We start from the raw sequence: 141,249 nt of genomic DNA on the forward strand, positions 1-141,249 counted from the left end.
TGGGCTCCACGTTGACAGCATGGAGCCTGCTTGGGATTCTCTCTCTCTCCCTCTCTCTGCCCCTCTCCCACTCACTCTCTCTCCCTCCCGAAATAAGTAAATAGACTTCAAAAAATAAAAATAAGTTAAAATTAAAAAACAAAACATATTCTCTCCCAGAGCCCCGATCTTCTCCTCTATAAAGTGGTATTGAAGTTCGTGACTTGCACAGCCGTTGTAGGGATTGAGGAGAGGACATGTGTGAAAGCACTTGTAAAGGCTATAACACACAGCAGGCCCACAGTAAGTAGAATTTATTATTGTAATAGCTTGGGAGGCCCAGTGGGTGCTCAAAGCCCCATGGAAGGAAGACAGAAGAGTCATATTAACTCAACTGTACAACTTCAACAAAGACGTAGGGGCAAGAAGGCAGAAAGCAAGATGGGAGGATGGGAGGTGGTTAAAATCAGCAAAAATTAAAACCCAGCCAGGATCTCCATCAACAACTTATTTAAGAGTAAGGCATCCCACAGGCCAGGGGTAATTGGGTGGGGGAAGCCTCTCTTTCTCCCCGGGGTGGGGATGGGGAACAGGCCAAGCGGGGTGGGGGATGAGGGGGCGAACAGCCTCTTTATTAACACAATTATTTTATTTGCCGAAAGGTAATCATCCTAAGTGAGGTCAAGGCGGCTGGCACAGGAAGGCTCTGCAGGCGGCTGGCCCTCGTTGCCATAGCAACGGAGCCCGATCACTTCTAGCAGCTGCAAGGGCTGGAGGTTCCTGAGAAAGGAGCCCTCCCCACCCCATCTCTCTTCTTCCCCCAGAGAAAGGCTGAAGGCGACCTGCGGGTATTGCATTCCTCCTCTCAGCTCCAAGTGACAGACCAAGAGTCCCTGGGGGAACGTCCAGCCCAGGTTCACAGGGAGCCCATCCTAGGGGAGAGGGGTCTCTGTGTCCATCATCTCATTTCATCCCATAATACCCTGCAAAGAAGAGAGTAAGCATCACCTGACCATTTTACAGAAAGCTGTGGCTCAGAGGAGCTAGTGATCTATCCACGGACACACAGTCCCTAGGATTTAGAGGCTGGAGTCTGAAGCCTAAGGCACCATTTCCAGTTGCCTCAGAAGCAGGGGCTGTGACAGGACAAGGAGGGATTAGACCAGAGTCTTGATTGATCAGAAAAACTGGGTCAGAGGAAAAGTTGCTAACTTAGAAGTCAGGGAAGCCCAGGTTTGAGTCCCAACTCCCCTCTTACAAGCCACTTCACCCTCAGCAAATTTGCTCTGAGCCTTGGTTTATCCAATGCATTCTGCACTTGTGACTTGCCAGTCTCTGCAAATGTAAGTAATGACCAATTCATATTTCCTCATCTGTAAAATGGGCCAACTAAGCCTTGCCCCAGAGACTCAGGACGTCAGTGGTGACTGGTAAACTTGCTGCAGTGTACAAACGTTAAGAAGCTTGTTCTCTAATTTTCGCCCAAATCTTAGAGTGTGTTAGCTGTGCATAGAAGGGAACAAAATACTCCCTGACCTCAAATCTTCCGGCCCTGAAGTTCAGGAGACAGAACAGGCGAGGCAGGCCCATTGTGGATGCAGCCTATACTGGGGTCCATTTTGCTTGTGCCCGCAGCACCTATCGCCCTCTGGTGGAGGAGTCTGACAGCCACAGGGACAACCGTGCAAGCCTCAGGGAATTCAGATTTGGGGAAGGGGAGGGATAGAAGGAAGAAGAGAGGCAGCGGGGAGGGAGCCCCATTTACTGAGGGCCTGCTCAGCTCCTCGCCCTTTTCTGGAGATCCTGGTAACCCTGGGGACAAGTGCCCTGAAGTAATTATCCCTGTTCCACAAGAAGGAAATCAAGACTTGACATGGTTAGGAACAGCCCAGGACCCCTAAGGCGGGGACACATGCCCAGGGGCATCTGACCTCAAAACTCTTCAGATCACAAGCAGGAAGAGAAACGGAGGTCTCAAGGAAGCAATGGCTCCTTCTCCCAGGAGTAGGACCACTCTGGCCCAGATACCAGAGGGAGGCATTCTGGAGGCCCCTGTCCTCCTCCTGCACCTTCTCCCAGCTATCTTCTCCACCAGCCATATCAGGGTCCCAGTCTCCTATGACACACACACTCACACTCACGCTTGGAAAGTTCTGGCATACTGAAGACATCCACAAAGAAGCCGTTCATCCAACTTCCCATTTTAGATTCACTCACCTCCTCTGAGGCTGCCAGTTGGAGTTCCCATCCTGTGCCAGACAACATTGAGCAAAGGCAGGAGATGAAAGGGGGACTGTTCAGCATGCATATGGCCCTGGGGGACCCCAGGTGGGGGACCTGACAGGAGAACTTCTGAGGGAAAGGTGGGCAATGGAGAAGAGAGTTCTTGAGGGGTGACTCCCGACTAGTCACACAGAGACCAGGGAAGTTTCTGGGTCATAAGGCAGAGAGAATCAGAGACAAGATGAGAGACAGAGAGAGGAAGGGGATGGCTTTAGCTTCACAGCTGGACCTGGCAGCAATGCCCAGGGTACTGGCCACACTCCAGCTAGATAACAGCTCCAGCACAGGCTTAAGCTTTAGACAGTGGATCTAAGGCTTGGCCACAATCAGCAGTAAGGAAGATTAGCAGAGACCTGGCAGGGAAAGAGGAGGTGGGTGTTTGGCCAAGGAACGGTTGTATGGATCTCTCTTGAGTCGGAGTCAGGGGCTTTCATTGACCCTTCCCATGAGGTGTAGAGTAAAAGACAGAGGTGGGAGTCAGGCTGAGCCATGTCAACAGGGAGGGAAGAAATATGACCCACTGAAGCCCAGCTAGACCCCAAAACTCAGCCCCAACCCTCTTTCCCCCAATCCCAACAAGTCTCAAGTAAGACCCCAGGATGCCTGGTCAGGGGCATGCCACTCAAGGTGTCCATGCCATCCTTAGTTGGAGAAGGGGGTCTCAGCATAGGAGCTCTGGTGACCTTATTCTCCCCCTTTAGGCCAGGCTGTACAGAGGGAAGGACCGAATGGGTCACATCCCCAATCCCCAAGAGCTCTGGAGAGAGGGTGGAAAGTAGGAGGCGACAAATAGTATCAGCTGCCCAGCATAACTTATTAGCATCCAGGCGAGATTAATCAAGCCCAGAAACCTCGAGCAGACCCCTAATTAGTTGCTGCTGATAACTATATTTGTCATGCTCTCCAATTATTCCACTGTAAATTTCAGAGTTTAATTGCACCTTGTTCTTCATTGAAGTGTCACTGTTTGCACACGCTCCCCTAATTCTTTAGCAAATTTGACAAAATTCAGCATTAAATATAGATTATCTTTAGATTTCCATAATTAACACAACCAAACTGTCTCAGGCCTAAATATTTCTCCCAGTGCCATAAATCTGGCCTGTCCCCAGAACCCAGAGTGCTGCTCCCAGCTCCCTGGCGGAGGCCTCTGGGAGAACATGCATTCACAGTCATGAACCTGACATGTCTTGCACAGGGTTGGGGTATGGGTAGTGGGTGAGGCTTCATTGAGGACGCATAACCAGGGACCATTCCACCCCCAAATTTATAGGAGGCCCCATTGAGGCTGCTCCTTGGGGTAGCTCAGCCGTGTCCTAGGGTTTAGAAGGCCAGTCCAGCACCATGGCTGACCTCTAGGCCCTGGCAGGTGGGCTAGAGGCAAGTGGCCCGGCCTATAGCCAAGCTGAAAGTCACTTCACCCTCCAAAAGCCAAAGGGCCCTGTTTATGACTTTTTTCCCCATTAAGGCTGGCCTTGATGCTTGACTTTATGCTAGGAACATGACCCGGGCAGACAGGAATGCCTTCCATGTCACAAAGCCTCCCTGGCACCCTCACTGCCCATCTTCTCTCCTAACCTACTCTCTCCAGACTCACCAGGTGAATATATGGCCATTTGACTTAAACATGCCCACCTGGGACTCTTAGTTCAGATTGGAGGAGGGGAAGAATTCGTGCCCGCCTCCAACATTAGGTTGGGAATCTTTCCCACCAGCCCCCAAACCCCAAACCTAATACTGCAACAAAGTCAGCAAGGTGCCCCATTTCCAAGATGACAAAGGGACAGCAGGGGTGAATGCGAGAGGGCAGAGAAGCCTGTGCCCCCTCCTCCTCCAGAGCCCTACCTAGTCCTTGACCCCTAGGAAGAGAACCATATCTTGGGTTTATCCCAAGTCAAGTCCCTTCTTCAGGCTGGCTGTTTCATGGGCAGGACAGCCTTCAGAGTTCAACTGCAAGCCAAGACCTCCACTCCACACTGCATTCATGCAGATACACACACGCACTTATAGACACACACACAGATATAGAAATAGACACAGGTGCACAGAGACACAGTGCTGACACCCACAGACACACATGCAGACACAAAATCACACACCAACACACAAGGACAGACATACACACGCAGAAACACATACCCCTCTGCCTAAGATGGGGGTAACCAGGCAGAGAAATAAATCACTGCCATATTCAGGGTCTTGCCACGCTGAAGGGCCAGAGTGGGCTGGAGGCTCCAGCAGACAGTATCTACAACCTCTCACACTCCCTATTGCCTGCCAGCCCAATGCTCCTCAGTTTCCCTGAGGAAGCTATGTTGGTGGTTGAGGGGTTGAAGATGGGAACCGACAGTAATACTGAGAAGCCTCGAAGTGTACTCACAGCAAATTTGGAGAAAAATCAATGGCCTTTAATGAGATTTGATTTTTCTCCATGATGGGCTGGGCTGGGGGTAATGTGGGGGAAGTTTCTGGGTGCAACGTGGGAGATGAGTCAGGTCACAGAATGCAGGGCTGGCTGGGAAAGACTGCACAACCAGAGTGAGGAAGCTCCAGGCCTAGTAGCCACAGGGACAGGCAGAGACAGAGGACCAACAGACAGGACATCAGACTGCCATCCAGCACTTCCCACAAGGCCCAGAGAGGGCCCCTGGTCCAGCTCAGGTATCTGTCATGGCTGAGCTGGGTTCTGGATCCAGGAGTCTGGATTTCCCTGCCCTCAAAAGGAATGAGGGGCTGGCCAGGGCCAAGAACAGTGGGAAGTGGTCACCAGAGGGTAGGGAATATATAGCCCATTCAGGGTTATTGGCTTTGGAGGGTGCTGAGAGGCAATTATGAGTGCTTAAATGCGATCACTGGAGTTCACTGAGGATGTGTCAGGCTCCAGCCACCTGTTATTGTCATTCTGCAAAAAACCCTATAAGAGAGGTGGCAGCCCCTTGCTCAGATGAGGATGAGGATCAGAGAAGTCAAAGAGACTGCCCAAATTCATCCAGCCAGTGAGTGCCTCAGGCAGTACCTGAATCAAGGTCTACCAGGCTCTTAAGTCCTTGTTTCATCCATTTGGCTCACAAGCAGCCTCTCATAGGTGATGAAGGAGCCACATCTTCATCTCTCTTATCTTCCAGCCCAGGGGTCCAAGATCCTTGGGCCATCTGGGGTCAGAGCTTGGGTTTAGGCTCCAGCATGACAAGAACTCAGGGAATCTCCTCCACACATAGATCCCAATACAAGACTTCCCCAGGCACAGAGGATGGTACACTTGTCAGCTGCCATCCTGCCCACCCCACTCCACTTCACTGGCAAGCTTTGAGCTCCCCCTCCTTCCTTGCTGAATTCTACAAGAGATCAGAGGCCATCAACCCAACCTTAACGTCCTCTACCTGAAGTTTCTGTGCAACATCCTACCTGAATGGTCATCTGAGTGCTTATATTCCTCCAGTGACAGGGACCTCACTACCTCCAAAGTACCCCATTCAGCCTCTGGAATTCTGTTAGCTTGAGCTGCTGTCTCCCTGAGCTTCCCACTGGTTCCAGCCCTGCCCTCTGGGTCACTGCCTGCCCAATTTGACCTAAAGGTGTTGGCAGAATTCCTGACAGTGGAGAGAAGTAGTTAAAAACAATAATTTTGGATGGATTCAGTGATGGTTTCTTGGGTATGATAGCAAAAGCACAGGCAACAAAAGAAAAAATAAATAGGACTAAATCAAAATTTAAAACTTCTGTACATCAGAGGACACAATCAACAGAGTGATAAGGTAATCTACAGAATAGAAGAAAATATTTGCAAATCATCATCTGATGAGGGGTTAATATCCAAAAAATATAAAGAATTCCTACAACTCAACAACAAACAACAGCAACAGCAAATAACCTAATTAAAACTTGGGCAAAGGACATGAATAAACATTTCACCAAGGATGATATACACTTGGCCAATAAGCATAGGAAAATATGCTCAGCATCATCAGTCATTAAGGAAATTAAACCAGTAATGAGATATCACCTCACACCCATTAGGATGACTACTATCAAAAAACAAAACAAAACAAAACAAAACAAAATAACAAGTGTTGGTGAGGATGTGAAGAAGTTGGAACCCTTGGGCACTGTTGCTGGGAGGGTAAAATGGTTACAGATGCTATGGAAAACAGTATGTAGGTTCCTCAAAAAAATAAAGATAGAACTACCATATGATCCAGCAACTCCACTTTTAGGTATATATTCAAAAGAACTGAAAACAGGATCTCAAAGAGATATGTGTACGTCCATGTTCATTGCAGCATTTTTCACCATAGGCAAGACATGGAAGCAACCCAAGTGTCAGTCAACCAATAAATGGATAAACAAAATGTGGAGCCTGCTTCAGATTCTGTGTGTCCCCCCGACTCTGCCCTTTCCTTTCTTGCACTCTCTGTTTCTCAAAAATAAACATTAAAAAAAAAAAGGTCACATACATAGATACATAGAAAATACAGTGATGGTTGTCAGGGGCTGGGGCAAGAGGAGTGGGGAGTTCTTATTTAATGGGTACAGAGTTTTGGTTCAGTTTCAGATGGAAAAGATCTGCAGGTCTATTGTACTACAATGTGAGTAAACTTAACTACTGAATTATCCACTTAAAAATGGTTAAGATGGTAACCAGGAAAGAAGGAAAAAGCAATGGTTTTGGGGTCAGACAGAACTGGATTTGAGTCCCAGCTCTGCTATTTCCTTCATGACCTGGGGCAAGTTGCCAAATGTCTCTGAGTTCTCAACTCAACCAGGGAATCCAACCTGTGAGCATTTATCTCATTGACCAAGCAGTGAAGGGCCTGGGATATTGGTGTGAAACTCCACACATGGAGTTTCAGAAGCAGCAGAACCATGCTCTGGAAGCTACCGTTGGTGGAAGCTGCTCAGGCCTCTCAGACTGGAGTTGGGACAACTGTCATCCCCGGCCTGACTGTCCATTCCAAGCCCTATAGGGCCCCTGCCCTCATTCCCTCTCCTACCCATTTCCTCCTGCTCTCCTTATCCCTCACCCCACTCCAGGCACACCATACCCCCAGCCTAGAGCATATGAAGCATGGCCCCCGACAGGGGGTCTTTGCACTTATTTGGTGTTTCTACTGCTCAGAATGCTCTCAAATGGCTTGCTCCTTCACTCTCCTCAGGTCTTTACTTAAAAGGTCACCTTTTCAAGGAGGCCCCTCCCTCACTACACCATTTAAAACAGCACCTTCTCCCAACCACTGCACTTCCATACCCTTTTCCTTCTGCTCTATTTCTTGCATAACACATTACATAATTTTACTTATTGATTTTTGACTTGCTTACTGCTAATATCCCCAGCTGGCACATAGTAGGTGCTCAGTAAATCTTGTTAAGTGACAGCATGAGCCAAGCCTTGGCCTTCTGTCCTCAGAGACCTTCTGTCCCATCCTCTACCCCCATGCTAGTGGCAGGGTCTGCAGCTTTAAGGACTCCCATCCCAGGTCCTGGCAGGGGAGGAGGAGCCCCACTTCCCCTGCAGCCCCAGGCTCCCCAACTGCCACTCCGCCCAGCCTGGGCACCAATCCTGTCCATCAATACCGGCCTCCAGCAGCCACACTTGGACGCCCACTCCAATCGATAACCAGCGGCTGCCATCGATCAGCCCCCAGGGTATCAGGAGCCAAGGGAGAGGAAAGGAGAGGGGCAGAAGGGGTATAGAGACAGAGCCCTAGAAAGGGAGCATCAACAGGGAGCCCCCAGTGACAGGCAGACATGACAGAGATCATCAAAAAACAGGCAGAGCTGAGAGAGGGGAGGCACCAGACCCCAAGCTAGGAAGGCAAGGAGACAGACACAGAAGGAAGCCCCGAGAAAGAAGGAAGAGGCAGGCTGGGAAGAGTTCTGGAAGGCCTACCATGTGCCGTGAGCACCTTTTTTCAGGCCCCAGCACAACCCTGGGAGAAAGATTACTGGTGCCATTTTACAGAAAGGAAATGAAGCTCAGAGGTTAAGAAACTGGACCAAGGCCTGAGCCTTGGTTTGGGAGCAGGGCCAGGACTTAAACCTAAATCTGGGTGTCTCTGGGAGTCCAGGCTCTTTACTGCACCCCACAGTAGCTCGAGCTGTGTATTCTGACCTCCAGCCTGGGCATACCACCCACAGCCACGTGGCAAGCTGAAGGACATGGTCCCCACCCCCCTCTGCAGGATGCCCCACTTAGAGATTGTCAGGATGGTTCAGGAGAAGTGGAGTGGAGAGAGGGGCTAGGGGTATTACATGGGGGAGGGTTTAGTGCTGTGGGGGTGGGGGGAGGGTGGCTGTGTGCAGATTTGGCCTCCTCAACTGAAGGCCTCCTAGCTGATGCTTGAGCTGGAAGTTCTCTCCTTCTAAGCTCAGCTCCCCACCTTCCATCCCCCACCCCCTACAAACCCTTCTGATTGTCACAGCATGACCTTAGGTAAGTTACTTAACCTTTCTGGGCCCCAGTTTCCTATCTATAAACGAAAGGTAATAACAGTGCCTACCCCAAAGCATCATGAGGACTAAATGAGACAAGGCACATAAAACCGTTAGCACATGGTAAGTACATAATAAATGTTAGTATCATCACCATCATCATCATCACCCATCACCCTGCTGTGCACATGGCTTCAGGGTCCCATACCCACTGCAGTGAGACTGTTCTAAGTATGTGTGTTGGTATCAGGGCTCTGATTCAAACAAGATCCTGCCCCTTGCTGTGCCTGACCCCCAGCTAGTCCCCCCATCTATGGGAAGGGCATCTGTGCAGGGCCTGGATACAGATGGGTCTCAGCAGGGTCGAGGGCTGAAGGGTTCTACAGAGCATCCCCTCACTCTCGATTAGCTCCTTTGTTGCAGAGAATCAAGAGCAGCTGTGGCTAGGGAATCATTTGTGTCTTGTCTTCTCCAAAAGTGGAAGGGGAGGGCCAGCTGGAATTGAGCTATTTGCCTCCAACCCACAATAGGGAAAAGGAGGGAGAGGCAGTTAGTCTCCAACCTCAGGACCCATTTATGTGCTTATCTGTGATTTTTAAATACCCAGTATGTGCCTGGGCCTGGGCTGAGACCTGGGAATATAAAAGGAGTGAAGCCAACTCCTGCCTTGATTATGTAAAAGACAGGAGTGGGGATTCCTAGAGGTGGGAGGGGCTTTCATGTCTGCTCCACAGAGGCCTGTGGGGGCTTGGGGGTTACTTGCAAGAAGGGACAAAGCCCACTGTCTTGCCGCCTCCCTTATATGCAGACTTGTGCCTTGGTTTCTTCTTTCTAGAGGAAACTGCTCAGCCAACTGACGTTTTTTTGAGACTACAGATCAACCACAAAAGGTGACACTTCTCATGGAGTCTCTCTTCTGACACCCACAAACCTCAGCAAAAGAGCTGGGAGCCTGAAGGGAAGAGGAAGTACAGAGGTGGCAGGAGAAAGCAGGGCCAGCCAAGTTCAGCCAGCTGCAGGGTTGGGGCAGGGGGCAGCTGGGCCCAGCCCCTCCTTCCTGGCCCACAGCTGGTGAAGGGTCTCCTCTGAAATGGAATATTGTGACAGAGAGGGCATAGTATTTCCATCAGAATCCTTCTTGGAGTGTCTGGAGAGGAACATTGTTTAGAAGCAGCCTTCCCAGAGCCCAAGATAGTAATCTCCTGGTCCTAATTCATTGCCCAGCCCCACTCCTTTTTCCCAGTCTGGGGAAGAAACTGGGACAATTAACTGGAGCTTCTCTAAACATGGCTCTGCTCCCCCACCCACCCCGGTTGGCTAAACAGGGCTCTGCGATTTAAAAATATAATTCAGAGATTAGTTGTTGTGCCTGCAAAATAACAATGGCTGCATTATTGAGAATTTACAATTTTCTGAGCCCTGTGCTACCCTGCTATAGGTATGGTGTCCCTGTTTTTACAGAAGCAACTGAATGTCCTGGAAAATAAGCGATTTTCCTTAGGTCATCCAGCTGGGAAAAGGTGAACCAGGATTAGAACCCAAGCTGGTGCTGCTCACATCAAGTCACAGATTTGAAAGGAAGAAGTGTCCAGATTGGGATGCAGTGGGGCTGGGTGACTAGAATTTACTGATGAGAGGTTGATGGGGAGGAAAAAGAAAGAGGCAGCCCCAGGTACTATGTCTCCTGACCAGGCCTCCAGGACCCTGAGGGGAGGGGATAGTGACAGCCTCCTGGCCAGTGGCCACCTCTCTGCCACATAAAACCTTCTCTATGTGCATCTGATTCCAGACCTAGGAATGGGGCACATTGAGCTCTGGCTGAATAGGGGGTAGTGAGAACTTTCTGGAGCACCTCCCCCAGGAGGATGAGCTGAAGACCACCAGGGAGGTGTTAATGAAACAGGGAAGCTGTGAACAGACCCAGGAGTGATTCCAATCTGACACTTCCACCCTAGCCCCCACCAGTAATGAGCTGGGACCTGCCCTTCTCCCCAGAGAGGAGGGTGAGGGGAGAAGAGGAAGTCCCTGGGCATCTTTGTAGCTTCAGATGCTTCTGTTCGTTTTCATCATCATCATCATCTTCCCTACAATAAAAAGCTTGTATTATTAAGCACCTACTATGTCCCGTGCACTATGCCAAGTCAATTTCCTAAATCCAGTAATGAATCATCACAAACTATGTTTGTAGTAGTAGTACCTACTATCTTTATCTCCATTTTATAGGTGACAAAACTGAGGCTCAATTGGATTAAGTGACTGGCCTGAGGTAGAGCCAACATTTGGAGGCAGGACCTTCTTGACTCAGCAGTCTACATTCTTAATATTTTTGCTACTGTGCTTTTTGGCGTGGGCCCGCAAGAGTCCTCAGCGGGCAGGTGGGTGGAGTGGGAATGTTCCTCTGTCTGGGAACAGGTAAAGGATCCCAACCCTTGAGACCCTCCACGCAGAGAGACATGTACGTGTAGCCCCAGAGCTGGAGCCGGTGTGGTGAATAAAGGCAGCGGGCCCACCCATGTACCCAGAGGTTCCAGAACGGGTAAGAAAGAGGGAAGAACAGGAGCCTAGCCCTACCACCAAACCTCATGGTCTCCCTGTGTGCTCTCTCTGGGTCTTCTTTCCATGGGTGCAATGAGAGTTGGGCCAGGTGACTCCAAGGAGGGACTCCAGCTCTGCCCCCTGCCTGGGAAAGGGGAGGGAGAGGAGCACAGCCCTGAAAGAGTATGTGTGTTTACGGAGGGGTGTGTGTTAGGAAGAGCCCTGCCTCCAGGTCCTAGAGGGAGGGGCTGAGCAACTCTGTGAGTGGAGTCCCATGTTTGTAAACATCATTAATCAGGGATTAGCAGATGGGCATGCTAATTGCACCTGTGGAAGCCGGAGACCTCAAGGTTGATTACATTTACAAACTGTGGGGATCCCTGGCGCCTGGCCCTGCAAGAGTGATGGGGGAGGGTCTAGTTTAGGACCTCAGCCTCGGGAAAGGAGCTGGCAATTTCCCCTCCTGCCAAAACCCAACCAAACAAACAAATTTCCAGCCCTGCAAGGGACTGGGGTGCTGGCCACAATTCAGCTGTTCTGGAATACCAACCTTCTGAGACCCTTTCCCTCTTGGCTGGGGAGGCCTGACAAAGGAGGATCTTGCCAATGTCATTCCAACCCCCTCCCCTCTCCAACCCCCTCCAGCTGCTCTCAGGAGTACATCTCCTTGTGTATTGCAGCTGAAATATGTCTTAGAGTCTATGGGGAAATTGAGGCCAGGGTGGCAGGACAGCGGAGCCCATGCAGCTCAGGTGCTGCAAAAACAGCTGCCATGCTCCTCCAGGATTGGGCTGAGGGCTTTACATGAGTGAGCTCATTTAATCCGCACTCTGATCCTCTGAAGTGGAGGCTGTTGGAAAAGTGAAGGGATATGTCCATATTTACACTACCAGCAAGTCAGAATTGGAACTCAAAGCAAGAGCTACTTAACAGTCAGTCTCACGTTCTTAAATGTGGCTCTTCAGGGTCATCCTTACCCTGCCCTGCAGAGGATGGACCTCCACCTTGCCTCTGCCTTCATACCCACAGCCACAGCTGCCCCAGCTCCTGTGTATTTAACAATACTTGCTGAGCAGCCTGTATGCATCAGGCCACCACAAAGAAATTCAGACCTCATCCTTTGCCTTAGGGTCTCAGGTGCTTCGTTTTGGAAATGCCTGGTTTGCATGACCTAACTACATACCTGTGTGCATGGCAGGTAATTACGGCCTCAATACCTTTTAGTTCAAGTGAGCCTGCCTTCCCAGAGGTCAGCTGGCTTGCTGCCCACAGGATGAAGCAGAGAGGAGCCCCTGTGCCTGGCTTTTAGCACCGAGAGTGGCCCTCTAGATGGCTCGGACTACTGGGACCCAGAAAACTGAACAACATGCCCAAAGCAAGTTAGATAAGGTTCCAGACATGACATAGGAGTCCATGGGCAGGAAAGCAGGCTCTGAACCCCGAGTACCCCAAACCCCAACTTCTAGGTTCCATGATGGGTTTGTTCCCAGAGAGCAGAGCTCGATTCTCTACTGCCACATGGAGGGAACACCAGGACATCTCAGTTATTTCCATCAAGTCTATTAGTTGGGATTCTCCAGAGAAACAGAACCAACAGGTGATATATATATATCTGTATACTTATCTATATACACACATATAATGCTTATTTATTATGAGAACTTGGCTCATGTGGTTATGAGTCTGGCAAGTCCAGGTTCTGAAGAGAACAGCAAGCTGGAGACCTTGGAGAGCTGATGAAGCAGTTCCCATCTAAAGGCCAGCAGGCTTGAGACCAGAAAAAGCCCATGTTTCAGTTCCAAAAGGCAGGAAGAATTCTTAGGGGAGAAGCTTTTTTTTTTTTTTTTTTCCTCCCTCTATTCAGGTCTTCAACTGATTGGATGAGGTCCACCCACACTGGAAAGGGCACTTTGGCTTACTCAGTCTACAAATTTAGATGTCAATCTCATACAAAAACACCCTCACAGAAACACTGAGTATAAGGTTTGACCAACTATCTGGGCATTCTGTGGCCCAGGCAACTTGATACATAAACTGAGCCATTATATCCATGTCTGTACTATCATGTGCTAGTCCTGGGGTGCACAGTGCCTAGGTTTACAGAATGCTTTTTACTGATACTCTCTCATTTTGTTTTTACAAATCTTTGTTGGGGAGGGGTTGGCTGGAGCAGGTACTGAAGGCACTATCCCCATTTTATAGATGAGGAGGCTGAGAAGGCATCCAGGTAAGAAGCCAATAGAGTCAGGGCTCGACCCACCATCTTCTGAACCTAGGGACAGATGAAAGGCCGACTGGCCCAAACTTTTAGGCATGCACTCAAAAGTACAGGTATGAATGATTTGGAAGCAGTTTCTTGGACATGAGAAGGTGGCTTGAAGACCAGTGATTCTCAGATCTGGCAGCATACTAGCATCAACCAGGGAGCTCTAAAAAACATGGGACCTGGCTCCTGCCGCAGAGATTCTGATCTAATCATTCTGATGCCTCTGGGCAGCTGGAATATTAAAGCTGTCCCCCTCCGCACCACCACACATACCCCCAACCCCACCTAAGGTATAGCCAAGGTTCAAAACCACATTAGGATCTTGGCTAAGAGTGCAGCATAGATAGGGGAGGCAGTGTGATATGCCCAAGGCTGATACATGCCAGGGTCAGAATCTGTGTGGCAGTTGGGGACAGACAGCTCAAGGGTACCAATGTGGTAGAGATCTCTATGGAGTTTTATGAAAAGGTTCTTCTTCTTTCTTGAGAGGAAAAACTTTGACTTTAAAGCAATCTTAGGCCCTTTCATTTTATTATTTATTTATTTTGAGAGGGAGCGAGCAAGTGGGGGGACAGGCAGAAAGACAGGGAGAGAGAATCCCAAGCAGGCACCGCATTGTCAGCACAGAGCCTGATGTGGGGCTCAATCTCACGAACGATGCGATCATGACCTGAGCAGAAATAAAGAGTCAGATGCTTAACCAACCGAGCCACCAAGGCGCCCGTGCAATCTTGGGCCCTTTTAAAACAAATTCAAATGTCTTTTTAAATGGGAATCCCAAGATAATTTCATTCCAAAGAGAAAAGAGTGGTACCTCTTACTGAGCACTACCGTGTGGAAGGCACTGAGCTCATGTTGCCCTCTCTGTCCTCCCACAACTTGGGAAGGTAGGGTGATCCCCCTTCACCAATGAGGAGACTGAGGCTCGGGTGGGAAGGGAACTTGTTCAAGGTGACAGAGCAATTAGGACTTTATCTTAGGTTGCTGTCCTCCAGGATCCATACTCCAGAGCAGTGGTTCTCAACGAGGGCGATTGTGTCCTCCAGGGGACATGTGGCAATGTCTGGAGACATTTTTGGTTGTCACACTGGGGGGCAGGAGGTGCTCCTGGCATCCAGTGGGTAGAAGCCAGGGATGTTGTTGAACATCCTATGAGGCACAGGACAAGCCATCCAACAAAAAGTTATCTGGCCCAGAATGTCAATACTGCTGAGGTCCTGGAGCCCCTACTGCAGTGGTTCTCAGCCTGGGCTACATATTAGACTCATTTGGGGGCAGGAGGGGGGGGCTTTCAAACTCCTGGGGTTTGAATTCTCTGGGGGTGGGTCCCCAGTGTGAGTTGTTTTTGAAAGATTGCCAGGTGGTTCCAATGGGTAGCCAAGACTGCTCTAAACTACTTATACCGGGGGCTTCTGCTCCATTTGTGGGACCCTGTGGGAGGAGCACCAAATCCATGTGGGTTGTACAATAAACAGCAACACTGTCCCCACCACTCCACAGAACCAAAGGCCAGGGCTCTGGTTCATTGGTTCCTTTCTCAGAGGTGCACTGACTGATGAGTCACTGGTGAGGAGGTCTGGAAGGCAGTAAGGTGAGAGGTGTTTGCTAATCTTTCCCTTGCCTCTCTGGGGGCCACAGCCAGGAATCTCCAGAGGTGGCTGCAAAAACTTCCAGAAGAGACTATGGATCAAAGAGCAAGGCTGCCATCTAGTGGAAGAATGGGACAGAATGGCCCAGGTGACATTTTATTGGATCCTCACAAAGAGCCCTGTGAGGGACAGCAGGATGAAGCCTTGTGCTCAAGGCCCCCACTGGGGCAGGCAAGGTTGGAGCCTGGATTTGTACCCGTCTAGTCCACAAGAGGAACGAGGCCTTCCTCTACATTCTCACACTGGTTCAAGAGGAATAGGACACCTGGACTAGGCTGCCCAATTCCCTTTGTATGTCTTGACTTCCAGGCAGGGCCCAGGAGGAAAGAGACCCTCTATCCCAGCACAATCTTGGAGACTAACAAGCTGCCACTTCCAACCGCAAGTCCAAAATCAAAACAGGGAACTGAACTTTCCTTTGGTCTCCATCGCAGAGCTTCCTGCCCTACAAGATAGTGCCTAGTAAACAGGGGCCTGGGTGCACTCTCAGGCAAGAGACTCCAGTATATTCGATCATGTGGATGTGTGTGCCCTCTAGCACACACACCTCAGACAGTCCAAGTCAGCCCCCATTATGCCTCTCTTGTTCTGGTTCTGAGGACAGTCCTGGGTGCTGAGCCACTCTGGGCCCTGCTGATGTGGCTGAGGTTCCTTGCGGGTCTTAGAGAAGTTGCTCTCTCTTCTCTGCAGAGAAACCCTTCCTCTGGCTGCAAATGGAGTGAAGAAGAATTCCTGCACCAACAGACAAAAGGACAAAAGGGGAAGAGAGAGGATGGAGAAGAGGAAGGACCACGTGTCAGCACTCCCTCTTCTCATCCTCAAAGGATGCATTTGGGGCACCTGGGTGGCTCAGTCGGTCGAGCATCTGACTTCAACTCAGGTCATGATCTCATGTCTCATGAGTTCAAGCCCCACATCAGGCTCTAAGCTGACAGCCTGGAGCCTGCCTCAGATTCTGTGTCTCCCTCTCTCTCTGCCCCTCCCCTGCTGACATTCTGTCTCTGTCTCAAAGACAAACATAAAAAAATTTTTTTTAAAAAGATGCATTTTCCCCATCTGGCACATAAAGTGACTGAGGCACAGAAAGACAGGGAAAATTGTTGAGGGTAAAACACCTACACATGTGTGGTCAGAGGGCAAGAAGTCAGGCAACAGTAGACTCACCTGCAGCCACGGAGACATTCAAGGAGTCAAGTCCAGAGGGCAGCTGCCGGCCAGGCAGGATTGTAAGGAGAAGCTGGCAGGAGGCCTGTACCCCCTTGGACAGACCAGAGCCCTCATTACCTGCAGGGCATAGAGGCAGAGGGTTAAGGATGCCCCAGTTGGACACATGGGCACTCTGGACATACACATCTGAACAAGGAAAAGTGGGGACATCTACCTACCCAGCACTAGGACAGTAGGCCGGTCCCAGAGGAACTCCAAGCAGCTAGTGACAGGGATCTCAGAGAACGAGGAAATCTCAGGCCCCAGGCAGCCCACTGTGCCAGCTACGAGCCAGCCCTCCCGGGCTCTGGCCTGAAAGGAGGAAGAAGAAATCAAGTTCTAGGTCACGAAACCTTCATTCAAGCCCCAGCTGAGGAGCTGGTCTTGCGCATATAGTCATTCCCTTGCTGATCCATTCAATTCATCAACGGTTATTAAGCCTCTAGAATGGGCAGGCTCTGTTCTAAGTGATGGGGACAGGGCAGAGAACAAAATGGGCCCAAATCCCAGCTACCCAGTGGAAGGGTGATCAGGGAAGGCCTCACTGAGGCAATACTGGAGTGGAGACCTGAACGAGATGAAGGAGTACCAAGCATACATCTGGGGGCAGATTAATCTAGGCAGAAATGAGTTAAGTGCAAAGGCTGAGGCTGGCACTTACGTGACACATGGGAGGAACAGTGGAGTGGCAAGGTGGTGGCGGGTGGGGAGGGAGGACGAGAGGGAGGGAGACAGGAGAGGGAACAAAGAGCCACATAAGGTAGGACCTCAAAGGCCACTAGAAGGACTTTGGCTTTTGCTCTCTGAGAGAGATGTGAAGGCTTTGAAAGGTTCTGAGCAGAGAAGTAACATGTTTCAACAGAATCACTCTGCCTGCTGGGTTGAGAGCCAATAGCAAGAGATGGGACATTCCCACAATAATGCAGGCAAGAGATGATGGAGGCCTGCGCCAGAGTGGGAGCTGCAGAGATGGGGAGGATTGGTGGGAATACAAAAATACCTTCATGGTAAACCCAAAAGAATTTGTAGATAGGGTGGGCCATGGCAAGCAGGAAGAATCAAGGCCACCACAGCACTGGGCCTAAATAAAGGGATGCGGTTGCCATCGATCGAGTTGGGCAAAGTCTACAGAAGGAAGTGCTTGGCTTCGAAAATGTGAAGTTTGAAATGCCCCTCAGACCACAAAAGAAGCTGTTGAGTAAGCAACTTGATAATATGTATCTGGGGTTGAGAAGTCAGATCCAGGCTAGCATATACATTTGGGAGGCAGCCAAGCATAGGTGGTATTTAATGCCCTGAGACTGGATGAAACCAAGAAATGAACACATACAGAACAGAGATCCAAGGACTGGGCCTGGGAGACCTAGGGGGGCAGATGGTCATGGGAGCAGTCAAATGCAAGGCAAGACTGCCCCCTTGTGTCCATCAGTAGAAGCACAACTGAAGACAGAAACCTGGACCAGGAAAGGGGTTTCTTTACTTAGGTTTACCCCTTCCTGGATATCAAAGTTGTTGTTGGTGGTGGTGGTTTGTTTGGGTTTTGGTTTTCTGTAGGGTTGAGGGGGGGGGGGGGGGGTGGGCGGGAGAAAGGCATAAGTGAATCTGTCTTTGTTCAAAGAGCCTTTCAGGCTGTGCCCCCACTCAGAATGCATGACTCCTGCCAACCAGCTTCTCACAGTCCATCACACCATTTACTGAAAACCTACTTAGTAGGCAGCGAGGATCTGAGGCATACTAGCCTCCAAGGCAAAGAGGTATGCCTGGAGAAGGAGTACAGTAAAGGGAATGAAGCTAGGAAGTCTTTAACTTCAGATTCTGCCCTACTTATGGTTTTGAAAATTCCAGAATCCTTCCCTTCCAAAAGGGATTTAGAAGGACGTAGGAAACGATGCCAACATTCCCCTTTCTCTCCCCTTCTTTCATCAACTGCTGGATGAGTGCCCTTGGAGAGACTGAGTTTGTCTCGTTTCTTCTCTACCCACCGTCCGCCTCCCCGCCATTACCTGTAAAAAACCGGCCAGGTCATCAGTGGAGAACAGGTCCATCACCTCCATAGCCCCCGCGCTGGCTTTGCTGACTACTGGAGTGAGTGGGCAGCTGCAAATTTCCCCATGCCCTGCATTAAACTGGGTAATCTCAAACCCGGTGCTTTGCCCTAGCCAACCCCCACCTCCCCGCCCCGCCTCCCTGGCCCTGGCCCCCAAGGGTTAAGGGTGAGAATTCTGACGATGGGGCGAGGGATCAAGGGTTAAGGTGCTTAGAAACTCGGTTGTGCCCCAAAGCGGGGCACATGGGGATTAAGGGATGTCCATGCCTGTTTCTCCCGCTGGTGATGACTTTATCCACTCCGAGAAAATGAGCAGAACGCAGCACGCCCCCAAGGTTCCGGGGATCCTGGAGCCCTTCGAGGACAAGCCACAGCTGCCGGGGGTCGTCGCCTGGCCTCGCCTCCCCGACCTCAGTCCAAGGCCGAGGCCGAAGCGGGCTCACCTCCATGCAGACGCCCTGGTGGACCTGGTAGCGGCACAGGGCGTCCAGCTTCTGCCGTCTGGGCCGCAGAACTGGTATGTCACGCGCCTCTGCCGCCCGGAGCAGCTCGGCCCGCTCCCCTTGCAACCCTGACCTGCCGGCCTGGAGCAGAAGCCTGGCCACGCGGCGACGAGCAGCTCGCAGAGCCAGGAGACAAGGGGACAGGCCAAACAGACGCTCCAGTCCCTCCGCAGATCGCGGGGTCGGCCCCAGGTCATCCAGTAGCAGGCGGCTCAGCTCCTCCCCGCCGGGCCGCTCCCCACGCCTCGCCGCTTGAGAGGAATGACGCGCGAGCAGGCGACCCGAAAACCGCGAGGTCGCGCCCCTGACGGCCCAGAGCAGTGCCATGGTCGATGCCCCCTGCTACGTCATCAGGATTGGTCACTCCCGCCGCGGTCCGCTCCGGGTCCCCAACATTGGCGAAGGAGACCCGATGGCCGTCTCTACCTCGCCCCCTCAGAGTACGAATAGCCTGGATTCTCGACTTAGACTACCCACAACCAGGTAGCCTAACCAAGGCCGCCCCTCCCCGGCTCCCACGTGGGCTACTCTGCTTCCGGGTTCGGGCGGCCCGCCCCCTGCCCGCTGACGCACTGCGCATGCCCGACCGCCAGGCGGTGCCCACAGCGCCTCCTGCAGGACTAGCTGAGCCGCAGCCTTCTCTGCTGCGGCTGCCCCCTACTACCGGCATCATTCTGTGCCTTTCGAGGTCCCAGAAGGCTGGAGGGCCACATTCACCCAGACACCGGCAAAAGCCACTTGAAAAGGGATGTGTTCCAACCAGGTCAGTCGTGGTGATTCCCCCCCCCGCCCCCCACCCCCGACATCCAGTCCACCACCAGGTGCTGGGGATTTTCCTCAGAAGCTTCTGCATCCAGCCCCTCCTCTGCACCTCCACTGCCTTGTCAAACCCTCAGCATCAGTCAACAGGACGCCAGCAGTAACTTCCTATCCCGTGGCGGCTGATTCTCCAAGTGACAGCTCTGTGCCTCTCCTGCACCTGCTGACAAGCCAACTGATGTCCTTGGCCCATAGGTAATCACCAGACTCTTTGCTCAGCACACAGACCTCCGGTGATCCAGGCAGCAGCTTCCTTTTCGGCCCCATCTCACTCCTGCACTACATTCTGTGCTGTTCCCATGACATTGCCTGCTTTTTTGGCCTCCCGGCCTTGTATCCACTGTTGTCCTCTTTCCTGGCTGGCAAACTCCTACCCATTTTCAAGACTCAACCCAAACCCGCATCTGCTACCTAAGGTAATCCACACTCCAGGAGTGATGCCCCAAAGCGCCCACCTTCCCACTCACCTGGAAGAAATTCTGAGGCACAACCACCCCTGATCACAGAAAAGGAGAAAGAACAGAAAGATACTCCTGAAGCCAAGGTAGGTTGTTGCAATTTTTCTTTTTTAATTATCACAGTGAAACCCAGTTGGGAGGCAGGGCCTGATATTCAGCTGCCATAGTCAGTGTGGAGTGATGACCGCACTGGGAGCAGAGAAGCCAAGCCTGGGCTGGAGAACAGGGGTGGGTGAAGAGAAGAGGCAATGGGGGCAGTAGGGCAGGGAGAGGAGGAAGCCTAGGGCCTTGGATAGCTATTCAGATAGAAGGTGAGGGCTTCTCTCTGCCACCTCCTCCTTGAGGGACAGGGGTTGGGGTACAAGAAGATAGGGGGAAGCCCCCCTTTTGGCCACAGTTCCTTCCCTAGGTCAAAAGGAAGAGACCAAAGAGAGCACACAAAGGCCAAGGAGACTAAGAAGCAGACCAATAATGAGTTAACAGGTAAAACAATCGGGGACACCTAACCTCTCCCCAGCCCACTGTTCATATTTGTAGCGGACATAATTTGATAAGACATAAAAACTTCCAAAAATTTGTAGCCCCTGGTGGGTTGGAGAGAGGAAGAAGAATCCAGGAGTCTGGAAATCAACACCTAAAATCCAGAGGCAGGAGCTAAGCCATGAGGCGTGGGGATGGAAGACAGAACTCCCCACAGGAAACTAGATCACCTACTCCGTGGGCCTCATCTGGATGTCTCCAATCTGCTGGAAGGCACAAGGCTTGAGGCAGACAGGATGCTCTCCCCACCCGCTAGGCCTCCCTGCTCTCCTCCTCTGGGATGGCTGGGCTCTTCCAGGGGGTGGACAGTCAAGGCCAGACTCACCTGGACACGTGGAAGGGTGCTTGAGGACATAGATGACAGCCTCAGCCACATCTTCAGGTTTGAGACACTGGAGAGTATGGGAGGAAAGAGGGATGGTGAGGGCAGAGTGAACCTCCCACCTCTGATGTCCTCTCCAACATCTTCATCCCCACCCCAACCCTCCAGGAGGGGTGACAGGCTGGCTAGAAGAGTGTGGTCTAAAGGCCAGGGTTCCCTCTGCATTCACTTAGGGAGTGAGTGGCTCACTGGCCTCAGAGTGAGGCCTCACCTTTATGCATTCATAGATGGCAGCTGCCTTCTCAGGGTCCTTGTTGTGGAGTTTGAAGGAGAATTGTGTCTCCGCCTCTTCTGGAGAGATGCACTGGACCAACAGAGAGGGCCTGCTCAGGAGCTGAGCTGAGCCCTGCCTCCATCCCAGTCAGAAGCTAGGCTTAGGGGAGAGACAGGATGGAAAACACGGGGGCCCCCCCTGCTTCACAGTGATGGCTGCCCAATGTCCAGCAGCCACCTCCTCTTCCCAAAGCTGCCACTAGCAATGATCACAATGACACCTACCACCTATGGAGCCCTTCTCAGGTAAGTGTTTTACAAAATGGTGTCCCTTAAGACTTCATCACTGGGTCGGTATCACCATCTCCATTTTACAAATGAGTAAGGCTGAGGCTTGGAGGGGTTAAGTGAGTTGCCCAAGTTCATGTGGCCTTTCAGGGAAGAGCCCAGAGTCTGGGTTTACAGCCATGGTTTCCCACAGCCCCTGCTCTCCTTCAGTCTCACCTACTGTGTTCCCTTCTGGTCAGCCCCCTCCCATCTCAAAGTCAGTGACATGAAGCTCAAAGGGCTACTCAGGGTCATGCCAGCAGCAACAGAGCCCAGGAGCTCTGTGCCCCTCACACTCCCAGCAGGGCATCCTGAACAGTATGAGTGTGGGGTGCAGAAGGCCTGTGCCTACCCTGTCCCCACCAGGGCCAGGCCTCACCCTCACTGTGGCTCAAATGTGGGTCTGGGCCTCCCGAAGCTCTTGCCTCAGTCCCTCTGTCAGTGTGGTGATGGCATACTTGGTAGCACTATAGAAATGGATCACGGAGTGGGGTGACACTTGGTGACCAGACATGCTGGGTGGAGGAAAGGAGGGGAAAGAAGAGAGTGAAGCTGCTGATGGACCAGCAGTGCCCCCTGCTGGACCAGTCAGCCCCACCACCTACATGCTGCAGGAAAGCCTTCTCAAGGGGACCTCTTTACAGGCCATCCTGGTGGCCCACTGATGTAGCTCCAGCTATTCAAGCAGCTCCTGTAAGTCCTGCTCTTCCTAGAAGTCCAACTAGGGGCTGGCACTTGATATACACTATTCTTTCTCTCGCCATAATTGTGCCATTTCGCTGTTAACTGGGTATTAAGTCCCTATTTCGCCACCAATGAAACTGATGTCCAAAGAGGTCAAATGAACTGCAACAGATCACTCAGCTTGGAGGGTGAGTGATGATCTGAGCTTTAGCCCTTGTCCACCTGCCTCACCTGTTGATATTAATGATGTGCCCGTCATCCACCTTCCATTCCTTCATGGACTGGTGGGCTTCCCGTGTGCAGATGCTGAGGGCCAGCATGTTCACCTGCAGGCCAGGGAGGGCAGTGGGGTATCTCTAGCTTGGGCCCATCTGAGCAGGTAATAGAGCCACAGAGCCCATCCAGGGGAGTGGCATTCCAAAACAGTGTCCAGGTCCTACCTGAGACCAACAATGGTTCCAGGGTACCTTGCCTTAGGTGCCTCTCCCCCTAAAGCCACCAGCCCCAGCTGAGAGCAGTGCTAATTCCTCTCCCCAGGTAACCCCCGCCTCCAAGATTCTGCAAACAGCAGTGGGAAACTCCCAAACTCATCCATGACCCAGGAACCCTCCCTGTCTTGGATGTCTCCTCTACAAACAACAGAACCTCTGCCTTAGAGAACTATCTCCTTTTCTTCCTCAAATACCCTCTCCTCTCTTATCTGGGTCAGCTTCCCTGGCCTTGCTCTCTAAAAAGCCTAAAATCCAGGGTGCCTGGGTGGCTCAGTCAGTTAAGCGTCTGACTTCAGCTCAGGTCATGATCTAGTGGTTTGTGGGTTCGAGCCCTGCATGGGGGACTGCACTGACAGCTCAGAGCCTGGAGCCTGCTTCAGATTCTGGGTCTCCCTCTCTCTTTGCCCCTCCCCCACTCACGCTCTGTGTCTCTCTCTCTCTCAAAAATAATAAAAAAGTTAAAGATAAAAAGCCTAAAATCCTTCCAAAATGGCTTTAAAAATCTCTCCTTGGTGTGCCTGCGTGGCTCAGTAGGTTAAACATCTGACTCTTGATTTCAGCTCAGGTCATGATCTCACAGTTTGTGTGTTCAAGCCCCATGTGGGGCTCTGCGCTGACAGTGCAGGGCCTGCTTGGGATTCTCTGTCTCCCTCTCTCTCTGCCCCTCCTCCCTCCCCTGCTTGCCTGTGTTCTCTCTCTCTCAAAATAAACATTTTAAAAAAATAAATAAATAGTGGCTCAGTCAGTTAAGGGTCTGATTCTTGGTTTTGATTCAGGTCATGGTCTCATGGTTCATGAGTTCCAGCCTCACACTGGGGTGGGTGCTGACAGCTCGGGGCCTGCTTGGGATTGTCTCTCTGTCTCTCTCTCTCTGCCCCTCCCTCACTCATGCGAGCATGCTCTCTCTCGCTCTCTCTCTCTCCCCTAATAAATAAGCTTAAAAAAAAAGAAAGAAACCTTTAAATAAATTAATTAATTAATTAAAAAAAAAATCTCTCTCCTCAAGTATAGACCCTAGCCTCTCTCTGCCTTACCCAGCTACTCCCTGCTCCTTTCCTATCTCCTCCCTTAAGACTATAAGTAGAGAAGGCCTGACCTTCCTTCCTTCCATGCCTTCCTCTAGACTCTGTTCCATCTACAAGATTAGGCACAGAGACTCTTTATGGGGGTGGGGTAGCTGGTCAGAAGATGGCAGGGGACCTCCTAAGCACATGGGGGCTTTCTGCCTTCCTTGGCCTCTGCCAGAGGTGACCCAAAATCCCCACCCTTCATCGAACAAAGGCCTGAAGAAGTATCTCAGCTCCAAAGCTCCTGCCAAGCCACACCCCTGCCCCATGAGGACAAGCACAGATAAAGCTTTCAGCAGGTCCTCAAGTCTCTCCTCCTGAGAAGAGACAAGACCAGCCAGGATATTAGATGTTTCTCTTTATCAGGTGTCAGAGCCAAGCATCAGGACAGAACACCCTCGCCATGAACTGCCTCAGCATTCATAGCAGAAGGACACGAGGACCTTTTTCTGGCCCGCTTAGCAATGTGTATTTATGAGGCAGAAAACTCAACTCTGAGGACAGATGGAATAAGAGAAACAGGTCCCTGAGACCAGGGGAGTGATTCTCCTAAGGCTGGTGGGGTGGAGGGTGGAGATGTCTCAGAAGACGATCCTAATAGAATTACATAGTGTTGAAGCTGGAAAGGGCCTTAGGGACTCAATATATGTCCCTCATTTTACAGATGTGCAAGATCTCAGATCTCCCAGAAGGCTGTCTGAGGGCAGGGATAGTGCTTCATTTTCACTGTTCACTGTTTCAATGTTCATTGTTCATTTCTAGGCCCAAGCAACTTTTAGGTGCTAAATCAATTGTGGGAAAAAGATCCATCCCATGTACACACTGTTTTCAACTTCTCAGGATACTTTTATACCCTAATATTGCCCCATAATATAGTCTAGAAGTTGAAAACCCATGTCCTGAAGGCTGTGTTTGGTCTGTACAAAGTTTTAAAACATTTGTAATTCACTCCCAATGTGCATTGGAAGCTTTCATTCCCTCAAAAAATATCTATTGAGTGTTTATGGGCTGAGGCCATAACAGAGAATAAACCAGACAAAAATCCTTGCCCTTGTGGAGCTGAGGTTTTGGTAAATGGGAGGGGTAGGATGTCACATAAAAACCCAGGCTCTCCACTCCTCTCAAAGAAATGATAAGATCTGGCCACACTGGACCCACAGTGCTCCACAGCAGGTATGCTGGATTTCAGCAGCCACCCTTGTACTTGGCCATGTGCTCTCCCACTTACTGCAGACTCCCCTGACTCACCTCACTCATTTAGCTATTTACCTGGCCCCAGGGGATACTGGGGTTTGTGGCCCCAGATATTGATGTGTGTTCACCCCAATTAAATGTGACAAGGCTGATAGAGAATAACCACCTTCCTGAAGCCACACCATGCCTGGCAGGGCTGGGTGAGAACCTCATCTCCTGTCTCTTGGTTCCTTTTCTTGTAAGACCATGTTCTCAAGCACTCAGCACGGTGTCAGCACATGGGAACATTCAATAAATAGCAGTTCTCTTCCCTACCAGTCTTTCTTCCAGTAGAAGGAAATCAGCCTGGACTTTAAGAACTGCCCCTTTAAGGGACTCAGAGGAAAGAAGAATGGAAAAGATATGGCCATTCATGGGGCGCCTGGGTGGCGCAGTCGGTTAAGTGTCCGACTTCAGCCAGGTCACGATCTCGCGGTCCGTGAGTTCCAGCCCCGCTCGGGCTCTGGGCTGATGGCTCAGAGCCTGGAGCCTGTTTCAGATTCTGTGTCTCCCTCTCTCTCTGCCCCTCCCCCGTTCATGCTCTGTCTCTCTCTGTCCCCAAAAAAATAAATAAACGTTGAAAAAAAAAATTAAAAAAAAAATAAATTAAAAAAAAAAAAAGATATGGCCATTCATCCACTCACTATGCCTCTGGTAGGGAAAGAAGCAAGGGGAGAGTCAAGGTGCCCCAGTTACGAAGCCAAAGTTCCCTCCTGTTACATGTCCTATCCTGAGCAGCCCTCTGGTTCACAAAGCCCTGGCTCCCCATTCTCCTCCCAACCCCCCACTCCAGGTCTGCAGCCCTTACATTGAACATGTCCTTCCAGCTGCTGGTGTTGCCTGAGAGCAGAGTGTCAGGCCAGGCCAAGCCAGCATTGTTGATGCAGATGTCCACACCACTGTGCTGAGAGCAGACAGCCAAGAACGTGGAGAGGATGTCCTCCTCACTGGACAGATCACATCTGTGGGGGATCAAAGTCCTGGGGTAGCCTATACTCTTACATTTGGCAGCCAGCTCCTATGAAACCCAACAAGGGGCTAACTGGGGTGAGCGGCTCCCACACCTTCCCACCCAGAGACAGTCTTCTTCTGCTGTCACCACTCAGAGAACTCTCTCCTTTGACAGTCACCTTCCAGCCATATAGTTGTTGGGACTACTTGTCCTCTGTGATCAAAGTCCAGGGGATAAGAGCACTCCCTGAGTGAGGGGAGTATGGGAATGGAGTTGAAATCGTCAATGGAAGACTCTCACAATAAACTTGAATCTTCATTTCTGAGAAGAGAGTAGGGAGCCAGTGGTCCAAGGCATAGCATGATCTCCATCTCTTCTGCCTCTCCTCCAACAGGAACCCCTTCTCTGCTTATAGGTAAGCTACACCTCTCACCCCACCCCCTGCTTCTTCCACCAGCACCAGGAATCACTGAGCTGATTATGCCAGGATTCTCTCCCCTCCCCTTGCCTCATCTAGCTCCTTCCAGAGGGCTTATGTCTGAACAGTCACCCTCCCTCCACAGAATGCAGCCAGTTGGCTCTCAGATTGGGCCCAACTGCCAGTCTCCCCTTGCCCTACCTATAGGAAAGGTCAGGAAGTCAGGACAGATTCTTTCTCTCTGTCCCACAGTGTACCATACTCTACCCCAAAATTTCTTGAGATATGATGAAGCAAGTTAGGTGGCAGGTGACACTGGGAAGCCCTAGTGTATCGACAGGGACCTCAGCACACGGAGGAGCCCTAAGATGGAAAGACCTGAGAATACAGAACCACTGGGAGGTGGTTGTGAGGGATGCAGACATTCAGAAGCAGAAAGAAACCAAGCTCCATGGCCTTAGAGGCCAGTGAGTGGGCATCTGAGCCTCATAAAGGTGACTGTACATGTACAGGAGGGAGAGAGTTGGGTGGTAGGGGGTGCCCTAGAGAAAGGCCAGCTTGGGCCAGTTGCCTTGGCCTGGAACCCTTCCCTCCCCGCCAAGTCAAGATGGGAATAAAGGGCTGGCTCAGGTGACCTAGGAAACTCTTTTCTGCTTTAACTTTCCAAGAGTTCAAAAGGTATGGTCCTCTGGGACTTAGAAGGCCCCCTTTACCCAATTTCACCTATTCACAACCACCTCAGGAAATAGGGCTTCTCTCTGTCGGAGGCCAGAACTCAAACTCTGTTTTAGTATCAATTAATAAAAGCAAACTAGGCACAAGGAAGCCTGGGATTCTCCCCTTCCCTGGCATGCAACTTGTCCCTTCCACCTCCAGACTCAAATCCCTGCAAGAAAGCCAGAATGAAGGGCCTGGAGACATCTTTCTCCCTGTTGCTGCCTTCTCTTTGTCCCACCTGTCCTCATCTATCTTCAGAAATGACTTGAAACCATGTCAGTCCCCTCACAGAACAGGCATTTCCCCCTCATTAAAAGAGGCATCTTGGGGCTGAGTGAACAGCCTGAGGATCCCCCTTGAAGCTCAGGGACCCCCTTTCCTGGCTGGTTTGGGGTAGTAGGAAGAGAAGGCAAGAGTGACTTTAGACTTAAGGAATCCAGTGGTCTAAGCCCTGGTCTGATCCTCTAGGCTCCAAGGCTAGGGTTGGGCCCTGAACTCCTCAGAACAGGAGAAAGGGAGGAGAGTAGGGCAGTGGTACAGCTGGGTGACCTTGGGACTATCTAGGTGGCTATAAAGTGTACCTTTGGTCAGCAGAAGGGGAGGGGAAAGCCCTCCTTCTGGTACACCTTCTCCCTCTGTCCCCAACCAAAGCCTCCTGGTGCAGGGATTTTGAACAATGGTGGAGATAAAGCCCTGCGGCTAATCGCTAGCCCAAACCCTGAGAGTGATCTTGTCAGGTGCAAATCCAAAGATGACCTATGATGAAAATTTCCCATCTTCTTCCTTCCTGTTACAACATGGCCAACTTCATTTTTCTTTGAGCTCTTGTTGCTCACAACTTGGGGCTCCCAACCCTAGTTTAAGAGAAAAACCAGTAGTTCCAGTTCCGTATTGCTTTGTCCCCTCAGGGCTTACATAGTCAATGCCCTATTTCACCCCTCAGTCCCACCCAAGACAGTGCAATTGGAGAAAGGTCGATCTGTAAATATCCCATTGGTCTGTTAGGCCCATTTGGTAAGGGTTAACCCTCAAATTGGGGGTTGGGGAAGGAGAGGGTGAGTTTCTTCTGAAAAGCTCTATTCCCACCCCAACCCCACTCTCAGTGCTGGGTGAAAAATTATCATGATCAAAACCTCTAGTTCCTGTTCATCTGGCTGGCCAGCCACTTTGGTTGGCTTTGTGGACTTAGTCTGGGGACTAGAGGAAACAATCTAGTAGCCAATTTAGCCACTGAGGCCAGAAAGCTTTCTTTCCTTCTCCCTGGCTGCCTAGCTAGCCCTGATCTCTGGCTTCCCTTTTCCTCAGCCGACCTGGGCAGGCAGATAGGCACGAAGAAATACGCCAAGGAGTTGGTACACTGGAGTAGAGGCTGTTAGGAGTAGGGTCTCCTTAAAAGAAGGGACTTCATGAAAGGGAAGGTAGAGGCCTGCCCTACTAGGTATCTCATCCCTCATAGTCTGATCCGGTTGCAAATGGCCTTGGGGGAGCAGCAAATGGGGGCAGCGTCGCAGCCTAGGTCAGACCACTCCGCCTCCCGGACCGTACACCAGCGGAAACAACGCCTCCCAGAAGGTCCCTCTCCCCGGCGGGGACTTACCTCGATGTTGCTCACGGGGCGGGCACAACCCACTACCTTCAGTCCCTGCTGGACGAGGGCCCGGGCCACAGCCGCGCCGATGCCCCCGAAGCTCCTGTCACCAGTGCCAGCCGGTCACGCCACTGCTCCATGCCGGTCCTGGCCATGGTCCCCAGCCGCCCGCCCACCTCGCTCCGCGATACGGACATTTGGATGGCGGAGCTCCTCCCCGGGTCGCAAGGGCTCGGACGCATTTTGGTCACCACCGCGGTCGCCGTTGCCGATCTGCCCCCCCTCGGAGCCGCGCCTGAACCTGCCTCCATTCTGCCCGGCCCCGGCTGGGGCTCCACCCTCCGCTTCTCCGCGACCGACCACATCTAACGGGAATCAGTCGCGGCCTTCCCGCCTCTTCCGGCCCCGCCCCATGCCTGACGGGAGGTGGGAAACTGTGCTTTCCTCTGTGCCGGCGGGTGCAGAGGGTTCCCGGGTGGCCTGTGGTCCTGCTTTGCTGAGCTCTTCCCTTAGGGGCAGGGAAACCGAGGTTTGGGGGGGGGGGCTTACTCCAGGCCCGAGGCCGTTCGTATTCTTGCCCCCTTGTTCAGTCTCCCCTCCCAGTTCCTGACCCCTATGGCAAGAAGGAGAAATTACGGGCTCTTAAGGTGACTCCAACGCCCGCCCTCTGGCTGATGCGAAGGATTCAGCCTAGAAAAGGCTGAGTGCCTCAGCTATCATCCCTGAGTTACCCTCTCAACCCTACCTGATCCCTTGGCTTTACTAGAATGACAACTCAAGGTTAAAAATGGAAACACCCTCCAGTACACGTGTGTTAGGGTATTGTATCCCTACTGGCCTACTGTCCTAGACCCTCCCACTCCCAGTGAAAAAATATATCACTGTGTACCAAAGATTAAAAGCAAAAGCTAACATTTACTGAATGCTGTGTAATTGGCACTTCTAAGCACTTTAAATATATTAGCATATGCACATAAACTCTTTAAGATACTACGTATTAGGCTTCATTTTGTAAGTGACTGAGACAGAAAGGGGTAAAGCATGGTTTGGACTTTAAGCCATGCAGTTTTAGGTCCAGGGGATGTGCTCCTAAACTGCCTTCATTCCATTCTGCCTTTTGTCTCTTCTTGGGTTGTTGGTTTTGCTCTCTGACCACTCAGGATGTTCCATCAAAACTCTGAAAACTGACTTACATCTGCATCCTTAATATAGCTATCTTCCAAAGAAAAACACATCTCTGCATAACTACTGGAATCCCTCCACTGCAAGCAATGGCATAAGCAGTATGTGAGGCTGGTTTATTCATTCACCAAGTACTCATGTGTTTGGCCCAAGGATAAAGATTAAAACAAAATAAAACCAGTCCTTGCTTTTAGGGATCTCAGGAGAAAACTTGACAACAAGTGGTTAAGAAAGGTTTGAGCTCAGAGCCAAGGGCTCTGGGGGGCCCTTAGTCATTTTTTATGGATTCCAGGATGAAAGTAAACAAAGGCCAGAGAGGAGTCATGACTCATTTTTACCTCTGCCCCATCCCTATGCAACACTTAGATTTGAAAAGACAACTGAAGAGGTGTATCAAAGAAATGCCACCAACTATAAAAATTAAATCTAAGCTTTTGCTGTTGCCCACCTGAAATCTGATTAAGTGGCACACAGCCCATAAAATTCACTGCATCCCCACTGCACAGAGGTATTGACTGTCCCACTACTTGCCTGCTGCCCACCAATATTATCAACATTGAGACACAAAGCTCTGAGCACATGTGTTTATCGAACTATTGACTCAACCTTTTAAATCGCAGCCAAGTGCTATTCCTGGGGGAATCTCCTCTCCTTCAGTACTCACAGTTCATGAAAGCAGTAAACTGTAATGCCACAGTGACTTTATTGTTGGAAACCAGATAAGGAGTATGCACTTATGGACCGCAACGTGGTTAGCTCTAGGCGCAGTCTTTTGGTCCCAGGTCTACATGCTAAAGTAATTACTTTTCAGACAAACCTTGGTTGAAATTCTGCCAAGTTCTGTTTTCATTCTTCCAGTTCAGTATGAATCTCTGAATTTAAGGCACTTTATGTTAAGTGATACCAGGGAATTTTAAATAATAGCAATTAATCTCATGAGAAAGATGCTAGCCAGTATTTAAGGGTATTGCAGCAAATTTATTCTTTCAAAACAAAAGATTGAAAACTGCTTTTCTCAGCTCTAGTCAAGGGAAGAGTTTTGTCCTCAACAATTTGTATCTCTATCCTCATTTGCTCTTCATCCTAACATCAACACTGGTCAAATACCAAGTTCAGAAGTGGCAAATATGAAAATACTGCCACACATTAAGTAGAAACATGTACACCAATTTTTACTATGCATATTAATAAATATTCTTTATTTTAAATTTTGCACATTGCGCTTTAACATTACATCCAAACATTTTCCAAGTGGATGTCTACTTTGTAAAACCATATATTCAGCTCATTGTCATTTCTGTACAGAAGTATAAGTACAACATTACTTTTTGCCACTAAGTTGCTTTAGTAAGTCTCACAGGAAGAGAAACATTTAATGAAAAGAGATGGCTTAAATCATATGGCAGGCCTGCGCAGCCACGCAACTAAAGACACAAGCCTGAAGAAAGAACTAATGAGGTTACCTCCACCGTCTCCCAAAACAAGAAAGAATCACATTGATTTAAAATTTTGCCATAAGTCACTAAATTAAGAGTTTTTTTTTTTTTTTTTGAAAGAGAAGGCGCAGTAGTCATCTTGAGTGTTTCATTGAAAGACAGAGCTATTTTATTTATTTAATTTGCTCCAGCCGTTGTCAACCAGCCACTACAGATGGGCCTCTTGTGATCATTTAAGCGGCAGTATTTATTAAATTTCTCCTTCAGATGCTGTCGGTATTGTTCTCTATTGCTGTAGAAAGACTGGTTGTTAGCCATAAATGACTGTATTTCATCTTGTGAGATAAAGATTTCCTCATCTGAAGTACATTCAGACTCATCCTGCAAATTAAAGCAGTAGTTAAGATTATGACTTAAATTAAGAATGCAAAATGCTATGCTGATGGAGGACAGCTAAAAATTCAGGCAAACTAGCCTTTTAATTTCAATTCAGTCACATGAAGTCTTTCATTGAACTGTTTACAGAACAAGCATAATGTCACTCCATCTTAGAAAGTACAAAGTAAGAATAAAATCCAACTTAACTCAGTTTGAAACTCTGGATCTATAATTTGTCTTAGAAGACCTATGAGCCTAAGAGACTCCCAACCTTTGCCTTAGAAAATGACTAATTAGATAACTAGACTTTAAATAAAAACTTGAGGGGCACCTGGGTGGCTCAGTCTTAAGGCTAAGCATCCGATTTCAGCTCAGGTGATGATCTTGTGGTTTGTGAGTTTGAGCCCCACGTTGGGCTCTATGCTGACAGCTCAGAGCCTGGAGCCTGCTTCGGATTCTGTGTTTCCCTCTCTCCCTGACCCTCCCTCTGCTCGCGCTCTCTCAAAATAATAAACTTTAAAAAAATAATAGAAACTTAAAATTAAAAAAATAACAATGTTTCTGATTACAGCAAAACAAACAAACGACTAACTAGAGATGGTTACAACTAGTTACCAAACTTTAAATAACCAGACTGATGTGATTATTAACTGGATGGTCCTGTGTTGAAACTTTTATCTCCACAAATTAAGTAAAATAAAACCTTTTTAAAATTTAAGAAACTTAACCACCACATTAAAAAAAAAAAAAAAAAAAACTATTCTAAAGGATTTGTTTCCGCTGGGAGCCTAACTATTAAAGAGAATATACCACCCTTCTCTTTCCTTCCCCCTCCTCTAAGCCCCACACAAACTACGTACTAGGTTGCTTGGAATCAGGCATAATTCGTGTAAAGTACCAAGACTTACAGTCAATCTTAAAAGATTTTGCAAGTTTAGTTATGCTTTTATCCTACATGAACCTAAAGAAGTAAAAAGATTCTACATTTTTTCCTGGTATGGAAGGCTGGACACCATAAGCTGCCACTCAGAAAGGCAGTTTGCTTACAATAACCCTCTTCAAGGAGGCAGACTCCTGGACACAATGCTAACTCTATCCCTTTTTCCCAACTATTCTCTTCTCTTCTACAAAGGAGGACAAGGAAATGTGCTGTAGAGCAGTTGCATAAACCACATGTGGAAGAGCAGAAATGTAAAGACCAAAAATAATGAAAGACTGACCTTAATTTCTTAAAAGCTTCCCCAACTCCTAGCTTTAAATTCTCAAATATTGTCCCCTCCCACATCTACCAATCAATAAGATATCCTTACTTACAAGGAGTTCAACTAAGCTCTTGGCACCTTTTCCACAATCAGGACCAAATGATGGCTCTACAGGTTCTGCAAACTGTGGTACATTTTTCCTATGCTCAAACCAAGGCAGTGGCTGCCCACCCTTTTCAGGACTGCAACAGCTTTCAGGATGTGCATCTTTGGTCTTGTCGCGGTGAAACACTGTGTGCACGGTATTTCCTGAGGTCTCTCGATTACCTGGATCTGTAATACAGCTTCCAAGCTTTTGGATCTGAAACCAAGCAAAGGATTACCCAGGTAAAAAGGCAGGGAATAAGAGCAATTACTCTTTAGAGAAAGAAAAAAAGGCCCTGATAGTGTGTTAAGTTTTTAGAAGGAATACTGAACAACAGCAGCAACTGGCACTTAGTAGGCACTTACTACATACCAGATGCTATGTTAACCCATCGATATAATCTCTTTCATCTTCACAGAACTTAATCTGATAGGGATTATTAATTTCCTTCCAGATGGGAAAACTAAGATCAAGCAAACTGCTCAAGATTACACAGCTAATTCATTTAAAAGTATTATGAAAAGAATGAACTGGATTTATGACTCACATAGATTACTGGACAAGTGACCACATCAGACAGACAGACAGACAGACACACACACAAATCACAAGATGAGCAGCCAACAGAACTGCATTCTAAAGGTACTCATTCTAAAATAATAAATACCAGAAACTAAGCTGCAGACTTGCCACTCCAAAGAAAATAGGTTGTTCTCCCCTCAACTGCAAAGGTTTAAGAACTCTGATACTTACATGTTCATCACATTTCAACATCTTACTTTTCTTTTTCTTCTTTTTATTTTTTCCTTTGGTGTTGTTCTCTTCAGAATTTGCCCAACATTCAACACAACTATCACCATCATCTTCTTTGTCTTCACAGTGATGAACACAGGAGTCGTCACCTGAAGAAATCAATAATCTCTTACTTATGTGCTTTAATCAGCCATGTAGTAGAAATAATTGGGAAGCTTAATCTGAACCTACCGTGTTCATCGTGATTACAAATGCCTTCAGTGCAAGCAACATCCGAACCCTCCCGAGAACCTGTTTCACTCCCTTCCATACTAGATGAATATCCACAATCACTACCATTACAGTGTGGTGATAAGCCTGAAAATAAATCAGTTGAGACTTATAATTAACATACCAACAAAGAATGAACCAACTGGAGACAACATAAAAATTTCAAAATTGATAGCTTACTAAAAGTAGAAAGTAAACTAAATAATGAAAATATGATGAGGGGTTTATAGTTTTTTGTTTTTGTCAAATAATAACAAATACCATAAAGAAAAAAGAAGTATTAAGTGTCAAAGTTACAGGATCTCTAAAACCTCTTCCATTTAAGAGGAAAAAAGAATAAACTTAAGACTTAATTTTAAGAAGAAACTGTATTTAGTTACCTTTCTTTATTTTAGGGGACCCCAAAAGATTGCCGCTGCTAGGACAGGTACATGATGTGTTTTCGTTGGTAACAATTACTTCTACACAACTATTACCATCTTCGGTGCTGCCACAGGCTTTGCAGCTGTTTTCTATGAAGTCTGTTTCCTTTAAGGGTCAACATTGAGAGACGGTAAAAAGTCTTACCTTCATATGGTTACATTTACTTTCCTTAACATCAACCAATTAAATAGGAGTTAGGAGGTTACCAACTGAAAAAATTATTCTCATGAAAAATCACTAACCCACATTAAGACTATGAAACAACTAAAAGCAAATTAAGAGTTAATCATATCAGGAAAATTTAGGAGGGAAGTTCCCAAAGTGTAGTTTGCTGACCCCAGGGATTCCCTAGATCAAAACTATTTTCATCAGAATACTAATATGTCACTTGCCTTTTTCATATATTGACACTTACACTGATGATACGAAAGCAATGGTGGGAAAAGTTGCTGGTACTTTCGCACAAATCACAGCAGTGGCAATCACACTGTACTAACAGTCAGTGTATTTTTTACTTGTCAAGCACTTTCAGGAAATAGATACTTCACTTATGAAAGTCTTCGATGAAGCAGTAAAAATATTTTTTAAGTATCAGCTCATGAGTAGATGTCTGACAAATAGGAAGGATGCTTAAAGCACTTTTGCTGCATACCAAAATACAATGGCTGTCTCAAGGAAAAGCACTTGAAGCTTGTTTGAGTTACAAGCTGAACTAGCTGTTTTTTATCCTGGAACATAAATTTTGCTTGAAAGAAGAGACAAACTTTGGTTATTCAGACTTGGGATATTTAAAAGCCATTCTCTCAGGAAAGAAGTCAGCCCATCACCTCAAGGAAAACAATGGACAGTATTTGTTGTGATAAAACTCAAACTTTCAAACTACAATCAGAATTTTGAAAACTTGTATAAACAAGCAGAATGTGCCTGAAGCTTCCCAATACTTAAAGACCCTTCTGATGAGATCAGTAGTGGTTTTAACACGATTATGTGATAATATATATAATGAAATGTCAGTATCTGGCAAGGTCTGCATAACTCAGTAAACCAGTAACTTTCAAATGACCAATTCATGATGTTACAAAATCATGCATGAGTTAAAGATCCATTCAAAGTGCAAGACTGACTAGTGGATTTTAATTTAACTGAGTTACAAAAAGGTCATTCACAGGTGCCAGGTTCCACATTGTAACTAATCTTTAAGAAACTACCACTTGTTGAACTGTAATGCCAAAGAATATCCACAACTATCTGAAAAAGTTTATATTAAAATACTCCTTCCTTTTTTGTGTGAGGCCAGACTTTCTTCAAATGTTTCAACCAAGCAACATATGGAAATAGACTGAATGCAGAAGCAGATATGAGAATCCATCTGATTCCTTTTAAACCAAATATTTAGAAGATCTGCAAAAATATAAAATAATGCCACCTTTCTCACTTCTTTTTGTTTTGGAACAGTTTTCAAAAAATGTTACTCATATTAACATATAATGGGCTTATTATTTTTTAAAAAGAATTAACGATTTAAAATTTCTCCATTTTAATTTCTAACACAATAAATGTTGTATGTATAATCTACATGAACAAAAAGCACACTGAGCACTGTAATTTTTAAAAATTCCAAGGGGTCCTGAGACCAAGAAGAACTGCTCTAGGTCATACATGGACTTAACTTTCCATATTTGGACTTTGATCTAACAACATATAAGATCAGGTAAAAAGATAATCATTGAATATTATAAAACAAACACAAGACATTAAAATTTTTGGCTGTACCAATTATAGTAGGAAAAAAGCCAATATACAAGCTGCAGCTCCTCATATTCTGGAAAAGCATAGTAAAAATGCCAAAAATCTAGCAAAAAGCAATACTATATATTTATGAATAAAAATTAAGGAATACTACCTTCTCTTGGCTTACTTCCTTTTCATCTGCTGCTTGTAAAGGAGTAGGAATATCACATACACATTTATTTTTTCGTCTGTTCTTCCGTTTCTGGCGTTTCTTTTCTTGCTTGAGTTCTCTTACTCGTTCCTCCTCTGAAAACTCTTCACAAAGTTGTTCCAATCGGCTAATACCCTGTACTTTTTCCACAGTCATCTATTATAAAAACAAAGTTGAGAACGAATACTGGTCAAAACTACCTTTACTTTCCTTGGAAATTCTCAATTGCTAATTTTACATGATACCACACACACAAATAATTCATGTTGCAATTTACCAGAGCATTCCTACAAAGAATCTTAAATTTTAATGCTTTATTTATTTAATGTTTATTTATTTGAGAGAGCACGAGTGAGCACAAGCAGGGGAGGGGCAGAGAGAGAAGACAGAGAAAATCCCACGCAGTCTCTGTGCCATTTGCACAAAGCCCGACATGGGGCTTGATCCCATGACCCCACGAAATCATGACCTGAGACAAAATCAAGAGTTGGATGTTTAACCGAATGAACCACCCAGGTGTCCCTAAATTTTAATACTTTATTTTTTTAAGTTTATTTATTTTGAGAAAGAGAGAGAGCATGAACAGGGGGAGGGCAGAGAGAGGGAGAGAGAGAGAATCCCAAGCAGGTTCTGCGCCATCAGCACGGAGCCCGATGCAGGGCTCGAACCCACAAACTGTGAGATCACGACCTGAGCAGAAATCAAGAGTCTGACGCTTAACTGATCGAGCCACCTAGATGCCCCTAAATTTTAACACTTTAAATGATGACAACTTAAAATCTACAGGAAGTGAATATACCACCAATCCCTACAGGGAAGGCAGACTTATTACACACACTCCTCTTCCAAACCAGCAATATTCTAGTTTCAAATTTCAATTCCAACACAGCAAACATTCATTTCTTAACACAACAGAAGACTATTTAACCTGATTAGATGATCTAGTTTCTGAAGTCACAAACATATAAAAAGAAAAGAAAAAAAAAAAAAGCGTTCAGCAAGAACTAGTACAAATCTCCTCAGACTCCCCAGAACAATGTTTAAAGTTCACAGATGGGCTTCTGAAAAAAAAGGTTTATAGCTTTCATATAATTCACAAAAGGGATCTGTGACCCAGTTAAAGGGTTACAACCATGCCTCAGAATATAACAAAATGTTCACTAGCCAAAATTTTATATGCTACGGAGAACTGGGGGGGAGAAGGTTACCAAATCACAAGCACTAAACCCAAAACCAGCACTATAAAGAGGCTACTGGATATCAGCAGACAAACTGAGACTCACGAATTAAGTCTCAAATTTACTCTGGGTTGCTTTTACCTTTTCATTAGCTATACTTCATAGCAACATGCTGCTAAATAATCAACTTCAGTTTTCCACTCTGAGAAAGTCTAAATATCAAAGCTGGCAGAATAACAGGATTAAAATCAAAGAAAATCCACAAAATTTTTTTTTTAATGTTTTTTAACGTTTATTCATTTTTGAGAGAGAGAAGCACAGCATAAGCAGGGGAGGAGCAGTGAGAGAGGGAGGGAGACACAGAATCCGAAGCAGGCTCCAGACTCTGAGCTGTCAGCATAGGGCCCGACACAGGGATCAAACTCATGGACCGCAAGATGATGACCTGAGCCAAAGTCGGAATCTTAACTGACTGAGCCACCCAGGCACCCCCAAAATCCACAAACTTAAATTCTAATTCCCTTCCCCTAAATCCACCCCCAAATCCATGCCAGTATCAGTGAATCACAGCCCTCTGAGGCAAAATCAGACTGCTAGCTTATATTAACATTCAGTCCAATAACCTAACCAAGCAATCTCAGACAATGAAGCAGGTCACTATTCTTACCTCAAAACTCTTGCGCAAAGCATCAACACCAAGATAGAAAAGCATCTGCCATGTTTGCTCTTCTGCTCGTAGTTTTTGCCAGATTCGATGCAGTCTTTCATAAAGATGAATTCCCAAGCAGGTCAGAACTTCTTCTTGAGCTATATCTATTGTCTTAGCATGCCTTTCTCTTCGTCTGTAAAGGAGAATAAATCACACATAATTCCTAGTACCCTTTGCTGAAAGAGTAAAAGACAGATAAGAGGGTTCAGGGTTTAAACACAATTTGCATACCTGGTAAGAAGCCAGTTATACATTCAAATTAAATGTACATAAAAACACACAAGCATACATGTACATAACCAATGAGAAATACACATGCAGGCAGAACTCAGTCCTAATATTGCTAAAAATAAGATAATTCAGGAACTGGGGCTCTAAAGAGATGGTTTTTGGGCACAAGAAGTCTAATATAATGTGTCCAGCTCATAGGAGGCGTGATAACTCCTTCACCTTCCAATTACAACAAATGCCTATTTGGGTTTTGTAGGTTTCTTTTTTTTGAGGAGTAATGGATAAAGGCAGTGCGAAAGTGATTCAATCATGGACAAAAGCCCTCTAGGCTAGTTTTCAGTAGTAGGGTTCACAGAACTTCACTGGTAAGTCTTTGTGTTCTATGTGCCTAGCACAAAATAGGCACTCAAATGAGAGCTGATACACAAAACACAAAACAAAATGGGTTCATTTTATTCCATGAACCTTTTCTGATTTTATTTTCACAAAAAAGCCAGAGATAAAATTTTAGGTTCCTATATAATTCAGTGATAATATAGACAATTCATTAATTACATTCAGTAAAATATTTAACGCTTTGCTGCAAAGACCTCTTCCTATGCAAAAACCATCATAATGAACAAAATTTAGATATGGAAATGCATGGATGGAGGGGGAAAAAAATCCCTCGAATCATTTTCAAGTGAAAATGATAATCTATAATAATGAAAGCCAAAAAAAAAAAAAAAAAAAAAAAGCCTGTCTACTTCAAGCAACAAGGAGCAGAGGACTGAAATGAACACCACAGAACACTATTTTTATTCAATTAAGAAATGCATATTTTAAAGAAAGCAAACTCTTTACAAGCACACCTGAATTTATACATATATATGTACTGATGCAAAAGGTGATGGAAATAAAACTTTCAGTAATAAAATGAAGCAAAGCGCTAGATAGCCCATTCTAGCAAATTACATACTCATACCCTCCTGCGAACTCTGGCTCAGCACGACCCAAAAGATGTGCAATGAAGTCTGTTTCACAGCAAACATGTATGTGCCGTTCATGTGGACAGCACCGCAAACCTTCATAAAGTGCAGCACAGTAGCCCTTCTCTTTGCTGCAATCAAGTTCACCAATAAGGATATTGTATGCTCGGAGAACTTTATTTTTGCAATCAGTGCAAAACCTGTTGAAAAGAAATACTTCAAAATTAAGAAAAGGCTGCATAATTATTCCGTAAAGCATGTAACAGTGTACTAGACAATAACACTCCCCTCCCATATGGTGCATTAAAAAAAATCCTCTAAACACACATTTAAAACATACACGTGTAAGATATATACAATTTTAGAGATTACAGAGTACAGCTAGATTTCCATTTGCAAATGATTTTTATTTTTTTAAATGTCTATTTTGAAGGGGGGGAGGGAGGAAAAGACAGACATGAGCGGGGGAGGGGCAGAGAGAGGGGGGAAAAAGAATCCCAAACAGGCTTCAAACTGTCAGCACAGAACAGAGTCCAATGTGGGGCTCAATCTCACATCACAAACCTCAAGATCATGACCTGAGCCAAAATCAAGAGTCGGATGCTTAACCGACTGAGTCACCCAGGCACCCTTGCAAATGATTTTTTTAAATACTTATTTATTTTTGAGAGGGAGAAAGAAAGAGAGAGAGAGAGGGAGCGAGGGAGGGGCAGAGAGGGAGAGAGAATCTCGAGCATGCTCCACACTGTCAGTGCAGAGCCCGACATGGGGCTTTAACTCACAAACCCTTAGATCAAGAGCTGAGCTGAAATAAAGAGTCTGATGCTTAACCGACGGAGCCACCCAGGCACCCGTTTGCAAATGATTTTTTAAAGTTTTTTTTTAATGTTTATTTATTTTAGAGAGAGATACAGCGCAAGCAGGGGAGGGACAGAGAGAGAGGGAGACACAGAATGGAAGCAGGCTCCAGGCTCTGAGCTGTCAAACCCACAGACTGTAAGATCATGACCTGAGCTGAAGTCGGGTGCTCAACCGACTGAGCCACCCAGGTGCCCTGCAAATGATTTTTAAACAAGAGAGACACACGGACCTATAAGAATGAGGCAGATATACAGTGTTTGTTCATAACATAAATTTCCAGAAAATAGTTGCCAAGGACTAGCATATCACTTCCTCAAGAGCAATTCATACAGGTCAGAAATAAAACAAGAAGCTACAAACCAATGACTCAAAGAATCACTCTCCCTTCAGCCTCTGAAAATAGTTGCTATCTTCAGTCAGTAAAACTTGATTTGAAATTCTGCTACAACATTTTAACACCTCACTAGCTAATAAGCATTGGGAAGAGGGTGGGGGCAAAAAGAATAGGAAAGTGGCACATGGAGTTTTAGTTACTAATAATTTCCAAAACGTCAAATTCTTTTTTTTTTTAATTTTTTAATGTTTATTTATTTTTGAGAGAGACAGAGTGTGAGCAGGGGAGGGGCAGAGACAGAGGGAGACACAGAATTGAAGCAGGGTCCAGGCTCTGAGCTGTCAGTACAGAGCCCAATGCGGGGCTCGAACTCACAAACTGCGAGATCAAGACCTTAGCCAAAGTCAGACACTTAACTGACTGAGCCACCCAGGCACCCCATTTCCTTCTTTTTTTAAAAAACTTATTTATTCTGAGACAGAAAGAGCACGAGAAGGAGAGGGGCAGAGAGAGAGGGAGGATACAAAGCAAGCTGCATGCTGTCAGCACAGAGCTGACCGGAGTCAAAATCAAGAGTCAGACACTCAACAACAGACTGAGCCACCCATATTTCTGAAGAAAAAAGTATGTTCTTAATACACAATCATAATATTGACAATATATACATAAAAATGTGGTTTAGGGGCATGCACCTAGGTGGCTCAGTTGGTTGAGTGTCTGACTCCTGATATTGGCACAAGTCGTGATCCTGTGCATTTGAGATTGAACTCTATGTTGAACATGGAGCCTGCCTGGGATTCCCCCACCCCAATAAACAAACAAACATTTATTTAAAATGTGGTCTAAGGGGCGCCTGGGTGGCTCAGTCGGTTAAGCAACCGACTTCAGCTCAGGTCATGATCTCGCAGTCTGTGAGTTCGAGCCCCGCGTCGGGCTCTGGGCTGATGGCTCAGAGCCTGGAGCCTGCTTCCGATTCTGTGTGTCCCTCTCTCTCTGCCCCTCCCCCGTTCATGCTCTGTCTCTCTCTGTCTCAAAAATAAAACGTTAAAAAAAATAAAATAAATAAAAAAAATAAAATGTGGTCTAAACTTAAGTGTTTATAATGTGGCAAAAGTGTAGAAGAGAAAAACAAAGGTGTACAAGAGAGTGTGAATGTAGAAGATGATGACATATTTCTTGTTTATCTTTGATTTCCTGAATAAGAAAGAACTTGGTCCGGTTAAAAAAAAAAAAAAAAAAAAGCCAGGCTCATAATATTAAATAGTTGCCTCTCTGGGAAGATCAGCTGTAGTGGAATGAAGAAATTTTGATCTCTTTAATTTAAATTCATCTCCCTAGGTGACTTCTATTCCCATGGCTTCAGCCAACATGTGTGCCTCTCACCTCTACAGCTCTTGTTCAAGTCTCTGCCCTTGCCTCAGGGCCAAACTCATACTGAAAAAGGGGGGACGTCACAGATATGTAATAGGCAACAAGTTAAACTCCCTGTCCGATACTAAGGGCGACACTGTTCCCTTCTAAACTTGTTGAGAACACCACCATTCAGTCACCCAGGAAGAAAACCTTAGTTAACTACCAACTTCTCCTCAGGTCCTCTTTTAGGGGTGGAGCCAAAATGGCATCAAGTATTATTATTATTTTTAGTATTTTTAAAAATGTTTATTTATTTTGAGAGAGATTGCAGGTAGGGGAGGGGCAGAGAGAGGGAGAGAAAGGGAATCCCAAGAGCAGAGCCTGACCTGGGGCTCAAACTCACAAACCATGAGATCATGACCCAAGCGGAAGTCAAGAGTGGCACTTAACTGAGCCACCCAGGCACACCAGTATTATTTCTTACATCTCTCATCAGCCCCTTCTTTCTGATCCCCCCTGCCCTGTTTTAAACTGCCTAGATAATTTTTTTAAAAGTTTCCTGACTTCCCTGCTTGCATTTTTTCTAGCTCCAATGCATCTCTCGTAACAAAATTTTTAAAACAAATCTGATTATCTCACTCTCAGCTTCAAGACCCCTCCCGTCTATAAATAAAGTTCCAACTCCTTATTAAGCCCTTCAGTGACTTCCTCTCTTACCCCACCTATTTCCAGACTTATTTCCCAAGACTCCCATCTCCCTCATGCTTCTCCCAGTCTACCCTGCCTTTCTGTACATACTGTAAGACAATGGACTACTTTTGAACATAGCTTATGTGTCCTTACTTTAGTCTTTTTTTCTTCTGCTTCCTCCCCACTCCTCTCCACATCCTTCTCCATTTGCCTAAATCATGTCCATCCTTAAAGAAGCCCTCTGTAATTCCCATAACTAGAATTAGCCTTCCTCTGTGTTCCCATATTTGTGATTTATTCTTCTTACTGTATTTACCCTCACACTGCCATGCAGTTGTTTGATACACACATCTTTCTAAGTATGCTTCTTGAAATGAATAGATGTTAAAATAGAAGCTCTAAGTCCACTTATTTTTTTTTTTCAACGTTTATTTATTTTTGGGACAGAGAGAGACAGAGCATGAACGGGGGAGGGGCAGAGAGAGAGGGAGACACAGAATCGGAAACAGGCTCCAGGCTCTGGGCCATCAGCCCAGAGCCCGACGCGGGGCTCGAACCCACGGACCGTGAGATCGTGACCTGGCTGAAGTCGGACGCTTAACCGACTGCGCCACCCAGGCGCCCCAAACTTTGATTTTTAAAATGACAACATGAAATGCTTCTATCATAAAAACAAGGAATACTAGAGTTTCCAAAGTGATTAAGTACACTTTACTCAATTAGGCACACTTTACTGGCTTGGAACTAACAGGCCAATAAAATTTAAAAGTAAAAATTACAGAAAGAGGAGATGCTGGTTCAACATAAGAAGGGTAACATAACACTAAGAGGCATCCCATAAAGGAACTGCTTACCCTAACATTAAGCTCTGCTTAGTACCACGTATTAATGGGAAGACTGAAGTGATATTATATGAAGAGGCGACAGGTCAATTTGGATGACCAAGAGGGCATTAAAGCACCTTCCAACTATACTGTGATGACCTAAAGGTCAAGACTTACCTGTGTTTTCGCAGGTATGTTTCTAGTGTTTCTAAGAGACAACTAGAGTCAATTAAAACTACTTCATCCCTGCATTCTTGGGACATTAGTTCCCAGACGTCCATCCAACAACCTCTGCAGAAAGAAACAAGTATTAGTGAAAAGGAGGAATATATAAGGGTAAAACATTTAAAAAAAAAGGCAGAGTAAAGGATTGCTTGATTTTACCTGGCTGTTCCCTGGAAAGGTCCATAATGGAAAATGATCCTACACTTGCTGTCCTTCCTGTGGTCTTCACTACTTCTCTTATCTGTACTTAACTTCTCTGAACTGACACTGCTACTGCTCCCTTCACTGTAGTATACAGTATAGTACAAAGCTTAGTGACACTGAGATAATCTGAAGGAATAATTTCTATAGTCTAAATTAAAATCAAGAACTCTTTAATACTTATATTAGTAGATTAAGTTTGCAAATTTGTATATAATTACATATTAATTTTAACCAAATTAAAATGTTATTTAAACATATGCTCATATCTTTATATATAAATTTTTGCTCAACTATTAAATTTATCTGACACAACTTAACATTTACATTTATCAAGATACATCTCATTACGATACTAAGCATTTTATGAGCAAATCTACTTGGAATGCTTTAAAGTCAACAGGGCTAAAAAATATTACATTTTCACCTATAAAATGGATCAATCTTCCAAAAATTATAAATTCTAACAAGTTTTGATCTACTTAATGTGATTTTATAGCTAACCCATGGCAACAAAACTCTTATCTACCTTCACATTTATAAGTAGCTGGGGATAAAAAAAATCACAGATTAATCTAATTACAGTAAACAAATTTTTACATATACTAAAATAAAGATAGCACACGAAGATGACCACTTTATACAACTTGTATCAGTAAATACTATACAAATAATTTAAAAATTACTAAAAATTTCCCAGACTCTCCTTCCCCCACAGGTTTCAGTATAGCACTGGTCATGCACTTTGCTTTGTTGCAGACGCGCATTCCAGGAGAAATGTGTGTCTATATTCCATTCAATGAGTCTTCTTGGTATTTCATGATTCTGAACAACTGGCTCCTGCCTGTTCTGCAGGTCTCCCTACAGTCCTAGGAATTCATTACCTTGGATGCCTGAGATGGAAAAACCTCTGAATCTTTACTTAACCTACTCTATATAGCTAAATAGGTATTTCTCAACTCCCTGCCCACCATCTAAGGTCGTATGTACAATGCAGCTCCCTATTCCCTGTCACAAGGGCTCAGGCAAGGTTCAGCAATGTAACTTGAAACAAAAACCTCAACCACTGCTCTGCCTTCCATGTTCCATCCTTCCACTCTTGACTTCCATATTTCCTCTTTTTCTAATTGTGCTTGAGTGACCCATAATCTCCTAAAACTGATTAACCCTCAAACTCAAGTTCTCACAGTTGAGAAAAAGGCTCATGAAATCAGAGGCTGGGGAATGACTATTATATTAGAACATGAAAGCATTAATCTAAAAAATACTTTTAAAAAATGCCACAGCTCAAATCAAAATTTTATCCACAGTCTCTCTCAGCTTAATGTCTTTATATCACTCCTTCCTTTCAAGATCAAGCTTTCTGAGAAAGAAATCTTTGCACTCCTACACTTTCCACTCACAGATTAATCCATTACACCTTAGACTGCATTCACTGTTCTGCCCATTCTGATCTGGATTGTTTTCATTCAACTGCAGATCTGCTCATCAAGATCACCAATTATTACAGTGTTGCTATATCCAATGGACACTTCTGGGTCCTTGATGACTCAGCAGCACTCAATACAACTGACCAGAGTCCCCCTGAAACACTCTTTTCCTCTGGCTTCCTCCTACCTGTCTGGCTACTCTTTCTCAAGTTTCTTTACTGGCTTCTTTTCTACCAATAAACTAAATTCCTCAGCATTTTTCTCTCTTACTCTACTCTCTCTATAGGTAGATTTTATAAATACCGCTAAGATCATCTTCAGTCATCAGCTACAGGCCTACAAGTGTAGCCTAAACTTTTCCTTTGGATCTCAAACTTACTCCCAGCCAGACAATAACTTGGGGTTACTTGCATGGATACAAGAACACTCTCTGAAAGGCTGAGCTGGATTGTTGCCACTGATTAGGTTATAACCTAATCAACTGTTAACACTTCCCTGGAGAAAGTCTAACAGAAAGAGGGGGGGTGGGTAACAATGCAAACATGTAAAATGGAGTCACGGTAGCATACAATGGCGGAACCATCCAAAGTGGAGGAGAGGGAGTCTTGGCTAAGTACATTGTACTCCCTGGCCTGCTATCCATACTTCTGGGAATAACTGAAGCTACCTTAGGAGACAGTGTTCACGATCAACTCATACTGATTCCATAACTCAGCAAACCACCTTCTAAAACATTTGGCTTCTGATGTAGCAGGGTGATAGCTGAAGGACAATGTGAGGAAGTTTGTGGAGGTTTGGTTTTTGTTTTAAACCAAACGACAGGAAAACATAGTTGTATGCCAATTTAACAAAACTAGGTAACTTAATAATAAACTTAATGATAAAGCAAAGTCATTGAGAACAAGAGGAGATGGAATCCAGAGCAAAAGTAGAAGAACTGATCTTTGAAGGAAGGTGGCAATGAGCAGATATGTAAGATATTGAGATGTCTATTGATCTTTGGTTCCTCAATGAAGAATATTCATAACAAAAAAACCCAGAAGACAGTCTTTTTATAATACAATACAACTCTGTGGCTTTGGCTAACAAGACATTCAGGTAAAGGTTACTGTCTCATGAGAAAATTAGACTGAATTTTACTTTCAAAAAGTCAGGAAATCTCTATAAAGATATTGGTAAACAAGGTACATAAAATAACAATTTTCTTTAGATAACCACTTTAGGTTGTACAGAGCTTTCCTGAGTTCAGAGAACTCTCACAGAGATATCATGCAGTTGGTGATTCTTGTCAGGATCCTGATTCTAACAAATCCACGTAAGAAGACATTTTTAGAGACAGCTGGGAAAATCTAAACTGGGTATTAGATTATTACAGTTAATTTTGTTAAGTGTTATAATGGCACTGTCATTACCAAAAAAATGTCCACGTGTTTAGAAATGGATGTAGAAATATGTAGGAGTAAAATAGCATGATGCCTGGGACTTATTTTAAAATACTTCTGCAAAGAAAAAGATGGATAAATAAAACAAATGTGACAAATCTTGATAACACTACTGAATCTGGGTGAAGATATCTGGGAAGTAGGAGCAGCGGTTCTTAAATAGTCTCTCTACTTTCCTATATGTTTGGCAGTTTTCATAATAAAATTTTTAAAAAATTTGTTTCTGAGTATAGGGGAAAAAAATTCTTAATAGATTACTAACATACCACTACCTGGTCTTTCAGGTCTTTTTATCAGGAAGAAAAATATCTACACAACAATGATATCAACAATACCAACAAGATATTAAAAAACTAATTTTTTTTAAGTAATTCAGAAATATAGTTTTCATACCATCCCATTCACTTCAAAACAAAAGTTACTTCTTAGAAACCTCCTTCAAATTTCATGGCTTTCACTACTCTCAACCTCAAGCAATTTTGTAAGCAGTAAATGTGACAACGTGCTGGGAGATGGGGGCAAAAGCAGCCCTGGGCATTGTAGAAAAGAAGAAAACTGCAAATTGCATAAATACATATGATTACAACTAATCCAAGGCTTTTTTTTAATCCTTGATAAATTATTAGGGAGACCTAGAGATAAGAAAGACAAGAGAAATAATTTACACATTATGACTATCATATAGATCAAAAAATGATATATCACTACTTTGAAAAAAGTATTAACTAAATTTCCATAAAGATCTCCAACCTCCTTCCTCTGTAATATATTTAACAGAAGGGAAAAAAAAACTTCAAAAGAAAAAAATCAGACCTATATTGAGACCCTACCCTACACAGTCTCAATGCAAAAAGGCTGTATAGAAGACAGATTTATTTTAACCTATGTTATAGTGTAACTAATAAACTAGTTGAATATTTTTTCTTTCTACTAAATGCGATCAACATTTACAATCTTAACAATCACAAAGCATCTTAATAGTTGATTCTACTTACCCCAAAGGTTTTGGTTTGTGTGTATCTAAGGAGTGCAACTGACATCTCTTGTTCTTTTTACTTTTTGGAATAGCATCTATCATGTCGTTTAGTTTGGACCTAATCAAAAATAAATCATTAAAAGTCTGATTAACATTCATTTGTCTTTAGAATTTTCAAAATCTCTACTTACTACCTTTAAAAAAATTTTTTTTAACGTTTACTTATTTTTGAGAGACGCAGACAGACAGGGCATGAGCGGGGGAGAAGCAGAGAGAGTGTGAGACATAGAATCTTAAGCAGGTTCCAGGCTCTGAGCTGTCAGCAGAGCCTGATGTGGGGCTCGAACTCATGGACTGCGAGATCATGACCTGAGCTGAAGTCGGATGCTTAACCGACTGAGCCACCCAGGCACCCCTTCTACTTACTACCTTTTAGTATAGTAGTATATTTGAAGTACTGTAGACATATCCCTTACCTTGAAAATTTCTCATCAAACAAATGCTAACCCAGAAGAGTCGGTATACTTGTCCTCTCCATTCCATTCCCAGGCTGTCAGTATGTTGGAAGAGACCTGTCCTATTCAATGTACTCACTCCCCTAGACTGTATCTGTCTCATTCACCCCTGCATCTGCACTGTATCCAGCAGTGTGCCTAACACTCAAATATTTTATGACTGATTGCTATCTCTCAACCATCTTCCCCTGTGCAAACATTATCTAAATAAGCACTATCCTTGATAAGAAAAAAACCATCAATAGGGGGCGCCTGGGTGGCTCAGTCCGTTGGGCATCTGACTTCAGCTCAGGTCATGACCTCACAGTTCAAGAGTTGGAGCCCCAAATCGGGCTCTGTGCCGACAGCTCAGAACCTGGAGCCTACTTCGGAATCTGTGTCTTCCTCTTCCTCTGCTCCTCTCCTGCTCATACTCTTGTCTGTCTGTCTGTCTGTCTGTCTCTCTCTCTCTCTCTCTCTCAAAAATGAATAAAAAATTTTAAAAATTCTAAAAAAAAAAAAAAAAAAAAAGAAAAGCCATCAACAAAAATTTTGTGCAAATATAGAAATGCGTACAGCTAATATCCACACCCTGCATGCAACCAATCAGCAAAGCCTGTCAACTCTAACTTTTGAATATATCCAGAATCAAATCACTTATCACCTCCACCATTACCACTCTGGTCCAACTCGTCTCTCTCACCCAGCCAACTGCAACAGCTGGCCTCCCAAATGGTCTCCTTGCTTCCACCTTTTGCCTTTACATTCTAGGCTTAGTAGCTGGAGTGATGTTTTCAAAACAAAAATCACAGTATGTTACTTCTCTGTTCAAAAACGTTCCAATACTTTTCTGAGGCAGAGTAAAATTCCAAAGTCTCTACCACCACCTCTAAACAGAGTTTGGTCTTCAGACCTCTTCTCTTTTCCTATTTATACTCACACTTTGGTGACCATCTGATCTTATGGGTTTAAATTATGTACGTATGCATACATATAGCTCAAATACTGTATGTATAGTTTAAATATGATATACATACGATGATGACACCGTTTTTATCTCTAGAGCAGACCTCTCTAAACTCTACCTGGATGTCCAATTGGTATCTCACACTTAACATGTCCAAAAGTGAGCTCTGCAAAATTGCTCCTCCTAGTCTTACCCTTCTCAGTAATGGAAACCATTTGTCCTGTTCTTTATTCTTGATCCTGAGATCAAGACCTGAGGCTGAGATCAAGGGTTGGATGCTTAACTCAAGAAGCCACCAACGCACCCCAGTCCTATTCTTTAGATCCCAAATCTGAAAATCATCCTTGATGCCTTCCTCCATATCCACTCTATCCAAAAAATCCTACTGGCTCATTCCTCAAAATATATCCAGGATCCAACCATTTCTTATTACCTCTGTGACCACCATACTGGTCATCATTATCTCTTGCATGGACTATTAAACAGCTTTTATTTCTCTGCCCTTCAACCACCCTTCCACTTATTCTTGACACAGAGATCAAAGTAAACCAAAATTCAAGTCAGACCATGTTACTCCTCTACTCAAAACACTCCCAAATCTTCCAGTCTTACTTAGAGTAAAAAACAATAAAAGGGGCACCTGGGTGGCTCAGTTGGTTAACTGTCCCACTCTTGGTTTCGGCTCAGATCATGAACTCATGGTCCATGGGATCAAGCCCCAAGATAGGCTCTGTGCTGGCAACACAGAACCTGCTTGGGATTCTCTCTCCTCTCTCTCTTCCCTTCCCCCACCCCACCTCTCCCTCTCAAACATTAAAAAAGCAACAACAACAAAAACTCAGGATGGCACTACATAAGTAGGCTTTTTATTACTCTTCTGATCTCACCCTTTTATGTTTATTTTTGAGAGAGAACACGTGTGCACATGTGCAAGCGGAGGAGGGGCACAGAGAGAGGGAGACAGAGAATCTGAAGCCGGCTCTGTGCTGACAGCAGGCAGCCAATGCAGAGCTCGAACTCACAAATGGTGAGATCACGGCCTGAGCCAAAGTTGGACGCTTAACCAACTGAGCCACCCAGGTGACCCCGGTCTCATCTTTTATTACTGTTCCCTTCATTCATCTGGCTCCAGCCACAATGGCTTCCTTACTGTTCTTCAAACAGGCCAGGAAAACTTCAACCTCTGAACCCTTACAATTGCTGGCTCCTTCTCTTCCTTCCCCTGGATATCTACATGGTTTACTTACTCATTGCATTCAAGTCTACATTCAATGTCATTTTATTAGAGAGGCCTTCCCTGATCATCCTCCGTATTAAATCCATCCAACCACTCATCTCCTCTACTTGTAACTTACCTGACAGATCATATATTTGCTTACTGCCTGCCTTTCTTCATAAGAGAACAAAAACCATATAGTCATTGGCACACAAAAGATACTCAATAAATTGTTCAAGTTGAACTCAAAGCTTTGCCCCTACCAAATTTAGTAAAAAAGCTACCAGTGTTACTAACAAAGTCATCTTCCCCACATTGATTATACTTACCCATGTACATAAAATAAGGTATAAAGCTTCTTTGCATCAGTCATGCAGCTTCGAGTTACAGACAGGACTCCCTTGGGGCCTACTGTCAGGGGTTCAAGGGCAGGATTTCCAGACTCTACAAGCTGGGAAAAGAGGCGCTCCACACTGCGACGACAACCAACACATGGGACAAGCTGAGAAAGTGCACTCAATACTTCCCGTGATGTCACCACCATGGCAATACTTAGATCTTGCTGCTTAAGCATACTATGTCGCTGAAAGAGAGAAAGAAAGAAAATTGAAGAACAGTCCTTGAGACATAAAATTTCTCTTGACTACTTCTGGTTCCTATTTTTGTGTAGTAAGTACAACCTGGAAAGGGCTTGTGATCTCTATCTGCAACGGAGTCAGAAAAATAAGTCGGCTTTCCCCATGGTATACTGAATTTGCTCCACAAAGCTCCTGTTTTGGCAATTAAGGTATAAAAAACTCTGCTTAGCCTGTCAGGACTAAACAGTATGTGCCCCAGCATGGTGAAAAGCAGCCCTGGATCTGGAAATTTAGTGTTTGTTCACTGAGTATTAAGCTTAGTACACTCACTTGAAATAAAAATTTTAAAAGGCAGAAAATAAAGGAACAACACAGCTTTGCCATGTCTTCCTCTCAACTTTTAACAACACACTATGCTTAGCTACAGGAATCAGGTTAGGATGATGATCATGTACAGCAGCAATTCTCAACCTGGAGGTATGGGCAGGTGTTTTATGGATTAGTAGGAAAGAACAAGGCCTATTTTACCCATTTGGAGCCTACAGTGAGTAACTAAAATGCTGGTGCAGCATATGAATGTTATCTGTTGGTTATGACAAGGTAGAAAAATGACTGAGAATCTCACCACAGCTGTAGAGAAACGGGCAAAACTCTAGTAAATAACTTTTACCTTGGATGGAGTTAGTTATACTACAAATAATGCTTCCAGCTTTACCAAAAAAGGATGGGAAAGTAAGATACTCCTAAGAATTTTCTCACAGTTACCATCAACCTTTCATTTTCCAAAGTAGAAAAAGAATTTTGAAGTAACAATTTACCTTCCATTATCTTGATTACATACAGGGTTTTATAAAATATCACAGTTTAAAAATTAAATAGAAATCAAAAAAATTAAATAAAAATCATAAAATTTGCAGCACAGGATTTTTTTTCTTTTTTTTACTTGAACAATCAATCACTACAGAAGAAAAACAACAAGTTCTCAATGAAAAGTTATATACTTTACACCTTTCAAAAACAAGCAAAGATGGCTTGGTGAAACTAAAGCCTTAGGGACACAGAAAATGATAACATCACCAAATCTCTTTCACATAACAGCAACATAAATATATTCATTGTTGCACTAGCGAAAGAAAGCAATTTCAGTGCAATCTTAAGGCCTAGAGAGTCCTAGCTATTAATACTTAAAGCTAAAATTTTAAATGACTCTTCAAAACACACACATACACCATTTAAAACATTGATTTTTAAAAATATTACCTGAATAAACTGCTTTAGTTGTGCACCATTATTTTGATGCCCATCGAGATTTAGCACGTTGTCAGGAAATTCCATCACCATCTTAATATGCAAAAGAATGAAAATCAATTATTTTATCTTCTTTGAACACATGCTACAAACTATTTTATAAACTCCTAGGACAGAAATATACCCCGAAAGCAGGATTTGCATATCCCAGTCCTGCCCCCTGTCAAAAAAAAGTTAGAAACAAAACAAAACAAAAACTCAAGTTATCCACATTTCTAAAGCCAAAAATGGTATAGTAATTAGAAGCAAGGACACCAAAGTCAGGCAAACAAGAGTTCAACTCCCAGCTCTACCACTTACAATCTAGGTTGTAACTCTGGCAAGTTACTTAACCTGTTTGATTCTAAGCTTCCTCATTTGTAAAATGAGTTTAAGGAATAATGTTTAAGATCTCATAGAGTAGGTTGTGAGGATTAAATTACATTTAAAAGTGTTTGTTGCAGTGCCCAATAATAACATTTAATAAGTAAAATAACCTGATATCTTACATTAGACAAGCATATTTTTAGCTATTTCTTTTAACTACAAAATAGGGTAAATTTTATAATGTAAATGATCATGGGGCACCTGGGTGGCTCAATCAGTTAAGCGTCTGACTTCAGCTCAGGTCATGATCTCATGGATTCATGAGTTCAAGCCCAGCGTCGGGCTCTGTGCTGACAGCTCAGAGCCTGAAGCCTGCTTCAGATTCTATGTCTGCCTCTCTCTCTGCCCCTCCCCCGCTCAGGCTCTCTGTCTCAAAAATAAACAAACACTAAAAAAAAAAAAATTGTTTTTTTTATAATGTAAATGACCATACACACAATATATGAAATACTCAGAACAGTACCGGGCACATACTAAATGTCTGCTCTGATTATGAACAAAAAGGATATAAGGTATTTATTCAAATGTCAAAATTCCCTACCAGAGGAAGATCATGGGGAATTACTAATTAGCACATGTCACTTGATCTGTGATACCACTGATTATGAGAAGCACCATAGTTACATACCACTGAGAAAGAGCCATTATAACTGTTAGCTGTCAGCAAATGAAAGAAACATCCAATTTCAGAGATATTAAAATGTGGGGGCAAATAAAGTATGCCTTTCAAAACAATGAAATAAAGTAACACATTTATATCTTAACTAAAACATTGTTAAAGGTATCAAACATACTGTGCTAGGACAAACTTCTATTTCTAGATGACAAGGACCACGAACTCCTACATACTCACAGAGTGAAGTCATGGTAAAAGACCCATTTGAGACAAAAACAAAACACTACAAATACCCCAACCAGTTGAACATGATCTTAAAACTAATTCCTCCTGCACCAACCAGCACCACAAAGACCTGCTTTTTTAATAGTGGTAACCATTCTTTTTCCTCCACATTAGACATGAGAGCCCTAAAACATGCTTGTTCTAACAATAAACTAAAGACTGAACAACAAAGACAAGTGTAAGCAATAGATTGATCTTTTCTTGACTTGATAAAAGGGGGGGGGGGGAGTACAGGATATGTGAAGTAGAGACAACCGGATACGAAGGATGGACAATGATGCAAGCAACAACTCAACACTCCAGGACTCCACTATATTTCACAAAACGAAAAACTCCAGGTACAATATGATTCAAATGACTGTATGTGTGCATTTTCTTACAGGAAAAGAAAATACATGATATATTAGATGTGGCCTATGTCTAGGCAGCGAAAAGATAGAGGACTTTTTCCTTTATGTGTTCCTACCTTTCCCAAATTTGTTACAATGCACATATACTGTTTATTATCGAGGAGAAAAATTAGTGTTCCTTGCTTCCAATTCTATATTCATTATACTGTACTCAAGAGACATGCTTCCATCTCAATAGCTTTTACTGTTCTGGAAGTTTCTTCCCTCATATAGATTATATATCCAAATCTCATAGGTTCAAGGATCAATTATCGAATTTCAGGTTTATCGACTTCTCTCTAGTTTTCCCTCTCATAGTCTTATTAATGTCTCCAAGAGTGTTAATTAATTACTATTAATATCTCCAAAGAGTAGTAGTAAGAGGGGAAGCCATTTAGGTAGCTTCATTTACGCTGGGTATTGTTCTAAGCACTTTCATATGTTAACTTTACCAACAGTACTAAGTAAAACTGGTCACTGGTCTGCTTTAGGTGGCCCTAAATGAATTGGTGAGAATGACATTAATAAATGGGCAAAAAAGTCTAATGATCCATACTATTATATTTAGCAGTGTTTACTCAAATTAAAAAAAAATTAATAATCCCCAGACTTCCAGCTGAATTACAAAGCTGTAATCATCAAGACAGTATGGTATTGGCACAAAAAACAGACATTAAAATCAATGGGACAGAATAGAGAACCCAGAAATGGACCCACAAATGTATGACCAGCTAATCTTTGACAAAGCAGGAAAGACTATCCAATGGAATAAAGACAGTCTCTTCAGCAAGCGGAGCTGGGAAAACTGAACAGCAACATGCAGAAAAATGAACCTGGACCACTTTCTTAACACCATACACAAAAATAAACTCAAAATGGATGAAAGACCTAAATGTAAGACAAGAAGCCATCAAAATCCTCGAGGAGAAAGCAGGCAAAAGCCTCTTTGATCCTGACCGCAGCAACTTCTTACTCAACACGTCTCTGGAGGCAAGGGAAAACCAAAGCAAAAATGAACTATTGGGACCTCATCAAGATAAAAAGCTTCTGCACAGTGAAGGAAATAATCAGTGAAACTAAAAGGCAACCGACAGAATGGGAGAAAATATTTGCAAATGACATATCAGATAAATGGTTAGTATCCAAAATCTATAAAGAACTTATCAAACTCAATACCCAAAAAACAATCCAGTGAAGAAATGGGCAAACAACATGAATAGACACTTCTCCAAAGAAGACATCCAGATGGCCAACCGACATATGAAAAATGCTCAACATCATTCACCATCAGGGAAATACAAATGAAAACCAGTGAGATACCACCTCACACCTGTAAGAATGCCTAACATCAACAACTCAGGCAACAACAGATGTTGGCGAGGATGCGGAGAAAGACGATCTCTTTTGCACTGTTGGTGGGAATGCAAACTGGTGCAGCCACTCTGGAAAACAGTATGGAGGTTTCTCAAAAAGTTAAAAATAGAACTACCCTATGACCCAGCAATTGCACTCCTAGGTATTTATCCAAGGGATATAGGTATGCTGTTTTGAAGGGACACACGCACCCCAATGTTTAGAGCAGCACTACGACAACAGCCAAAGTATGGAAAGAGCCCAAATGTCCATTGATGGATGAATGGATACAGATGTGGTATATACATACAATGGAGTATTACTCAGCAATCAAAAAGAATGAAATCTTGCCATTTGCAACTACATGGAAGGAACTAGAGGGTATTATGCTAAGCTAAATTAGAGATACAATGCAGATGAACATAAAGGAAGGGAAGCAAAAATAATATAAAAACAGGGAGGGGAACAAAATATAAGAGACTCTTAAATTTGGAGAACAAACGAGAGTTACCACAGGGGTTGTAGGAGGGGGGGATGGGCTAAATGGGTAAGGGGCATTAAGGAATCTACTCCTGAAATCACTGTTCCACTATATGATAATTTGAATGTAAATTTAAAAAGTTAAATTAAAAAATTAATAATCCCAATTATTAGATCCATGAAAACTGGTAGAAGATAAAAAATAGTTAATAGTACTGAACAGTTAACTCACATTATGTTATCTGGAATCACTACACGGTTTAAAACACAAACAAACTGAACTGTCAAGTCAGAATAAAGGTGTAGGATAAACTTTCAAAGTCATGTAACTTAACAGAACACTGCAGGACACTCAAAAATCTACCATGTAAGCAACTAACACTTTGATTTGCATTCTCACCGGTTTGGTACAAATGTATCAAACAATTACATATCTATTGCCACCATAAAAAAGAAAATTAAGATCAAAGTGGCCAATTTAAGGAACAAAGAATGCCTCTTATTTAACCAAATCAAGGTCTCTCCTGCTTGGTTCATAGATGAAATCCTAAATTCTCCGTATAAATGAATTATTTTTATTCTTATCAACTATGTTTTATTGTTTTAATAATTAAGGCAGAGATCAAAGAACAAATCTAACATATTGAGCCCTACCAGCTGACCTTTAAAATATATATAGTGTAGGGGTGTCTGGGTGGCTCAGTCAGTTAAGCACCCAACTCTTAACTCCAGCTCAGATCATGATCTCCCGGTTCATGATATGGAGCCCTACATCGGGCTCTGTGGTAATGGTGCAGAGCCTGCTTGGGATTCTCTCTCTCCCTCTCTGCCCACCCCCTCTCCAAATAAACTTTAAATAAAAATATGTATTATTTAATGGGATAATACCTGCATTGGGAATCCTTTCTAAAAGGTACAACAATGGACAGAGTGAAAAAAAATTTCTTAATGCTCATTTCAGATCATTTCATTTTTATCAAACTAGTAAAGATAAATGTCAAGATTGGGTCTATTACCGTGTTTTTCCTGTGTTTCACTGGCTTGGATAATACTAAATTTTCTCTTGTACTTAATCTATACCACCCTGGTTACAAACTCTGCACTTAATATTTTAAGTGTCCTTGCCTTTCAAACTTACAGTAATGGCTTTTTACCTTGCTGTTTTCTGGCCAATCACTACATGCTCTTTAATGTTGAGAGAAGACAGTAAGAAAAAAGGAAAAAGAGAAGGCAAAGAGGATAGTAGCACTATTTTTCCCCATTCTTTAAAACCACTTCCTTGACTTAATATTCAGTTTCTAGGTTACCTAGAGGAAGACAGTCATGTAAAATATTTCAGGTGTGGTTTCACAGAGGCATCATTAGTGTTCTGCTTCATGATGAGGTTGCCTATCCCTAGCTAGCCAAAAATAGAACCAGTCACTGTCCTGCAATTACTGTCTTACAAAGTTTATTGAATCCATTACCCACTTTCACTCTTGAATTATCTGTCCTGACCATAAATAATCTGTTTTTAGCACATTTTCACAAGCTCTAACCAACATTATTAAATTTTTATTTATTATTTAGCTTTACTTTTTTACTTCATCCTCACAGGTATTTATAACATCTATTGCCTCTGGTAAAATCAATTAAATACCTAAGAGTTGTAAGAAAACACTAAGTACTAAATTTAACAAATGCTAAACACCTAATCCCCAAGTGGATATGCCACCATTTATTATGTTTTAATGTCTTTGTTAAAAACCATTTATCAAGGTCACACCTGATGGCTCAGTTGGTTAAGCATCCCACTCTTCATCTTGGCTCAGGTCACTAGCTCACAATTCTTGAGAACGAGACCCATGCAGGACTCTGCACTGACAGAACAGATCCTGCTTGGGATTCTCCACCTCTCTCTGCACCTCCCCTGCTTGCTCTCCCTTTCTCTCAAAATAAATAAATATACTTAAAAAAATTATCAGGGGTGTCTGGGTGGCTCAGTCCATTAAGCGTCCATCTCTTGATTTCGGCTCAGGTCATGATCTCATGGTTCGAGCCCCATGTAGGGCTCTGCATTGACAGTGTGGAGCCTTCTTGGGATTCATTCATTCTCTCTCCTCCCCCTCCCCCCCCCCGGCCATGCTCTCTCTCTAAAAATAAATAAGCTTAAAAAAAATATTATCTAAGTCTTTAGTCCACTTAGATTATTTGAATTAGGAGAGTAAACTGCATCCCAGCAATATTGTAGCAATTTGACAGCATGTGTCAAGAACTTTATAAAAGGTTCTTATCCTTTGATCCAGTAACTGTAGTTCCAAAGCCTGAGGAAAAAAAAACTTTAATGGAGAAATTTATGCCTTATTTATATCCCTATAGCATTATTCATAGTAAAAAACAGAATCATCCCTATATCCACAAAGGAAAAATGATTAAATTATGGAATGTTACACAACAAACTACTACATGGTCAGTAAAGCTACTTGGGGGTGCCTGGGTGGCTCAGTTGGTTGAGCATCTCACTCTTGATTTCAGCTCAGGTCATGACCTCAGGCAGTGAGATGGAGCCCTGCACTGGGGTCCTTGCTAACAGTGTGGGGCCTGCTTGGGATTTTTCTCTCTCTCCCTTTCTCTCCATACCTCCCCTGCTCATGCCTGCTCTCCCTCAAAATAAGCAAACATTGGAGAAAAAAAAAAAAGGTGCTTAAGAATGAGAAGAGCAAATGTCCTCAGTATTACATTCAGCAAAAAAAGCGAGATATAAAATGTTCTAGTAGACAATACATCTCAACTCTGTATCTATGTGTCTTTGACTAGAATTACAGCAAATGCTGCTATATCCTTAGTTATCTCTGGGAAGCAGAATTAAGGAGAATTTTTTTGTCATATGGTAATTTTTAAAGACTACTTTGTAAGGATATAAATTTTGACTATTCTTTTAAAAACTACTCACTTGAAAACTATAATTCTTCAAAAATGTCTCTAAAATAAAATCTGTAATCTGTCCATCTGCTATTTTATAATTCTAGTAACACAAAAAGAATTTTGGCCATATAGCATACCACTTTTATAAATATTCCACTAGCTTACTTATTTGGTATTTTCTTAAATACACTTATATTAGCACTGTACTCTAGTATTCAAACCACAAAATTACAAAACAAGTCTTAAATGTGGATTCAACATGCCACATAAGAGGAGGCTACTTCCTCATATACAAGCTTCTCGATTTTATTTTACAAATCCTAAGGTAAAATCACAGGTTGAACTAAGGACAGAAGTTTCAGCTTCTGTTACCAAAACAATACGGCATCTGTAACTGAATTGTGAAAGTTGTAACCAGGCTTAACACCTAGGTCCTAACAAAATTCTAAAACCACTTTAAAGATCACACAATGTTTTTTCAATACCTACGGACCCTAAGAACAAAGACCAGACCAAACGTTAACTTCAGGGATACACTGCCATCAAACTATCAGTGGACCAGTGAGAGCATAAACTTCTGCTACAGGCATCTTCCCTCCTTCTTCCCCAACAGGTGTTTGCTCTGCGTTCTTCTTTTAAGTAGTATTTGGCAGAACAGTTCTGAAAGAAACTTATTTTCTTAAATATAATGCATTCTTGACAAGAATTTTCACTAACCACCATTCAGGGACTATGCACAAGTTCTGAGACAAAACAATTAATAGTCCCACTCATTCCTAGTGACAAAAACCAATCTAAAGCCAAGAAAAACTGTACCTTTTGCTAAATTAATGCTATTGTAAGATATTTAAATTAAATAATCCTAAATTTTATTTGCTTTGGCCACAAGTCCACAATACAATAAAAGCAAAACTCAACTACCAGGTTCAATCCAATCCCAACTTCTCTGGATAAATAAGTACAATAATATACCACAGTGCAAGGTTCCATCTTTTTCTATGGAAAATTTTAGAAATTAATACCACTGTACAGAGAATATAAAAACACCCACTGCTTTAAAGTTCTATATGACAGATGTATCAAAGCTGCATTCACACAAAAGGTGGTTATGTGACATAAGGAGAGAATCAGTGTCTATAAAAACTCAAATTTATGTTGGTTTCCCCATGTTTTGATATCATACACTCAAAAGTAATCTTATGTCTAAACCCGTAAGATTTTTTTTAAACATCAAAGACATTCTGGGACAATAATCATAGAAGGTTGATACCAAACTATGGTGCTCTAGAAAAAGTGTTTGTGTTAGAGTTGGAAGAGAAAAAAGTAACAAATGAACACCTATTATTTTTCAAATTGAGAAATGCCATCATTTCATTTGATCAGAGTGCTTGTTTTTTTTCCTAACTTAAAATACAATTCCGTTACACTGTTAATGCAAAAAATGCAGAAATCATAACCAAGATATACAAGCACTTTCAAATGCACCAACACAAATTCTATTTACCTTATGTCAGGCCAAATCATTCTACCTTTTTCTATGAAAAAAAAATATATACGTGGGTAAGTATAGATGCTTTCACTTAAAAAGTTCTAACAAATCAAGTCATTGAATAGCTCTTCTAATCCTTTTAAAAGTACTGCAGCTCAATCAAATTTTAATTGAGACTGGCAAACAGAAAGGCATACAGTGGCAGCTCTACAATGACTTGCATTTTATATAAAATTTGAAAAAACTTCGATATTTGCCCAAAAAATTCAACAACAAAACAGAACTACCTCTGAAAAACAGAAAGGTACAGTTAATAAGGCAAATGTGATAATATGAAAAGACTGAGTTACACCTATCAAAACAGGCAAATGTATAATACAAAGCTTCAGCAGCATCAAAATGCAGATTTCAAAAATATTTAGAAAAGGTTCATTTCATTTCTTAAGAAATAGTGGCAACTGCACTCATTTCCTGTTCTGATTCAATTCAAATTTCTGCCATTTCCTTTCAGAGGAAATAGTACAGCAACACAGGGCAGAGGGTCAGTAATGCTCTACTATCATCAACTCTAAAAAACAAAACTACCCTGAGTGGGTTTTGAACTCAAGATGAGCAATCAGCTTTTTATAATGCTCTTACACATTCAATAATTTTGCTTCATTAACAAAAGGAGAAAAGGTTACCTGTAAACTAAAAAATAACTATTGCCAAGAAAACCCATTTTGAAGAGTCACGGCTTAGCAATACAATCATTTCAAAGAGTTTTAATATACTGGGCGATATGAGACTATTTGCAGTGAAACCAAATCATTTTAGTGGAATCTTTCCTGTACAAGAGCATGTCACTCTGCCCTCAGTAATTATGCTTCTGTAGTGAGCTACATACAGTATTGAGACAGAAAATACACAGGTAGCAGTGCAGCTGCGACATTTCCAGATAATTAAGACTCCCCGAGGGTAGGTGGATTCTGTAAAGGATAGGCCCTAAACGCCCAGGATCCTTCAACCCCTCTCCGAGACGCATGCTTTGGCAAAAGCAGCGTCTCATAAAGGGGCAGGGGAAAGGAAGAGGGTTCAAAAAGGAAGGAAAACCTGGCGAGAGAGGCTCGAAATGCTTACGGAGCGCTGGGCTAGGAGCCCGCAGAGGTTACCGTGCGACACACTGCAAAGGCGAGTTTGTGGGGCCTGCCGGAGAGAAGGCCTCGCCTAGGAGTTGCAACACACTCTTTCTCCAGTGCGCAGCGCTCGGCCTGGGGGAGGGGGAGGAGGGGAAACAGCTGCCAGGGGAGCTGCGAGCCCGGCCCGGCCCGCTCACCGTGAGAGTGTCGTCTATGTAGAGAGGAATCTGTCTCCTCTCGAAGGGGAACTCCTCCTCCCCGTCCCTGCACACTGCCACCAGTCGCGCCATCGTTCCCGACGCTGCCGTTGCCACCGTCACCACCTCCTCCCAGCTGCCGCCGCTGCTGCTGCTGCTCCTGCTGCTGCCGCCTCCTCCCAGCTCCTGCCTGCAACAGCCAAACCCCGCGAGCGTAAGCACCCGCCGCCGCGCAGCACTTTCGCCACGGGGGGGGGGGGGGGGAGAAGAGCAGGAGGGCACGGGAAAGCGGGACTGCGTTTCCCATCACCCGATTCCACACGCGCTCAGCCAATCAGCGCCGAGCAGTGCCGGGACCCGCCCCCTCGTGCCTCTCGCCTTCCCCAGCCCCCACCCCCGCCGGCCTCCAGTCAGGGTCCAAAGGAGAGGCGGAAGGGACCCATCGGCCCCGGGGCTTCCCCAGCCCGTCACCGGAGTCCCAGCTCTAGGACCCCACCCACGGCCTCAGCACCACAGCCCACCTCCTGCTTTCCGCCGCCGGGGACCCCTTCCTCCCCTTTCTTGGAGCGCCCCGCCCAATCAGTCCCCAGGGCTGCAGTTGCCCAGCACGACCCCGCCCCTGGGAGGGGTCGACCCCGCCTCAGCTCTGCGGAGTCTGTAGAGGGAGGCGCAGACCCCTTCCTCACCCTCCTCGGAAGAGACCTCTCGGTTCTGACCTTCACCGTTTTCCTGGTCGTCTCCCTGACCCCCACCTCTGCTCCCCGTTACCGGCTGACGAGGCCCGCGTCAGGGCCGGCCTTGGCGGGAGCGCGGCTCCGAATGCCGTTTCCTCTCCAGGCTCAGTCAGCCGCTCGCGCCACGGGGAGTGGGGGAGGGAGGGCGGGGGACGTGGGGAGGGTGGGGCAGGGAGGGGCCGAGAACGCTGGGCGGAGCCCCGCCTCCTCTCGCGATACTGTAGACCGACGCTCCCGGGTCGCCTCTTTCGAAATTCTGGTGGAGGGGGTGGGGGTGTTCCCCAGGGTACCTAGAACGTGTTACCGACCCTTTCCCCCGAGTCTAGCTACCCGAATAAATCCGAAGTAGGGTTGCCAGGAGTGAGTAGGCCCAAACCTCTGTCCCTGGCCGCAGGGGCCTGGGAACGGCTCTCCCGAGGGCCGAAAGGAGCCGAGCCGAGCTGACTCAGGGCCGACCCAAGGGTCGAGGCCCTGGGAGGACTTCGGTAAGTGGGGAGGAGCTGAGGCTTTCGCAGTCAGCGGTAGCGGAAAGCGAGAGTGAGGGAAGGGGAGACGAGCGTCTGGGCAGTAAGAGACAAACTCTGAGCTTGGTTTCCAGGCACTTGACGCCGCTTTCCCTGACACCCTGATTGACCAGGGGCCTGCCGCATCACTGCTTCCCTGATTGAGACTGCGTCAAGATCCCACTGAGGGAAACTATTAGAGTGCTGATAGGTTAGTGCTCTAGTTGCTACACCAGAGGCAACTAGGAGACTATCTGGAAAGTGGCCTGTGTGCAGCCTGGCCAGAGAAACTTCTTGGGCCCGGTTAATATTAACAGGGACTCAGGACACGGATTCCCTTGGGCAAAGTACTGGTACCGGCCAAAGGCCCTTCCCCCGACCCTCTTCTGAGAAGCAGATCCGCTGTAAAGACGATTCATCTACACTCTGCGTGCCACCACGTACTCATTTTCTACCTTGAAGGCTTTGGAGGCCTGTTGTAAAACCAAAATAGTTGTTGGGAAGTATTTTGCCTATTAAAGTCTTGACGATTTTAAGGATAAATCCATTTGCTGCTCTTAAAACTAATACTGATGACAGAACTATATTTCCTGGTAGAGTATGCTAGAGCAGTGATACTGATCTTTAAAAAGTATTTTGGTCATCACCTGAAATCTTACAGACTCACAACAAAAAACCCCACAGTGCATCTTTAGCCATGTTGACTTACGACATTGTGTTGTCACTGTTAGGGTTGGTGACATAATAAACGGAAAGAATCATTGTTCAGTCCCAAAGGTGTGATTATTCAGTGAGTATTATTTATGTCTTTTGGCCATGTTAGGAGAGCAGAACAATATGATAGCTTGGATCCGATAGACAAATAGGAAGTGCGTGCACCTTTTGACAGGTTAGATTACATAGCCAAAATCTGGACTTTTGGATGTTTCATGTAAAAACATTCCTCTTAGGAAAAAATACTGTGGGTTTTAAGATCTAAAGGTGCTCTTATAAAGACTAAATTAATGTACCTACTTTATACCTCGTTTTATTTATTTATTTATTTTGAGAGAGAAAAAGCACAAGTGGGGGAGGGGCAAAGAGAGAGGGAGAGAGAGAATCCCTAGCAAGTTGTGTGCTGTCAGCGCAGAGCCTGATTTCAGGCTTGATCTCACGAAGCGAGAGATCATGACTAGAGCCGAAACCAAGAGTCGGATGCTTAACCTACTGAGCCACCCAGGTGCCCGCCCCCCCCCCCACCGGCTTTATACCTTTTAAGCTTCCTTTGGATTGTAGTTAGTAAAGGACATTGAAGATGACAAGCTCAATATATAGGTGCTGATTTTAATTACTTTCATTATTGAGCACACACTGGGTACTAGCAAAGAACTGAGTATTCACCCTGGGGATTTAAATCTTAAAAAGGCATTAAAACCCAAATATAAAACATGATGAGACCACAACAGTCTCTTTCCATCTGCGATTACTTTCCCTGATTTGGATTTGTCTTTTATTAACTAATCTCTGCATCCAACATGGATCAAACTCACAACCCTGAGATCAAAAGTCCCATGCTCTACTGACTGAGCCATCCAGGTGCTCCTGGGTTTGTCTTTTAAATCCACCAAACACACTGCTTAGTATCTTTGGACAGTGTTTCACATACTTTTAGGTAGTCAGTGAATACTTACTGTAAGGTTAAAAAGGTAGATAATTTTCTAGATAAGTTGTTCTTTCTCAAGCAAGTAAGGTGATATAGCCTGGGTGCTCCAAATATGATAAAATCAATATTTGAGGGGAAATGCTTAGAAAATTATTTCACTGGGAGCACCTGGGTGGTTCAGTTGGTAGGGCATCTGACTTCAGCTCAGGTCATGATCTTATGGTTCATGGGTTCAGGCCCTGTGTTGGGCTCTGTGCTGACAGCTCGGAGCCTGGAGCCTGCTTCGGATTCTCTGTCTCCCTCTCTCTCTTTGCTCCTCCTCCATTCATGCGTGCATGTGCGCTGTCTCTCAAAAATAATAAAATAACATTTACAAAATTAAAAATTATTTCACTGGAAAACAATTTTTAGAAGTTTTATCTATTGGGGGGGCGCTTGGGTGGCTCAGTCGGTTAAGCATCCAACTTCAGCTCAGGTCATGATCTCACAGTCTGTGAGTTCAAGCCCTGCTTCCGGCTCTGTGCTGACAGCTCAGAGCCTTGAACCTGCTTGGGATTCTGTCTCCCTCTCTCTCTGCCCCTCCCCCACTCATGCTCTGTCTCTCTAAAATGATTAACATTAAAAAATTCTAAGAAAAAAGTTTTAACTATGTATCTTCTTAATTTTAGAGCAGGCACTCATTTTCACTATTGGTCTAACTTCAGCTAAAACCAATACTGCTGCAGCAAATATTTCATGACTTAAGTCATGAAGAGAGCCTTTAGAGAATTTAGAGAGCCTTTATAACCTAAGAACCTTTAGAGAACTTAACTCTAATTGACAAAATAAGTTATTACATAAAAAAGCCATTTTTTGCCTATTTTAAAATTTCAATATAGGCATTGTGAAATACAAGGTTGAAGGATTGGAAAGGCCAGGAAAGAAGGCAGTCAACAGCAGAGGACATTTTGCTGGTACCTAGTAACAGTTGGAGTGATGGAGAGGTGATAAATCATCAACAAAATACCATTCTTTTTCTTATTTGGTCCCTAATGTGTGAGAGCCAGCCACAAAACTCAAGCATGAATGAGATATGACTATTTGCCAAGCTACTTAGGTTTAAGAGAAAGAAGAGGACCTAATTTTTCCTTATATTATTTCTTATCTTCATAGACCACACATAAATTCCTGGGGAGCAAAATAAAACTTTGTATGATTTATGCATCATATTGGACATCAATGCTCAATAAAAATAAAACTGGTTGCTATCTTCCAAACACAAGCTAGCTATTGATACATATTGGTAGGTATCTCCAGTTTAAGTTGGGTAATTTAAAGTCATGGGAATGAGTCAATTCCTTAAGATCATCGATAGAATAAGGTCCTAGACCACATTATACTCTTCTTTTTCCCCCTTCCTTCTCTGTCTCCACAAATTGATAGTTGAGGGTCACCTAGCTGGCTTAGTTGGTGGAGCATGGGACTCTTGATCTTGGGTTTGTGAGTTCAAGCCACATGTTGGGTATAGAGATTACTTAAAAATATTCAAAAAAATTGACTGTTGAAAATTAGCTAATTAGAATAACTTATCGTTTTCATGATAATAACCACATTGTTTTATGTGGTAGTAAAATCAATAGCAGAATGTAAATTTATTTAAATTGCCGTGGTTGTCCAAATCTGAGGATCTGTGAATTTGGTTTTCTTTTTCATGAGCTGACAGTGGGAAGTTTTGTTGTGTCTGTTGAAAATAGAGACACACAAGGAGCCTGGGTGGCTCAGTCAGTTAATTGTCTGGCTTCTATGCAGGTAATGATCTTGCGGTTCATGAGTTCCAGCTCCCCACCAGGCTCTCTGTCAGGGTGGAGACTCCTTTGGATCCTCTGTTACCCTCTCTTTCTGCCCCTCCCCTGCTCGCACACATTCTCTCTCTCTCAAAAATAAATAAAATTAAAAAAAAAAAAAAAAAGACATTTCCTCCACTTAAATTTTTTTAAAGGGAAAATAATGTCTACAAGTTAAAATATAAGCCCCTCGAAGGCAGGGACTTTGTCTTACTTTTCGTTTCCCCAGTATCTATACCTGGTACATTGGAGCTCAATAAATGAACGATCTCTTTCTCTTCTATAAACTAGAACCAAGTCAGCATGGTCTTTTCTTACTAATTGTTTTGTTTTTATTAAGCTATTTCATTAGCTTTCTCTTACATGACTTTCATAATTAGAGGTGGAAAAAACATAGAGTACACTTTGTTCTTTTAAGTTATGATTCATTATCTGTAATTGTGAGACATAAACTTGAGAGATATTTAAGACCCGGAAAAGAATGAAGGAGCAGTTACTGACAAGAAGCAGCAGACCAGTTAGACAACGTGATCATTTAGTCATCAAATAATTTAAATTACTTTTTTTTTTTTAATGAGAGAACAATATTGTTAGAGTCTCCTCAGCTCTCCAGCTTGAAGACTGGAGCCTATTTCAGACTCTGGGTCTCCCTCTCTGCCCCTCCCCTGCTTGTGTTCTGTCTCTCTCTTTCTCTCAAAAATAAATAAACATTAAAAAGTTAAAAAAAATAATAGATTAATTCCAAATATCATTGATTATAGTTAGCAAAAATGCCACATAAATACTAAATTAGCCATTAACATCATAAATTGAAGTAAACCAATTAGTGTAATAGTCATATTTAACGACTTAAGGAATAAATTTTTAACTAATTTAGAGGTAGCTGATCAAAACAGAAAATTGAAAATTTAATGTTAGAGGAGGCTCCACCCATACTACAAAAATAATCCAGGTTGCTTACCAAATATAAAATTAACTTGAGCATTCTGACCCTTGCCTATTTCTATAATGATTAGATTTCTACTTGAAAATAGAAAACAATAGGCAGATTTTAGTTCTTTTTTTTCCACTTAAAAAAAATTTTTTTTTTTTTAGCATTTATTTATTGTTGAGAGAGTGCAAGCAGGGGAGGAGCAGAGAGAGAGAGGAAGACACAGAATGTGAAGCAGACTCCAGACTCTGAGCTGTCAGCACAGAGCCTGACACAGGGCTCGAACCCATGAACTGAGATCATGACCTGAGCCGAAGTCAGACGTTCAACCAACCAAGCCATCCAGGTGCCCCTTCCCCCCCCCCCCCCACTTTAAACAATATACAGGGAACATTATAATCAGAAACTAAGAATTTTATATTTTTAAAATCTTAACATTTTGAACAGCTGGTTCAAATATCTACTTAGAGTTTTTAAATGACTCATTCTCAGTAGGATATTAAACTTTAATATAGCTTAGTTGTATTAAATCAGCCTAGTACATGATTTTCTCACTGGTTCTCTTTCCCTTTAACATAGTAGATGAGATAAGGCCCCTGCCTGCCTCTCTAGCTTATTTCTCCTGTTTTCTGAACTCCAGCCTTAAGTTTCAAGATGTACTAGTTATCCTCCCAACTCAGGACCTTTGCTGAAGGATACATTCTACCTAGAATGCTGTTTACCCCTTCCCTTAACCACAAACATGGTCCTCAGACCATCCATCAACTCTAGTTAAAAAAAATACCATCTAGGAGCACCTAACTGGCTTAGTCTGTAGAGCACACAACCCTCGATCTCAGGGTTGTTAGAGCCCCATATTGGGTGTAGAGACTACTTAAAAATGAAATCTTTAAAGAAATACCATCTGTGGGAAAAACTTTGACTCTACTAGGTCAGTTCTTGGTTTGACACTCTTGGCAACCCATACTTCATGACTTAACACAGTTTATAATTGTTGTTCAGTGTCTGTTTCCCCACTAGATTGCAAGCTCCAAGATACCAGGAAACCTGCTTATCATTCCTAGCATAGAGTTGGCTAAAAAAATAATCAGTCCCAAAGTAAAACTATTGTCTCATAATTACTAGGCATGTAAACTGCATCATACAATTCATTCCATTTGGAGCATTTAACTGTTTTCTGACTTTGTAGTATTTAAGTATTTGATTATAAACACTTGCTTTCACATACTTAGGCTTTTTTAAAAGGTTAAAACTGAGCAAGTAAAGAAGTGTTGACAATTCCACAATTCACACTGAGATGTTTTCACGTAAATTTTATTATAAAAGTCATACAATAAATTCACATTGAGATGTTTTCATGTAAATGTTATGTCATACAATAAAAAAATACAGGATGGTATGTAAGAAGATAGAAAGTAAAAATCCCCCTCACCCTCCAATCTTTCAGTGTCACAACTGCAGTTTCTTTAAAATACTGAAATTTAATAAATATTGTAACGAGTCACAAGACTTGTTTCTCTATTGGTTTGTTTTATATAGTGTTGAGACACATTAAAACATTAAGCATCATTTATAGAGGGTTGAAAAAAATATGGTTAATACTGGGTTGCCAAAAGCCCATTTTCTTCACATTTAATATTCTTCCTCATTAAAATATTGCTCTAACACAGGTACTTCCTACCCATACTGATCACCAAAATTTTATTGTCTTATCTTGCAAGTGTAGCACATATATAATTAAACAGTTGGTAAACATATAGAGATTGAGCACAAATAAGGCCGACAAAGTACTGCTGTGTAATGTATCTATCAACAGGTTGATCAGACCAGTAGTTATATTTGACAGCAAGAAAAAAATTAACTGGTTTCTGTTCATAGCTGTGATTAAACAAAGACTGGGTTCCTGTCTTTCAGCTTCAGAGACCAGAGATTCTAAATGTTTTTTATTTGTGACAGACGAATGGATCAGTTTCCAAGAACATGGTACCACAGCCTCTTTAATTAGAAATTTGGCAAAACTCAAAATTATATCACCCAGTAATAAACTACTAAGAAGGATCAGGCTAGAAGCAACTATCCAAATACAAAAGGCTAAATTGGCCATTCTCCGAGATACTACTTCTACGTTTACCTGAACTATGTAGAGAGATATGAAGAGACTAATAGCTATTAGCAAAATACAGTGGGCTCCTTTTATCCAGTCTTTGACATGTGATCTTTTTTTAAGCATATATGACCCTGTTTGCACGCCAGCCATATGAATTGCCACATACCCCAAGGTAGAAATTATTCCTTCTCGGTTGGCATTTAATAAACCAACCCTTGTGCCACTACCATCAGTGCCATACAAAATTAACCTTTTCAGTGGGGTAAAGTCAAGGGCCAGCTGGTATAACACAATAATGCTGATTGCCACAATCCAGGATTTATTGAGAGGAAAAATAATCAAAAGCAATGATGTTATCAGTTTCACAACGATTAAGGTAAAGAAAAAGTTCCAATGAACTCCATACTCAGTCAAATGTTCCTGATAGCCTATGGCTTTTATAATGACTAATCGTCCTATTCCTAGGAAGACTAATGGCCAAACAGAGTACAATGACTTTGTAAGATAATAAAATCTGGACTCTTCTGTGTATTTTTTCCTAACTTCTGGACAAACCATTGCAGTCCCAAAAATAAAACCTCCTACTCCAAAATCCATCGCTCCTGTCCCATAGAGCTCAGTTTTGGCAAATCTTCTGGGAAAAAGTGGAAAGTCCACAGCCAAAATGGCAACAGCAGTAAATGCACTGTTAATTACACGGAAACAAGAGATGGCTGGAATGTATTCAGATTCTAGACTGATTTTCAAGAATTTTTCAAGCATTTTCTGGACAGGCATTCTGGCACAAGTTCTCCTGCAGTATATTTGATAGAACAGCCCTGCCCCACAGATAATTACAGCAAGGTGCTCAAGGAGGACAAATGAAGACAAAATGGTCAAAGTGGCCACCAGGGGAATTATTAGCGAAACAAAGTCAATGAAGAATCTAGTTCTCCAGGTATGTGAAGAACACAAGTGCTGTGAGAGAATGATCAGGAGCCCTCTGCACACGATACAGAGTGCAGGCAAACACAAGCCCTGGGTGACTTCTAGCACGCTGGTTCCATTGTGGTTACTGACAAAAGCTTCCTTCATCTGCTTCTGAGACATTTTTTTCCTTCTTCCTGTGAAAATGAGCAAAGGGATGCATTGGAAAAGCAAAGTTCTTGTGGAATTGACATATATATGAACCTTACTGGATTTTACCCTTATTCTTAGGTTTCAGAGCAGAACTTTAGGCTGTAATGATTTCAAATCAGAGCAGAAACTAGAATTTGTGATTTTCCTTCCAAAGATTGTGGGAAGAAACCTAACACTAACACATCAGGAAAAGAATGTCATACTACTAGTATGAAATTATTGGTTAAAAACCTTTAGCTATTCTCAGTATAAGGCAGACTCAAAAGGCAATTTCGGATATAACCCCTGAAAATGTTATCAGTCAGCTAGGAATTCCTATTACAAAGTATAGGATAAGTCATTAAGATTTTGTAATACAAATTGAATACACCTAACTAATGACTTCAAGTCAAAGCCAAGAGGGACAGGGAGAGAAGGCATTTAAGTACACCTTGGAGTACTTCGGTTTGTGTGAACAGCCTCTCTGAACCCATTGCCTCCAGTACAAAATACTAGTTCTCCAGTGACATCCAGAGCTCCAGGAGTCTCCCTACCTCATTTACATACTTTTTTTTTTTTTTTTTTTTTTAGAGCACGAGCAAGGGAGGGGAAGAGAGAGGAGACAGGATCTGAAGCAGGCTCCACTCTGACAGCAGAAAGCCCAATGTGGGGCTGGAACTCCCAAGCTGCGAGCTCACGACCTGAGTCGAAGTTGACTGCCCAACCGATAAAGCCACCTGGGCGCCCCTACAGCCAGTTTTAACCAGTTTTCAGGTTAAGGTGTAGATAGGTAGAATGGATGCTAATACTGGGGAAAGGGGCGAGGGCAGGGAGGCATAGGTGTATGGCACACACTAGTGTTAGTGGTTCAAAGGGATGTAAAACACCTTTCTGTCATGTATCAGTGTCTGAAAAGTGGCACACAGGAAGAAGTTTGTTGACTAAACCAGAACCATGTTGAACAAATGAATGCACACATGCCTGATGGTCTGAGCCAACAACAATATCTCACTGTAACAAACCGATACTAGTGGGGGCGCGCACCTGGGTGGCTCAGTCAGTTGAGCTCGGACTCGATTTCCAGGCCGGTCATGATCCCAGGGTGGTGGGATCGAGCCCTGTGGCTGGCTCCACTCTACCAGCTTGAGAGTCTCTCTGCCTTTGTCCCCCCACCCTCTCACGTGCACTTTCTCTTGCTTTCTCAAATTAAAAAATTTTTAAAAACTGGCCTTTAAAAATAAAGGAGTCCTTTCCCCGTCTGACGCGGCTGTGGCGGCCCTTACACTTCACGTGCCTTCGGTGTCTCGGCGCCCTGGCTGTTTAGCCTTCTATGAGCCCCGCTGCCAGGCTCCCACCGTAGCCGCACAGCCCCCTGGGAGCAACCCGCTTCCGCCTCCCGAGCCCGGCTTCCGGCCGACGTGGGGCGCCTGCGCTTCCCGGCGGGTGGAGTCTGCGCGCGCGCCCCGCCCCCAGGACTGGAGCCAGTTTCCCGGCCCCGACGTCTCCCCATGCCTGTTCTTTCCTGTGGTGGGCTTGCTGCGTCCCGGTCCGTCAGAGGAGCCCCGAGCGGAGCAGGCGCGTCACGCGTCTCACCGCACCCTCTCGAACCCTTTGACGGGGCTCTGTCGGAGTGGTGGGGTCTGAGGCCCCGGCTTAGTGTTCAACCACGGCGTCCTCTACTGAAGGACCCCACGGCCCTGTGAGGCCGCGGAAGCCCTGCTTCTCCCGCCAGAACACGGGAGGCCTGCGGCTCATCCCCATCTTACCCCAGCTTCTCAAAATAGTTTGTCCCACCTGAAGCCCTAACTCAGACCCCGGCATCCTCAGCGGGCCACGTGCGCCCCGCGCCGCCGGTGCGCGCCCCGCCTCGGGGGAGGAGCCGGCCCGCTCCGGCCACTGTGTCAGAGCAGCAGCCAGCTCGTGCGCTCCGGCCGCCCAGGCTTCCTCTCCACCCCGGCTCGCTCCCGCCCTTTCCTCTTCCCTTTCATTCCCAGGCTCTTCCCGCCGCCTCTCCCGGCCCGCCCGCCTTCGCAGTCGGCTTGGCGGCTCAAGCCGTGGGACCGGTGAGTGTCACTCCCAGCCCAGATCCGAAGCGCTTTGCCACCCCGAAGGGGCAGGTTTGTCCATGGAGCGCTGAGGAACAGGGGGCGTCTTCCTCTCCCTTTTCCCATTTCCTTTTTGACCGTCTCTTATCTCAGGAGAGGGCAGCCCAGCTCCTGGCCCCTGCCAAGAACAAGAACCTTCCATGGTCACTCTCCACCTCTCCACCTTGTTGGCAGGAGGCGGCCCGAAGTAGGGGAAAGGTCTCAGCTGGTAGGCTGAGTCCCGGCTCCTGCCCCTCTCCTCGTCCTCCTAGGGACAGGGAAGGGGCGGCTGGTACCGGGAAGCGTCAAGGTAGCCGTGCCCTTGGCTAGGGTCACATCCACCTTCCTGGGTAGGACGTACTCTCCCCGTGCCAGGTGCTTCCGGAGCGGCACCTCGTCCAGAGAGGAAGTCCTGGTTCCCGCCGTGAACCTGGGGATGGCCCCCCTTGGGTTCCCAGGACCCTCACCCAGATTTTCTCGTCTGCCCTCCCACTGCCCTCTAAGCCCAGGAGGAACCTGAGGCTGGGGAGGAGGAGCCTAGTGATCAGGTTGCTTCTTGCCTTGGTGTTTCATCTGTTCATTACCATCGCTGTTCTACCCACGGTGGTCACACCCTTTCCAGAAATTCTAGGCTGGTAACCGCGAAAACTGGAGAGAGCAAGAGCTGGGAGAACTGGAGAAAACCGCTCTCATCTGACTTGACTCTGGCTATGAACGAACGCTGCATCGTAATAAACAACTTTTGCAAAGCTTCTTCTGAGGTACTAGCCCATTTGATCCTTAACTCAGCATTTTGAGGTGTAGATATTAGTATTCCTTTTTGCCAACGAGTAAACGGAATAAGGTTTAGAGAGCTAGTGTGATCTGCCTTGCAGGAGTTGTGGTCTTTCGTTTCTAACTCCACAACCTATTATGCTCCCCCTTTGATCCTCTCTTAAAATGAGCTTCGAGTTGAGGGAGCTTTGTTCTCCTTGAGTCTTGGTTGGCCTCCTCATGGCTCTCTCTTGGACAGCATATGGTTAGTGTCCAAGGTGAATGTGCCCAACACATTTCTGATGCCCTCTCTCCTTTTTCCAGTTTCCGTGAAGTCCTTATCCCTGAGTTCTTTCAAATGCTGGATGTATTCAGAGCCTCAAAAAAGCCTCTGCCAGGGTTAATTCATTACAGACACCCCTCATACTCATCCCTTCTTGCTAGGGAGGTGTGAGATCTAGGAAATTCTGAGTCTGAGGGTCATTTACAATTTTTCAGAAATTGGCCTGGGTACAGCCTCACAACGCTCCGTCTCTGAGACAGATTTTCCTCTGAAATCCTTGCCTTCTTAACGTTGACACTGGACTGTTCTACCTGATTAGTGTCCCCAAATGGATTATCTGTCTTGAGTAGTACTAACAATATTCCCCCTCTGAGTGAATATTCAGATTTGTACTCCCATGACATCAATGACCTTCACAACCCACCTGAAGTTTACCTTGTAAGGTAGATTTTACTATCCCCATTTTCAAGATGAGGGATCAAGGTGGGCCAGGAAGGTGATGTGGCTGTCCTATGAATGACTGAGCTGTGATTTTGCTCCCTTACGACAACTTTCCTAGAGGATCAGGAATTGACTCCAGCCTCCCTGCTCTATCAGTTACTGACTATACTAAAATAGGATGTGGAGAGGATAGGACATGAGACTTCTCTGTCTCCTAGTGTCTTCATCCTCCATGGCACACTGACTCAGAACATGTAGCCCTACCTCAAACCCCTGTAGTAAAACTGGCCCTGAAGGAGCCCCGGGAGCCTCTCGAGGTTCTCATAAAAGTTTTCCCTGTTCCCTAATTGGCAGGGGATAGGACAGACTTTTCCTCTTTGCCCAGGCTTGCCCTGGTTCTCATTGCAGTTCCTCATGCTTGGTGGGAGGAGCAAGAGTGAGTCACTCTGGAGAAGCCCTTACCTGTGTGTGGCCTTTGTTTTCTCTCTCATGTCATAGGCTCTGGGGGTGACTCTTCTCAGATTCCTCTGGAACTAAGCCCTTTGTTGGACCCATGCTCCAGCCTGTGCCCCCATGACCAGGTGGATAGAACTCCTTGTGTCTATGACCCAGAACCCTGGCTGACCACATTGAAGCAGGATGCTCCAGCAGGTAAAACCTCACCTTTAGGTAACCTAGGCCCTGAAGCACCTAAGGCACCTTCCCATCTGTCACTTGGCTGAGTGAAATTTCCACTTGCCCTGACCTGGAAGGGAAAGATCCCTTAGAGGTTTTTTCTTCTTTTCTCTTCATGTAGTCACTCCAGTCACTCTTCATTTGTCGTTGAGAATCTTTTCCTGATACCTAATTTGAATCTCTCTTATTATGGTCTTTAGCTCTTTTTCCTGGGAATGGTAAGATGGGATTGGTAGGGGAATCCTGAGGGCACTTTGATGATTTCATAAGCCTGAACCAGTGAGGGAGTCCTGAGAAATGTCCCTGCCAGCCTGAACTGTTGAGGTACAATGAAAGCCTGGGGCTTCCAAGAGGAGGTGTTCTTTGAAGCTGAACCTTAAAGAATATGTAGGAAGTAGACGGGGGAGAAGGGAAATAAGTAGTCCAGGCAAAGAGGTCAGCTTGTGCAAAAATGTGGGTGAAGATGTCTATGTGGAAATATAGAAGAATTCTGATGAATGGATCATGAGCGAGGGGTTGCTATTGTGACATGAAACCTGCCCTTACTCCAGGCCTCTGCCTCTTTAAAAAGGCTACTATGGCCTCAGCCTTGCAGGATTCCAAATCACCCATCTCCTATCCATATCATCCTTCCTGTGCACCTCTCTGTCCAGAGAATGCCAGTAGATATTCGCTGAGTTTTTACAAAATGTTGCCAGGCACTGGGCCGAGGCAGATGTTTAAGGTGATACCTGCTCTCTAGGAGCTCACAGTCTAGTGGACTCCTAGGCAGGTGAGTGCCTGAGACTTAATCAGGATAACCAAGTGTGAAGCCAGGCAGCCTCAAGGGAGCCCTAATAGACACTACTACTTGATCATCTTCCAGACTTTTGTGTCATGAAATGGGCTTGAGACTGCAGAGAAGTCGGTGAGACAGTTGTCTGCTCTGGGCTTTTTCTGTTTGTTTTTCACTTTTTTTTTTTTTTTCTTATTAAGAAAGTAGTAATGGGGTGCCTGGGTAGCTCAGTTGGTTAAGCGTCCAGCTCTTGATTTTGGCTCAGCTCATGATCTCACAGTCTGTGGGATTAAGTCCCAGGTTGGGCTCTGTGTTGACAGCATTGGGATTCTCTATCCCTCTCTCTCTGCCCCTCCCCAGCTCTTGAGCATACTCTCTCTTTCAAAATATATAAACATTTTTGATTTTTTTTAAAGCAGTAATGTTCATCACAACCATACTAGCAAGCTGCTCTGTGTTGAGCCCTTGCTATGTAGTGGATAGTATGCTAAGCATCTTACATGTATAATTTTGTTTAGTCCTCAAACAAGTTACAATGTTATATGTACAGTGCTACTGTATCCCCATTTTGGAGATAAGGCTCAGAGAGGTTAAGTGACTTATTCAAGGTCACATTCACTATAAGCGGTGTAGAAAATATAAGCAAAAAGAACATTAAATTTTAATTGGGGTGGCTGGGTGGCTCAGTTGGTTAAGTGTCCAACTTCTGATTTCGGCTCAGGTCGTAATCTCATAGTTCATGGGTTCAAGCCCCGCATTGGGCTTCATTTCGCACTGACAGTGCAGAGCCTGCTTGGGAGTCTCTCTGTGCCCCTTCCCCACTCATGCATGCATGTGCTCTTGCTCTCTCGCTCTCTAAATAAACCTTAAGATTACCCATAATTTTACTACCCAGAGATAACATTTTAGAAAATATCCTGTATTTTTTCCCTAAATATATATATTTAAAACATCTGAAGCTATCATACTTTTTTGTAACCTATTTTACTTCATTGTAAGGATTTACTATAAATTGTCTACCATTTGGTCATTTGGGTTGTTTTCAGTTTGCTTTACAATTACAAATAGCTGAATATATACTGAATCTTCTTATGGCCTTTACATAGGACCGTTTTCTAAAAGCAGAATTGCAGGCTTAAGAGGCATGTGTAGTTTTTAGGCCTTGACATATTATTGCCTAATTAAAGAAGAGCTGCTTTTAAAAGAATAATAATAGCTAACTTTTGGGGCATATGCCAGGTGCCTTCTCTAAATCTTGATGTGCTTATTAGTGTCTGAGGTAGGTGCTACCACCATTCCCATTTTACAGATGAGGAAAATTGAGGGACAGAGAGATTAAGGAACTTACATAACATTGTACAACTAGGCAGTGGTAGAATCTGGATTCAAATCCAGGCAATCTAGCTTTCAGGTCCAGGCTCTTGACCATTATACTTAGCTACTTCCTTGGTTGGATCAGAGCTGATCATAAATGATGGCTCAGATTGTGATTTTTACCCGTCTAGAACAGAGGGATTTGCATGGATCTAGCCATGCTCTGACCTCAGCATTTATCCTGGAGGCCAAGAGCCTACTTTGTGGATTATGGTGGGCCCAAATTCAGAAAACAGGCAATATCTTTGGAAGGAAACTTGTTGCTGGGCCTCTCAGATGACACTTGCCACCTTGGCTAGAGGGGGTTGAACTTTTAATGTTCACTAATCTCATTGGAAACCTACATAGGTCATATCATGTACTCCTTTCTCCAAACGCAGATTTCAGCCAGGTGCTACTACCTTATATTCTCCACCCCATCTTTCCTGCAGTCTTCAGAGAGATAGGAGGAGAAATGGGACCATGAGAGGAAAATGGAAAGAGAAAACATGTGGAAAGTGTAGGCATAAAGGATGAGCAAGGGTGAAGGAGAAAGGGCCTTTTCCTCTTGGTACCTATTCTTAACCTCATCCAACTTCCAAGCCAGTCTCCCTCTCAAAAAGACCCAGGGCAGAGGAAACTAGTTAAATAGCCAGGCTAAATTTAAGCCCCAAGAGCCAGGTGATGAAGGTGTGGGGCTACCTCACAGCTGATTTTTTATCACAAGCTAAATGGTCTCTTTCAAAAAAGGCCCAAACCATGATTCTTTTTTTGTGTGTCCCCCTACAGGAGCCCCCAACCTTGGGCCCCACCCCTGCCAGGCCTAGTAAGGCTGGGAGCTGGCCAGCCTGAAAGCTGGAGCTCATCCAGAGGAGAGGGGATAGAATTTATTCATTTATTGAGTACACACTATGTGCCAGGCACTAAATGCTTTGTGTATCTCTTCTTTTTTTAAATTATTATTATTTTTAGAGAGAGTGTGCAAGCTGGGGAAAGGGGCAGAGGGAGAGAGAATCCCAAGCAGGCTCCACACTGTCAGCGCAGATCCCAACGCACAATCCTGGGATCATGACCTGAGGCAAAATTAAGAGTTGGACGCTCAACTGACTGAGCCACCCGGGTGCCCCTATCTCTTATTTTTCTGTCCAGTAGCCCTGTGAGTGAAGTGGTTTTATTTTCTTTTATTTACAAATGAAGAAGCTGTGGCTCAGTGAAGTTAAGTAGCTTACCCAGGTTCATAGGCTTAGTAAGTGGCAGACCTGAAATATGAACCCCAGCCAGCCTGTGTTATTAGTGTCTGAGGTAGTAGAACTAGAAGCCTGTTTTCTTGCTGCTATGTAGGCCCCTACCCCTACATTGCTGCTAGCTGGTCTCAGTCCCAGCTTTCATGGCCCTCTTCTCATGGCCTCTCAGGTTAATGGCCACAGGTCAGGCTCTGATGCCCAAGGAGGAAAATCCCTCAGAGAAGACCTACAGGAGTTCCTGGGCGGGGAGGCCCTGTTGCACGAGCTGGATGACCTCACCAAGGTGAATCCTGTGACGCTGGAGACAGGTATGGGCCTCCCTGTCCTTAAGAGTGCCATCTCTAAGGGGTGCCTGGCCAACTCAGTGGAGCATATGACTCTTGATGTCAAGCCCCATGTTGGGCGTAGAGATTACTTAAAGATAAAATCTTAAAAAAAAAAAAAAGTGCCCTCTCCAAGAGGGTGGAGATGTGATGTGGGGATTCAGCCAGCTTCCCCTGGTCAGAACAAGGCAGACAGGACTCCTGACCTGGAGCCACATGGGCTGCTCCAGACCTCTGTCTGGCAGCTGCACCCAGGCTCCCCAAGGCAGACTTTGCTCCGGATTTGGGTCTCATCTTAATTAGATCTTGGACCTATTCATCAGGGAGCTGCTGGGATCTAAAGGCACTTGGCTAATTGCAAAGGTAGCGCTGTTAGGCTAGTGTTTGTCTATGTTTGTATTTGAGCCACAGTTTGCTAAAGGTGCCTCTGCTTCAGTCCTGAGGTGTTTGCAGGCTCGGTACGCGGCGGACATGTTCTACACCAGTGCTGGCTGCACCTTGGTGGCTCTGAACCCTTTCAAGCCTGTCCCTCAGCTCTACTCACCAGCACTGATGAGAGAGTACCACGCTGCTCCTCAGCCCCAGGTAAGCCTCAGCCACTTCCTGGGCCTCAGGGCTCTGCCATGTCCCCCTGGGCCTCCTTATAGCATCTTCATCGTTATCCACCCATTCACCAGCCATGCAGTAGTTCAGAGTCTGCTGGTGCCATGGCCCTGCCCACCAGCAGATTGAATTTTGGACACATGACAGTAGGTGCAAAGTGGGAGATAAATACTTGTTTAACTGAGTTTGGAACTTAAAATAAGGGTATGGGATAATAGATTTTTGTCTTATGTGTGACTTTATTAATAGGAAAGAATTTACAAAGGTATATTTGTGTATTTAATAAACCACATTTTTGAAAAGAAGAAAATTACATGTGATTAGGACTGCCCTAGAAAACTCTGCATGTGTTCCTCTTCGCTGAGAAAAATGAGAGGAGTAAATGCTGATGGGATGGAGGTGGTACAGGCAGGGAATTGGCTAGTTGGTGTTTAAGTGCATGATGTGTTCAGGGAGAGGCAAGAGCAAATGTGCTGGCAGGAGGGCTGCTGTCAAGGAGAGAAGTAGTAGATGAGATGGGAGATGAGATAAAAAGGGTCTGAAGCAGGCAGAGTGAATCTACAGTGCTTTGTCCCCAGGGACTGACTAGAGCTGGAGGAGTTAGGTTCAGGAAAGTAAAACAGGATATAGGGAGAACAGTTGGAAGCTTTTAACAGTTCAGGCAAGAGGTGGCAGGGTCAGGTGCAGAGGGATGGCACTGACACCATCCAGAATGGTGCCTTTTCCCTTCAGGAAGCTGTGGGTAGGTGGTAATTGCTAGGCGGGCAGTGGTGGGCTGGCTAGGCATCATGCAGATGGCATCGCCCTCCTGAAGCTCGTGTGTGGTTAAGTGTCCAAGTGTCCAAGTGTGGTTAAGTGGACTCCTTGGGAAGTCTGCTCTGAGAGCCCATATCTCACTCACTGACTCCTTCTTCAAAGGCAAAAGCCATGTCATGGTTACCTATTTCCCCAGTGCCTGGTTTAATGCCCAGCACATTGAGGATAATTAAATACCTGTTGATGGAAAGAACAGTGGCCTTGGAATTTAAATCACATGGTTGTATTTACTTGCTGAGAGACCTTGGAAAGGTTATTTAGCCCCTCCAAACCTCAGATTTCTCATTTATACAATAGGATTAGCTATGTAACTAATGCACAGATTTTTAAAAAAAATTTTTAATGCTTTTTTTCTTTTTGAGAGAGAGAGAGACAGAGAGAGAGAGAGAGAGAGAGATGAGTGCGAGCAGGGGAGGGGCAGAGAAAGAGGGATACCCAGAATCCGAAGCAGGCTTCAGACTGAGCTGACAGCACAGGGCATGACGTGAGGCTGGAGCCCATGAATTGCAGGCTCGTGACCTGAGCTGGGGTTGGATGCTTAACCGACTGAGCCATCCAGGTGCCCCTAATGCATAGATTTTTTAGGCAGTAACTTGTAGGAAAATTCTTTGCATGCTACAAAGTACAATAACATAAAATAATAAATAGCAGAAAAAGACTGTTAAGATAAGAGGGGAGGACAGAGTGTTAAGGTCATAGACTGGTCAAGGCCAGCACTGCTTCCAGTCTGAGAGAAGATGGGTAATTATAGCCAGCATAGGGGTCCCATAGTTTGGTCTAACACTGTTACAGCCAGGAAGTTTTTCTAGAGGGAGCCTCCTTGTACTGCTGTTGGCAGCCTCCCCATTTCAGCCATCATTGGATCAGCCACTATTTGGAGACAGTCATTCCCTCATGTGACCTTTTACTCCTTGATGTTCTAGAAACTGAGGCCTCACATCTTTGCTGTGGGTGAACAGACCTATAGGAATGTCCAGAGCCTGATCGAACCAGTCAACCAGTCTATCATTGTCAGCGGAGAGAGTGGTGCTGGAAAGGTAAGGAGGGCCTCTTTCCCACCCTCTCAATTTCGTGACTGGTGGGGGTGGTAGAAAGGAAGGAGTGGAGTTGTTTGCTGCCTAGTCCAGATAGGCAGATAGTCTGGCTCAAACAGAAAGTCACTGTGCAGCAGTGGGCAAGCACTGGGCAGGAAGTCAGGAGACAGGGTTCTAGTCCAGGCTCTTCCATGTAACCCTGGGTAAGATACTTTCTTTCTCAGTCTTCCTTTTCTTATCAAATGTCTCAGCCCTTGGGGTTCCTGGGTGTTTCAGTTGGTTACGCATCTGATTTCGGCTCAGGTTATGATCTCATGATTCGTGGGTCCAAGCCCCATGTTGGGCTCTGTGCTAATAGCTCAGAGCCTGGAACCTGCTTCAGATTCTGTGTGTCTCTCTCTCTCTCTCTCTCTCTCTCTCTCTCTCTCTCTCTCTCTCTCTGCCCCTCACCTGCTGGCACTCTGTCTCTCTCTCAAAAATAAATGTTAAAAAAAAATTACAAAACAAAAAAAAAGTCTCAGCTCTGGGGCACCTGGGTGGTTCAGTTGGTTAAGTGTCTGCCTTCGGCTCAGGTCATGATCTCATGGTTTGTGAGTTCGAGCCCCACATTGGGCTCTCTGCTGTCCACACGGTGCCTGCTTTGGATTCTCTGTACCCCCCTCTCTCTGCCTCTCTCTCCCTCTCTCAAAAATAAATAAATAAAACTTCAAAAATGTTAAAAACAAAAAAAAGGTCTCCTCTCTGACACCATTGGAAACAGAGGTCAGCTATTGGGATTCCAGAATAGTGGTTAAGAGCACATTAGAAAGGAATTTAGCTTCTGCAAACCTCAGTTCTTTCACTTGTAAAATGATAAGGACAGGAGGACCAACACCTAACTCCTGGGACTCCAGTGACAGTTAAATGAACAAGTGCACATAGGCACTTGGTGGCATGCTTGGCACATGGCAGAACTCCTCTAAAGTAGCTGTGGGGTGACTTGTGGGAAAGGGTTTATTGGAGGAGCCCACTTGCATCCTCGGGTCCCCCATGATGGCAAGGGCAGTGCATCAGGCCAGTTGTGGCGAAGGACAGAAGCATTTGATATGATCAACTGGCCCCCTAGGTGGCAGAACCACAAATGAGACAGAATGTTGCACAGGGATGGTTAAGGAGTTGCACAGCTGGTCAGAGGAGGCCAATGGGCCAGGCCTCACCACCTTCTTGCCAAGCCTCACCTAGCCACCCCACCCTTTCCACAATGCTTTTACCCTCACAAGAGATTCTTTTTTTTTTTTTTTTTTTTTTTTTTAAGTTTATTTTTGAGAGAGAAAGCATGAACGGGGGTGGGGCAGAGAGGGAAAGAGAATTCATGCTGTCAGTACAGAGCCCAACACAGGGCTTGATCCCATGAACTGTGAGATCATGACCTGAGCTGAAATCAAGTTGGATGCTTAACCAACTGAGCCACCCAAGCATCCCCACAAAGAATTCTTTAGAACATAAACTGCTTCTGCCTATACTCACATATGAGAGAATTGCTGACTACTGAGTACCTGGCAGCTTCTAGGCCGTGGGCTAGCCACTGAAGAGTGGCAGGGGGAGGAAAGAGATGGAAAATGCAAAATATAGCTTTTAGAGGGCTCAGTCCACTGGGAAAGATAGGCAAGGAAACAGGTGAAGACAGTAAGCTGCAGGGAAGGCAGCTTGGACTTGGATGTGGAGAGGATCTTTAAGAGCTCCATCAAGGTAGCCAGTACAATAGCTCATACCCAGCTCCTAGAGAAAGCTCATTGTCCTCCAGAGCAATTGTGGGGCGCTGAGGCTGTACCTGGCCTGAAACCCATGCAACCAAAGTACTGTAGCCCTTTATTGAGCAGCCACTATGTTCATGTGCTGGGTCTGTATGTTTTTTTTCATTTATTTTTAATAAGTAGTAGCATAGTTACATAGTTCACAAATCAAGTGTACTGCAAGGCTTACAAAGAAAAATAGCAACACCACCCCATATCTCTCAAGACTATTCCCTCTCTCCAGAGGCAACTACTTTCACATCTTCTAGCAGTTTATTTGGGTGTTTGCATCTGTATTTCTAAACAATATGCTTATATTGTTAATTTTTCAGTTTTTGACCTTATCTGTTCACTTCCTACTATGATTAAGGTGCCTGGGTGGTTCAGTCAGTTAAGTATCCAACTTTGGCTTGGGTCATGATCTCATGGTTTGTGGGATCGAGCCCCACATTGGGCTCTGTGCTGACAGCCTGGAGCCCACTTCGGATTCTGTGTCTCCCTCTCTCTCTGCCCCTCCCCTGTTTATACACGCTCTCTCTCTCTCAAAAATAAATAAACATGAAAAGAATTAAAAAAAAAAAAAAGACTTAGCTCTATTTCTCTGCCCCCAAATACATAAGTAATTATGTCATGATTTTATTTTTAATGTTTATTTATGTTTGAGAGAGGCAGAGACAGAGACTGTGTGTGAGCAGGGGAGGGGCAGAGAGAGACGGAGACAGAATCTGAAGCAGGCTCCAGGCTCTGAGCTGTCAGCACAGAGCCGGATGCGGGGCTCAACCCAGGAACCATGAGATCACCACCTGAGCCAAAGTTGGATGCTCAGCCGACTGAGCCACCCAGGCGCCTCTCATGATTTTTAATTAATATGCAGTATTACAGCCATGTACATATTGTTCACAGCAGAACCGTATAATATACTATCCTTTCTTATATAATTTTTACTTTCCCTTTTTACTTTGCCCTTTTTTTTTCACTTGTTTAGTTTCTGTATACCTGTTATTATTACTAAACTTGTCACCAAAGCTGGACTCACCTGATGGCAAGTATATCAGGTTTTTTTGTTTTTTGTTTTTTTTTTTTTGTCATGGGGGTATTCTTTTGGAGCTCCCAGATCTCCTGCTCCGACCTGGACTGGTGGGAGGCCTGGACTGCCAAGGGCTGTTGCCATGCAATTACTACCTGGGAGCTTCTCTGCCTCGCTTTGGGGATTCCCCAGTTGCCCTCTGTCCTATGACAAACCCCCTTGCTGGAACCCATGGCTTCAACTTCTTTAACAGCCTTGTTTTTATGGAGCACATTCTTTAGTAGCTTCCTGAAAAAAGTGTGTGGAGGGCAAATTTTTGAGTTGCACATCTGAAAATGTTTATTTTGCCTCAAACTTGATATGTTGGCTGGATTATATAATTCCAGGTTGGAAATCATTTTCTTTCCAAATTTATAAGGTTTTTTTCATCTATATTTTTTGAGTGTTGTGATAGAGAGTCCCAGTCCATAATGGTGATTTGTTTTTTCTTTCTAAAAGCCTTTAGAATCTTCATTTTTATCCATAGGTGTTAAAAACTCAGTCTTTATCTTGGTATGGTTTTTGTTTTTTGTTTTTTGTTTTTCATTTATTGTGCTGGATATTTTGTGTGGGTCTTTTTAACCTGAAAACTCATGTTCTTTTCTTGGGGGAAATTTGTATTATGCTAATAATTTAATAATTTCCTCCCTCTGTTTTTTCTTTCTTTAACTTCTCTGTTAGTAGGAAGTTAGTAGGAAATTTGTATTATGTTAATAATTTAATAATTTCCTCCCTCTGTTTTTTCTTTCTTTAACTTCTCTGTTAGTAGGAAGTTTGAGTAATTGTTTAATAGTCTTATTTTTCTCACTCTTCCATCTCTTAATATTTTGTTCTACCTTCTGGGAGCTATTCTCTACCTTACAATTCATTTGAATTTTGCAATTGTGTTGAAAAAAGGTTAATTCTAACAGTTCTTTTTTTTTTTTTTAAATACCTTTTTTGTTTGTTTATTTTTGAGAGAGCTCACACTAGCACAAGTTGGGGAGGGGCAGTGAGAGAGGGCGACAGAATCTGAAGCAAGCTCCAGGCTCTGAGCTGTCAGTACAGAGCCGAATGCAGGACTCGAACTCATGAGCTATGAGATATGACCTGAGCCGAAGTCAGACGTTTAACTGACTGAGCCACCCAGGTGCCTCTTCCTTTATTTCTTAAAGGTGTCCTCTGGAACTAGAAGCAGCAGAAGTGAGCAACCCTCCCATTTCACAGATGGGTGAAGTGCCTTGTCCAAGGACATAGTTAAATTCACTATTCCCCCATTTGGTCAGCAACATGTCTGGTGGAGAAGAGGGCTCTAGTGGGCACCATATCCCGAGGTCTGGTGGGAGGGAACATGGACTCGTCTCCCACAGGGTTGTTTCTGCTGCAGACATGGACATCCCGCTGCCTGATGAAGTTCTACGCTGTGGTGGCTGCCTCACCCACATCTTTGGAGAGTCACAAAATTGCAGAGAGAATTGAACAGCGCATCTTAAACTCCAACCCTGTCATGGAAGCTTTTGGTGAGCTTGGTGTCCTGTGCATAGTACCTCGGTTCCATTTCTTCTGGGATTTGCCATCTCCCAGGGAGAGGGGTAGTGCTTTGAGAGGAGAGTGTTATCACTCACTGCCTTGGACCCTCAACCTCCTTCCAGGTACCCTTGGCCTCCTTCCACTAGAGTCATCCCCTTCTCTAGCCTAGGTAGATGTAACAGTATGCTGGAGAGGACTTTGTGGCTCTCTTAGTTCAAATCCTGTTCTTACATACAGTTTCCTGATGCTTCAGGGAAGAAGGGGACTTGTCTAAGAATGCTCATCAGTTATTGTCCATGTTGGGACTCGAGCCTAGATGTGTCAGGCTGGGCCTACAGCTGCCCAGATGTAGGGTGGAGATAGGTTTGTTGTACCTAGATGTTACCTAACTCAGTAGTGACAGCTTGTTGATTTTGGTCCTTTCCCTTCAAAGAAGACAGTCCCCGACCACTGAGATTTGCTCATTCTAGTTCATTGCTAGGAAGTTCTAACTCTCCTGAAACACACTTGCTGAAGCCCGAGTGCCCATTCTCTAGTCCAGTCCCCTGTGACCTGGAAACCCACAAAGGGGCCTTCAGGTGACTTGCAGGTAGAGATGGCCCCCACCTTGGCCCATGAGGACCCTATAAACGTGGGGGAGTGTTATAAACATAGGTGTGATCTGTAGGGAATGCGTGCACACTGAGGAATAACAACAGCAGTCGCTTTGGGAAGTTCATCCAGCTACAGCTGAACAGGTAATGGCTGCTGCCACTCTGGCTGATGGGAGGACTGGGGTGGGGAGTTTGCAAGTGACGGGGGCAGTCTCCAGCCTGGGCTACCCTTATGGGCAGAACCCTGTTCCTCTTGGCATGTAATGTTTGTGGGCTAAATGAGCCTGAGGGTGATCTTTGAACCTAGAGACTTCTAGCTACTCCAGCCTCAGGGACCCAGAGGCAGTATTCTTGTCATGGCCTGTGAGTTCCTCCCGGCTTCACCCTTGCTCGGGGGCTTTGAGTTAAACTACCACCTTTCTGGACTATGCCCCTACACTTGAAACTGGGGCTTCTGTTCTTGGTTTGGGATGGGACAAAATGACATATAGAGGGCTTGGTCCTGTCCACTGAGCTGGTCGCAGGGGAAAGTTCCAGAACAGCTAAGGACCTGCTGAGTGGTCCTTGTCCTCAATACCCACTTTAAGTGAAAGAGCTTTGGGGGGAGTGGCTAGATTGCATTCTGGGACAAGATAGGACCTAATAAATGGCTATGGAATGAACAGACCACTAATGGGCTCTGGCCTGCTTGTGCCCAGTGCCCAGCAGATGACTGGAGCTGCAGTCCAGACGTATCTCCTAGAGAAAACTCGAGTGACCTGCCAGGCCTCCAGTGAGAGGAACTTCCACATCTTCTACCAGGTTTGTGTCAGGCTGGGCCCACAGCTGCCCAGATGTAGAGTGGAGATGGGTCTGAGTGTCCAAACCCTCCCCTCCACCCCCACTATGCTCCAGGCCTGCCTCATTACCTGGCTTTCAGTGATGCCGCCCCTTATTCCTGGAAGTTTTATGCAACACTTCTGCCTCACGTTGGACCTCCACTCCCAGGATGGTTTTGACATGGAGATGCATTTGCTTTCTCTGTCAGACCAAAAGGTCCTTGAGACTGGGACTGTGTCACCCTCACCAAACTGAGGACTCCTAGAATGGCAACTGTTTCCAACAGAATGAGGGCTTCCCTAGAACTGTGTCTGATGTGTCTTCCATCAGACTGGGGGTTCCCTAGAACATGGATAGTACATCTCCCTGCTCTCAGATGGGGACTGGGGGCTCTCTAGACAGGAGTGCTTTCCTCATCAGACCACAGGCCTCAGCAGGCTTTTTTGCATCAGAGATATTTAGAATATTTACTACGGCTTTTGCCCCTGGGCCTGCCCTGGGCTCTGTGCCCTGACGTCTCAGCCTTGTAATGTCGAAGCATTTCTCCTCATCACAACCCCAGGCTTATGCAGGCCTGGTCTTCCTCACACCCCCACCTCAGCCACCCTCCCACCCCTCCCCACAGATCTGTAAAGGAGCCAGCGTGGATGAGAGGCTCCAGTGGCACCTCCCCGAGGGAGCATCCTTCTCTTGGCTACCTAACCCAGAGAGGACCTTGGAAGGTAGGGGGAGTCTTGCCTAGCACCCTGGGCTAGCCCATCAGTACCCACTCACATTCTGCATAGGGCCTGCCTTCTTCACTCCTTGAAGCCCCTGTTGACCTCGGGTGCTGACACTGGGCTGTGATTTGGATTCTTTTTCAGAGGATTGTTTCCAGGTGACCAGAGAGGCCATGCTTCATTTGGGCATTGACATCCCCACTCAGAACAACATCTTTCAGGTGAGAAGAAAAGGCATCCCTCTTACGTTTGGTAGATGTGATGGATGGGCAGCCCCTTTCATAGGCCCCTTCTCTGAACTCTGAGGATCTAGGACTTTAGGCCCCACTGTGTAATTTCTGAGGAGTCAACTATCCTCTGTGCACCTGAACCTGGACAGGGAGTCAGGGTGGACAGAGCATAGAGGACAGTGATCAAGTGCACAGTACTGTATTATAAAATCTAGCACAGTGGCCCAGGGGACAGGACGAGGTGCCTGGGTCAGTTATCACTGCAGTGATCAAAATAGAGAAGTGATGTCACCACATGTTCATCCAGTGTATTCAGATTTTAAAATCATCCTCATACCTCTTAGTTATTTGGTTTTTTTAACAGTCCTGTGTATATGGAGATTTTTCCCATTTTGTGCTTGAGAAAACTAGAGAGGTAAAGTAACCTCCCCAAGGTCAGACATTACCATAGGGCAGTTTGTACCAGGTGTAGTAATTCTGACTTCTGCTTTCTTTCCCTCCTCTTGGATGGAGTGCTGACCCATGTGACCTGGGCGCCTCTCATCCCACTAGTGGCCTCTCTTCTCCCTTCTGTCTTTGCTAACTGGGCTCACTACCTCCCTCTGCCATCACCTCCTCACCCACCAGAGCAACAGGAGGGGGATACATAGGATAGGCTGGCAGCAGATACGGAGAAACCCCTGCAGGGAGATGGCAGTACAGTGGAAACTGACCTCTACCTCTGGATTGGGGCTGCTCAGGCAGGGAGGAGATCATGGCCAGTATGGGCACCATCAGGTTTGGCCACAGGGACAGCACATGGGAACAAGCCCAGGACAAGTGGACAACACCAGGGGTCTGGACAGGAGTGTTGGCTTGACAGTATCATGACCCTCTACCCATTGGGCACAGCAGTCTTCTTCCAAGGTAGATTGTGGCCTGAAAGCTGGTATCATGTGGAGATACCCTGCCTGGGACCAGACAGGGATGGTAGGAGAGGCTCTGCTCTCCCCATAAGGGTCTAAGGGTTCCCCAGCTGCTGGACATATGAGTCTCCTCTCTATAGCCCCTGGAGACTCATCCTTATGGATCAGTGAGTGTACAGGCAAGGGAGCACCCACTATTAGGAGACCAAGATCACAGATCCTATCCTGGACTGTGCTGTCAGCTGCCTAGTAGTGCTGAGAAAGGACCAAAGGGAACCAGGGCCAAACCCCCACCAGCCACACAGAAAGAGCCTGGTCCACAAGTAACAGGAGTGGTGTTCTCACAGTTTACTCCTGGAGGAGGGGAGGCACAAGGACAGACAGTGGGTGACATAGGAGCCCACTGGCTGCCCTGGGAGACATCTGAAGTCAGACTACATGGATTCTCATCCTGCCTTTCTCTTTTACCACGTCTGTTGCCTATAGGCTTGTGATTTAAAGATTTTATTTTTTTAAGTAATCTCTACACTCACCGTGGGGCTTGAATTTACAACCCCAAGATTAAGAGGCACATGCTCCACTGAGCCAGCCAGAAATCCCTATAGGTTTGTAATTTAACATTTCCCTGTGTCATTTCTGTCATGGGCATCAATTGGGAGTTTCTGTTACTCTTTTGTTCTCATGATTATATTCATCAGGAGAGGGGCCTCTCCCAGGCTAGGCTTCAGCCCTTGAGAAGGTGCTCCTGTCATGTTGTCTCCTGTCTGCTCAGGTCCTGGCTGGACTGCTGCACCTCGGAAACATCTGGTTTGCTGACTCTAAGGATGAAGCCCAGTCCTGCCAGCTGATGGACGATGCCAAGTGTGAGAACAAGGATGGGGGTCTGTGTATCAGCTTTGGTCACACACCCAGGGAGCAGGGTATGCCCTGTCTGGAAAAGGGCCAACACTGGTGGGACCTGGTGGGAGGCCAGAGGGTGAAATTTGGAATGTGAGGATGCCCTAGATGAAACCATGGATGTTACTACTTACCCCATCTCTGGTGAGGCAAACAGCATCATCTCTGTTTTACAGGTGAGAAAACAAGAGAGGGTTTATAAAGTGATTTGCCCCATATATGGCAGTGTGGACCGGGACATATAAGTCCTGGGTTCAAGTCCAGTCTCTGCTTTGGGCAAGTCTCCTCATGCACCAGAACCTAGGTTTATTCTGTCCAGTTGGGTGACTTCACAGTGTCTTGTAAAGAGGCCTTTTTGGATGGAGGGTGATTTGTCCCTCTCAGGCTCTATCAGGACATCAGCCTCACTGCTGCAGCTTCCAGAAGACCCACTGCTGGAGACACTGCAGATTAGAACCATCAGGGCAGGCAGGCAGCAGCAGGTATTCCAGAAGCCCTGCTCCCGAGCCGAGTGTGACACTCGCAGAGACTGTCTGGCCAAACTAGTCTACGCACGGTAAGCACTCTGGGCCCTGCCCTCCTTCCAAGTTCTCCCCCTCTCTGGAGTTGGATCAGACACCATCATGCAATAGGCCCAGGCCCATGGTGAGGGCTTCCAGATAAAGCATATGAATGGACAGCAGGGAATGAATGGCTTCTGGGTTTTCCCCGGGCATGGCCTTTGACCTTAAATCCAGAGTACTCTGCATGGGGAAGTTGCCACATTCTGGGCTAGATTCAGCTCATTAATAAAGTATAGGAGCCTGCCTTGCCCTTGGCCATGGGTGAGGAAAGCCTGCTTAGGCCTTCACGGGCACATCAGGCCTCCAAGCTGATCTGGGGTTCTCAGAGTTCCAGGTTTAGACCTATGGGTGAATAGGGTCCTCAATCTCCACGTGACCTTACTTCATCTCTTCATGTTACCTGGGGAAATTGATAGATGGTAGGGCCAGTAGTGTGGCCCACAGTCTCAGACAACACAGTGTGCAGCAAATGGGAGTCCACAACAGGGTGAAGGTGGGGGTCCTGGCCTTTTCCTGGTGGGTTATTTGAGCAGCTCCACATTCTGGCCATGTGGTTAAGGGTGGTTTCTCACCCTGGGTTCTAAGTAAGGGAGCCTTGGGTACCAAGTAAGGAGTCAGGGGACCCAGAATCCTCCAGAACCATGGGTCAGAACACGTGTGTATGTGTATGTGTGTGTGTGTGCGTGCGCGTGTGCATGCGTGTGTGCTTATGGGAACCTGGGCACCTGGGGAGAGGGTCCCCCCCATGTTCATGAACTTCTTGAAGAGTCAAGAGCTTGAGAAGCATTACTGAGGGAAGATCTGCTGAGTTGAACATTGGCTAGGGCAGCTTGGCTCAGACGGATCCCAATTCAGGAAGAGACTCTTTTCCCATTGCCTTGAAGCTAATTTCATGCTAAAGACATTTAAAGCCTGTGTCAAGTCACTGTAAAATCGGTAAAATAAAATATGATGATCATAGATCGTGTGAACCTCTAACCATAGAGCACTTCATACATAATAAACATCAGATCATTGTAACACTAGGTCACTTGTTTTCAGTGCCTCAGACAGGTACTTGGAGCCCCTGGTACAAAAGCAGAAACCCTTAACTGACTGAATTGCAATAAACTGCAGAGCAGTCACTTTAAGAAAAATCGTAAGAAAGAAATTCCTTAATAGTATTGTACATGTCACCAGCATAGTAACTGCCTCACCGTCTCAGGGTGGGGTGCTCCAGAGTGCAGAGTACCCCTTGGCCTCAGGTGACTCAGGGCCTGCTTATGCAGGACTAAGGGATGTGGCAGGGTCTTGAGCTCTAGGTGCCACAGGTCCAGTTTTCAGGGGTGTCCAGTGAACTCAGTTCTTTGCAAACTCCACCTAGGCCTTCCCGTTCACCCCTTCCCTTCCAGTTAAGACACTAGCTGGGTGTCCGGCCAAGTGACTGATGGAGTCCCATTCCCTGTCTAGCCCCAGAGTCTACCGGTCGTGTGTTCAGTCTTGTTGGGAGGACAGGCCGGGTTTGTGCATCCTAGGAACATGCATGACCACAAGCCTGCATTCATAGTGGGCAAAATGGGATGGGCAGCAAATGGGAGGAAAGGGTTTGATCCTTTGGCCTGTCTGGCTGGGAATACAGGCCCTTCAGAGTGTGGCACCCTGGCTGGAGGAGCAGTTTTGCTATCCCTCAGGCTTACCTGACCTCTCACCAGAGTCCTCTCTCCCTCCACCCCCACCCCAACAGGCTGTTTGACTGGCTGGTATCCGTGATCAATAGCAGCATCTGTGCAGACCCTGACTCCTGGACCACTTTCATAGGTAGCAGGGGCTCACCCTTTCAGGAGCACTCCTTCGAAAAAACAGTCCAGTCCAGTGTGCAACTCCAGGCAGCTCTTTTCCCTTCTCTGCACCCCCATCTCCTCATTGTCCACCAGTGTCTGGGCAAGGGTGTCTCTGTGTTCTCGGTGCCCACATCTGAGCCATCTGTAGCTCTCCAGGCAGACTCAGATGGTGTTTTGTCTGTGAGGGCTCCTCCTCTCCCCTGAAACAGCTCCAGCCTCAGGAGAACTGTGAGGGGATAGGCACAATGGCTAGATTAGAAGGGATTTGGGGGACATGGTAACATGGTTGGAACTGGGGTGGGGTAGTCAGGTGGAGGAGGAAGTAAAGCTCAAAGATGTGAGGTTTGCTCAAGAGACAGTGGAATTCTAGATACCAACAGGGCTGGTGAGATCAAAGCCCTCTAAATTGGATTGGACACGAAATGTTCCCTAGGCTGCCCCTCACACCTTATTCAGCCTTTCTTCCTGCTTTGAATTCTGAGGGGCCATGAAGTGGAGATGCGACCCACACCAGGGCATTGTGTTTACTGTGCCCACTGCTGGGTGTCCTGCTCATTCAACCTCTCCAGGGTACCAAGTATGAGGTTTCACCCTGGACTCCTGTAGTACCCCTGCCCCTGCTCCCTGCAGTGGCCCCATGGGTTCTGCCCCATCCTCTCAGGCCTGCTGGATGTATATGGATTTGAATCATTTCCCAATAACAGTCTGGAACAGTTGTGCATCAACTATGCCAACGAGAAGCTACAACAGCACTTTGTGGCTCACTACCTGAGGGCTCAGCAGGTGAGAAGTGGAGTGCTCCTTCCAGGGTCTGACCCAGAGCCTTTAGTTCCTTATTTGATGCTGTTCTGGAATATCCTGTGGTACTGAGGCCAGCCATGGATGACCTATCTGGGCCTCAGATCACAGATGCTTTCTCCTGCCACCCAACTGCCACCTTTGGTCCCCTAGGAGGAATATGCATTTGAGGGCCTGGACTGGTCCTTTGTCAACTACCAGGACAACCAGGCCTGTTTGGATCTCATTGAGGGAAGCCCCATCAGTATCTGCTCCCTCATAAATGAGGTAGGGTCAACTAGTATGCTAAGCACCAGAGTTGGTCTCTGGGCTTTTCTGGGGCCTCAGAGACCATACTAGGCCCTCTCTGTGTCTCTCTCTTCCCATCTGCCAAATGGGTTTGCTAATCCCTATGTTCCTTCCCTCTCAGGGTCACTATGATGCCTATGTGACAGCTATGCTGCTGGTGGGGGGCGGGGGGGATCCATGATGGTTGTGGCGAGCCTGTCTCATATTTGTGGCTGAGTGTCCATTGCATCCCATGCAGGAATGCCGCCTTAATCGGCCAAGCAGTGCAGCCCAGCTCCAGACACGCATCGAGAGTGCCCTGGCAGGCAGTCCCTGCCTGGGCCATAACAAGCTCAGCCGGGAGCCCAGCTTCATCGTGGTGCATTATGCAGGGCCTGTGCAGTACCACACGGCAGGTCTGGTGGAGAAGAACAAGGTGGGGGCTGGGCCACGGCCTGTGGGGGCCTGCGTGAAATGAGGTGTTGAGTCATTGCTGCATATACATGGAAGATTCTTGTCTTGCATTCTCTCTCTCCTGAATATCCTCCCAGAATCCAAGTCACCTCTTTGGCCTACCTGCCTGACATCTCTGCTAATCAGGCATAAGATGCCCAGAAATGACCCATGTCACAGTGGGTCTCCCGTAGAATCCCTTCTTCTGGGGCTTGGGTGAGCAGGGCTGGCAAACCTGGGGACAACCCTGGTAGCACTCCACCTGCCCTTACCTGCTGTCCTTGTCCTTTCCTAATAGGACCCTGTCCCCCCTGAGCTGACCAGGCTCCTACAGCAATCCCAGGACTCCCTACTCAAGGTGCTATTTCCTATGGACCCTGAAGAGAAGTCCCAGGAAGAGCCCTCTGGCCAGAGCAGAGCCCCTGTTTTGACTGTGGTGTCCAAGTTCAAGGTGGGTCCTGGGGGTGCTGATAGAATGTGCTTGATTCACTCATCAATCTCAAATATTTACCAAGCACCTCCCAGGATTGGTGGTTTGCTGGGGAACGTTGACAAGTGAGTAGACATGGTCCCAGTCTGCACGGAGTTGGTAGCCTCATGAGGAAGACCAAAACAGAAAACCAACAAATAGACATAACTGACATGACAAGAAGCCTAGGGGCTTAATGGGTGGCACAGTGGGCCTCTCACCCACGGCTGATAGGGTGGTCATGGAGGAACAATAGTTACATGAACCTCTGTGTCCCAGTCCATTCCTAGCTCTCCAGCTTCCTGCTCAAGCCCTGTCCTTGGCTTGCAGATTTGTCAACCTCCTCCAGCACCTTATGCTTTCTGCCCTCAACCCTTGACATTCTGCTCCACCTTCCTGGGATGCCCCTCCCTTGCCTGTACCACTCCCCACCCCATCCCCAGCCCCATCCCAGACTCCCACCCTCCACACCTCCTGTCTTAGTTGATTTCTTCTAGTCCTTCAAATTTCAGCCTAATCATTACCTCCTAGTGGAACCACTTGGTGGAGCCCAGGTTTGGTTAGCTCTTTCCTGCCTAGCCTCAGACACGCTACTGAGGGGGTGCACAACACACATTTGTGTGACCCCATCAGACCCTGGGCTCTGAGCAGCAGACTGACTATGTCTGGGCTTAATGAGAACAATTGTTGCCTGAATGAATGGCTTCTGAGATTGTTCTCTTCCAGGAAGATTGTTCTGGTGAGCGGGGGCGGGGGGGAGTGGAGACCAACCAGGTACAGATCACAGGTCAGGAAGGTCCCTAGAAGTGGAGGTGAGGGGCATTGGGAGCTCAGGCAAGGAGGGCGCATGGACTCAGTGAGCACCTCCCATAATCATCCCAGGGCCTGGGAGGATATCCGTCTCAGGGCTGTGAAGACTGCCAGGGGATGTTTGATGCAGTCACTAACCAGGGCCCCACTGATGCCCACAGGCAGCCTCAATCTGTCTGGCTCCTCATTCTCCCCGCTGCAGGCCTCCCTGGAGCAGCTTCTGCAGGTTCTGCATAGCACCACGCCCCACTACATTCGCTGCATCAAGCCCAACAGCCAGGGCCAGGCGCACACCTTTCTCCAGGAGGAGGTAATTCACTGGGCCAGAGCTGCTTTGTAGGGAGCCCTATCTGGCCAAGGCCCTGAAGGGACGAAAGGCAGAACTTCGGCTCTAAGTGGAGTGACCAGAGCGAGTCTCTTGGGTTGAGTTTGACACTAGGGCATCTTGCGCCCCTGCTTTGGCAGGACAGTCATGTATGTTCTTGTGGTCTGTGCATGGCACAGTGAGCTAGCCAGGAAGCCTCCACTGCATCTTACATTCTGCTCACCAGTCCATGTGCCCTGATGAGACTGAAGCTGCCCGGAGGATTGGGTGATTAGCTGAAGGGTCTGAATCATCTTGCAGTCTGTGCACAGTGTGGCCACTTCTGACCAGAGGTAGAGTTTTTTTCTAATTTGCACAAAAGTTGATGGCCAGCAGCTGCCCTTTGTTCAGGGTACTGGGCTCTGATGGGGATGAGGCATGAGTGCTGGATGCTGGAGAGTGTCCCACAGTCAACTGGCCTTAGGGTTTACAGCCAGGATTTCTCCACTAAGGTCCCAATGAATCTTTACAATTTAACCTCTCCTGCTCCTCAGCTATGATTTACCCCACTGCCCACAAAATATAGAAATAAATAAACAAATTGGGTTAGGCTGCATCATAAGGCAGAGTCTCTGCACAGCTGGGAGTGGTGAGACAGAAGTAGGACCAGCACTTACCTCCACGGTATCAGAAGCAGGAGAGTATACCCTCATCAGTCAAGCATGAGGACAGCCTGCAGGTTCACACGGACCAGAGCCTCAGAGGGCAGAAGGAGTGGTATTTCTGGTCTGCTGGTCCCACACCACAGGTGCCCACCCTGTCTCCTCACCAATCCAGGTCCTCAGTCAGCTGGAGGCCTGTGGCCTTGTGGAGACCATTCACATCAGTGCTGCTGGCTTCCCCATCCGGTAAGTGGGCCAGGCCCCACAGTGGGCAGGGCCAGTGTTGGGGTGGAGCTTGGGACTCTGGCGTGACAAGACCTGCCCAGCCCAGAGCAGGATGTGGAGGTGAAGAGAAAGAGGCAGGTCTGCAGAAGTCAACCTGGAACTCAAGAGATTTCACTTGTTCATTTATCCATTCCCTTTCTGTGTACTGTTTTGCACCAGGCACTGTTGCTAGCATCAGTGAATAAGGAAGGTGAGCCTCTGCCTCTTGGGGCTTACATTCCTGTGGAGTCAAGAACAAGAAGTATTAAGTTAATCAGTGCTAGGAAAGAGACAAAGTGCTGCTAGGTAGACTAATGGGGAAGAGGATCTTTGGGCTGGTTGGGGATGGACCCCTCTAAGCAGCTCAGGCCTCTGGGGAGGGAAGGGGCCAACCTGGGAAGATTTGGGGGAGGAAACAGCAAGCACAAAGCTCCAGCTTAGGAACCGAGATGCTAAAGTGCCTGCACATAGAGAAATGGGGGGAGAGGGGCCTCAGAAGTCCCATGAGGACTTGGCAGTTTTTCCAGAGGGCTGGGAAGCTGCTGGACATTGTGAGGAGAAAGTGCTGTGCTCTCATTCATGTTCTGTGGCTACCGTGTGGACGTTGGACACAGGGTCAGAAGAGAAGGGAGAAGATGTGTGAGGAGGCTATTGCTCAGGTGTATAGGCAAGATGGTGGCCACAAGAGGGTGGCAACCATGAAAAATGGAGAGACATGGGTTAAATTGGACTGTTGTTTGTGATAGAATCAGGACTGTAGGGTGATTGATCATGGGATGTGGGCAGGGGAGCAGTCAGCTTCCAGGTTGCACACATAACTCCCAGGCTTCTATCTGAGGCAAGTGGATGAATCAGGAAATCCTGTCCCTGAGATAGGATGTCTGGGGAAGGCACAGGCTGGAGGTGGGATAGGAGGGGAGTCAGGAATGTGGCCTTGTCAGGTTTGCAGTGGTTATAAGACAGGCTTGGGGCCCAGAGCTTTAGGAACTGGGGGGTACATGAGGATCTGTCCTTGGTGGGTTGTAACACCATGAGCAAGGAGGAAATCACAGTGGGGAGAGAAGAGGGGGCTGAAGCCATTCACTGAGCAACATTCACATTTAGAGAGTGGGTAGGTAGATGATGAGAAACCAGCACCAGCAACTTGGGAGTTGTGGGTGAAGGAGGAAGCCAAGCTCACAGGGGTCCTGGGGGCTGAGAGAGCTGTATGGGGACAGGGGTCAGCCGGGCACCTGCCAGAGGCCAGTTGCTGGATTTGGTGGCATGGTGTTTGCTAATGGCTGCAACAAGAGCCACACTGGAACAGTGTTGGGGACAGAAGCCAGACTCGGGAGGAGGAGGTATAAATACGTACAGGGTGTCATCGGCTGTTTAAGTGTTGAGGTGAAGGGGAGCAGAAAAATCAGGAGGAAGCAGGGGATGCTGTGGAGTCAGAAGCAACAGATGTGGCTGACTGTATGAGTGATCCAGTTGGGGAGGGGCCAGCAAGCCCGTTTGGAAGGAGGCAGGCCAAAAATCCCCTACTAAAAGAGTGAGAAGCTTTGTTTAGGTAGACCAAGGCTGTAGAAGAGCAGGTCCAGTTTAAAATGGTCTCCACTGTGTAGTCTCTCCACAACCACAACCTCATCCATTCAGTGGGCAGTCATGGTAGCACCTCGCTCAGTTGTTGAGTAGATTAAATAGAGTAACTCCCGTTAGCCCCAAGTGCTGTCCCAGGCTCACAGCTGTCACTTCATTGTTTTCTTCTGCCTGCTCTGGCTTCTAGAATCCCTCACCAGAACTTCGTGGAACGATATGAATTACTGAGAAGGCTCTGTACTCGCACATCCCCTGGATCCCATAGCCCATCTCCTGATGAAAGACATTCAGGTGAGTGGGGCCCATTTGCTAGTCATTTGTTCAAGCACAGTTTACTGAGCACCTGTCCTGGGCCATCTCAGGGCTAGGGGGTTGGACATTCAGAGAGGAGTAAAACACAGCCCTGTCCTCGAGGTTCTTGGTTCACTGGGGGAAACAGACTAAAAGAAGACAGTGGAGAAAGATGATAGGCAGAGCTAGGAACAGAATGCTGTGGGTAGTGCTGGGGAGGTATGAATCAGGGAAGGCTTCCTGGAGGAAGTGGTGTTTGAAGACCAGTGGTATTAGCCAAGTGAAGGGCATTCCACAGGACAGGTAGTTGAACAGAGGCCTGCAGGCAGGAGACAACACTGTGTGTGTAGAACTTGTAAAGGCAGAGAACAGTTGGAGGTGAGACTGGGGTAACAGGCAGGCCATGTCACAGGAGCAGAGCTCTATTCTCTGGGCAGATGAGGACATCTCAGAGGAGGAAGGGAGTGATGTCAGCCATATGCTTTCTGGAGACCACTGTTAGGGTGCCCATGGCAGGCCTTGGGAGTGAGGTTGTTAGGTTGACTAGGGTTGAGAGAAGGTAGAGAGGCTTGGGGGTAGCTGCTGAGCTCTGCAGGACTGACTTGAGCTCCAGGTCCCTACAGTCATCCAGTGGAAATGTCTGCCAGGCACTCAGCAAGCCCTAATATCAAAGGAAAGGTGTGGACCTTGGCCCCAGTTTGGGGGTTGTCAGCATGTAGGGTAAGACCCTGGCATAGGTGGAGGAGGAAGAGGCCAAGGACAGAGTATGAGACCAATGTCCAGTAGGACCTTAGCCCAGCAGCATCTGCTTGCACCCACACAGCCTTACCTTGGGGCTTGTCAGGCCTGGGACAGTCCTGATTTCCTTCCTCTCTTGGGCTTAGTTTTATCACTTTCCTTTCATTCTTTTTCTCCACCTCTTTCCTTCTCCTCTCATGATTTGCTCTACTGCTCTGTGTCTTGTGCCCAAAGCCCCATTCGCCCCTGGTTGATTTTGGGATTTCTCGTCTGCGGCGTCTTCTTTGGCAGCCTCTGTCTCCAGAGAGGCACTGGGCAGCAAAAGGTGGTCAGAGCCCTCAGGTAAATCCTCCCTCTGCAAGAGCCAGCTATGCACAATGTGACATGGGGACCTGCTGGGCCTCCCTGGGACTGGGAGGTGTTCTCCCTTTTCCCATACATGGTAGGGAGTTAAGGGGTGAGGGGCTTAGGGAGTGGTCCACCTGCCCTGCTTGGCCCTCGGCATATTTGGAGCCTTGGAACAGATGCTGACTGGTTGGAGGTTGGAATCCAGGCACCAGCTGCCCTTTGCCAGCTTGCCTGGGGGACCCACAGAAATGGAGGCTGTGGGCCAGCCACAAGTGGGGTTTCCGGTATTCCTCAGAATAGCCAGGGGCCTGAAGAACAACAGAGGGGTCACCTCTGCCCCCCAAAAAGGTGGAAGTGGTTAGAGGCAAGAACAGCAGCAAAGAAGCCTATGGAGTATGGGGGAGACCAGAACCAGTTTCTTAAGTCCACAGAAGCGTGTAGATGACCAAGAGCTGATGAGACCACTGTCTCCCATCCCATAGAATGGTCTCCACATACCAAGGGAGCCACACTGCAAACTCTTCTCCAGGACATCCTCCATACTCTTCCAGCTCTAACTCAGGCAGCAGCCACACCTGGTGACCCAGCCGAGGCCACACCAGTCCCAGTGCATTGTGGCAGGACCAAAGTGTTTATGACTGACTCCATGGTAAGCTGGTTTGTGATGAGGAGGGTAGTTCACTAGCTGCGTGCTCTGCTTAGCAGGACAGAGTGTGGGTTTACCTCAGGGCAGTGGGAGGAGAGGCTGCAGACTTCAGTGGATACCCCTCCTCTCAGTTGGAGCTTCTGGAATGTGGGCGTGCCCAGGTGCTAGAGCAGTGTGCCTGCTGCATCCAGGGAAGCTGGAGGCGACACCGGCACCGCAAGCAGGAGAGGCAGAGGCAGGCCGCCACGCTCATCCAGGCAGGTAGGAGGGGTGGGGCTCTTGGGCACACAGCCACAGTTCCAGGCCAGCAGACGGACCTGGATGCAGTCCCTGTCGGCTGCTGCAGACCTTGCACACTACAGGTTTCCTTTGAAATGCTGCTGCTTGAACCCCCATATACTAAAGCTGTGTCCCAGCGTCAAGACCTTGACAGCACAAGCCTATGGTACCCTGGGACTTGAATCCTGATTCACCTCACCCAGAGTGTCTCTCCAGTTTAATGGAAGCCAGGTCACACCACAAATAAGGGTGGGGTGCTCTGTAGGCAGCAGAGGCTAAAAATTTGCCTTTAATTCCCCTTTCCCAGACCTAGAGAGCAATTTATGCCGCCTTCCTTTGCCTATATGATAAATCATTACCTGCTGAGTGTAAGAAGGTAAAACTGACCTTCAGTTTTGATTCATTAAAGAGAGATATAGGAACCATGTTCACAGCAGTCTTATTTTGAAAATAAAAATACTAGAATAACAACCCAAATATCTGACAGCTGTTATTATGGACCGCTCTTATGATGCAGCTAAGAAATCTTTTTTTTTTTTTTAATGTTTTTTATTTTTGAGAGAGAGACAGAGCATGAGTGGGGGAGGGGCACAGAGAGAGAGGGAAACACAGAATCTGAAGTAGGCTCCAGGCTCTGAGCTGTCAGCCCAGAGCCTGACGCGGAGCTCGAACTCATGAACCACGAGATCATAACCTGAACTGAAGTCAGATGCTTAACAGACTGAGCCACCCAGGAGCCCCAGCTAAGAAGTCTTTTTGAATAATATTTTATTTTACTTTATTTTATTTTATTTTAATTATTTTTTTAAGATTTTGTTGTTGTTGTTGTTGTTTTTTTAACGTTTATTTATTTTTGAGACAGAGAGAGACAGAGCATGAACGGGGGAGGGTCAGAGAGAGAGGGAGACACAGAATCGGAAACAGGCTCCAGGCTCTGAGCTGTCAGCACAGAGCCTGACGCGGGGCTCGAACTCACAGACCGCGAGATCATGACCTGAGCCGAAGTCGGACACCCAACTGACTGAGCCACCCAGGCGCCCCTTGAATAATATTTTAAATTTAACCAAAACTACTTCTAGTATTCCATTCAAACCAGGATGCCAAACCACACGTCAAGGGCGATGCCACCTTCCTCAGGCGTGTTTCTGTGTGTATAGGCATAAAACAATTGCATAAGGAAACATTATAGAACTGTCAGGGTTGATGAAATAACAAGATTTAGATTTGTCTTTAAACTTTTTAGTTTTCTAGAACCCAAATATTAATATTTAATGGAATAGTCCTTTTTCTGAATATGATGGTACCATAAAGAACCAGAAAATGCTGAAATTGCAAGAGAAGGAAACAAAAATTGCAAACCAGTCTGCCATCCAGTAGTCATTACCTTTACCAACATGTGGGTGCATGGTGGGGTCACCATTTGTGAATTCATAAAGCCAGCAAACAAATTCAACTGAAGACTCCTCAGATAAGGGACACTTCTTCTCCCCTGGGCATTGCCCCAGCCAAAGCCTGAGGCAGGTAAGCCTCCCAGCTGCCTTTCCAGGTAGGGTCTCTCCCAGTCTAAACAGTGTGAGGGGTGTTCTTCAGAGCCAGGTTTTCTTGAGGTATTCTCTTTATTAGCTCCTTACCCTACATAGTGGCACAAGGTAGCCATTCATTGAAAAAGTATCTATTCCAAACTTCTTCAGCAGATTGGGTGTTGCTGCAGAGCCAGGCTACTAACAGTTCTAAACATTTCATTTACTTCTTTGTTTCTGGGCAAAACACCTTAGCCATTCGTTCCTGGTTAGCTCGGAAACACATCCAGAGAATGCACGCAGCTGCCACGGCCATCAAACGCACATGGCAGAAATGGAGGGTGAGTATCTGACTCCAGCAGTCATGACGGGCAGTGGGTAGTCTGGTATCAGGTGGCCCCAGGGTGGAATGCTGACCCTGCTACTGCACACTGGTATGCTCTCTTGTATAAAATACCACCGACACTGCAGGGTGGTTTGGACACAGAGTGGCATAAGCAACTCTGGAAATATACTAAAAACCACGGAATTATATATACACTTTAAAGGGGTGAATTTTGTGGCATATCAATTAGATCTTAAGGTTATTATTTTTAAAGTAGCACATGTAAGACCTAAGTACATCTGCCTTGGATGTAAAGTTCTGCCACATGGTGCCAGTCTAGTTGAAGGTATCTAGCTGTTCACCAGCCAGGTGCCCTTCAGTTTACCTTGTTAAGCTGTTTTATTAAAGATAGTTTTGGTTTCCCTTAAGAGAGCTAATCAATTGAAAGCTATAAAGTGGCATTCTTTTTTTAAGATCAGAATGGCCTTCCTTGCTTCTAAAGAACTGGATGGTGTGCAAGAAAAACACGTGTCTCAAGTTCCCCTTCCCTTGGGCTCCCTCCTGCTGCCCCAGGCACAGACCAGCCTCCTGGAAGCAATAATCCGCCTCTGGCCCCTGGGCCTGGTCTTGGCCAATGCAGCTGTGGGTGTACGTGGCTTTCAGAGGAAGCTGGTGGTTTGGGCCTGCCTCCAGCTCCCCATGGGCAACCCCAGTAGCTACGCAGTCCAAACGGCACAAGAACAAGCTGGTGTCACATCCATCCGAGCACTGCCTCAGGTAAGCTGTGTGACAGGATGGTGGTCCTGCCCACCAAGGCTCTGGGTCCCTTGTAGAAAGCAGGAGGCAAAGCCCATGAGTCCCCAGTGGGAACAGGACTAATGTTAGGACCAGAGCCATCCTGATGCTGCTCAGGAAACCAGAAACCTGCGCTTCCCAGCTGGCTGCAGGCGGGTTGTTACCATCATTACAACTAGGAATTTTCCAGAGCCCTTTCAACTTTTTAAAAACTGCCTCTGAGTGTTCTAGCATCTCCTCTGAATCTCCACTTAATTAGTCCCACTTTTTAAAAATTTGGGTTATGATGATAGCTTATTCCCTCAAATAGCACTGGGTTTAACACTTTTGTCAAATTATCATTTGGTTTGTCTCCTGTTCCAGCAGAGCAAATGACAAGCAGGTAAGTCAGTGGTCCAAGAGCTCTGTTTCTATAGTATGGGCAGCCAGAGTAAAAGCCAGCGTAGAACATGGGCTAATACTCACCTATTACATGGGGTCACAGCAAGGATTAAGTGACACTGACAAGGCAAACAGAAGGAAACAGTGAATTTCCATACCAGAGGAATTACTCTAGGGCATAATCTGGATGAAATCTCCCATGACAGCATGCAGGCTAGTCAGAGTATAAACAGAAATGTAACTGTTTGCTCTTCCAGTTGTAAACCGTTTTACGAGCATGACAGTTAATAAATACTCCTTGTAGGGGAGAGCTCCCTTGTGCATCACACAGAATGGATGTGAAATTCTGTATTTTAATATAAAATTAAATATTTGGACTCTGGACTTTGCCACTGGTTTAGAATGAGAAAAGAACGTTAACTGAATGATACCAGTACTTGTCCATACCTGCATTTCTAGCATTTGCTCTAGGCACCCGTACAGCTGGCACTCCTAGGAACCAGAGGTAAGCTGTATCTCTCTCCCTAGGGCTCGATCAAGTTCCACTGCAGGAAGTCTCCACTGCCTTATGCTGACATCTGCCCTGAACGTTCACTCCACAATGTTACTGGCTTTAATCAGATTCTGCTGGAAAGACACAGCCTGGGCCACATGTGAGTTATTCTGACATCCTAGCCTCACTAGGCTGAGCAATCCTTCAGTGCCTTTGTGTCCAAAAGGCCTTTTCCTGCCAGCTGCCTTGCCAAAGACATTCGATCAACACTAAGCTGCCAAACTACTCCCACAGCAACATTAAGTACACGTGAACAAGTGACAGCTCCCGCCCGCAACCTAGAGCTGCCACAGCCACCAGTGGCATGGGGCTCCCATCTACATCTCAAGCCCTGACAGGTGTCATGGGTTGGTTACCAAACCAGGACTAAGAAACCTCAGGGCCGCAGAGAACTTCCCACATTTTACTACCTTCATAGATCCGACTCACTGGTGTGGTTCATCACTGCACCGGGGCACTTGCGATTCCCTGCAAACAGAACAGGCCATGTCAGCTTGAAGTTAACCCCAAAATTTCGACTGGGTTATTTGCATTTAGTTCCTTTAAAAAGAACAAAACCTTATTTAGTATGTTGGTTTATTTAATGTAATTTCAAGCATTTATGACCTAAGGATGAACAATGCAATTTACCAGAGAATAACCATATCTTGATTTTATTTAGCAACAGTGAGCAAGTTTTAACTCAAATGGGTATAAAACTTGACAAACAGTATCGTATGTGACGTCTAACCTGTACCCAAATTAAAACATTTAAAGACAACCATCTAAATGTCAAGTTCTCTCTCCATAAAGGGTTTGCTATGTTGAGTATCCACATCTTATCTGAAATCCACACCCATGGGACTTGAGATAAAGACTTGTGCAGCCTACCCTAGGTCAGTTGGCCTACACCCTGGAAGTCACACTCCTGCTCAGGGCCCACACTAGCTGTTCTCCTGGGAGGAGGAGTGGGCAGGTTCTGAGAGCTATGCACATGACTGAGCAAGCAACACAATAATCTATCTTAAGAATCCTTATCCTGGGATGGTTCCACAATCCATAAACAGCAGTCAGCAAACTCCACAAACAAGGGCTCCTGCATGTAGACCCTCATGAGCTTTGCCTTGTCCCCCTGATTGAGGCTGACCATCAACTGTCTAAGGTGTGGACTGAACAGTAGGCTTCTTTTTTACATTTATTTTTGATAGAGACAGAGCACAAGTGGGGGAGGGGCAGAGAGAGAAGGAGACACAGAATCTGAAGCAGGCTCCAGGCTCTGAGGTGTCAGCACAGAGCCCGATGTGGGGCTTGAACTCACAAACTGCGAGATCATGACCTGAGTCAAAGTTGGACACTTACACTTAACCGACTGAACCACCCAGGCGCCCCTGAACAGTAGGCTTCTTAATGCTGCAGACTCCCCTTAAAAATGAACAAGAAAGCCAATGTGAGTTCAGTGGAACAGATGGAGATAGTTAAAAGCTAAATGTATCTAATGTAATAAATATCAAGAACTGTATCCCTTTAACCTTTAAAACCAAGAACTGAACCAATGCTTCACATAAATAAGGTGAGATCAGCCTATCAGACGATTTCCAAGTTAAATACCATCACAGATTCTTGTTCATGACATCTCTGTAAATAGTTTAACTTTAGGCCATTTCAACTAGGAAAAAATAGCTTACTGGGATAAATACAGAAAACAATAGCATTAAGCTGTTGGCATGTTTTTGTTCTTCATAGGCCTGAAGGTTCTCACTGGGTAAGGACAGTTACACTACATACCCTGAATGTTGTTTAAGCAAGTGCTTGATCCTCACAAAGCAGGATCAGTAGCAATGAACGGACACTCATATCTGTGTGTTTTTGCAGTTTACACAACTTTTCATATCTACCCTCATATCTCCGCTTCACCCTCAGTATAACTAATCACTACCATGGGAGTGGGTGCCAAGCAGAGTCAGCCTACGATGAGAACAATGAAACTCCCATCTATCTTTAGGAATTACACTGGCCCACTAATCACACACAGAACTGCTATAAGGGCTGACCGCACAGTCCTACACAAATGCTGGGCACTGTTAACACCCACATCCCTCTGAAAAACCAGATCCTGGGATTGCCCTGTCCACATTAATGGCTAGACTATATACGGAGCACTGGGAACATGGGAATAAATGCAGGCCCTTGCCCTACAAATTAGTGTGGGAGAGAGAAATTACTATAAAATAAGTGGTACATTACAAGGCCCCATGGAAAGGTGAAAAATGCTTATTTCTGAGAAAGACAAAAAGTGAAGTTTAGATAAGGAAGGGTAACCTGAACCAAGGCTTGAAGGAGGAGAATTTTGCTAACCCACAAACCCAGTAGGATTCCAGGGCAAGAGAGTTGTAGGCAGGCTGGGAGGTGTTGAAGCCCTGAGTAAATATTCACAGAATCATGCAACTGAAGGGCTCTGCATGCCATACTCAAGTGCAGCTGACCTTGAACAACAGGCTTGATTGAACTGCACAGGCCCACTTATACAGATTTTTTCCCCATAAATACAGTGCTGTAAGTGTATTTTCTTCCTTATGATTTTTTTAACATTTCCTTTTCCTATTTATTGTAAGAAGACAGCATATAATACATATACAAAATGTGTTAATCAACTATGTTATTGGTAAGGCTTCCAGTCAACACTAGGCTATTAGTAGTTAAATTCTGGGAGAGTCAAAAGTTATATAGATTTTCAACTGCATGATAGTTGGGGGGGAGCGGGGCATGCAACCCCTGCACAGTTCAAGGATCAACTAATTATTAATAACAAAATCACATTCTACACATTGGATTAAATATATCAGTGGTTGACAAAGAAGTAAACACAGCACAGACTTACCTAAATTCTTGAAATTCTGCAAAGAAAACTGTCCTTTTCCTCATCACTATTGAGAAAATCATCTATAGAGTCATCATCATCTAAGAACACAACTAATTAGGACTAGAAACAAAACCTAGATGCCAGATTTTAACAACTACTGCAGTAGATTAAAAATGTGCACACAAGTGACAGGAGTAAGTAGGTGTAGACAAAAGTAATTTTTTCTGGAATTTATAACTGTACCAACATTCCTCTTTTTAGAAAGGGAATGAAAGTGAAAGCAAAGAATTGGTGACTTTAATAAATACATCCTAGTATTCACATATTGTTCTACATGTTTCTGTGTTCTTTAGGCCAGGAGCCTGATTTTCTAATTCCTATCACCCCAGTTCCCCTCACTATGGCTCCAGCCTTGTCAGGGGCCAAAAAACTAGGTGTTCTATAAAAACCTGCTAACATGAATGCCCTGTGCTTTCAGCATGGCCAGAAATTTCTGGCACTGCCTGAACCCAACAAAGAAGTTTCTCAAAGGGCAGAAACAGGCTATCCCCATGCTGTGAATATTCAGGCACCAGGAGGGACTGCTTTCAAAGACTGGCATGACACCCAGGAGATACTGAAGTCTGGATAGATGGATGAGATGACAGCCCACTCTCCCAATAAATCCCAAGGAGGCCCCAGCAGCAGGAAGGTGACCTATGCCAAAGGCAGCCGCCCATCTGAGCCTAGCTCAGGTGAACTGACAGCTCCAGCCAGGACCGTGGAGGGAGAACTGAAGCCATGACTGGAGAAGGATCCTGCCAGCAGGGTCCACCCCTCATTCCCAAACTACAGCTACAGCATTTATCCCCTCTGCCCCCCTTGTTTCTTGTCCTTAACAATACCTTCAGGCTGCTCTATAATACATAACAGGTGCCCCACTCCTGGTGCTCCAGGCTAAGGAAGGTGCCATCATTCCTGACTCCCTGCCCCAACCCACATCTCTTTCCTTTCGGCTTCTTTTACCTGAAACCTTTTCCTAGGTTGGCTGGTTTGAAATCAACCAATCCACCTTTGTCTTCTGCAGGCTTTATAGTTTTTGCAGTAACAGCTGATCTTTTTTTCTCAATAAGAGTTTTAGAGTTGTACTGCTCTGAAAGAGACACAAATCAGATGCACGTCACTTGTACTTTAATGACAAGGCCACATCTCTCCACCAAGCCAGCAGCACCTAGGTATGTTCCAGGTAAGGGATGTGGGTGGGGATGAAGACGGTTGGATGCAAAGGAAGTGAGGGTTCAAATCAAAGGGCAGTATCCAGAAAACAAGCAACCCTGAGCTTGGCAGAGGGTGGAGGAATAGGCCTCATGCACCCGAGGGTCCATCCCCATTCTCCTTACCCTGCTGAACTTAACAGGGCTTTCACCAAGATCAAGTGGCACACTGACTTCAATTACCAAACTATTTTCTCAGCAGTTTCAGATACCAAATTTGCACGTGCCACGTGCCACTGGGATTACACAGATGGAAGTCATCAGGCCCACCTCAATGGGCTGAGTCTTAGGGATGGTGGCTGGCTAGAGAGATGGAGAAGAGTCTGATCTACATCACCTGAGAGGGCTGGGAGACAAAGAGGAGGCACTGCCAGGTGGAAAGAGCATTCCTGGCAGAGGGAAAGGTCTATGGCTGGACCAGACCCCTGAAAGAATAGGGTCAGGTGCAAGGACATGGTGATAAGCAACTACCAGCTGATTGAGAGGGCAGGCCTGGCAGGAGGCTGGGGCCCACACAAGTGGAGGAAGAACAAAAGAATGCCACACAGAAGATTGGCCTTTCTTCCCAAGACCAGTGTCTCTCCCTCATCAAGGGCACTGTGGTATTCAGGGCCGAAATGGTGTACACCACAGGGTGTTTATCTGAGTCAATACCAATTGCCAGAAGTGCCCCCAACCCTCATCAGCTACTGTGAAACAGAAACATTGTAACAGTGCATCTCCCTAGGGAGAGCAATACCCAAGTTAAGAACCACCAACTAATTTCCTTTGCTAGAGTGGCTGGAGTTTTCAAGGGAATAAATTACTCAAATGTGCACTTCAGGAAAAACCTTGGCAGCAGCAGGGCCACACAGTTAAAAGCTCCAGATTACCTCAAATTGCCTTAGGGGTTCTTGGGCCACCCTGGGCTGCACAGCCAGAGCAAAGCCTACCCATCCCAGCTCCACAACCCTATTTCCAGCAAAGCAGTTCTACTTCTTTCCTGTCTATCTTGAACCAAAAAGTTTCCTTTGAAAATGCTCCAGGGGCATCAGGGGTAAAAAACAAAAACGGGGAGGGAAACAGCTTGAAAAGGACCACTGAGTCCGAGTCTGGAAGGGAGGACACTAGAGGCAAGAAACCAATGAGGAACTTTAACAAAAGAGTCAACCCAGCATAAGGTCGTTGGAAAGGGTCCCTGAGGACTAAGAGACCCCGAAGTGGAGTTAAAATGTAGACTAATCACTCTTTACGGTGAACAGATCTACCTCGTTTCTAACAAAACATTTTATTTTTTTTTAAAGGAGATTTTATTTTTTTTAATTTTTTTTTAACGTTTTATTTTTATTTTTGAGACAGACAGAGCATGAACAGGGGAGGGGCAGAGAGAGAGGGAGACACAGAATCTGAAACAGGCTCCAGGCTCTGAGCCGTCAGCACAGAGCCCGACGCGGGGCTCGAACTCACGGACCGTGAGATCATGACCTGGGCTGAAGTCGGACGCTTAACCGACCGAGCCACCCAGGCGCCCCACTAACAAAACATTTTAAAGGAAAGAAAACGTTCTTGTTAACCTCAGCAAGAGCAGCTTCTGCGTCAGAATACTAAGATGAAGAAACTACCAGGGTCGACTCTGACAGCCAAAGCAGTCCACTCACTGTTTCACTGTTCGAAACCCGAGGAAGCATTCACAGGTAGAGGTTCCCCCAGGGGCGAGGCAGGGCTTGACGGGGGTTGCCAGCACTCGGGAGTTCGGGGGGGGGGGGGGGGGGGGCAGGGCCTGACCTTTGTGCTTCCGGAAGCATGCCAAGGAGCAGCTGCAACAACAGAGGCCACGACCTCGTCGGCCCGGAAAGCCGCGCGGACCCTCCCGCAGCCCCCGCCGGGTCCCCAAGCCGCCCCGCAGGCCCCACCCGGCCTCCTCCCCCACGACCCCCACCCTCACTAGGGCACGCGGCAGGCGGGGCAGCGGTATTTGGGTTTCTCCAAGCAAATCACGCAGACGACAGCGCTACTATTCAGCGACGCCATGGTCGCTCCCCGGCTTCACTCTCACCCGAAAGCGCCAGTCTCTGACGGAGGGTACCACGTGCACGCCCCCCCCCTCCCGTTTCCTTAAACCGGACCAATCGGCGAGCAGCACTTACTGGCAGTCAAAAGCAATGGATCGATCCTGCTCATTGCTCCAGTCCTGATAAGTAGACAGTCGCTACACTCGATGTGCATCCAATAGCTGCTTTGGCTTCCAGGATTAGGTCACAGTTGTCGTCGGAGAACTTGTTATGTAGCCTTGTCCCTGTCTCTAAGGTACTCTGTGGCCTGGAGCAAGTCACTGTCACTCTCCAGCTCTGTTGCCCCACATGTAAAAAGAATACGTGGGACTAAATGTGCTTTACCTTCTGGCTTGGACTTTCTGAATCTTGCAAGGGCACTGGGTTCTCACCCCTACCCTGGCCCCCCACATCTCATTTGCTTATGTCTAGCAAATGAGAAGTCCAGACCCTGGCCAATTAGATCCATCGGTTAGATCGAGTGGCGTACATGTGCTCTTCCCAGCATAGGCCCTTTTTCTCTCAGGGAAGAAAGATGAGACTTGACAACTGCCAAATGTTTATTGAGCTCCAAGTGACAACACTGCACTGCCCAGAGGCTGGGTTGGGGACACCCAGGCAGTAGCAGCCACAGCCTCTTCCCTCTGGGAGTTCAAAGCTTAGACCTAAGGCAGGAGAGAGAGGTGAAAGAGAAGAGACTCTGTCTTAGGGTCCTGCCGGTGTTAGCCTGCACTTGCACAGCCCTGAGAGAGTGCCTCTTCAAATTTCACAACATACACTCTTCACTTGACTCACCCAAGTCACAGCCCTGCGTGGGATATCTTGGTCAGGGAACAGATGAGTGAGCTCTGGCCCAAAGATGAGGACCTGGCCTAATAAGTCTGGATAGGTGAATTGTGATAGGCCTTGAGTGGCACCTCAGGCTTTGGGAATAGACGGTCGTGTTTTATTGACAGCCTATGTCTCCTTGAAGCCCTCAGTACTGCCCAGCCTAACCAGGGCTCCCACCCCACATTGTGCCCACCTAGGGCCATAAGTCATTCTCACTCCTAAGTGCCTCCTCCTTTGTGTTGGCCCATCAGCCCACAGGATCCCACTACTCTAAGGGCCCCACATGACTGTCATTGTCTTTGTGGATAAATCTGCTATGGCTAAGGTAGCTGTTTAAGTCTTGGTTCAAACCTCTCCCTGGCTATGTGACTTTTACCCTCTCTGAGGATCCTTACCTGTTAGTGTAGATTTTCAGGTCTATCTTCCTGAGTTGTTGAGAAGCAGAGAGAACACCATGTGTAAAAATGTTTGTAATTTGAAGCACTACAGAGGGTTATTTATGTGATATCCAGAGTCTGTAATTCCTGGAACTTGGGTCCGAACCCTATAAGTGCAGGTGTCAGGCCCCAAGTCCCTCAAGGCCAGGGTCCCCAAACTCAGTCCCTTCCAAAAGGGTTCTGCCATCAGCCTCTATGGGCCACAATCAGGTGGGCAGAACAGTTATCCATCCCTCCCTTGGCTTTGCCAAACTGTCCCTAGGATGCTGTCCAGTCTTTAGTGTTGAAGTAGCATGGGTCCCTACCTGCCTTGGCATGCAGTTGCCCCTGTGTAGACCAGTACTGGCCTGAAATCTAAGACATGTCTACCCTGACCCAACACTCAGAAGCATTCTCTGGCATACATACCAGAGCCATTCCAGAAGGTCCACGCATACCTGGGAAGGCCAGAGAAGGTCAGGGATTTGTCCCGGCCACACTTGAATCCTGTGCCCTGCCTGGCACCCAGTAGAAATTCTCTGAGTATGGACATCACTACTGCCCAATCCAGACTTTTCCTGTGAGTTGTGTTTGGAGGCTGAGACCATGGAAAGTCTCCACAATTTTCAGGGCTCAACCCTATCTCACCCATATCCAAACCATGCTGATTCCTCTACCTTTGGGTCCAGAGATTATGACATCAGCAAAAAGTGAAAGTTTCTGGAATTTCTCCCATGCACACTCCTCGCAGTAAAGATACCCTTCTACTCTGGGAGACCCCCCCCCCCCCAGCTCCCCCAGACAGCCACACCCCTCCTGCTCCAATGTCCAGGAAAAGAAGTGACTCAGCTATGATGGTGATGAGGCTAGGGAACACCGAGAGGTCAAGCAAGCCCTCTTGGCAGTGGTCAGTTGAGAGAAAAATGACAGGTATGACTCCAGGCCCAGCAACTACATGTCCACACTGACGAAGCTATGCTTAGCAGCACGCTGGTTCTCCCTGGACGCCCACCACGCCCATCCTAGCAGCTGTCTAAGGCTGCGTCGCGCCTCCCCGTGTATGACCTGGAGAGGGGTGAGGTAATAATCAAGGCAGAAAGGTTTTCAGAGCTCCACCATCGGGCAGGCGCTGTCCAGCGCATTCAGAAGACCAAACCCAAAGGCTGGCGCTGTGCGCGGAGGTCCAGGCCTGGCACCCAGCACCGCCAGAGGGCGCTCCAGGCCCAGACTGGTCCTGGAGTAGGTGTGCTTCAGCGGAATTGGAGTAAACTCCACCCCATTCTTGGTTGGAGACAAGGCTGTCTCGCAGTGCCAGGAAAAGTAAACCCAAGAAGCTGGCCCGCACATCGAACACCGCCAAGAGGCAGGAAAGAGCGTGTAGAGCGAGGTGGGAGTGTCTCCTGCACAAAAGCAAGGTGCATATCAGCAGAGGACCCCAAAGGCAACTAGCTCTCCGGGGACAACTCCAGGATACCTATTGCCCCGCGCTTCCTGGCATTCCTAGTGGATGGAGTTCCAGCTACAAACTGACCACCCACATTAGCTGATGAAAGCTTAAATGTACTTCGGGAGCGTGGGGTTACTAACTAGGGCCTGAGCCACTGCCCTGCACCTTCTCCGGTGCCATGATGGGGCAGGCAGAGGGATCTAATCGCCCAACATGAGCTACGTGTTGCAATTGTGAGAGGCGGGAGATTCATAAAGGTTGGGCTCTCTGCTGCTTTGCCAAATCTCAGCTTCTTGCTGCAGCCCTAACACCTCTTTCCCTCCCCAGGGCATGGGGTCCCAGGGCCAGCACCAGAAGTGTCTGAGATTGGTGTTTTTAGGTGACCTACTGCCTTGTTCTCATCTGCTCCCCTTTATTTCTCCTCTGGTATTGAAGTAGTTCAGTTGTTAAAGTGATTAGGGTTGTCGGTGGGAGTCAAATAAAAGAGGCCTAAGGTTCAGGTGGAGTAATCAGTTTCCAGCTCTTTGCATGTTATTTTATAACAGTGAAATGATATTCATTCCCCAATTCTAGACAATAACAGTCTGACCTATAATTAGACTTCAAGGAAAACCCCAAAACAAAAGGGATAAAGAATAATTGTATTATTCCCAGTCCCAGAACCATTAGGAGAGCACAGACAAAAGAAGTCACTGTTGTTTTATGAACACACTCATCCTACCACCCAAATTCCACACTTTTCTTTTTTTCATACCCTCTCCCACTTGCAAACCCACATAGATCCCACCTTATATTCACTAACACAAACAGAGATCAAAGGAATCAGGACTTCCCAGCCAGATTCTCCAAGAAGCCTCTAAGGACAGGGAGTGCATCTGGGGCTTTGCACAAACTTCTTAACCATGTGGCAGAGATCCATAGGAGCTCTGCTTAGTGAGAAGTAGGTAAGAGGAACTGAGGCCCCAAATTACCTTTCCCCTCTCTTAAAACTAAAGATGAAGACTTCAGACAAACAAAAACCATGAGAATTCTTCACGAGCAGATCTGCACAATAAGAAAGTTATTCAGGGCAAACTAAAATAATAGAAATAGAAATTAAAATCATAATATGATACCACCACACCCTGTGAAGAATGACTAAAATTTAGAAGACTGGTAATACCAAGTGATGGCAAGGAGGCTGGTATGGTCTGAATGTTTGTGTTCCTCCAAATTCATATGTTGAATTCCTAACCCCGTGGTGGTATGGGGAGGTAGGGCTTTGGGGAGTGTTAAGGTCATAGGATACAGCCTTCATGAATGTGATTGTGTCTTTGTAAAAGAGACCCAAGAGAGTTCTCTTGCTGTCTTTCTGCATGTGAGGACACAGTGAGAAGATGACAGTCTGTGAAACAGAAAAAGGGTTCTCAGCAAACACAAAATCTGCCTGTGCCTTGTTCTTGGACTTCCCAGTCTCCAGAACTGTAAGAAAGAAATATTTGTTGTTTAATCCACCCAGTCTATGGCAGCCCAAATAGACTAAGTCAGAATTGGTACCAAGAAATGGGACACTGCTGTAATAAATACCTAAAAATGTGGAAGTGGCTTTGGAAACGGGCAATGGGTTGAGGCTAGAAGAGTTTTGAGATGCGTGCTAGAAAATGAGATGCCTACATTTCCACAAATGAACCTTTAAAAAATAATTCTGGTAAGAGTTCAGAAAGAAAACAAGAGAGCTATAGAGAAAGCCTCCATCTTCTAGAGAACCCCTAGTGGTCATAAATGGTAGATATATGGATAGTGAAGGCCATTCTGGTGATGGCACACAGAAATGAAGAGCTTGTTGTTGAACGCTGAAGGAAAGTGATCCTTGCTGTAAAGTGGCAAAGAACTTGGCTGAATTGTGTTTGTGTACTGATATTTCATGAAATGTGGACCTTGCAGGTGATGAAACTGGATGTTTAGCTAAAGAAATTTCTTTTTCTTTAAATTTTTAAATATTTATTCATTTTTTGAGAGAGAGAGAGAGGGAGAGACAGAGAGTAAGCAGGGGAGGGTCAGGAAGAGAGGAAGACACAGAATCTGAAGCAGGCTCCAGGCTCTGAGCTGTTAGCACAGAGCCCAACACAGGGCTTGAACCCACAAACTGTGAGATCATGACCTGAGCCGAAGTTGGCTCAACTGACTGAGCCACCCAGGCTCCCCTAGCTGAAGAGATTTCTAAATAAAGTGTGGAAGGTGTGGCTCAGCTCCTCCTAACAGCTAATGGTGAAATGTGGAAAAAAAAAACTGACTTAAAGGTGGAATTGCTGAGCAGACAAGAGCAGAACTTAAAGATTCTCAGCCTACACATACTGCAAAAAAAGAGACACTAGTGGTGAGACCAAGTCACCATTTGACCAGGAGGTTGGTGTGGATCAGTCATCTCAGTGGAAGCCAGGCTCTATTCTTCAAAAAACACCGGGACAATGGAAGAACGGTTCAAATGCTATTCAGTTAGACTTAAGCCTGACCTTCACCCTGACCATTGCCCTCAACTCAACCCTCTGTGGAGGGTTCCGCACTGCCTGTGGATTGACAACTACCATCTGACTAGGTGCTAACCCTAATTCTAGTCATGACTCTGACCCTACCTAGGCCCAAATCCCCAGAAATTGTGCCATTTGCAGTGGGACCAGGGGATGGTAGTGGCCTGTCCACCAGTACTTTGAAGCACTACCAAAGGGTTGAGTTGAGGGCAAGTGTTAGGATAGGCATATGGATTGTGTTCAGGACTAGGCTGATAGAATGGGTTATGATTAGGTGTTTGCCCACAATCCTACACTTGAATTCTATCCCAGTCATTGCAAATGTCACAACTTCCTTTTCTGTTTCTGGCTGAGTAATCTTGCATCAGTCATGTGTCCCAAATACATTGTGTCCTCAGAACTAGCATTTATGCCCAAGTAGGGTCAGGGCCATGGCTAGGGTTATGGTTAGGGTGAGGAAAACATTAAAGGCCTATCTGATGGCAGTTGAAAAATCTACAGGGAAGGCTCATTTAAAGTGAGTGTCAATCAGAATTAGGGTAGACTTTAGAGGTAGGCTGATGATGTGGCTTAGCATTAGGTTTTCACTCAGAATCATACTCTCTGATTCCATAACAGTCTTAGCAAATGTCAACATTTTGTTTTTTTAAATATGAAATTTATTGTCAAATTGGTTTCCATGCAACACCCAGTGATCATCCCAAAAGGTGCCCTCCTCAATACCCATCACCCACCCTCCCCTCCCTCCCACCCCCCATCAACCCTCAGTTTGTTCTCAGTTTTTAAGAGTCTCTTATGGTTTGGCTCCCTCCCTCTTTGACTTTTTTTCCCCCTTCTCCTCCCCCATGGTCTTCCGTTAAGTTTCTCAGGATCCACGTAAGAGTGAAAACGTATGGTATCTGTCTTTCTCTGTATGACTTATTTCACTTAGCATAACACTCTCCAGTTCCATCCACGTTGCTACAAAAGGCCATATTTCATTCTTTCTCATTGCCATGTAGTATCCCATTCTGTATATAAACCACAATTTCTTTATCCATTCGTCAGTTGATGGACATTTAGGCTCTTCCCATAATTTGGCTATTGTTGAGAGTGCTGCTATAAACATTGGGGTGTAAGTGCCCCTATGCATCAGCACTCCTGTATCCCTTGGGTAAATTCCTAGCAGTACTACTGCTGGGTCATAGGGTAGGTCTATTTTTAATTTTGGGGGGAACCTCCACACTGTTTTCCAGAGCGGCTGCACCAGTTTGCATTCCCACCAACAGTGCAAGAGGGTTCCTGTTTCTCCACATCCTCACCAGCATCTATAGTTTCCTGATTTGTTCATTTTAGCCACTCTGACTGGCGTGAGGTGGTATTTGAGTGTGTTTTTGATTTGTATTTCCCTGATGAGGAGCGACGTTGAGCATCTTTTCATGTGCCTGTTGGCCATCTGGATGTCTTCTTTAGAGAAGTGTCTATTCATGTTTTCTGCCCATTTCTTCACTGGATTATTTGTTTTTCAGGTGTGGAGTTTGTTGAGCTCTTTATAGATTTTGGATACTAGCCCTTTGTCTGAGATGTCATTTGCAAATATCTTTTCCCATTCCATTGGTTGCCTTTTAGTTTTGGTGACTGTTTCCTTTGCAGTGCAGAAGTTTTTATCTTCATGAGGTCCCAATAGTTCATTTTTGCTTTTAATTCCCTTGCCTTTGGGGATGTGTCAAGTAAGAAATTGCTGCGGCTGAGGTCAGAGAGGTTTGTTCCTGCTTTCTCCTCTAGGGTTTTGATGGTTTCCTGTCTCACATTCAGGTGCTTTATCCATTTTGAGTTTATTTTTGTGAATGGTGTGAGAAAGTGGTATAGTTTCATCCTTCTGCATGTTGCTGTCCATTTCTCCCAGCACCATGTATTAAAGAGACTGTCTTTGTTCCATTGGATATTCTTTCCTGCTTTGTCAAAGATTAGCTGACCATACTTTTGTGGGTCTAGCTCTGGGGTTTCTATTCTATTCCATTGGTCTATGTGTCTGTTTTTGTGCCAATACCATGCTGTCTTGATGATGACAGCTTTGTAGTAGAGGCTAAAGTCTGGGATTGTGATGCCTCCTGCTTTGGTCTTCTTCTTCAAAATTACTTTGGCTATTTGGGGCCTTTTGTGGTTCCATACAAATTTTTTGTTTGTTCTAGCTTCGAGAAGACTGCTGGTGCAATTTTGATTGGGATTGCATGAATGTGCAGATAGCTTTGGTAGTATTGACATTTTAACAATATTTATTCTTCCAATCCATGGGCATGGCATGTTTTTCCATTTCTTTATATCTTCTTCAGTTTGCTTCATAAACTTTCTATAGTTTTCAGCATACAGATCTTTTACATCTTTGGTTAGGTTTATTCCTAGGTATTTTATGCTTCTTGGTGCAATTGTGAATGGGATCAATTTCCTTATTTGTCTTTCTGTTGCTTCATTGTTAGTGTATAAGAATGCAACTGATTTCTGTACACTGATTTTGTATCCTGTGACTTTGCTGAATTCATGTATCAGTTCTAGCAGACTTTTGGTGGAGTCTATCGGATTTTCCATGTATAATATCACGTCATCTGCAAAAGTGAAAGCTTAAATTCATCTTTGCCAATTTGGATGCCTTTGATTTCCTTTTGTTGTCTGATTGCTGATCCTAGAACTTCCAACACTATGTTAAACAACAGCGGTGAGAGTGGACATCTCTGTCATGTTCCTGATCTCAGGGAGAAAGCTCTCAGTTTTTCCCCATTTGAGGATGTTATTAGCTGTGGGCTTTTCATAAATGGCTTTTATAATGTTTAAGTATGTTCCTTCTATCCTGACTTTCTCGAGGTTTTTTATTAAGAAAGGATGCTGAATTTTGTCAAATGCTCTTTCTGCATCAATTGACAGGATCATATGGTTCTTATCTTTTCTTTTATTAATGTGATGTATCACATTGATTGATTTGAGAATGTTGAACCAGCCCTGCAGCCCAGGAATGAATCCCACTTGATCATGGTGAATAATTCTTTTTATATGCTGTTGAATTCGATTTGCTAGTATCTTACTGAGAATTTTTGCATCCATATTCATCAGGGATATTGGCCTGTAGTTCTCTTTTTTTAATGGGTCTCTGTCTGGTTTAGGAATCAAAGTAATACTGGCTTCATAGAATGAGTCTGGAAGTTTTCCTTCTCTTTCTATTTTTGGAATAGCTTGAGAAGGATTGGTATTATCTCTGCTTTAAATGTCTGGTAGAATTCCCCTCAGAAGCCATCTGGTCCTGGACTCTTATTTGTTGGGAGACTTTTGATAACTGATTCAATTTCTTCACTGGTTATGGGTCTGTTCAAGCTTTCTATTTCTTCCTGTTTGAGGTTTGGAAGTGTGTGGTTGTTTAGGAACTCTTCCAGGTTGTCCAGTTTGTTGGCATATAATTTTTCATAGTATTCCCTGATAATTGCTTGTATTTCTGAGGGATTGGTTGTAATAGTTCCATTTTCATTCATGATTTTATCTGTTTGGATCATCTCCCTTTTCTTTTTGAGAACACTGGCTGGAGGTTTATCAATTTTGTTTATTTTTTCAAAAAACCAACTCTTGGTTTTGTTGGTCTGCTCTACAGTTTTTTTAGATTCTATATTGTTTATTTCTGCTCTGATCTTTATTATTTCTCTTCTTCTGCTGGGTTTGGGATGTCTTTGCTGTTCTGCTTCTATTTCCTTTAGGTGTGTGGTTAGATTTTGTATTTGGGATTTTTCTTGTGTCTTGAGATAGGCCTGGATTGCAATGTATTTTCCTCTCAGGACTGCCTTCACTGCATCCCAAAGTGTTTGGATTGTTGTATTTTCATTTTCATTTGTTTCCATATATTTTTAAATTTCTTCTCTAATTGCCTGGTTGACCCATTAATTCTTTAGTAAGGTGTTCTTTAACCTCCATGCTTTTGGAGGTTTTCCAGACTTTTTCCTGTGGTTGATTTCAAGCTTCATAGCATTGTGGTCTGAAAGTATGCATGGTATGATATCAATTCTTGTATACTTATGAAGGGCTGTTTTGTGACCCAGTATGTGATCTATCTTGGAGAAGATTCCATGTGCACTCGAGAAGAAAGTATATTCTGTTTCTTTGGGATGCAGAGTTCTAAATATATCTTTCAAGTCCATCTGTTCCAATGTATCATTCAGGGCCCTTGTTTCTTTGCTGATCCTGTGTCTAGATGATCTATCCATTACTGTAAGTGGAGTGTTAAAGTGCCCTGCAATTACCACATTCTTATCAATAAGGTTGCTTATGTTTGTGAATAATTGTTTTATATTTGGGGATTTCCGTATTTGGTGCATAGACATTTATAATTGTTAGCTCTTCCTGATGGATAGACCCTGTAATTATTATATAATGTCCTCCTTCATCTCTTGTTACAGCCTTTAATTTAAAGTCTAGTTTGTCTGATATAAGCATGGCTACTCCAGCTTTCTTTTGACTTCCAGTAGCATGATAGATAGTTCTCCATCCCCTCACTTTCAACCTGAAGGTGTCCTCAGGTCTAAAATGAGTCTCTTGTAGACAGCAAATAGATGGGTCTTGGTTTTTTATCCATTCTGATAACCTATGTCTTTTGGTTGGAGCATTTAGTCCATTTACATTCAGTATTATTTTAGAAAGATATGGGTTTAGAGTCATTGTGATGTCTGTAGGTTTCATGCTTGTAGTGATGTCTCTGGTAATTTGTCTCACAGGATCCCACTTAGGATCTCTTGTAGGGCTGGTTTAGTGGTGATGAATTCCTTCAGTTTTTTTTTTGTTTGTTTGTTTGGGAAAACCTCTATCTCTCCTATTCTAAATGACAGACTTGCTGGATAAAGGATTCTCGGCTGCATATTTTTTCTGTTCATCACATTGAAGATTTCCTGCCATTCCTTTCTGGCCTGCCAAGTTTCAGTAGATAGATCCATTACTGGTCTTATTGGTCTCCCTTTATATGTTAGAGCATGTTTATCCCTAGCTGCTTTCAGAATTTTCTCTTTATCCTTGTATTTTGCCAGTTTCACTATGATATGTCATGCAGAAGGTTGATTCAAGTTACATCTGAAGGGAGTTCTCTGTGCCTCTTGGATTTCAATGCCTTTTTCCTTCCCCAGATCAGGGAACTTCTCAGCTATGATTTCTTCAAGTACACCTTCAGCCCCCTTCTCTCTCTCTTCCTCCTCTGGAATCCCAATTATGTGCATGTTATTACGTTTTATCGCATCACTTCGTTCTCTAATTCTCCCCTCATACTCCTGGATTTTTTTTATCTCTCTTCTTCTCAGCTTCCTCTTTTTCCATTATTTTATCTTCTAATTCACCTATTCTCTCCTCTGCCTCTTCAATCCGAGCTGTGGTTGCCTCCATTTTATTTTGCAGCTCATTTATAGCATTTTTTTAGCTCCTTCTGACTGTTTCTTAGTCCCTTGATCTCTGTAGCAATAGGTTCTCTGCTGTCCTTTATACTTTTTTCAATCCCAGCGATTAATTTTATGACTATTATTTTAAAATCATTTTCTGTTATATTGTTTAAATCGTTTTTGATCAGTTCAAAACTCTTGGAGTTTCTTTTGAGAATTCTTCCGTTTCGTCATTTTGGATAGTCCCTGCAGTGGTGCAGAACTGCAGGGCTCTTCCTCTGTGCTTTCTGGAGTAACTTATGTTGGTGGGAGGGGCCACAGTCAGACCTGATGTCTGCCCTTAGCCCACCGCTGGGGCCACAGTCAGACTGGTGTGTACCTTATCTTCCCCTCTCCCAGGGTCAGGACTCGCTGTGGAGTGGTGTGGCCTTTGTCTGGGCTACTTGCACACTGCCAGTCTTGTGGTACTGCAATATGTCGATGGGATCTGACATATTAGCTGGGGTGGATCCGCAAGGTGCACAGGGGCGCAAGGGGCAGCCTCAGCTCGCTTTGCCCTTGTTGATCCGCTTCAGGAGGGGCCCTGCAGCACTGGGAGGGAGGCAGACCCTTCAGAGGGATGGATCCACAGAAGCACAGCGTTGGGTGTTTGTGCAGTGCAAGCAAGTTCCGTGACGGGAACTGGTTCCCTTCGGGATTTTGGCTGGGGGATGGGCAAGGTAGATGGGGCTTCCCAGTGCCTTTGTTCCCCACCAAGCCGAACTCTGTCCTCCGGGGCTCAACACCTCTCCCTCCTGTTGTCCTCTAGCCCTCCCGCTCTCCGAGCAGAGCTGTTGACTTAACATTCCAGATGTTAAGTCCTGCTGGCTGTCAGAACACACTATGTCCAGCCCCTCCGCTTTTGCAAACCAGACTCTGGGGCTCTGCCTTGCTGGGCGGGCTGCCCCTCCAACGCCCTGGCTCCCTCCTGCCAGTCTGTGTAGCACATACCGCCTCTCTGCCCTTCCTACCCTCTTCTGTGGGCCTCTTGTCTACGCTTGTCTCCGGAGAATCCATTCTGCTAGTCTTCTGGTGGTTTTCTGGGTTATTTAGGCTGGCGTGGGTGGAATCTAAGTGATCAACAGGACGCAGTGATCCCAGCGTTCTCCTACACCACCATCTTCCAAATGTCACCATTTTGTATTATAGGCCTGGCTGAGCAATGTTGAATCAGTCATGTGTCCCATATCCATTGTTTCCTTAGTCCTGGTATTCTGGCTTGGGTAGGAACAGAGACATGGCTAGGGTTAGCATTAGGAAACAGAAGATGGTAGTGACCTCTTTGCCAGTAATGTGGAGCACTCCCCAAAGGGTTGAGTTGAGGGCAAGTGTTAGGTGAGGGTGAGGTTTATGGATTGTATTTCCTAGGCCTCTAGGGTGATGGTGTGGGTTAGGGTGGGGTGTTTGCCCACAATCTATGCTCAAGCTCCATCCTAGTCATTGCAAACACACAACTGCCTTTTCTATTCATGGCTGAGTAGTTGTGCACCAGTCTTGTGTCCCAAATTCATTGTTTGGTCATACCTGGGATTTGGGCCCAGGTAGGGACAGAGTAATGACTATGATTCAGGTTAGGGCCCAGCAGTTTGTGGGGGTCAATTCACCAGCAGTGCAGAACTCTTCCTGGAGGACTGAGTTGAAAGCAAAAGTCAAGATTTACAACAGGCTTTGGTTTCAGTTCAAGGGCTAGGCTGATTATATGGTCTACAGTTAGGATTTTTCTCAGAATCCTACTCTTTGGCTGCATCCTGGTCCTTGCAAATGGCATTGTATCCTTCTTTGTTCCTGGCCAAGTCATCTTGTATCAGTCATGTGTTGCAAATTGGTTGTGTCCTCAGAACTAGCACTCAGGTCAAGCAGGGCCAGAGCAATGGCTAGGATTAGGGTTAGGATGTGGAAAATGGTAAAGGCCTGTCTGCTGGCAGTGCAAAAACCTACACAGAGGGCTCAGTTGAGATGGAGTGTCCAGATGTCCATCAGGGTTTGGTTTGGGTGAAGGGCCAGGCTGTGGTTTAAGGTAAGGTTTTCACCCAGAATCATACTCTTTGGTTCCATCGTGGTCTTTGCAAATGATACCATTTCCTCTTATGAACCTGGCTGAGCAATCTTGGGTCAGTCATGTGTTCCACATCTGTTTTTTCCTCAGACCAATCATTCAGGCCCATGTAGGGCCAGGGCCATGGCTAGGATTATGGTTAGGATGAGGAAAATGGTAAAGGATTATCTGCTGACAGTGCAAAGATGTACACAGAGGGCTCAGCTGATGGTTACTTTCAGTGTGAGGGTCAGCCTTGGGGTCTGCTTCAGGGGAAGTCTAATGGCGTGGGTTAGGTTTAGGTTTTCACTCAATATCATACTCTCTGGTTCCATCCTGATTTTTGCAACTGGCACCATTTCTTCTTATGGATCTGGCTGAGCCATCTTGAATCAATCATTTGTCCCAAATCCATTGTTTCCTTCTTCCTGTGTCTTGGATAGGGACAGAGCTTGGCTAGGGTTAGGGTTGGGGCCTGGGAGATAGGAGGGCCTATCCACCAGCAGTGTCCAGTCCTCCCCAGAGAGCTCAGCTGAGGGCAACACTAAGGGTTAGGGTGAAGCTTAGTTTTTGGCCTCAGGAACTAGGCAGGGTGTGTGGCTTAGGGTCAGGTTTTTGCACAAAATCGTACTTCGTAGCTCCATCCTTATGACAAATGGCACAGTTTCCCACTGTGTGCCTGGTTACATCAACTTCAATCAGTCTTGCATCCCAAATCCATTGTTTTCTGAGGCTTGAAATGTAGGCCTGGGAGGACCACATCCATGGGAAGGGTTAGGGTTAAGGCCCACGAGACAGTAAGGGCCCGATCCACCAGCAGGACACAATGCCCTCTCTGGGGAGGTCATTTGAGGGTGAGGGTTAGGCTGAGGGTCAGCCATAGTGTCAGAGTGCAGGGGATTGGCTGATGGTGTGAAGTCCAGTTAGATTTATTTACTATACTCATAATAGGGAATAAACTTCACCTGCTGACAGTGCCCTAAATAGTACACAGAAATGAGAACAAGTAACCATAGAAGGAGGAGTGCTCTCCAACATTTTCCTTTAAAAAAATCATAACAGAGTGGCTGCACTAGTTTGCATTCTGACCAGCAGTGCAAGAGTGTTCCTTTTTTTCCATATCTTCAGCAACAACTGTTGTTTCTTGTGTTAATTTTAGTCATTCTAACAGGTGTGAGGTGGTATCTCATCATGGTTTTGCTTTGCATTTCCTAATGATGAGTGATGTTGAGCATCTTTTAATGTGTCTGTTTTTTTTTTGGAAAAGTGTCTATTCATGCCTTCTACCCATTTCATAAGTTGGATGTTTGAATTTGGGGTGTTGATTTTGATTAGTCGTTTCTAGATTTTGGATCCTAACCCTTTATCAAATATGTCACTTGCAAGTATCTTCTCCCATTCCGTAGGATGCTTTTAATTTTGTTGATGTTTACTTCACTGTGCAGATACTTTTTATCTTGATGAGAATATTACTCAGCCATAAAAAATAATGGCGTTTTGCCATTTTGCAACTATGTGGATGGAACTAGAATGTATTATGCCAAGCGAAATGAGTCCATCTGAGAAAGACAAATATACAATTTCACTCATATGTGGAATTTAACATATGGGAAGGTGGTGAAGAGAAGAAAGAGAGACTTTTAATGATAGAGAACAAACTGAGGGTTGATGGAAGGAGGTGTGTGAGAGATGGGCTAGATGGGTGATGGGGATTAAGGAGGGCACTTGTGATGAGCACTAGGTGTTATATGGAAGTGATGAATCACTGAATTCTGCTTCTGAAACCAATATGTTAACTAATTAAAATTTAAATTAAACAAATAAAAAATCTTAACAGCCCACTTACTTGGTCATGGTCCATTAAAGGGTTTTGACAACAGTATGAGACGCTCTCTCTGACACCATCATTTTAAATGGCTGTATTATGTCCTGCTACCAGAGGAAACAGATCCTCTCCATCTGAGAAGGAGGTATTCCATTCAGGGCTCTTAGAGTCAAAGCAGAGATGACACGTGTCTACGTGAATTTTTTGTGCAGATCTCTAATCACTGTCTTTGGTTTCTAGAAGCAGACTCCTCCCCCCTGGAATCAAAGGTGATGGCAGCTGAAATCACAGCAATAATCATGCTCCAGTAAAAGAGCTGAGATCCCTCTCACTACTGAAAAATGACTGCCTTTATCTCTAATGCACAACATGGCCTCTAGTTTCAGGAGTTTGGTGAAATATTTTTACTGGTTTGGTGGATGAGAAATTACACCAAATCCATTGTCCTATTTTCACTTTTCTAATGATGAGTGAGGCTGGATGCTCACCACTTACAGCCATTTCCAAAATGTAGCCACCGTTCTCAGTTCTGGGGTGATCCTGCTGAACACACTCTCCTGGACTTCCCCAGGGGATGCAGACTGTGATCCATGTCCAGTCAGTAAACTTCACTCCACTAAGTGAGCCACTAAGCTGTTGGTGACTGGCTTCTAACTAACAGAACACAGAGTGATGGGAGGTCAGTTTCAAGGTTTCATGACACAAATTCTTCACTTTCTCCATCTCTCTCTACATCTCTCCACTCCTCTTTCACCCCCCCATTCTGTCCCTTCTCTCTCTCTCTCTCTCTCTCTCTCTCTCCCCACTCTCTGTCCTCATGTCCTCCCTCTGTCTCTCCTCTACCCCTGGGAATCAAGCACTTAATTTAGGGGCTACCATATGAAAACTCTATATAGGACAAAGACAAACAAGTTACCAGGTCAAAAGATTGAAATAGGCTCTCAGTTCAAACTGAATTCTGACATTGCCCATGTGAGTGAACTTGGGAGTAAAGTATCACCCCATTAAGTCTCAATTGAGATCACAGCCCTGGCTTCATAGAGACTTTGAAGCAGTGTCACCCAGCTATGTTGTGCCTGGATTCCTCTCCCACAAAAATTGTGAGCTATTAAATATTTGTAGTTTTAAAATTCAAGGTATTTGGATAATGCTGTCAGAGAGGAATGGATAACTAACAGTCTACTAGTCCCAACATCTGGTCTATCCTCTGCTTCCTCTCTGCCTCTCCCCTCCCAGGATCCCACCACTACATTTTTTCATCTTTCTAATGTTTTCTGGGCAAACTCAATTCTGTCTACTATTCTCTGAACCAGAAATATCTTCTCCCTGACACACTGCAGACATGTACAGGTGGTTCTCTTTTGTCATTCTGGCCCCAGTAAATGTCACCTCAGTGAGTCCTCTTATATCCTCCAGTGACTCCTCAGCCTATCCTCACAGCACACTTGTTCTTTTCACTATTACAGTTCTTGCCTCTCCCCCCCCCCCACATTTCTTGTCTTTCATACCTTTGTTCATCACCCCTCCATACTGTGAAGTCCTGGCAGGCAGGGACCATTTTGTCACTGTAAGCCTTGCACTTAGGCCCACCAGATCCCCTAGCACAAGGTGAGTGCTTGGAGCAGTTACTGAATGAATAAATAGAAGGACCGTGGAACACTCCATTTAGATTTTGATCAGCTTATCCTGTGGTGATAACTGCTAGTAATAAGAGATTCATGTTGTATCTGAGGCAGGGGAAATCCAGAATGACCACTGCATGACCTTTCCCTGGTTCAGTTCCTCCAGCAAAACTCAGTGGGCAACACTGACACAGGAGGCTGCCTGTTCCCTGGTGCCCAGCACTCGCACTGGAGTCACAGACATGAAGACCATCAAACACAATCAGGACCTTTATGTGGTTGATATGAAAGCAGTGGCCTGTTAAAGTCCCAGGATAAAGCTCAGGACCTACAGGCTCCTGATTCTGTCATTCTCCTTTCTCTGTCCATCCCCAGTGTATATTTTTCGCTCGTGAGGCATCCTCATGTGAGCCAGGAAAATGACGCCCCCCTCCCATTTCCTTTTGTTTTTTTGTGTTTTTTTGGTTGTTAAATAGGACTTTTTTTTTTTAATTTGCTTTTTAATTTACATCCCAGTTAGTTCGCATATAGTGCAATAATGATTTCAGGGGTAAAATCTAGTGATTCATCCCCTACTTATAGACCTAGTGCTCATCACAATGAGTGTCCTTTTTAAAATATTTTTTAACGTTTAGTCATTTTTGAGAGATGGAGAGAGACAGAGAATGAGTGGGGGAGGGGCAGAAAGAGAGGGAGACACAGAATCTGCAGCAGGCTCCAAGCTCTGAGCTATCAGCACAGAGCCTGATATGAGGTTTGAACCCACGGACCGCAAGATCATAACCTGAGCTGAAGTCAGACACTTAACCGACTGAGCCACCCAGGCACCCCATCAACAAGTGTCCTCCTTAGTGCTCCTTGCCCATTTAGCGTATCCCCCCACCCACAACCCTTCCAGCAACCCTGTTTGTTCTCTATATTTAAGAGCCTCTTGTGTTTTGTCCCCCTCCTGTTTTTATATTGTTTTTGCTTCCCTTCCCTTATCTGTTTTGTATCTTAAATTCTATATATAAGTGAGGTCATATGATAATTGTCTTTCCTGACTGACTAATTACCCTTAGCATAATACATTCTAGTTCCATCCATGTTGTTTCAGATGGCAAGATTTCATTCTTTTTGATTGCTGAGTAATATGCCATTGTAGATATATACCACATCTTCTTTATCCATTCATCAGTTGATGGACATTTGGGCTCTTTCCATACTTGGGCTATTGTTGATAGCACTGCTATAAACTTTGGGGTGCATATGCCCCTTTAAAACATCATACCTTTATCCTTTGGATAAATACCTAATAGTGCAATAGTGCAATTGCTGGGTTGTAAGGTAGTTCTATTTTTTAATTTTTTAAGGAACATCCACAGTGTTTTCCAGAGTGACTGCACCAGTTTGCATTCCCAACAGCAGTGCAAAAGGGTTCCTTTTTCTCCACATCCTCATCAACATCTGTCATTGCCCAAGTAGTTAATTTCAGCCATTCTGACAGGTGTGAGGTGGTATCTCATTGTAGTTTTGATTTGTATTTCCCTGATGATAAGTGATGTTGAGCATTTTTTCATGTGTTGGCTGGCCATCTGGATGTCTTCTTTGGAGAAGTGTCTGTTCATGTCTTTTGCCTATTTATTCACTGGATTTTTTGTTTTTTGGGTGTTGAGTTTGATAAGTTCTTTGTGGATTTTGGATTCTAACCCTTTATCTGATATGTAATTTGCAAATATCTTCTCCCATTCCATTGGTTGACTTTTAGTTTTGCTGATTGTTTCCTTCACTGTGCAGAAACTTTTTATTTTGACCTGGTCCCAATAGTTCATTTTTGCTTTTGTTTCCCTTGCCTACGTAGACATGTTGAGTAAGAAGTTGCTGCGGCCAAGGTCAAAGAGGTTTTTTTCTTGCTTTCTCCTCTATTATTTTGATGGCTTCCTGTCTTCTGTTTAGGTCTTTCAACCATTTTGAGGTTTTTTGTGTGTGTGTATGGTGTAAGAAAGTGGTCCAGGTTCATTTTTCTGCATGTTGTTGTCCAGTTTTCCCAACACCAATAGCTGAAAAGGCTGTCTTTATTCTATTGGATAGTCTTTCCTGCTTTGTCAAAGATTAGTTGGCCATATGTTTGTGGGTTTATTCCTGGGTTCTCTATTCTGTTCCATTGATCTGTGTGTCTGTTTTTGTGCCAGTACCATACTGTCTTGATGATCCAGCTTTGTAATACATCTTGAAGTTCAGAGTTGTGATGCCTCAGCTTTAGTTTTCTTTTTCAGGATTGCTTTGGCTATTTGGGGTCTTTTGTGGTTCCATATAAATTTTAGGATTGTTTGTTCTAGCTCTGTGAAGAATGCTGGTGTTATTTTGATACGGATTGCATTGAATATGTAGATTGTTTTGGGTACTATCAACATTTTAACAAAATTTGTTCTTCCAATCCATGAGCGTGGAATATTTTTCCATTTTTTTGTGTGTCTTCTTCAATTTTTTTCATGAGCTTTCTATAGTTTTCAGTGTATATGTTTTTCATCTCTTTGGTTAGGTTTATTCCTAGGTATTTTATGGTTTTATGTGCAATTGTAAATGGGATCAGTCCCTTGATTTATCTTTCTGCTGCTTCATTATTGATGCATAGAAATTCCACTGATTTCTGTGCATTGATTTCATATCCTGAGACTTTGCTGAATTCATGGATCAGCTCTAGCAGTTTTTTTGTGAAATCTTTTGAGTTTTCCATAGAGTGTCATGTCATCTGTGAAGAGTGAAAGTTTGACTTCCTTCTTGCCAATTTGGATGCCTTTTATTTCTTTGTGTTGTGTGATTGCTCAGCCTAGGCCTTCCAATACCATGTTGAATAACAGTGGTGAGAGTGGACATCCCTGTCGTGTTCCTGACCTTAGGGGGAAATCTCTCAGTTTTTTTCTGACCCCCCGTTTCCAAATGAAGACCCTCAGGGTCCAACAAGGACTGGTATTGTACTTAAACTCCAGACTTAGTGTACAGTGCTATGACATGTCCTTCCCTATCCCAAGTCCTCACCATCCCAAGTCACCAAACCTCTCTAGGCTCTAAAAAGCTTCCAGCAAGTATAAAGCATTGCTCTAATATCTCAGAACATAGTGAGTCATTGATAAAGAGTCAAGGCCAATTGACACTTTATGGTTATATGGAACTCTGGAGAAACCCACTGGTAACACAGCCTTATACAGGACAACACTGAAGCCTTTTCTTCTGTAGCTATTGTATAAAATAAGGGAGTTAGCTCATCATATCTTGGTGCCCACAGAGTTGGGACTGCAATACCCTAGTCTTTTCCTCTGAAGACTGGGCAAAGGATGGCCTGGGTCTAGCAGAAACCTATGAACTTCAGGAATCTCTTGGCCATCTTTGGGCCTTTAAGCATGCAACTATGAAAATGGGTGCTGCTGCCCCATGGAAGAGCTCTCTCTAACCTCTTTCTTTTTTCTCTCTTGTCACTTCCCAGTGTCCGCTCTTTCTTGCACATGATTTCAGTATGTGTGCGCCAGTGCATATGTGGGAATTTGGATAGTAAAATGACCCCAAATGGAGAGCAAGTAGGCATGATTCTTCCCAGAATATTAGAGTCTCTCATTTCTAAAGCAAATATGATGGGAGGGGTTTGAACCATGGCCTAAAAAGGCAGAGCTGAGACTTATCCACTGGACTCTTCCCACCTCCTGTGACCTGGGCTAGTCCTATTCTCTTGATCAGATTAGTCACCCCATTGTACAATGAGAGTTTGGATACATAACTATACAAGCAAGTTCTCAAGAGGATGTGATGTTAGGTTCCACTAACACTGGATGGGGTGTCAAGTGGGGAGTGCTCAGCTGCACCCATATACTTTATGCAGGTATAAAGGATACCGGTTTACTTTAGACAAGCATAAAAACCTCATAAAACAAGAAAATGTTTGGAGGCAATGAAGAAAAATCAGATCTGTGTCCACCACCAGGATATGCAAGACATCACTAACCCAACAGTGAATGAATGTGCTCCCTGCCTTATGAGGCATGATAATGTAGCAAAAACTCTGCTCAAGAAGGAGGTCTGAAGCAATAACCCCACCCCACTACCACCTACTGTTCCCAGTAGAGAGGGCTTGGATATCAATCAGGCAGAAGCACTATATCTCAGAATCATACAGTCTGCTTCCACACCTGCCCTTGCTGCTAGGCATACAGAGATCTGGCCTTCAGAAGGACATAGATCTTCTCCAAAGTCACACAGTGATCCAATGGTAAAGTTCTTGCTTTGGTTAGTGTTATATTTGGCACCATGTCAAAGGAATAGTGGCACAAACAGGATACGGATGTTTTTTCTTTTACATATAAATAAAACCTGGACATGGCTAGTCTATAACTGATTATGGATTGCCCACCATAGGAGATAACATCATTGGTCTCCCTGCTCTAATATCTTAGTATATGTTTTCCCTTTCAAAAACTTAAAAAAGCCGAGTCTATACTTAATGCACTATGGTGTGGATAGAACATCAAGTCATTTACATACAAATTAATTGGTCCTGAAAAAATTTCATTAAGTATAAAATAAATGCAGATAAACTAGAACTGATACATTGAGCTATATTTTTAAAAAATTGATCAAGTAATTAAAATGTTTTATTGTTTTTTCCCTGAAAAACACTTTATCCACAAACATTCTATGTTAGTATATTTATTTCAATGTTTATTAAGCACAGAACCAAAACAAAATTTTTCGTGTGTATGATCAATGTTCTCTAAGATAAAATGTCTGAGTCAGGATAGCAGGGTCAAAATGGAGGTGTAAAAATAGCAAGACCAAATTATCTGCTCATTTTTTTTCTATTTGTTTTCCCAAATTTTTATTTAAATTCTCATTAGTTAGCATTCAGAGTAATATTGGTTTCAGGATTAGAAATCAGCGATTTATCACTTACATACAACACCCAGTGCTTATAACAAGTGCCCTCCTCAATACCCATCACCCATCTAGCCCAGAAAAATAAGTCAATGAATTGATCCCATTTATAATTGCACCAAAAAACCATAAGATACCTAGAAATCAACCTAACCAAAGACGTCTAAGATCTGTACTCTGAAAACTTATGAAGGAAATGTAAGTGACCAAAGAAACGGGAAAACATTCCATGCTCATGGATTGGAAGTACAAACATTGTTAAAATGTCTGTACTACCCAAAGCAACCTACCCGTTTAATGCAATCCCTATCAAAAATACCACCAACATCTTTCACAGAGGTAGAATAAACAATCCTAAAATTTCTATAGAATCACAAAAGACCCCAAATAGCCAAGGTAATCCTGAAAAAGAAAAGCAAAGGTGGAGGCATCATGGTTGAACATATTCCAAAGAGCACTTTAAAAAAAAGCCTAATGATTTATTCTGAGCAACTCACTTATTCCAAGAATGCTTGTTTTTTTATTTTATTTATTTTTGAGACAGAGAGAGACAGAGCATGAACAGGGGAGGGTCAGAGAGAGAGGGAGACACAGAATCCGAAACAGGCTCCAGGCTCCGAGCAGTCAGCACGGAGCCCAACGCGGGGCTCGAACTCACGGACCGGGAGATCATGACCTGAGCCGAAGTCAGACGCTTAACCGACTGAGCCACCCAGGCGCCCCCAAGAATGCTTGTTTTTATTTTGTCTTTATGCTTATATTTTAGCAGTAGTGGAATAAAATCAAATGTTTTCTACTAAAATATTTAGAATAAAGAAAAAATATGAGAGCAGAATGTGTTATCATGAAGTTTCAATGTTTCTTTATGACATATTCTAATCAGAAGTGTTTCAAAATATTCAATCTCATCATTCCAAGGTGCTATTTAGTAGAATTTGACAAAATCCACGAACCACGAATGACAGACTGAATTTAGATATTTCTGTGTTTGTGAAAGGTATCAGTTACCTGTTTGGAGATCACACAGAATTACTCAAAGCTCAACAGCTGGAAGGCTTCCCGCTTTAGTCAAAAGTGTTATAATGTCCATATAGCCAAAGACATAAAAACAAAGAGTGATGTGTCCCTATGTTAATACAATCCAAAGAAATGTATCATGCTGTAATCAGGTTAGATTTTAAATAAAGTAGGGAATATAGAAACCAAAGGCACTTCAATGCAGGTGGTTCTGGAAAGAGCCTGCATTAGTTAAGGAGCAAGAAGAGATTGAGATCAGGGGCCAGAATTAGGAGTGACTGGTCTGTCCTCAGACAGTGACAAGAAACTCTAGGTGTGCTCCATTCTGGTGGTATGCTATCACACAGCAATTAGTTTTTGGATGTTGGGGAAGTAAGGTTGTCCTGTTACTGAGAATTCAGTGCTTGCCAGGAGTGTGTTGGCTCAGATGGTTGCTACCTACTCTCTACAAACCTCCTGGAATTCCTGAGCTTCCTACATTCTGAGATACTAACAGTTTGTCCATGCAAAGTCCATACTTTGAAGAGGTGAGGATAGAAAAAATAAACTCAATAACCAAAAGACCAGAGCCCATTTCCACAGCCTTGGGTGTCAACCAGGAACCAGACAAGAGCTCCCAAATCACCACTACTCTATCACTGAGGGAAGAGAATGGAAAATAGTGATAGGCCTTTTGCACACAGGGCTCCTAAGGGTAGATAGTGGATGTTCCCCTTAGACCTGGCCCACTGATGTTAGTGATGACACCAAACTTGCCTAGGGAAAAGTGCTAGTGACTTCATTTGAATCTTTATACTATTTTCATTTCAGATGAAGAAATTTGGCCCTCAGTGCATCCCTTCAGATTCTCTTGCTCTTTCATGAATGAGGATTTCATTATGGGGCATTCACAGACATAATCTGGGAGCATTTTATGATTTTAATCAAGGAATTGTGACTAGTTCTCAGTAATATGGGATAGGCTGGGTAACAGGAGTCCAAGGAGTCCACCTTAGCAAAAGGAGTCATAGGGCATTTGAAACTGTTCAGTGAGGTTTGCATGCTCACAAGGGCAGATGATGTTGGGAAGGATTTGATCTCGTTTCTGGAGCAAGGGCCTAGGCCAAATTTAGGAGCTACAGGGATGTCACTCAGACAGCACCCAGTAATTCCTGGGGAGCCTTCACTCACACTGTGTGTCATCACATAACAATTAATTTCTGATATCAAAAAGTAAAAGTTTCCCTCCTGCCAGTAAGAACTGTGTTTCTCTTGGCATGGGACCATTGCCCTGCTCTCTGTCCATACCTTTCAGGAAATCCTGAGACACTCAGGGTTCGTGCATGTAAAGTCCATTCACTGAGCAGTTGAGGGCACAAAAATACTCAAAGACTAAAATACCAGGGCCCGATTCTGCAGACTTGCTAGGATCAAGATCCTACCTTGTAAGTCACAACTGTGTCTTTCCACAGAGAGGCAGCACTTGGGCACTGGTGATGGCTTGGCACATTCCTGACCTTCTTGAAGTTGGGGTGCATAACTTTTGCCTATACAACTCCCTGGTACAGCTAGTGGATGTTCCACTTCCCTTTAGGCGACAGGTCTTTCTTACTCCTTGGACACCAAACTTGCCCAGGCAATTGCTCTCGTAACATTATCTACAGCTTCATTATATTATCATCTGAAATGAAGAACTTTAGCCCTGAGTGTATCTTTTTCATTCTCTTACACTTGCCCTAACTGTGTGTGCACTGTGAGACATTCAATACCAGAGTCTGGCAGCCTTTTCTCCAATTTTAATTGTGGAGTCATGCCAAGCTCCCATAAACTTGGACTAGCTTGAGGAACAGGTGCCCCTGGAGTGTCTGCCAGATCTAACTTGGGAACAGGAGGTTTTGGGGACTTGATTGTGTTACACACAAGAGGATTGGTTGCTTGTGGGTTGGGGCAGGTGATACTGGAGACAGTTGGTCTCACTTCTGTGGCAAAAGCTGATGGAGATGTGGACTTCAGGGCTACAGTCAGAAGTGAAAAAAAAGTCACACAGATAGGTCTGATTAATTCCCATTGAGTATTGTATACATGAAGGTTGTTTTCTACCCCCACAATAAATAATTTCTGATATCAAGGGAAAAAATGTTGCCCTTCTAAAAACTTGGGACATTGAAGTCTTATGTTTGTGCAGTTACTATTACTGTTCTCTCTGCCCCCAACATTGACTGCCTAAGCATCCTGCTTTCTGAGACTCTAAGTGTTTCTGCATGCCCAGTCCATTTCCCCAGCAGGTGAAGGTAGAAAACTCAAAAACTGAAAAAATAAGAGCCCAGTCCCACAGACTGGGGCATTAGCCTGTATTGAGACTTTTCCCTCCGATCACCACTACTTTTGCCCACTGGAAACAGGAGCCATAGGGCATTGGAAAGTGTTCAGCACAAGAGGTTTTCCTGTGGATAAAAGGGCAGTGTTGAAAACAGCCTGCCTTATTTCTAGCGCAAAGTAAATATATCAGTGGTAAGGAGTCAGGGGCAATGCAGCTGTCACCTAGCGAGCAATCTCCCAGCAATTGGCAGCAAGATCCTACTCCCTTCTTGTGCCAACCTGGACAAATCAGTTTCTTATATCACTGAGGATACACTGTCACCTTCTTACTGAGCATATGGTGCTTGGCAAGCTGTGGTGGCATGAGAAAGAGAGGGTACGAGTGAGCACAAACAGGGGAGGGGCCCCGAGAGAGGAACAGAGGACCCAAAGCAGACTTTGTGCTGAAATCAGAGAACCCGATACAGGGCTTGAACTTGCGAACCACAAGATCATGACCTGAGCCAAAATCAGATGATTTACTGACTGAGCCACCCAGGCACCCCATCCTTTTACTCTGTAAAACTAGAATCTCCCATGGGACAACCAGGGCCAATGATTCAGAGCAGTTCTCTCTGATTTCAATTGTGGTTTCTGGATGAGTTCTGTTGGCAGCAGTCACAGGAGACCTGTGGGCCACAGGAGACCTGGGAACTTGTCTTCCAGATCTTTATTGACAACATTAGATCAGTGGAAAGTTCCCAGCACAGAAAATTTGTGTGTCAGTAGGGCCAAAGGTGTTGGGAGGAAGCTGTCCTCACTTCTAGGGCAAGGGCAAATGGGATGAGATATTTAGCTCTCAGCTTTATTCCATTCTCTATAAAATAAAAACTTTGGCTCTCCATAGAGTCATACCCATCCCATTGCTATTTGCTTACTAGGACTTGGGTTCCAGGCTGGGGCAATGAGGCTCTCAATCACACAGTGAGCTCCCTGGGATTGATGGTGAGTTCTCACTCTGGTTCTCTGCTAACCAAGGGTCATTAGTTTCTGACAACTTAAAGGAAAATTTGTCCTGCTGTCAGAGAGCACTTAGTGCTTGGCTGGCTGGTATAAGAGTAGTGATGGTTAGACAGGTTTCCTTCCTCACCTGGCTGATTTAGATGACTTCATTATGAAGAGTGCACAATCTATGCATATGAGGTATGTTCTAGGACCTAGCAGCAGAAAGTGGCCATTCAAAAGCTAATGAGCCACAGGAAAGTTTCCAAACACTTGAGGAACAGCCTGGAGCATGGACCCAACCCCTGAATCCCTGCTGCCTCTATCCCCTGATGAGAAGGGCAGGAAAAGCAGCTAAGGCCAGAAGCTTTCCCTCTCTTTCAGAAGGAAATATGCAGACCTCCTGCAGTCTAGGCTTTAAAGATGTTTCCCTTTTGAGGTTTATTTTGTCTCTGACCACAGGTATTTCTTACATCTTAGACAAGAACTTGCCAGGAAATTGTGCTAGACACTTCATTCTAATCTTTGTTTCATTCTCAACTATAATGAAGGACTTTAGCCTTCTGCATTGCCATTTCAATACCTTTTTCTTTTTTTCAAAGTAGTTTCTCCCTCGGTGTCAGAGCCAAAGTCTCAGAGAAATATCCTTTCCTTTAAGTTGGGGAATCTGTCTAAATCCTCAAGTCTCTGGCATCAGGACAAAGATGCCTCATTATTTACCTTACAGAACTATGTTGACAATAAGAGGCATAGGGCACTTGAAATTGCCCAGGAGAATGTCCATGTGTAGGTATGCCAGGGTTTGAGAAGGAGCTGGCCTTACTTCTGGTTGAAGAAGAAACTGTGAGACACTTAATTCCCAGCTTTATCCTAATCTCTGCAATGTAGAACCTTGGCCTTCCTTATAGCCCTTCCTTTCAATTTTCTGTTTCCATAACTAGGTCATGGATCCCCACAAGGACGAATTGATCTATCAGCTATGCACCCAACATTCAGGATTTGTGATGAACTACCACTCTGGTCAAAGAGGTTGTTTCCTGCTTTCTCCTCTAAGGTTTTGATGGTTTCCTGTTTCACATTTAGGTCTTTCATTCATTTTGAGTTTATTTTTGTGCATGGTGTAAGAAAGTGGTCTAGTTTCATTCTTCTGCATGTTGCTGTCCAGTTCTCCCAGCACCATTTGCTAAAGAGACTGTCTTTTTTCCATTGTATGTTCTTTCCCACTTTGTCAAAGATTAGTTGGCCATACATTTGTGGGTCCAATTCTGAGTTCTCTATTCTATTCCATTGGTCTATGCGTCTGTTTTTGTGCTAATACCATACTGTATTGATGATTACAGCTTTGTAGTAGAGGCTAAAGTCTGGTATTGTGATGCCTCCCACTTTGTTTTCTTCTTCAATATTACTTTGGCTATTCAGGGTCTTTTGTGCTTCCATACAAATTTTAGGATTGTTTTTGTTCTAGCTTTGAGAAGAATGCTGATACAATTTTGATTGGTATTGCATTGAATGTGTAGATTTCTTTGGGTAGAATTGACATTTTACCAATATTAATTCTTCCACTCCACGAGCATGGAATGTTTTTCCATTTCTTTGTGTCTTCTTCAATTTCCTTCATAAGCTTTCTATAGTTTTCAGCATACAGATCTTTTACATCTTTGGTTAGGTTTATTCCTAGGTATTTTATGATTCTTGGTGAAATTGTAAATGGGATCAGTTTCTTTATTTCTCTTTCTGTTGCTTTATTATTGGTGTATAAAAATGAAGCTGATTTCTGTACATTGATTTTGTACCTGCGACTTTGCTGAATTCATGTATCAGTTCTAGCAGACTTTTGGTGGAGTCTTTCAGGTTTTCCATGTAGAGTATCATGTCATCTGTGAAAAGTGAAACTTTGACTTCTTCTTTGCTAGTTTTGATGCATTTTATTTCATCTTGTTGTCTGATTGCTGATGCTAGGACTTCCAACACTATGTTAAACAACAGTGGTGAGAGTGGACATCCCTGTAGTGTTCCTGGTCTCAGGGGGAAAGCTTTCAGTTTTTCCTCATTGAAAATGATATTAGCTGTGGACTTTTCCTATACAGCTTTTACTATGTTTAAGGATATTCCTTCTATCCCAACTTTCTTGAGGGTTTTTATTAAGAAAGGATGCTGTATTTTGTCAAATGCTTTTTCTGCATCTATTGAGAGGATAATATGGTTCTTATCCTTTCTTTTATTAATGTGATTTATCACATTGATTGATTTGCAAATATTGAACCAGCCCTGCAGCACAGGAATGAATCCCACTTGATCATGGTGAATAATTCTTTTTATATGCTGTTGAATTTGATTTGCTAGTATGTTGTTGGGAATTTTTGCATCCTTGTTCATCAGGGATATTGGCCTGTAACTCTCCTTTTTTGTGGGGTCTCTGTTTGGGATCAAAGTAATGTTGGCTTCATAGAATGAGTCTGGAAGTTTTCCTTCCATTTCTATTTTTTGGAATAGCTTGAGAAGGATAAGAATGAACTCTGCTTTAAATGTCTGGTAGAATTCCCCGGGGAAGCCATCTTGTACAAGATTCTTATTTGTTGGGAGATTTTTGATAACTGATTCAATTTCTTCACTAGTTATGGGTCTGTTCAAATTTTCTATTTCTTCCCATTTGAGTTTTGGTAGTGTGTGGGTGTCTAGGAATTTGTCCATTTTTTCCAGGTTTCCAATTTTTGGCATATAATTTTTCATAGTATTCCCTGATAATTGCTTGCATTTCTAGGGATTGGTTGTGATAAATCCATTTTCATTCGTGATTTTATCTATTTGGGTCCTCTCTTTTTGAGGAGTCTGGCTAGGGGGTTATCAATTTTGTTTATTTTTTTCAAAAAACTAACCCCTTGTTTCATTGATATGTTCCACTGGTTTTTCCGGATTCTATATTGTTTATTTCTGTTCTGATCTTTACTATTTATCTTCTTCTGCTGTGTTTGGGGTGTCTTTGCTGTTCTGCTTCTAGTTCCTTTAGGTGTGTGGTTAGATTTTGTATTGGGGATTTTTCTTGTTTCTGGAGATAGGCCTGGATTGCAATATGTTTTTTCCTCTTAGGACTGTCTTTGCTGCATCCCAAAGGGTTTGGATTGTTGTGTTTTCATTTTCACTTGTTTCCGTATATTTTAAAATTTCTTCTGTAATTGCCTGGTTGACCCATTTGTTCTTCAGTAAGATGTTCTTTAACCTCCATGCATTTGGAGGTTTTCCAAACTTTTTCCTGTGGTTGATTTGAAGTTTCATAGCATTGTGATCTGAAAGTGTGCATGGTATGATCTTGATTCTTTTGTTTATTGAAAGCTGTTTTGTGACCCAGTATGTCATCTACCTTGGAGTATGTTTCATGTGCACTCAAGAAGAATGTGTATTCTGCTGCTCTAGGATGAAAAGTTCTAAATATATCTGTCAAGTCCATCTGGTCCAGTGTATTGCTCAAGGCCATTTTTTCTTTACTGATTCTCTGTCTAGATGATCTGTCCATTGTTGTAAGTGGAGCATTGAAGTTCCCTGCAATGACCACATTATTACCAATAAAATTGGTTATGTTTGTGATTAATTGTTTTATATATTTGGGTTGTTCCGAATTTGGTGCACATTTATAATTGTTAGCTCTTCTTGATGGATAGACCCCATAATTATGATATAATGCCCATATTCATCCTTGTTGCAGCCTTTAATTTAAAGTCTTGTTTGTCTGCTATAAGTATGGCTACTCCAGCTTTCTTTTGTCTTCCAGCAGCATGATAGATGGTTCTTCATCCTCTCACTTTCAATATGGTGTCCTCAGGTCTAAAATGAGTCTCTTATAGGCCTGGATTGCAATATATATAGACAGCACATAGATGGGTCTTGGGGTTTTTGTGTCCATTATGATACCCTATGTCTTTTGATTAGAGCATTTAGTCAATTTCCCTTCAATGTTATTGAAAAATATGGGTTTAGAATTATTGTATTATCTGTAAGTCTCATGCTTGTAGTGATGTCTCTAGTCCTTTATTGTCTTTGCAACATTCCACTCTCAGAGTCCCCCTTAGGATCTCTTGTAGGGCTGGTTTAGTAGTGATGAATTCCTTCAGTTTTTGTGTGGGAAACCTTTATCTCTCCTTCTATTCTGGATGACAGAGTTGCTGGATAAAGGATTCTTGGCTGCATATTTTTTCTGTTCATCACATTGAAGATTTCTTGCCATTCCTTTCTGGCTTGCCAAGTTTCAGTAGATAGGTCTGCTACTACACTTATGTATCTACCCTTGTATATTAAGGCCTGTTGATCCCTAGCTTCTTTCAGAATTCTCTTTCTTTGTATTTTGCCAGGTTCTCTATGATATGTTGTGCAGAAGATTGATTCAAGTTACGTCTGAAGGGAGTTCTCTGTGCCTCCTGGATTTCAATGTGTGTTTCCTTCCCCAGATTAGGGAAGTTCTCAGCTTTGATTTGTTCAAGTACACCTTCAGCCCCTTTCTCTCTCTCTCTCTCTCTTATTCTTCTGAAACTCCTATGATATGGATACTGTTTCATTTCATTGAATCCCTTAGTTCTCTAATTCTCCCCTCATGGTCCAGAATTTTCTGATCTCTCTTTTTCTCAACTTCATTTTTTTTCCATATTTTATCTTCTGTTTCACTTAATCTTCCCTCTGACTCTTCACTCCTCGCTGTCACCACCTCTACTTTATTTTGCACCTCATTAGCAGCAGTTTTTAATTCATCATGACTATTTTTTTAGTTCCTTGATCTCTGCAGCAATAGATTCACTGCTGTATTCTATGCTTTTTTCAAGACCAGGGATTAATCTCATGACTATTATTCTAAATTCTTGTTCAGTTATATTGTTCATATCTATTTTGATCAATTTTTAACTGTCATTTGTTCCTGGAATTTCTTTTGAAGAAAATTCTCCCGTTCCATCATTTTGGCTAGTTTTCTGTCCCTTATGTGTTTTTAAAAGCTTGTTATGTGCCCTTCACTGTGAGCACTACTATATTAAAAAAGGGTCATACACTGTCCAAGGCCTGGCCCTTCAGGAGGTTTTTGTTCTTCTTTAAAAAAAATTTTTTTTAATGTTTATTTATTTTTGAGAGAGAGAGAGAGAGAGAGAGAGAGAGAGAGATCAGGGGAGGTGCAGAGAGAGAAGGAGACACAGAATCTGAAGCAGGCTTCAGGCTCTGAGCTGTGAGCACAGAGCCCAATGTGGGGCTTGAACTCATGGACCATGAAATCATGACCTGAGCTGAAGTCGGATGCTCAACTGACTGAGCCACCCAGGCGCCCCTTCTTCTTCTTTTTTTTTTTTTCGAGAATGTTACTTTCTCTCTGTTATCACTTTGGTTACTTTATCTCCCTACTCGTAGTGATGTTTTGGACCCTCCATCAGGTGTGCATTGATTTCTTTGTTGAAGTAGCCCTGGAAAGTAAAACAAACAAACAAACAAACAGAAAACAAGCGGAAAACAAAAACATGCAAACACACAAAAACAAAAATGTAAAAACAGTAACACCAGCTACAAGTAAACAACAGGGTAGAGGCAGTGCTGATGGAAAAGGCCTTATCCTACAGAAAGAGAGAAATGACAGGGGTGGGCAAAAAGATAAAATGAAAATTGACCGGACAGAGAAATTTTACGGCTTAATCCAGAGAGAGAGAGAGAGAGAAAGGAAAATAAAGATGGAGGTGGAAAAAAAGAAAAGAAAAGAAGTTGTCCAAACTATACAGCTTAATCCAGAGAAAGAGAAAGGAAAATAAGGAGGTGCAGAACATGAATCAAGAGAATAGATTAAATATGTCTGCTTAAAAAAACCAACAACCCCAGTAACCAGACTAGAGGAGGGAAGAGATAAGAAGGAGAAAAGGAAGGAAGAATATATTGATATAATAAGAATTGTCCAAGAATTAATTTGGGCAACACAACAATGCTGGTCTGGAGGAGGGGCTGTCTGGTTCATCAGTGTCAAACCCAATCCAGTAGGTATCGAGTTATCAGGCACAGAGTGGTGTGTTTTGCTGTAGGTGGGTCCCCCCTCCTGCTGTCTGTTCCCTGAAGCCCCACCTTCTTGGTGATGGGGAGAAAAATGGTAACACCCCAGTCTCTCATCCACAGACCAGGTGTCCCAAACCACTGTTCAAGCTGTCCTCACTGTGCCGCATGTGCAAATGAGATGGTTTGCACTGTTCCACCAACTCCCATGCCTCCCTGGCCCTTGGCTGGGATTTAAATTCCTGTTCCATGTGTCCTGGTACTGGGGAAGTGCCCCTCCACACCGCCCAATATATGGTCTCTGGCTGTTGGGCACAGGCAGTCTTTGTCCTCGGAGCAGAATTATACCTTCTTCCCACAGCACTCCAGGGAGGAAATCACTTTCTCCTAATGTGGGCCGAAACTCTGACCTAGTTACCAAGCCCAGGGCTGGCTCCCCTCCTCTTCAGGTGCGTGATCAGGGTGGCTGGCTCCAGTATGAAGAAAGCCCCTCAGTTAGAGATTGGATCTTTGTCCAGGTCCATGTTTTTTCTC

The 141,249-nt window shown here is 45.0% G+C and overlaps 6 protein-coding genes across 25 annotated transcripts; 1 reads left to right on the plus strand and 5 right to left on the minus strand.

Moving 5' to 3' along the window:
- Positions 1-278: 278 nt before the first annotated feature.
- MRM1 (mitochondrial rRNA methyltransferase 1) lies at positions 279-19,428 on the minus strand. Of its 2 annotated transcripts, none has more exons than XM_019817562.2 (5): positions 18,662-19,428; positions 18,351-18,444; positions 16,527-16,659; positions 16,306-16,425; positions 279-962 (listed from the first exon to the last, which is right to left on the minus strand). In XM_019817562.2, the coding sequence occupies exons 1-5, from the start codon at positions 19,222-19,224 to the stop codon at positions 943-945; spliced, it is 930 nt and encodes a 309-aa protein (XP_019673121.1). In that variant the 5' UTR covers positions 19,225-19,428; the 3' UTR covers positions 279-942. The 2 variants fall into 2 exon arrangements, with proteins under 2 accessions (XP_019673121.1, XP_003996650.2); XM_003996601.6 differs by lacking the exon at positions 279-962 and adding an exon at positions 15,201-15,873.
- Positions 19,429-20,261: 833 nt separating this feature from the next.
- DHRS11 (dehydrogenase/reductase 11) lies at positions 20,262-29,151 on the minus strand. The gene is given in 8 exon segments (XM_019817564.3): positions 20,262-20,808; positions 21,040-21,106; positions 21,308-21,400; positions 22,022-22,151; positions 22,552-22,646; positions 25,920-26,129; positions 28,796-28,884; positions 28,887-29,151. Coding segments are annotated over 8 exon segments (1,107 nt in total). The 3' UTR covers positions 20,262-20,650.
- A 1,774-nt stretch (positions 29,152-30,925) lies between these two features.
- GGNBP2 (gametogenetin binding protein 2) lies at positions 30,926-62,577 on the minus strand. 8 transcript variants are annotated; one of them, XM_011288948.4, is made up of 15 exons: positions 62,452-62,577; positions 61,700-61,889; positions 52,455-52,535; positions 50,946-51,199; positions 47,959-48,057; positions 44,050-44,175; positions 43,843-43,956; positions 39,594-39,803; positions 38,363-38,537; positions 36,479-36,673; positions 34,533-34,680; positions 34,114-34,239; positions 33,883-34,031; positions 33,097-33,345; positions 30,926-31,785 (listed from the first exon to the last, which is right to left on the minus strand). In XM_011288948.4, exons 2-15 carry the CDS (start codon positions 61,790-61,792, stop codon positions 31,582-31,584), a joined length of 2,223 nt encoding a protein of 740 aa, XP_011287250.1. In that variant the 5' UTR covers positions 61,793-61,889; positions 62,452-62,577; the 3' UTR covers positions 30,926-31,581. The 8 variants fall into 8 exon arrangements, with proteins under 8 accessions (XP_011287250.1, XP_011287248.1, XP_044899961.1 ...); XM_011288946.4 differs by having other exon boundaries at positions 62,386-62,569; XM_045044026.1 differs by having other exon boundaries at positions 36,494-36,673; positions 62,386-62,568.
- Positions 62,578-68,630: 6,053 nt separating this feature from the next.
- PIGW (phosphatidylinositol glycan anchor biosynthesis class W) lies at positions 68,631-97,364 on the minus strand. Of its 6 annotated transcripts, XM_023243580.2 has the most exons (4): positions 97,196-97,364; positions 95,593-96,082; positions 91,807-92,040; positions 68,631-70,542 (listed from the first exon to the last, which is right to left on the minus strand). In XM_023243580.2, exon 4 carries the CDS (start codon positions 70,526-70,528, stop codon positions 69,023-69,025), a length of 1,506 nt encoding a protein of 501 aa, XP_023099348.2. In that variant the 5' UTR covers positions 70,529-70,542; positions 91,807-92,040; positions 95,593-96,082; positions 97,196-97,364; the 3' UTR covers positions 68,631-69,022. The 6 variants fall into 6 exon arrangements, with proteins under 6 accessions (XP_023099348.2, XP_044901298.1, XP_044901299.1 ...); XM_045045363.1 differs by lacking the exon at positions 91,807-92,040; XM_045045364.1 differs by lacking the exons at positions 95,593-96,082; positions 97,196-97,364 and adding an exon at positions 93,844-94,218.
- MYO19 (myosin XIX) lies at positions 72,461-104,058 on the plus strand. Of its 6 annotated transcripts, none has more exons than XM_019817565.3 (26): positions 72,461-72,600; positions 73,244-73,382; positions 74,597-74,749; positions 78,315-78,453; positions 78,905-79,053; positions 80,811-80,924; positions 85,126-85,258; positions 85,936-86,005; positions 86,560-86,662; positions 87,306-87,402; positions 87,544-87,620; positions 89,307-89,454; positions 89,816-89,987; positions 91,718-91,791; positions 92,476-92,597; positions 92,766-92,879; positions 93,139-93,315; positions 93,631-93,783; positions 94,814-94,921; positions 95,753-95,823; positions 97,607-97,710; positions 99,279-99,445; positions 99,574-99,703; positions 101,497-101,582; positions 102,041-102,343; positions 103,271-104,058. In XM_019817565.3, exons 3-26 carry the CDS (start codon positions 74,738-74,740, stop codon positions 103,397-103,399), a joined length of 2,952 nt encoding a protein of 983 aa, XP_019673124.2. In that variant the 5' UTR covers positions 72,461-72,600; positions 73,244-73,382; positions 74,597-74,737; the 3' UTR covers positions 103,400-104,058. The 6 variants fall into 6 exon arrangements, with proteins under 6 accessions (XP_019673124.2, XP_006940188.2, XP_019673125.2 ...); XM_006940126.5 differs by having other exon boundaries at positions 102,140-102,343; XM_019817566.3 differs by having other exon boundaries at positions 89,307-89,397.
- Positions 103,646-109,469, minus strand: LOC102900166 (zinc finger HIT-type containing 3). Of its 2 annotated transcripts, XM_045045365.1 has the most exons (4): positions 109,312-109,469; positions 109,152-109,183; positions 107,140-107,266; positions 103,646-103,763 (listed from the first exon to the last, which is right to left on the minus strand). In XM_045045365.1, the coding sequence occupies exons 1-4, from the start codon at positions 109,395-109,397 to the stop codon at positions 103,721-103,723; spliced, it is 288 nt and encodes a 95-aa protein (XP_044901300.1). In that variant the 5' UTR covers positions 109,398-109,469; the 3' UTR covers positions 103,646-103,720. The 2 variants fall into 2 exon arrangements, 1 of the variants encoding a protein (XP_044901300.1); XR_006590047.1 differs by lacking the exons at positions 109,152-109,183; positions 109,312-109,469 and adding an exon at positions 104,634-106,232 and having other exon boundaries at positions 103,677-103,763; positions 107,140-108,752.
- Between the last annotated feature and the right edge of the window lie 31,780 nt (positions 109,470-141,249).

The sequence above is a fragment of the Felis catus genome, chromosome E1 (assembly GCF_018350175.1).
Source record: "Felis catus isolate Fca126 chromosome E1, F.catus_Fca126_mat1.0, whole genome shotgun sequence".
Taxonomy (NCBI): domain Eukaryota; kingdom Metazoa; phylum Chordata; class Mammalia; order Carnivora; family Felidae; genus Felis; species Felis catus.

Excerpts from the sequence above, each read along its gene's own strand:
- PIGW (XM_045045363.1), bottom strand. The coding sequence starts at position 70,528 with ATGTCTCAGAAGCAGATGAAGGAAGCTTTTGTCAGTAACCACAATGGA.
- MRM1 (XM_003996601.6), bottom strand. The coding sequence starts at position 19,224 with ATGGCACTGCTCTGGGCCGTCAGGGGCGCGACCTCGCGGTTTTCGGGT. Across the intron at positions 16,660-18,350 it reads ACCTGGCCGGTTTTTTACAG|GCCAGAGCCCGGGAGGGCTG; the intron begins GTAATGGCGGGG and ends TCCTCCTTTCAG. Across the intron at positions 15,874-16,305 it reads GAATGTCTCCGTGGCTGCAG|GAATTCTTCTTCACTCCATT; the intron begins GTGAGTCTACTG and ends CTGTTGGTGCAG.
- LOC102900166 (XM_045045365.1), bottom strand. The coding sequence starts at position 109,397 with ATGGCGTCGCTGAATAGTAGCGCTGTCGTCTGCGTGATTTGCTTGGAG. Across the intron at positions 107,267-109,151 it reads ATGCTTCCGGAAGCACAAAG|AGCAGTACAACTCTAAAACT; the intron begins GTCAGGCCCTGC and ends TGTCTCTTTCAG. Across the intron at positions 103,764-107,139 it reads AACCTAGGAAAAGGTTTCAG|GGAATCGCAAGTGCCCCGGT; the intron begins GTAAAAGAAGCC and ends TTCTGTTTGCAG.
- GGNBP2 (XM_011288948.4), bottom strand. The coding sequence starts at position 61,792 with ATGGCGCGACTGGTGGCAGTGTGCAGGGACGGGGAGGAGGAGTTCCCC. Across the intron at positions 39,804-43,842 it reads ACATACCTGCGAAAACACAG|GTTTTGCACTGATTGCAAAA; the intron begins GTAAGTCTTGAC and ends TCTTTTCAACAG. Across the intron at positions 33,346-33,882 it reads TGTTGAAATGTGATGAACAT|ATCCAAAAGCTTGGAAGCTG; the intron begins GTAAGTATCAGA and ends GCTTGGTTTCAG.
- MYO19 (XM_019817565.3), top strand. Across the intron at positions 86,006-86,559 it reads ATCCAGCTACAGCTGAACAG|TGCCCAGCAGATGACTGGAG; the intron begins GTAATGGCTGCT and ends GCTTGTGCCCAG. Across the intron at positions 95,824-97,606 it reads GCTGCTGGCTTCCCCATCCG|AATCCCTCACCAGAACTTCG; the intron begins GTAAGTGGGCCA and ends TCTGGCTTCTAG.